Source organism: Spermophilus citellus (assembly GCF_964194105.1).
Source record: "Spermophilus citellus genome assembly, chromosome: 3".
Classification (NCBI taxonomy): Eukaryota; Metazoa; Chordata; class Mammalia; order Rodentia; family Sciuridae; genus Spermophilus; species Spermophilus citellus.
The window spans coordinates 107,870,513-108,014,691 of NC_138184.1; the positions used below are offsets into that span (position 1 = coordinate 107,870,513).

The following is a 144,179-nucleotide window of genomic DNA, read 5'->3' on the forward strand; positions in this document are numbered from 1 at the left end:
TATAGAAATAAGTCATAAATTAAGTAAATATTTTTAGCTTTCTTGTTCTTTTAAAATTGTCAATACTGGGGGCTGGGGATGTGGCTCAAGTGGTAGCGCGCTCGCCTGGCATGCGTGCGGCCCGGGTTCGATCCTCAGTACCACATACCAACAAAGATGTTGTGTCCGCTGAGAACTAAAATATAAAAATATTAAAAAAATAAATAAAATAAAATTGTCAATACTGCATTATAGTAAAACAAAAATAGGGGGGTTCATTTTCACATGATTATAAGTATGGGATATAATTTGCTCCAATTCAGTCCCCAGGAGTTCCCCTTTTCCTTAGTTTTCTGTCATCATTCTCTTTCATCTATCAGTCTTCCATTTATAGTTCTCTTTAAATTACTGCATTATAGATATAAATAAAAGTAAAATTCACTAATGTATATTCATATGTGTACATATGATAGTTTGGTCAACTTCATTCCACTACTCCTCCCTTTTTCAGTCACTTCTCTCACCCCCTTGAGACCCTTCCCACATTGCACTGATTTCTCTTCTATTTTCATAAGATTTCTCCCAGCCACACTAATGTTTATAGCAGCACAATTTACAGTAACCAATTTATGTAAACAGCTCAATTGTCTCTCAACAGAAAAATGGATAAAGCAAAAACAATGGTATATTCACACAATGGACTTAGTTTTACTTAGTCCTAAAGAATAATGAAACTATGGCATTTGTTGGTAAATGAAAGGAAAGAGAGTACATCATGCTAAGTGAAATAAGCAGACCTAGACATTCAAGTTTTGTCTCATATGCAGAAGCTAGAAGAAAATAAGGGCAAAAATCAGGAGGCAGGGATCTTTGTTTTTTAATGTCTTTTAAAATCAATATATGCAACTGTAATCCCAGCTGCTCAGGAGGCTGAGGCAGGAGAATCATGAGTTCAAAGCCAGCCTCAGCAAATTACCAAGGCCCTAAGTAAATTAAAGAGACCTTGACTAAAATAAAATGTAAAAATTGCTGGGAATGTGGCTGAATCATAAAGAACCTCTGTGTTTAATCCCCAGTACTCGCCAAAAAATCAGTATATATAATTCCTATAATACAAGCAAAACCCAGCAGTTTATAACTAAGCTTTAGAATTTTTGTGTGTGTATTAGATAAGTAATTCTAAACATCATTATTTATTGAGTTGTGTTAGTGATCCAAGCTTAAAAGACACCATTAACTAAGACCTCCTCAAATACCGAAGATTGACAACCATGTTTTCAGCCTATGTCTTCCAATAGTTCAATGCACCACTCTGCTTATTGCAGTAGAGAGGAGAGGAAGCTAATGGATATTAATGTCATTTCTAATTGAGAATGCTAGATGGTAATAAGTACATCATCTCCAGACTGGAACCAAGAGTAAGGGAGACCTACCTATTAACAAAACAAGAGAAGGAATCTTTTTAAGAACTCTGAATGCAAGTTTTCCTGAGTATCAAGAGTTTGGGAAAGAATATACCAGGTATTGCTGCTAACAAGCTGTGCCCTGATAGACAATATGTTGTATTTCAGTGCAGGTGATTGTGGCATTCTGTCAAAAGGTCTTTTTCATTGAAAACCCTGCCTGGGCCTGAAAACCCAGAGGGGAGACACAGAGAAAACAATGATAGCAATGTAACACAGGGAGGCCCCTGCATTGAGACTTCCTCCTTGGACAAGTCAGGCCCCATCTGTGCAAAGACTGAGGAGGAGGATAAAAAGAGAGGCAAGGCATGGGGCAGGAGCTCCAGAATTCAGCCCCCTGAGACTCTAGCATGGAGTCTGATTCTCTTTAATTCTCCACAAGATCCAGTCAAAGAAGATCCTCTACATGCTAATGTTTCTCTCTTTACTGATCATTTTCCCATTCCTGAGGAAGAAATTAATTTTTTTTCTTGAACCAGCCCCTTAGGAATCTATGTAACTGGCTCTTGATGGCCTTGAGTTCTGGGAGGTCTCGGCCACTGTGATCACCTCAACACAAAGGGAAGAAAACATACTATTTTCTTAGCCATACTCTACATTTCTTGGGGGCTTCCCAGCTAAATGGTCAGATCCATCCTCTGGGAAGGGTCCAAACTGAATTCTACAGGATTTATATTTATTTTTTGTCAATAGAACATAGGCTTTCTGACTCACCTGAGGGTCTCACATATGTGCATTTCGGGTGCTATTAAACTCATCAGAAGCTGATGCTCTAAGAAGTGATGTGAATCCAAGGGGCTTTTATTACAGCTTGCAGGTAACTTCATAAAATCAGCACCAAACACCTTGTTCTCTTCAGTTTGTGTCACAAAATAACTGCAGAGTGACTTTTACAAACTGCACCTAGTTGGCTCCATGACACCAAGGAATTGGGAAATCTTCAACTTTTTTCATGAAATCATTCCGAAATATTTCATGTTTTCAAATAGTTTTGTTTCCCATTCTCAATGCCATCCTTCTCACCCTCAGTTATGACAGACTTTGAGTATAATTTCTACTATTCCTTACACCATCAATTTACACATTTTAGAAATTTCTTCTCAAAGAAATTAAGCAATGTGTGGTCTTTTGTGTTTGTTTACAGCCAGCATGAGTTTTCATGCTCATCCATGTGGTAACATGTTTTCCACAGCTTTTATGGAAGAATATTATTCACTTGAATGAATGACTCCAGTCCATTTACATTTCTATTGTACAAGTATTTGATAACTTTCCTGATAATATTTGAATGAATACACCACCAGTGAAACCCCAAATCATGTACAATCCCAAGAATAAAATGTTAATCAGAATGTTATATTCTATATATTATAATCTGTTAAAATATACCCTACTGTCATGTATATATAACAATATGTTATATAAAAATAACAAATAAAAATGGATTAACATAAAATAAAAATCTAGTATAGGGTAATTTTTATAGCATGCACACTGCTTGGGACTTCTATAACATTAGTTAGCACAGTTTCCAATCTCATGTAACTGAAAATACTATTCAATTATCAAAATTTTTGTTTGAGTTCTCTGCTATTTTTTTGCTCCACATATGGGGACTCAAAGCTCAGAGATATAAAATCCAACTTATATGACCAGATTGAAGGGCATATAGAAGATTCAAAGAAGCCAGTTTCATGTAGCTGAGGACAGCTCTTAACTCTGTGGTTTGAATGAAAGCCACTTTAGACTCCTGGGAGGGAACATTTGGCAGTCTTTACATCTATTTTGTTGTCACAATTGAGGGAAGAATTTTAATAGAATTGAGTAGTTATAAAGCAGCAATTATGCTGAACCAGGGAGCTAATGGAACTAGATAGGACTGAAAATAGAAACTAGGGTTAGCTAAATGGTGCTGCCACCTCTGAATTAAATGTGTGTACTATACCAACAATATCTTGCATTTTCTTTCAACTTCCAGTATCCTGAACTCTTTTCTGCAGTTTTGAGCCTCAATCTCACCTTGACAATTGGAAGAGGTGGCAGGACATTCGAGAGATAAGAGATGTATCGGTTCCAGCAGACAGGAGATTCTCATCCTATGCCCAACAAGTATTACTTGGTGCCAAGGTTCTATTAGCATGAACTCTTGTTGACAGTTGTGATATGGTTGATGGGTTCCCTGTGAGCATAGAGAAGACTTCTGGTTACCCTTTCTTGAACAGGAACCTGGCAGAGCAAATATGAACTGAGCAGCTGAGCCTGAGGAGGAGAGGCCAGACACCAGCCTGTGGTCAAAAACAAAAATATCAGTGGAAGTGTAGATGAGATGGATTAAACAGCCTGAGAAGTTGCTCATGAAGTCCCTGCAGGTAAAAAATTCTTACAGCATTGAATGCAAAAACTGATGCAACGATATGAAAGGCTGATAAGATGAGAGATTTGAAAGACAAGTAAAAAGACTTGGAGGCCAGAGTACTGTCACTGGAGAAGAATCTATGTACCTTGAAAATGCTCCTCAGAATCTTCCATAGTACTGATGGATTCTAAGGAGGAGAAAGAAGAAGATTAACATCTGCAATTCCACCCAATTCCAGCCAAAGTCTCTGATTGGCAGCCATCAGCAGCTCCAACTCAGAGGAAAAAGTTCACCATGTTCCACTAGTTAAGCAGAGTTGGTGGACTTGGGAAAATAATTTGGCCAGAGACCAAGAGAGCCCCTGGTCAGTTTGTTGTTATGACTGTGATATTTAGGGGTGCCCAAAGCTGAAAGAGGCAAGATACTCCATGTAGTACATTTATTACTTCTGTACAAACTTTACCTCAGATGTCCTAAGAGTTGACAAGAACCCAAAGTGAGCCAAGATGTGCTAGAAGCTGGCAGGGGGCCAAGAAAGCCCAAGTAAATTAGAAGCCACCAGAGGCAAGAGACCTATTATTTGTGTAAGTAAACCAGAAAAAGCATATACTTTGCAGGTAAAAACCCTATACTTTCCAGTTTTTAGTACACTGATATCTCCAGCCATGAACAACTCTCTCTGTGTGTGGCAGTGGCTTTGGAGCCAGAGATAGCTTTTTTTTTTTTTGGTATATGTACGAGACAACACAGCCAGTGAACTGAACTGAAGCATCCCACATATTGATAAGTAGTGAATCTTGTGCTATGTACTGGATGCTAGTTCTGTGACCAGAATTCTGGGAGTAAACCACCAGGAAAGATGACTAAAGGGCATATTACTTGCCATGCCCCCCTGAGTGGCTCAGGGACTAATGAAGCAAATTCCTTGACTAGAGTGCACTGTTTAGTATGGGTACCTCCAACCTACTTGGTGGCTTGATTGCATCACTGCTTACATCATGGAGTAAGAAAACTATGCAGAATGTATCTAAATAATGAGGTTTGCCTTTCAAATAGGATTCACTAGTAGGGAACTGCCTGCTCATGTGGTTTGATGCTCAGGAATATCCACGACACCTAACCCTTTGAGCCACAGATGATCAATTACTTCATGGATGTGTCCCTTTGGCATAATGTCAGGTTGATTGCATTGGTCTTTTACTGAGATAAGACAAGGCCAATTTCCCTTATCAGCAGTGGATACAGCTACAGGTTTTTGTCAGTGGTCAAGTGAATCTGTTATAACACAAATTGTCATTTGACCACTGACAGGTTTTTGTCAGTGGTCAAATGACAATTTGTGTTATAACAGTTTTGATACCCTGTATAGCCAGACCATTACAATAGAATGTGATCAATATACTCACTTTGCAGCTCTAGATGTGTAGCAATGGGCACATATTGAATGGAGGATACACTTCCCATACCACCCACAGGCTGCAGGCATGAGAGAAAGATGTAAGATGTAATGGCTAGCTTAAATAAGGAATGAAGTATGTAGTCAATCCACATTCAAAGAATGGGTGTGTATAGAATCTCTTGGCAATTAAGAGTGCTGAGTAAGCATCCCAAATGAGGGAAACAGTTCTGTGCAGGCTTTTCCACATCACACAGTGTCATCAATACAGATCCTGGTGACTACAAGAGATGTTGTACTTCAGCCTGTTTTTGAGAGGCTGGAGATGTGGTTTTTGCTGTTCCCACTGGATTAGATGAGGGACAAACTCTGAATTTGACATGGCTCTGGACAATAAAGACCCCCAATTTTTATTGGATATCCCTGTTAGCCCAGTGGAGAAAAGGACTAGAGTGTGATCTCATTGTGATACCATGGGTAACTATCAAATGACTATTCTGTGTACATGTGACTTCACTGAATCCTGGAGACTAAACTCAGATTTTAAAGGGCACTTATGTTATTTGCCATTGGTCAAGTATAAATTCCGCAATGCTGGAGAACACTTATCCTGCTGAAGTTCAGGACCAAGCTATACAAACATTGTGTCTCTGTCCATGGAAGCCACCTCACACTGCCACTGTGTTTCCTGGGATTCAAACCTGGAACGCATTCTTCTGGATGGATATGAATTACCTGCACTAAAGCCTGTAATTACATTGTTCTCTGGTATGTAGGTCTGTTCTCACAAACACCATTGTGACTGGCACACACTAAACCCAGAGTAGCAAATACCTCTGCCTGCTGAGTATGCATGGAAGTGACTGCGATTTTTGCTGCCAGACTCCCCTGGTGAATCTAGATTATGTCCATGAGCAATTGGATATGGCTGGTAAAGACTTTTATTGCTACCTCAATATGGGATAAAACTTGTAATGGTTTTTATGAATACTAGGTAATAGGACTTGTTTTTGATTCCCTGTTTTTGCAGGTCACATTGTTGTAGCCTGTGGATATATGGCTCTGTCATCCTCACTACGAGATTAAGGAAGACTTCAAATATATGAATTTTATGGTGAGTATTCCCACAGGGGTGAATTCTAATGCATTTCAAATGCTTATAGTTAGGCTCTCTTCTGAGGCTTCCAGAAGGTTATGTTTTCACTTTGTCATCTAGGTCATGAACCCCATGATTCAGTGTATGCCCTCAAGGTCATAAATATTTGCTTGTGAGCATGTGCCCATTAATGTTAACTGTTGGCAGTGTATTCTACTTCGTCTATCCTGCATATAAAAACGCCCTATGGAAATGGCTCAGGGGGGTGAAAACAAATGGCTGGGTTCTGAATCTGGAGCTGGGATTAGTTAAGTTTGATGCTAATTCTGAATAACACATGTTTATGACTCCAATTGCATATTGCATCTATTTCCACCTGCCAAGATTCTGAATCTCTTTCTCCAGGTCTGAGACTCAACCTCAGCACAACACTTTATCTAAACTTTCAGTGGCTACTGCTTGGAATTTTCTATCATGTCCTCTAAATGGGAGGGATAAAAAGTTCATTATTCAAAGAGGATCTGGGCAGCATGTTCCTGCAGTAATCCTACTTCATTATTAAGGTGCAATCACTAGGTGAGGGCTCAATTGCTCATGATTTAAAAAAAATGCTAGCATGTCTGTTTTCTTTATAATTTTCACAGAGCCTCTAAGAATCACAGCTTGTACTTGTTGGGAATGTTGCAAGTGAGAACTGGGTAGTAAACCATGAGATCCCTCCTTGACAAGTGCAGAGGTTTCATAATCGTCATTTTGAGTCAATAATAAATGAGGACACAATCTTTTCACTTATTTAAAATGTTTTTTATCTAATTCCATTCTTTTCAAATACTTTACCTGAGTTAATTAAAAATTTTAGGCATTTACACTAAAATTTTCAAAGATATGTGTGGGGAACTTGGGACATATTACAGTGTCATGCAGAATCTTTGTACAGAAAATGAACTATGTAGAGATAGGCCAGGGTTTTCCTTCTGTGGCTTGGAATTTTTACAGTACATAGTTTGAGTAAACAGAAGAAGCAAAGAAAGTTATTGCATTACTGAGTAAAAAATGTCTTGTCATATTACTTCATATTTATTTTGATTTTTTAGCAGGAGTTAACACTATTCTTTTTAGATTTTATTTTTAGTGTCTTATTTTGCTGATAAAACTGGGATATTGGACTTTTTTATAGTCTCACTTGAGAGTATCTAGAAAGCACACTTAATAATATGCACACCTAGATTCATAGTGGGTTCATTATTACTGGATCAGTTGGTTGGTGTCTAGCAGGATCCAGTATCACTCTAGAATTTACATTTGAGTGGAGTCTAGCTCCCTATTTCTCCAGGGAGCTATATTGTGATTTTTTAATTAAAGTTTGCCAAATACTGCAAATGATGTTTATTTTTGCTTTTCCTGATCAGACACTCTTGCTAGACAAGTATTTGACAAATAATGATTGACAAGAATGCTTCTGCCATACAGAGCATGCAATGTGTTTTGCTCTAGAACCCTGAAAGCTGGTTTTCTATTGTCACCTTGAGAAAGGGTAAAATAGTTCTTCCAACTAAAGAACATGTACTTTCAGGACAAAAATGGACCTAAAGCAGTGTGGTGATTTATTTTTGCATATAAAACTTGTGAGATGAAATAAGTTTTCTTTTACATTGAAAGGGATGTCCATATGTGCTATGGACTAGGGGATTACTAGTGGATTTTTGAGCTCACTGACATTATGGGCCTCTAACACTTAATAGGAAACCCTAACTCCCATCATCTGGAGTTGTGTGTATTATGAAGAACTCTGAAATATGTTCCATTCTGACATTTTTTTCCCTTCAAGCAGTTAAATTTCAACAACATAATGTATTCATGTGATGTTCTGTGGAATGTGCAGAGTCTCCAGGCTTTTCCAGATTTGGCAAAATAAGAGATTTAACATATTCTTGTCACAACATTTTTTTTTAATGTACAGCATGTTGAATACATTAATATTTACAAAATAGATACTGTTTCTCACTAAAATTTTTGTGATTCCTCTAAACAAAGCTTGAAAGAGCAGAAAAGTATGATTAAGAAACCTTACTCATGGATTTAAAGATTCCGTTTATGAGTTCATGAGAGTTGGATAAATACTAGTTGAAAGATTATTGCATCTTTAAAAACTGTTGCTTATTAAAATCTGTAAACTTGAACTGTAAGACAAAATTTTTAAAAGCCCATCAAATTTATCAAAATAAATTAGAGTACAATAAATGTTTCATGAAACTACTGATATTCTAGCCAGTGCTATGGCTAATATTATAAACTGAACATTTTATTAATTGTACTCATACTAGTTCTACACAGTGAACAATACAACCACAATAATCAACCTCAAGCTAACAACAAAGTTGCAAGGTCCATAAGAAGCTTCTTCAGTGGAAAAAGTATGATGGAACATTTAAAACATTTAGAAAGGGGATAAAGCCTTTTAACAGTATAACAGTTTTTATGGTGCAGACATTTCATCTAACATTTATCTGACGAATTATAGTATAACAGATTATGACAATGTTTATTACACAGTTATGATTTAAAATAGTACTAAAATAGAAAGACATATACTACATGTTCATATACTCTTATCAGCAATATCTGGATTTTGATGAATCTGTAAGAAATAAGTAAATTGTCAAATATCTTCTCTTGAATCAACAGAAAACATAGATTTGGCAAATGTTGGATTTTCCTTTTTTTACTACCCACTACGGATTCAAATGTGAAATTCTCACACATAAGCCAATATATTATTAACATTTAATGGTGTGTATGAACACACAGACTACTAATTAAATATGGGAAATTAAAAATATACTTTCAAGTTAATGAATTTTGAAAAAAAATATTCAAAAATCTGAAAGATGTACAAAAATGAACTTGTAAAATAATTAATAAAGCTGTCAGCTGAACTTCCACAAAAATATGCCTATAAACAAGGATCAGTGATTTCACACCTGTGATAGTCTGGTGGGAAGACATTCCCCAGTGAGAGCCACTTAGTCTGACTCCTATACATGAAGAAGAGTTTCTGAATATAAAATCTAACAGTATATGATAGCCTTTGTTAAGTCACCATCTTTATTACATTTAGGGTTATGGAGGTGCATATTGACTGCCATCTTCACTGTCATGTGGTCAGTCCCCCCTCCATGTTGCTCTGACTAATCCCAGGAGCCCAGCCCCTGACAAAAATTCCCCCATGACTTCAGACAAAGCCAAAAAATGTAAGAGCTTTTAGTCTCACTATGCTTGTTCACTCTCTCACTCTCTCCACCCACCTTATTTATTTTTTACCTTGTGCTCTCTATCAATTTCCTAAAATTTTCATATATTTAGTTCATAAATTAAGGAAGTTATCATACAAGGGTGAGCATTAAAATAAACTTGGATAAGTAAGGTAAGAATGAGAGCCTAAGCCCTACTCTTCCAGTCTGGAAAGGAGGCTATTTTTACTTCCCCAAGTAACAACACTGTATTCATATACATTTGGTTTTTCATATATTCCTCATTTACATGGAATAATACATTATGTACAATCCTACTCTGGCCCCACACTTCTCAAGAAGTTCATGACTGAAATTTACCTATGAATTTTATGAAATTTACCTATGAAATTTACCATTTACCTATGGCTCTGCTCTTGAGAAACAACAACAACAACAACAAAAAAAAAACATTCAGCAGAGTTGATGGTTCAGGACACTAAGACACTTACAAACCCCATGAAAATCTAGGTAAGGAGGGAGAGAAAACAGCTTTTGATCCACTTCCTCATTCATCTGGGTCTCAGGGCTTTTCCCATATTGTTCAGTAATCTTACAATTTACACCACAAATATATTCATCTTTATCCTCAGAGTAGTTGTTGGAGATATCTAAGTAGTAGTCAGCCAGCAAGTTGGAGTCTTGAATGCAATCAGAGTTTCTGTCTTCTTTGTTCTGGCTTTTATCACTGTATAGATGCAATACATACAGAGGCACATTCCCTGGCTGCCAGTGATACCCTAAAATGTAAAATGTGCTCTGCTTACTGTTCAGGTTGCAGTTGAGTTTGGCTGAGTCTGACAGGAGTCAGATATGGAGGACAACTATGTCAGCACTGGCTGGGAGTGGGACCTGAGAACACAAACTCATTACATCCTAGAATAAGGAGAGAATAAAATAACATTAATGGCAAATAGTTTCAAGGTGTTCTGAGTGAGCTGAGGAGATGGATGCTGAGGACTTCCTAACCTCTACAGTAAAGGAGGAGGATGAGAAAAAAAAAAAAAAGTAGGATGAATGCCGTGGTGCAGAAATCCCAGAGGTCTGCTGAGACATTTCTACTGAAGGTCTCTCTTATTCACCCTCAAGCCCCAGAGGAATAATACAGGCCCTTCAGGCAAATTGGCTCCCCTTATCCTGGATAACACAATCAATTTTGGGGTCAGTGTGTGGCCCAAAATCTGGGCATTATTCCAATAAAGTGGGGAGAGCAGATGGCCTTGATTAAGGCTCTTTGTGGGCATAAATTCCCTGAATACTAGGCTCAATACGTCTTCATCACAGATAAGGAGGCAAGTTCATAGCTAACAGCCCCACAAGCCCCTCTATAGCATTTCCATAGAAATTCCTTCAGCCTAGATCAAGGTCATAATATCTGTGAGCATATGACAGGTGGTCCCAATAGAATCTTCTGTCTCCCCCAGGGCCTTTGCCTCTGTCCTCTCCTGACCCAATGGCTGAGTAAGGATCCTTTGCAGGAACAGCCTCTGACCCCACCTCAGTCTTTAGTTTTCTATTGAGTCCTGCTTAATAGGAAGAGGACATATGAATCATTTCATATTAGGAGACAACCTGAGGGAAAGTGGTGTCTAATATTCAAACATTACTGAGAAAATAAGTCCAATATCTGAGTCCTGGGAGAGTTCAGGAATGACTCACTTCTCAAGCTGCCATGAAGCCTGATTTCTCTCCTCCTAATTGATTTCTTACAATATTGAGCAAATAAGAGCAAATAAGTGAGTGATTGTGAAGATAAAATTGTACACTCTATAACTCAATAATACAGTGCAAATGAAGAAGATGTGAAAGTAGAAAAGCTACAAAGGAGTTGAAAATTAAAACTATGAGCTAAAGGATTCATATGAAGTTAGGGATTAGAAAGGATTAAGAAACAAGAGATGTGTGTGTCAACTTTCAAAGACAGACATCCAATGTTATCCCTGGATTTTCTGGTTTAAAACCTTGCTATTAACTGAGGAGGTCACAGCAAAGAAATGGTAAGAAAGAAAGAGAGAACCAAGAATGAAGTAGTGAAGTGACAAATTATGACTAGATGGACAGCAATTGGGAGATCACACAAATGCTAGTGGAAAGTCAAGTCAGTATGAAGTTTGTTCTGTGTTTGATTTCTGTTCTGCTTGTACTTTTCAAAAGAACCCTAGTCTCTCCCAGACATTTACCTGTATTTTTGGTGTCTCCCAAAATGACTTAGTAGATTTTTTTTATTAATCAAAATTCTGGTTTAGGGACTGGGTCTTTAGATCTGTGGTAGAGTGCTTCCTTACATGTGTAAGGTACTGGGTTTCATCCTCAGCACCACAAAAAAATAAAGACATTGTATCTATCTTACAACCAAAAAAATATATATTACAAAAAACCACAACATTTGGTTTATTGTGCAAGAGATTATTCTTGGGATTGTTATAGTTAAAGCTTCATCCCAGGGTTTCATAAACTGACTTCCAGACCACTCGCGTATAATCGAATCAAGCCTTTATTGAAGCACACCAGTGGCGGTTGACCAGAACATAAAGCTGTTCCCCTGATCAGCCCCCAAAAATTGCAACGGCACTCCTTATAAGCCTGAAAACCACAAAAGGGATGTTCAGGGGGTTTAGCCAATGCAAGTAAGCCAGGTTACAGAAGCGGGACAGTGCAGTCAAGCGGAGGGAAGCCTAACAAATCACAGTTAGCCCAGTCACTCCAGTTACAGAAACAGAGGCCCGTTACCCTAGTTATAGAAATAATACCCCATTAGGTAGTTTTGTGTTCTTAAAGGTTTCCATAGCAAAAGGAAAAGAACATCTTACCCCAGTCATGACACTTCTACTTGGCATGGTTATTTTAGAGGATGATGTTATAAAACTAAATGGAGTCACATTTGCTCCTACTATCACAGGATTATGTTTGCTAAAGTGTTCCCTTCTTTAATGTACTCAAGGATTCTCATTGAAAGTAGCAGTCATATTGCTTGGCATTTAAGGAAGATACAAAAATATGAAGCAGCATTTTATTAATAAAAAAATATTATCTCCTTGAGTTCCTACCTTTGCATATTGGTATCAGTGAAAATTTGAGATCATATTAAATTGTATTTTTATATAGTGCTTCTAATGTTAATATTAAAGAGGTAAAGCTATGTTTATATATATTTTAACACAGAAATTTCTGGTTTTAGCCTTAAGTCACAATCATGGTCATCACCATGAGAAGTCTAAGAAGAAATACGATCTTACTTAGTTAAATTATAAATCAAGATGAAAATTGCATGCAAGTTTAGTAATAATGTGATATTGAGTATAAGGTCTATTCATTTCATAAAATGACAATGACAATGTACCATAAACTTGGTGTACATGTAATGTATTGTCCTATTACTTCTTGAAACTAGTCATCCAAAAGCCATAAATTAAACTCTGTACCCTGTGACAATTCTAAGTTAATTCCTCCTTTCCCCTTCCTGGCATCTGGTTGGTTGTAGGCACTTTGGGGTGTTCCTTGACCCTATAGTGTGTGCCTCTACCTTTATATGACATTCTACCTGGGTTTCCCTTTCTTCTGATGACCATCCTCTTCTGGGGGATTAATTATATTGAATCAGTAGATCACCCTACTCCAGTATAGTCTCATTCTACCTAATGACATCAAAAATGACTCTGTTTTTAAATAAGGTCACAACCTGTGTTCCTTAGGATCATCACTTCAATATGTCCTCTTTGGGGAAAGTATTTTAGCAAATAACATTAGAGAAGACAGAATCTTGACCCAAATATTTTATATTTTTTAATATTTTTAAAGTGATATACAATGTTCATGTCAAAAATTAAATATAGCAAAATTGACTTTAGTAACACATGGAAGATAATTTGCTTGCTTTTCTCTTACATGTTAAAAACAGTATCACTTGAGATTCTTCTTTCTGTAGAAAATACATTGACATTCCCCAGGTAGAATCCGAGAGTTTCTTTTCAGAAAAAAAAGTAATAGCCTCTGTTTTTCATGGAACACCTATACCAAAATAAGTCATTAATATTCTCCTCTTTAGGATTCAATCAGGAAAAGGAAAATTCTCTCCATGGATAATTAACTTTAGGCTGCCTGAGAGCTCAGAATCTCATGGGCCACATCTTACATGATCAAGATTGTTTCCAGGCTTAGTCATGAGCATGTTTTTTGTCCTGTTTTCCCATCTGGGTATCATTGTGCTGAGACCCACAGCACACTGGCAGATATTAACCTTGTCCTCACACTGGGCTCCACAGAGAGTCTAAGGAGGGAGCCTAAGAGCCTCACAGGTAACCAGGAGTGACCATTGTTTGCATCATAAATGACTGTCTTATGGACTTAGAAAGGCCTCTTCAGGAAACAGAAAAGCAACCACTAGTGACTGCCTCTGGAGAGTTACTGTCCCTCCTGTGAACAGGGTGAAAACTCCATTAGTCAGCACAGCCTAGAACAGGAAAATGAAATGAAAACAACCTGTTGAGAATGAGGAGAACAGGAGGATCATTCAAAAGGCAGTTCTCTGAAATCTGTATGGATATGGGAAGAGTGGGAGCAAAGAAGGAAGGAGGAGGGCAGGCATCCAGTTCATGGTGAGGACATTTTAAAGATCCCAATGTTCCACAGCAGGATTCTACTGCTCTATATCTCCCCCATAGTCTTCTGAGTGAGGGCCTGAGGTTGAGTGGTGCATTAGGCACATATGAGCCCTTTTCCAATATGAAAACATCCTCCAGTTCAGAGAGAAGTTCCACTATCAGAGGGGCTGTGGTGTTGTGATATGAGTGTGCCCCATGGAAGGAAGCACCTGCTATAACCTCCATTTCAAGCCAGTGAACTTGGCACAAGGAAATTATTTGTTGGCCATCTGAGACTTTTTCATGCCTTGACAACTTCTGAGAAGATCCATAGTACCCACCAATAATTGGATAATTATACTTAAATGCTCTAGTTATGTTAAATATCTCTCTAATATTAGAAGTTTAGATGCACTGTTTATCCTTGAGTCTCCTTGGAGTTTTATTTTTCATTTTGTTCTATTTTTCAGTTATATAAAATTCATTGAGTTGGCTTAAATGACTTATTTTTATTTTATTGAAATTTACTTCCATTTTACTCATTCCAAGAATATCTGAAATTGGCCATGAAAAGGTTCTGCAAGGCACATTAAACCTGACATCTCCCTTACCCTCTATCTTTGTCATTGAAGTTGGACAAATGTGTCACAGTGTTACTTAAGACTAGAGGAGATGCTATAAACATTGAGCATGCTGTGTTAGTGCAATATAACAATTTTTCAAAATATGTATTCTTTTAGTTTTAATTGGACACAATACCTTTGTTTTATTTATTTATTTTTATGTAGTGCTAAATATCAAACCCAGGGCTTTGCATGTGGTAGAGAGCACTCTAGCACTGAGCCACAACCCCAGACACTGTAATATGATGTTTTTAAGACCTTTGGATATAAACTGAACAGTAGGATAGCTGGGTCAAATGTTTATTCCACTCCAAATTTTCTGAGAAATCTCCATATTACTTTCCATAGTGGTGGCACCAATTTGCATTCCCTCCAACAATGTATATGTGTACTTTTGTCTCTACATTCTCAACAATACTTGGTATTGCTTGGATTTTTGGTAATTTCCATTAGGACTACAATGAGAAAAAGTCTTAGAGAATTGTTGATTTGCATTTCTCTAATTGTTAGAGATGTTGAACATTTTTTTTTTATATTTGTTGATCAATTCATTCTTCTGTGAAGTTTCTCTTCAGTTTCTTAGCCCACATATTGATTTGGTTATTTGTTTTTTGGTGTTAAGTTTCTTGTTTTCTTGATATATATCCTCAATATTCATGCTGGTGTGAAGGTTTTAAAGATATTCTCCCAAATTTGTAGGCTCTCTCTTCACATTATTGATTGTTTCCTTTGCTGGAAAAAGCTTTTTAGTTTGTATTAATCCCATTTGTTGATTCTTTTTTAATGAGGGTTAGGGTTAGGGATAGGGTTAGGCTTGATATAAAAAAGTGTTTGTGATTATCTCTTCTGAGGTCTGTAAATTAAATATGCCGAGTCAATTCCTGAAAAAGCCAACCTCCAAACAAGAGCACATTTGGTTCAGATGCACAGTACAAAGGCTTGAGCCTGGTTCTTTCTGGGACTCTTCACCTGCTTGTCACTGTAATGATGGTTTATATACCACTGAATACATTGGTGTTCAGGATTATGCTTGGACAGATTCACTGTTATGGTTGGTTTATGTACAGGCTAGAAGCCAGAGAATTGTGCAGGGTTCTCAGAAACAAGTTTCTCTTTGTGTCTTTCATGAGGCCCAAGCAGTGCATCCACATGGAAAGTAAACATTTCTCCAAGAATTATGGAAACTGAACTTTTCTTAATCATCATAGCCTGGAGAGCTGACCTTAAAACCAAGTGACTGATTGGTAAATAAAGAAGATAGGGGCCTAAATGTCCCATGTTGCCATCTCCACTTCTATTTCCATGATTCTGCAGTGAGCCAGAAATGTGAGCAAGAGAGGAGCCCAGATCATAGTACAGACATACTAGGTGTGTGATTTTCACAGAAAGACAGCCCCAGAATTCTCATTCAAACTCTTTACAGAGTTCCAGCCACACTGGCCTCTGTGGGGACCTGGGCACACAGCATGCCTGGTCCACCCCTTTCCTGGTGGGGCAGACTCTTACCAGAGCCTAGCCTCTGGTTCATGACTGCCTCTTCTGAATAGGGGGCTACAGCTGGCACATCATGTAAAAAATGTATATATTCCAGAGTAGTGATTGCCCTTATTGTGTACCATATACAATGCAAATATCACCGTGTCTGTTCTGTCCACATTGGTAAGACTTTATAGTGACATTTACAAGAAGGAACTCAGCAAGGTTCACACTTTTTCTATACTCTCATCACCCAAATGAGAAGACTAAGGCTGCACCAGCACCAAGGAAGCAGGGTAAATTGAAGGCATATTCTCTAGGTGAAGTCCCCCTCACCTCATAAAAATAGTCTATTTTTTCTTAAACTAAGTGGGTAAAAGTCCATGCAAGCAACAGTATTGGGTAGGAAGATCCCCAGATGGTTAAGGGAGATACATGGTTCAAGAATGGAATCAGTGTTCATATCCCTGGAGTCATCATGGAAAGGTGAGGTTACTGTATGCCATAATAAAAATGTTTGGTTCCCCTTAAAATGTGCATATTGTAATCACAATACAATGATTGAATGCTTTAAGAAAAAGGGCCCTTTAGGGGACAGAATACTCATGAATGGGATTAGTGTCCTTAAAGAAGAGGATTGAGAAGGTGGCTGTGTACCATATGTAAATGCAATGAGAAGAAGCCATCTGTGAACTAGAGAGTGGGCCACCAGCAGACACCAAATATACCAACACTTGGATCTTGGACTTACCAGCCTCCATTAAGAGTAAAAATTAGTTATCTTTTGTTTATAAGCCAATCAGTTCAGGGTATCTTGATAGAGAACCCTGGAAGGGATATGATGCTTGTGTAAGAGCACAGGACAGTGCAGACTATCCTAGGCCAGGGAAAGTGACCCTCATGATGCACATCCATAATCGCATATAGTCAGTGACATTTGCAGTGAGAGGGGTAAGGAAGGGAGGCCAGGCTTTGGCACGGTGTCCTCAAAGTTACCTTCCTTAGCTTCCACCAGAGTTAGGGCACAGTATCCAGCATCTCTCTGATCTTCCTTCAGTGCTTTTGTAGGATGGATCTTCTTTATTTGAGTATGTTCCTTATCTCACTAAAGTCCTGATATGAGCAGAGGATTCTTTTTTTGTGCAGGACAGAGATGGTTACTTTAGAGCCTGATTAAGTGGGTTATCTGTTGCTAGGAGTCTCTGTACTCACTTTGTAAAGACATATTATCATCTCACTGTCAAAGAACCTGTTTAATCATCATTGCTGGAAATACAGAATTTAATTTTTCTAAGAAGAATAGATCTCAGAGACTGGCTGAAACTAGCAGGTGCAGAAGAAGGTAACCTTATACTTAGAGCTGGTCAGTAGGACTGCACTTGGAGTGTGCTACATCTAGTGCTTCCCAGATGCTTGGAGTGTGCTATATCTAGTGCTGCCCAGATGCTTTCAGACCCCATATGTTTCTGAGTCATGTCTAGATTCTGGTAGGAAAAGCATGGGCCAACGATCTTCTTCCTTATCTGTTTACTCCCTGAAGAGAAACTGAACTCTGAGGAATAATATTGTAGGATAGGTAGGTATCACCATTGGATTAAATCAATTTCTTACAATGGAGAAAAGAAGAAGACATTTCCCAACACTGATTCTAGGAAAATCAGAGGCTGATTGAAGTAATTTGAACAAGGAGCCACCACCTGAGCTACATGTAGTTCCAAGCAAGTGCAATAGTGACTGCACCAATCAGAGAGAATTCATCTGAGGGTTTAATCTCTCTTCTCCATGGGTCTGGAACACTGTGTAAGGCTTAGAGTTGTCATGCCAAATATTATAATAATAGTCTCATCTTCATTCTGCAGCCCGCAGATGTGCAGAACACCTTCATTAGCTGAAGTATCATTTAGCCCAGAAAAGTGGCTGGTGATACTGAAGCCCTGCTGTTTACTTGAGTCTGAATAGTAATGGAGGAGACACTGGGAAGGTGGGAAGGACTTCCTGGCTTCTACTGGTACTAGTGTATTCCAAAGTGACCAGCACTGAAGCCAAGTCTGAGGGTATATGTGAGTCTTGTGGAGAAGGAGAGTGGCTGAGTCAGCCTAGACTAGGACAAGGAAACTGAAAACACAGATACTCAAGGTTGAGCATATGGGATCAAAGTTTGAGTTGCTGGATAATCTAAGGTGGTAGGGACTGCCTCAAGTGAGGATCCTACCCCTTCCTGAGAAATGAGACAAGATCAGGAGAATAGAACACCAGGCCGTTGTGGACACATCCCCCCTGAGGTCCAAACTGTAGTGATCTACCCATGGCATCTCTTATCCTCTCCACTGGTCTCACATGGAGGAGTTATTGAGGCAAATGTGTCCTAGCCATTTCCTGTCCTACTCCTCTGCATGCATCTATTCAGGTGCTGTTTGATAGGAGTCTGGCAGGAAGTACTTCAGGAGGCAGTACTAGAACCACCATCAGATAGAACAAAACTGCTCCTTCTACACCACAGAGTGCAGCTCCACCATCTTTGTGCTTGGGAAATGCATAGCTCTTCAGATGGAAGGAGAACCTCATTGTTATACAGAATACATATGACGTTGTGATGAGAAAAAGAAAAAAAAGTGTGTCACATTAGATTGGATAGAGAGAAAGGATGGGAGAGGAGGGGAGGAGTAGGGAGGATAGGAAGGGCAGCAGAATAGAATGGACAATATGATTGATGTATGTATATTCCATGTATGTATTATACATCAAAATGTATTCTACTGTCATGTATGACTAAAAAAATAAAAATTTTAAAAAAAGATTTATTAGAACTCACTTCTGGATGTTGTTTAGTCAGCTATTTCACTGCTGTGACTTAAAGACACAACCCAAAGAAAAACTTGTAGAGGAGTAAAAGTTTATTTGAGGGATCACAATTTCAGAGGTCCTAGTCCATAGAAGGCCAGTTCTATTGGTCTGGGTCTGAGGTGAGGCTGAATATCATGGTAGAAGAGTGTGGTATAAGGAAGCACCTCACATTGTGATCTGAATGCAGAGAGAGTCCACTTGCCAGATACAAATATATATCAGGGGATTAATCACAGATTACATTAAGACTTTCATGACCCAATCACTTCTCCACTGAACTTTTTCATTGTTTCATATGTGAGCTTTTGGGCAACATCTTTGTCAATTGCTTTGCTGTCATTACACAGGAACATTTAATACAGTTAGACATTTCATTGAGAAGAATGAAAACAAGGATAACAAGTTTTTCATCAGGAGGGGACGTTGGGATGTTCAATAGAAGTGACTTTCTGGAAGCTAAGCTTAGTGTCATGACTCCTGATGTGAATTTCTGAAAAATTAGAATCATCTGGATTGCTGAAAATTTGGTGAGACTTTGTTTTATTAGTTATTTTTTTCTTTCAGTACCAAAACCCATAATTCAACATTTCTGATATTTATATTGCATAATACCTCTAAATTTTATTGACCCACAAAGGTATAAACTAGTACCTAAATTTCCCTGAGTATTTTAAGGATGAGCAACATTGTGTGTACTACTTTGACTTTAAATTTCATATTCTGAATAATACCTGTGGATAATTTTATCTATTTTGACAGGTTATTGTCTTCTCATAGTTGTTTTTTAGTTTTATCTGCACTATTTTTTTAAATATTGCTTTTAGTTGTAGGTGGACAAAACGCCATTTTATTTTATTTTATTTATGTGATGCTGAGAATTGAACCCAGAACTTCAAACACACAAACTGAGCGCTCTACCACTGAGCCATAGCCCCAAACCCTAGTTCTCTATATATTCTTGATACTTATGCTTTCTTATGTGTATAATCCAGACTTTGTCTCTAAGCTTGTAGCTTGCCTTTTAATTTCTTTAATTCATTATGTCCTGGTATCCCTTATGAAGGTTTCAACACCAAGGCATAATTTATGTTTTTCTGATAAACAAAATTCCTTAAGAGGCTTGGATTGTGGCTCAGTGGTAGAGTGCTCACCTAGCACATGTGAGGCACTGGGTTTGATCCTTGGCACCACATAAAAATAAAATAAAGGTTATTGTGTACTCCTACAAGTAAAACAAATATTTTAAAAATAAATTATTATTAATACATTTGAATTTACCAATTTTTCTATTATTAATACTTTGTGTCTTAAGAAATCTCCTATAAAGTAAGAAAAATATTTATGCACATTTATTATAAAAGCATGTTTTACTTTGGATACTGTTTTTTAATCCATTTTCTTTTGCAAATGATGTGAAACCTGCTAGGAGCCACAAGCAAAATATATGATGTATGGCACCTTTGGTTGTAAAGTGACACCAGCTAGCCACTGAGGTATTATTATGCTAAGATTTACATTCATATGCAAATTGGGCTCCTGCTGTTCACCTTGGCCTACTACTGGACTCATGTTACGGGGACTCATGGAGAGTTCCCATTGGTTGGGGAAGGATAGTAGGAGGGAATTCCGGGGGAGGTCCGAGTAGACCGGCGGTTCTAGGAGGCGCGTGGTTCCGCTCAGACGCCCGCGTGGGAGGACCGGTTTTGGCTTCCTGGCGCTGAGAGTGTTGGCGGCTTTTTCAAAATAAACTTTTGTTCCTGCTTGAGTGGCTTGTGATTCTGTGCCCAGCCAAGACTGCGGCAGAAACCAAGAACATTTATCAATATCTTTCATACATAAAGGCAAGTATTTGTTTTAATTTTAGTTATTAAGCTAATAGATCCATGTGTATGTATCAGGTAGTTTGTACCATCACACTTAAAATGTATATTGGACCATTTTTGAGCTCTGCATTCTATTTTGTTGGTCAGTACATCAATCCTAGACAAAATACTATAACACTTTAACTTCTATACATTTATAATCAGTCTCTTTATTTTGTAGAGAATTTTTTCTTATATTATAATTTTTTAAAAGTGTCTTGAAGGTTTTGGGATGCATTTCAGTGGGTGCTTGCCTAGAATGCACCAGGCCCTGGGTTACATCCACAGCAACACACACACACACACACACACACACACACACACACACACACTCAAAAATGCTCTGGCTATTTTTGTTTCTTTGCTTTTGTATATAAATTTCAGAACTAACTGAATGCACATGTATCTAAAAATTTGTTTATAATGAACATTTTTATAATAGGAAGTATCTCCCTGTGAAGGTAGCTCCCTCTGAATTTAAGTAGACAGTCATTTAATGTCCTTCAATAAGCATTCTGCATGCTCCATAATAATTTCAGGTATAGAATTTATTCTAGTCTTTATGGCTTATGTTCCCATTTATAAGGTTGCTATTTTTTTGACAAAGCAAATTGCCTATTTGATGTAGAGAAATTCAACTGAGTTTATATATTGATTCTAAATCTAGCCATGCTGCCAAATTTCCCATTCTAAATTTCTGATTTGTATACATTTTCTTTTGGTTTTTGTATTCAGGGATACGTTTTTTTTCAATGTACAATAATGTACTTTCTCCTATCCTTTTCTATATTCCACACCTCTGGCTCTGAGAACCATGATCTTGAACAGAAATGGTAAAGGAATCAGTCCATGCTTCAACCATGATTTCAAAGTGTGTACTTCTAATACTTTCTCACTTAGAATAATGGTTTGATAACTTTTAGTGTTTTTAGCAGATGGTCTTTACCAGGCTAAGAAAATGTTCTTTCATTACTTACTCTGCTATAAACTTTATTTCTTATAATCAAGAATATTTTTAGGTGAACTTTGTATTTTATTCCATTAATATAATAGTAGCAATTATTTGTTTGGGTAGCAAAATTAACAGTCATTTCTAAAGCACTTTCTGTGTGCCCAGTGCTATTCTAAGTACTTCAAAAAATCACTTAAACTTCATAAAAGTTCTTCAATGAAGATCACATTGTTTTATGGACCAGGAAAGGAAGGATAAAGAAGTCAGGTAATATTCTAAGGAGACACCACCCAGTGGCATGACTGAAACAGAATTCTATAGGTCAGCTCCCTGTCCTCAAATTCAGTGCTGTGTTCACACTACTACACAAGAGATTTCCTGTCAACAAAACACCCTTGCATTCCTAGGATGAAAACAAATTACCAATTTCTTTCTATCTTATCCTTTTGCTAGTATTCGATCTAGAATATTTAAACCTAGTTCATGAATAGGGTAAAATTGTAATTGATCTTTCTCATATTGCATTTAATTTCAAATCCAAGTCATAATCACAGAAGCAGCTAGGAATATGCCCTCTTTTATGATTTGCAAGAAGAGTTTTAAAGGACTGGAATTGTTTCACTATTGAAAGTTTTAAGGAGCTCACCCACAGGGCTGAGGATGTAACTCAGTTGTAGAAAGCTTGCCCAGCATCTTGAGATTCTGTAATCATTTCTCAGTGCTAAAAGTATCCCACACAGTTGTCTTAAGCACAATTTTAAAATTATTATCCTAATTTCATTAATACATAAAAGACTTCTAAGATTTCATGATTTTTGGTTTTATGATGTCTTTGTGTATGTATGTGTGTGTGTGTGTGTGTGTGTGTGATATTGGACATTGAACATGGATTTACACAAACACTGATCTATATTCCATACATCCCCAGTAATTTTTATTTTATTTCATTTGCTAAGTAAGTGGCTGAGGCTGGCCTTAAACTTGTGGTTCTCCTGCCTCAATTTCCCAAATTTCTGGATTTGCAGGCATGGGTCAAAAATGTGTATTTTAAGTCATGTTTTACTACAGGTTTATGCTTTCCTCATGGTATCTTTTTATTTTAAAGACAATTCAGAGAACTCATTGTATAATTTATAGGAAAAATTACTGAGTCCTGGTGGCAAATATTGATCTCTGCTGAAATGTTACTACATATAATATGTAGTACATATGTATAACTTCCAATTTAAATACATTTTTATACTATAGGCGAATAGTAATTATGGGTTATCATTTGGATGAATTCTCCTTTTCACCTGTGTGCCAAAGCTCCTTTACTAGTAGAAATTGTTAAGAAGTGCAAATATTTGTGTGTTGATTATATATATGTGTGTGTGTGTGTATATATATATATATATATATATATATATATATATGTGTGTGTATATATATATATATATATATATATATATATATATATATATATATATTTTCTTTCTCTTTTTTACTTTTTAGAGTTTCTATGGGAGTTAATGGAAGGCAATAATAGTATGTCACCACGGAAACCAACCAGATATCCATATCTTGAGATATTTTATTATAAGTGAGGTTCTTATTTACCATAATAAAAGTGACATAAGGTTAGAATCTCAGATATTGGAAGTTTTTGTCCCACTTCCTCACCCATAGTTATGTACATGGGACTCTCTCAGTTTTCCAGGTATATTTGTACCATGTCACACAGGAACCAAAGGGCCCAACCCTGAAACCTCAGGTCATTTGAGTGCTACTTACATGTGAGTTTTCTCCTGTGGACCCTCCTGCCCCCAGAGATGGTCTAACCATACTACCTACTGATCTCAGAACAAACTTCTTTCACAACGGACCAAATTCACCTCCACTTTATTTCTTGGAATCCTGTTTGTATCACTTGAATGAAATATCTAGCAGGGACTGTGGAGGCATGGTCCAGAGGTTGCCATAACTGATATCTTTCTCTGTGGGTACTGAACTAGTGGGGGTGGTAAACATGGAAACATGTCTTTGTAGAGCATTCAATCCACTCTGAATCTGAAGACAATGTGAAGGTCTCTGAGGAGGAGGCATTTGCTTTGGATTCTTAGAGGGGATGGAGTTCACTGAGGGTTAAATAGATGATTGCAGGGGAGACAATAATGTATCAGAAATGTGCACATTTTCTAGAGCAACAGACAGAGAAAATAATAGAACAGAGATGTGGCAACCATGGGTGCAGAGATGGGCAGTGCCTAGGGTACAGAAGAGATAATGTTTAGATCCTTCAGGTGTCTTTCTTATTGGCCTAGATATGTTTAACCAGGATTGTGCCCATTACTATGTCTTATGTTAGAGTATTGACTCTGGTAAGGTGGGACTTGTAGAAGAGAATAGGGATAAAAATACCCAATAGAGAATATTTCTGAGTAGCTGTTATGACTACATATGAAATGTTACATGCATTTTAGGTAGGACACCTGGGCCCACTGAACCTCAGGTGAGAGGATAAATATACCACAGGGTAAGGTAGATGGAGGTAACACCTCTGATGAGACTGACAATGGTAAGACTAGGTGGAGAACAGGTCTGAGGGACTGGTGGGGATGTGGATGTATATTTGCCATTTGGTGACCATGGTATGAAAAGGTGAAATCATATAGTAGTTTCAAAGACAATCAGGGCTACATTTTCTCCTATTATATGAATAAGGCAGAAGTTAAAATCACCACCAATAGTGGACTTAAAATTGTCAGTCATTTATTTTTTATTCATGTATTTTTTTATTCTTTTTCTAGTCACTAATGCATTTTTAAGATATGATTAGAGGGGTCTGGGGCTTTGACTCAGTGGGAGAGTGCTGAGTGCAAGGTACTGGGTTTGATTTTCAGCACCACATAAAAATAAATAGATTTTAAAAATAATATGGTTAGTGATATTGCACATGCATGAAACGATAGAAATATATATGGAATTCTAGGAGTTCCCCCAAGGTATGTGCTCAGAAAGAATTAGGCACAGGAGGGCATAGATTGGCTTAAGAGGATACTGCAGGCCTGATGACCTCCTGCCCATGCAGATCAGAGAAGAAAGAGTGTCTATGTGGCTGCAAGGCTCATAGTTAGCAAGAACTCTGAACATATCAGAATCTATGGGACACAATGAAAGCAGTTTTAAGAGGGAAATTCATTGCCTGGAGTTCATTTCTCAATAAAAGAAAAAAAAAACAACAAATAAATGAACTCACACTTCATCTCAAAACCCTAGAAAAGAAGAGCAAAACAACAGAAAAAGTAGTAGAAAGCAAGAAATAATTAAAATAAAGAAATAATTAAAACAATTAAAAGCAAGAAATAATTAAAATCTATATACTGTTAAAAGGAACCATCCACCAACAAGACATAACAATCATCAATTTGTATGCACCAAACAATGGAGCTGCAACATTCATAAAACAAACTCTCCTCAAGTTCAAGAGTCAAATAGACCACAACACAATAATTATGGGTGACTTCAACACACCGCTCTCGCCATTAGACAGATCCTCTAGACAAAAGCTGAATAAAGAAACTATAGAACTCAACAGCACAATCAATAACCTAGACTTAACCGACATATATAGAATATATCAACCATCATCAAGTGGGTATATGTTCTTCTCAGCAGCACATGGATCCTACTCAAAGATAGACCATATATTATGCCATAAGGCAACTCTTAGTAAATATAAAGGTGTGGAGATAATACCATGCACCATATCTGATCATAATGGAATGAAATTGGAAATCAATGATAAAAGAAGGAAGGAAAAATCCTATATCACATGGAAAATGAACAATATGTTATTGAATGATCAATGGGTTATAGAAGACATAAAGGAGGAGATGAAAAAATTCTTAGAATCAAATGATAACACAGACACAACATACCGGAATCTATGGGACACAATGAAAGCAGTTTTAAGAGGGAAATTCATTTCTTGGAGTTCTTACCTCAAAAAAAGAAAAAAACAACAAATAAATGAACTCACGCAACACCTCAAAAACCTAGAAAAGGAAGAGCAAAACAACAGCAAATGTAGTAGAAGACAAGAAATAATTAAAATTAGAGCAGAAATCAACAAAATTGAAACAAAAGAAACCATTGAAAAAATTGATAAAACTAAAAGTTGGTTCTTTGAAAAAATAAATAAGATAGACAAGCCCTTAGCCATGCTAACGAAAAGAAGAAGAGAGAGAACTCAAATTACTAACATACGGGATGAAAAAGGCAATATCACAACAGACACTACAGAAATACAGAAGATAATCAGAAAGTATTTTGAAACCCTATATTCCAATAAAATAGAAGATAATGAAGATATCGATAAATTTCTTAAGACATATGATTTGCCCAGATTGAGACAGGAAGACACACACAATTTAAACAGACCAATAACAAAAGAAGAAATAGAAGAAGCCATCAAAAGACTACCAACCAAGAAAAGCCCTGGACCGGATGGGTATACAGCGGAGTTCTACAAAACTTTCAAAGAAGAATTAATACCAATACTTTTCAAGCTATTTGAAGAAATAGAAAAAGAAGGAGCTCTTCCAAATTCATTCTATGAGGCCAACATCACTTTGATCCCAAAACCAGACAAAGATACTTCAAAGAAAGAAAACTACAGACCAATATCTCTAATGAACTTGGATGCAAAAATTCTCAATAAAATTCTGGCGAATCGAATACAAAAACATATCAGAAAACTTGTGCACCATGATCAAGTAGGATTCATTCCTGGGATGCAAGGATGGTTCAATATACGGAAATCAATAAATGCTATTCACCACATCAATAGACTTAAAGACAAGAACCACATGATCATCTCAATGGATGCAGAAAAAGCATTTGACAAAGTACAGCATCCCTTTATGTTCAAAACATTAGAAAAACTAGGGATAACAGGAACTTACCTCAACATTGTAAAAGCTATATATGCTAAACCTCAGGCTAGCATCATCCTAAATGGAGAAAAACTGAAGGCATTCCCTCTAAAATCTGGAACAAGACAGGGATGCCCTCTATCACCACTTCTATTCAATTTAGTTCTCGAAGTACTAGCCAGAGCAATTAGACAGACAAAAGAAATTAAAGGCATAAAAATAGGAAAAGAAGAAATTAAACTATCGCTATTTGCGGATGACATGATAATATACTTAACAGACCCAAAAGAGTCTACAAAGAAGCTGCTAGAGTTAATAAATGAATTCAGCAAAGTGGCAGGTTATAAAATCAACACGCATAAATCAAAGGCATTCCTGTATATCAGCAACAAAACCTCTGAAATGGAAATGAGGAAAAACACTCCATTCACAATATCCTCAAAGAAAATAAGATACTTGGGAATCAACCTAACAAAAGAGGTGAAAGATTTATACAATGAAAACTACAGAACCCTAAAGACAGAGATAGAAGAAGATCTCAGAAGATGGAAAAATGTACCCTGTTCATGGATAGGCAGAACTAACATCATCAAAATGGCGATATTACCCAAAGTTCTCTACAGGTTTAATGCGATGCCAATCAAAATTCCAGTGGCATATCTTGTAGAAATAGACAAAGCAATCATGAAATTCATATGGAAAAACAAAAGACCCAGAATAGCAAAAGCAATTCTAAGCAGGAAGTGTGAATCTGGAGGTATAGCGATACCGGAGGTCAAACTGTACTACAAAGCAATAGTAACAAAAACAGCATGGTACTGGTACCAAAACAGGCAGGTGGACCAATGGTACAGAATAGAAGACACAGAGACTAATCCACAAAGTTACAACTATCTTATATTTGATAAAGGGGCTAAAAGCATGCAATGGAGGAAGGATAGCATCTTCAACAAATGGTGCTGGGAAAATTGGAATACATATGCAACAAAATGAAATTGAATCCCTTTCTCTCGCCATCCACAAAAATTAACTCAAAATGGATCAGGGAGCTAGATATCAAATCAGAGACACTGCGTCTGATAGAAGAAAAAGTTGGATATGACATACATATTGTGGGGTCGGGCTCCAAATTCCTTAATAGGACACCCATAGCCCAAGAGTTAACAACTAGAATAAACAAATGGGACTTACTTAAACTAAAAAGTTTTTCTCAGCAAGAGAAACAATAAAAGAGGTAAATAGAGAGCCAACATCCTGGGAACAAATTTTTACCCCTCACACCTCCGATAGAGCCCTAATATCCAGAATGTACAAAGAACTCAAAAAATTAAACAATAAGATAACAAATAACCCAATTAACAAATGGGCCAAGGACCTGAACAGACACTTCTCAGAGGAGGACATACAATCAATCAACAAGTACATGAAAAAATGCTCACCATCTCTAGCAGTCAGAGAAATGCAAATCAAAACCACCCTAAGATACCATCTCACTCCAGTAAGATTGGCAGCCATTATGAAGTCAAACAACAATAAGTGTTGGCGGGGATGTGGGGAAAAGGGCACACTTGTACACTGCTGGTGGGGCTGCAAAATGGTGAGGCCAATTTGGAAAGCAGTATGGAGATTCCTGGGAAAGCTGGGAATGGAACCACCATTTGACCCAGCTATCACACTTCTCGGACTATTCCCAGAGGACCTTAAAAAAGCGCTCTATAGGGATACGGCTGCATCAATGATTATAGCGGCACAATTCACAATAGCTAGACTGTGGAACCAATCTAGATGCCCCTTAATAGATGAATGGATAAAAAAAAATGTGGCATATATACACAATGGAGTATTATGCAGCACTAAGAAATGAGAAAATCATAGAATTTGCAGGGAAATGGATGGCATTAGAACAGATTATGCTAAGTGAAGCTAGCCAAGCCCTAAAAAACAAATGCCAAATGTCTGCTTTGTTATAAAGAGAACAACTAAGAACAGAACAGGAAGAAAGAACATGAGGAAAAGACTACAGTAAACAAAGACGAATGGGGGGAGAGAAACGGGGAGAGAAGTGAAAGCACATGGAAATGGTAGGAGACCTTCAATGATACATAAAATTATAAGAGGTTATGAGGGGCAAGGGGGAGGGAAAAAGAGGGAGAGAATTGAACAACAGCAGGGGAGGTAGAGAGGGAAGATGGGAGGGGAGGGGAGGGGAGGGGGGATAGTAGGGGATAGGAAAGGTAGCAGAATACAACAGTCACTAATATGGCATTATGTAAAAATGTGAATATGTAACAGATGTGATTCTGCAATCTGTATTTGGGGTGAAAATGGGAGTTCAAAACACAATTTGAGTCAAATGTATGAAAGATGATATATCATGAGCTATGTAATGCTTTAAATAATCAATAAAAAAATAAAATATCAAAAAAAAAAGAAGAGCAAAACAACAGAAAATGTAGTAGAAAGCAAGAAATAATTAAAATCAGAGTGGAAATCAACAAAATTGAAACAAAAAAAATTGAAAAATTGATAAAACTAAAAGTTGGTTCTTCAAAAAAATAAATAAGATCAACAGACCCTTAGCCTTGCTAACAAAGAAAGAAGAGAGAGAACTCAAATTACTAAGATACGGGATGAAAAAGGCAATATCACAACGGACACTACAGAAATACAGAAGATAATTAGAAATTATTTTGAAACCCTATATTTCAATAAAATTTCTATTTTTATAGAAATTTATAGTGATGATATCGATAAATTTCTTAAGTCATATGATTTGCCCAGATTGAGTCAGGAGGAAATGGAAGAAGCCATCAAAAGACTACCAACCATGGCATTAGAGCAGATTATGCTAAGTGAATCTAGCCAATCCTTAAAAAACAAATGCCAAATGTCTTCTTTGATATAAGGGGAGTAACCAAGGACAGGGTAGAGAAGAAGAGCTGGAGAAGAAGATTAACATTAAACAGGGATGATAGGCAGGAGGGAAAGGGAGAGTTAAGGGAAATTGCATGGAATTGGAAGGTGAGCCTCAGGGTTATACACAATTACATATAAGAGGAAAGGAGGAGTAGGAGAGAAATTATATAAGTGTAAGAAACGATTTACAGTAGAGGGGGTGGAGAGAAGGGGAGGGGAGGGGAGGGGGGATAGTGGAGAATGGGATAGACAGCAGAATACATCAGTCACTAGAAAGGCAATTTGTAAATCAATGGAAATGTAACTGATGTGACACAGCAATCTGTATACGGGGTAAAGGTGGGAGTTCATAACCCACTTGAATCATTCTGTGAAATATGGTATATTAAGAACTATGTAATGTTTTGAACAACCAACAATAAAAAAAAAAGAACAGGAAGCAAGAAAGCCAGACAAGTTTCAATAGCTATTATGTAATACAGTCACAACCTTGTTTACAAGATGTATGTGGGAATTGTCATTGCTTGCAGGGGTTAGCCACAAATCTTTAGCCTGCGGCAATTATTAAAGTACTTGCAGATAAAATAGCTTTGTCTATGAGTTGAATAAAGAGGAGTGGAGAATTTAAAAAAAAAAAAAAAAAGACTACCAACCAAGAAAGCCCTGGACCGAATGGATATACAGCGGAGTTTTACAAAACCTTCAAAGAAGAATTAATACAATACTTTTCAAGTTATTTCAAGAAATAGAAAAAGAAGGAGATCTTCCAAATTCATTCTATGAGGCCAACATCATCCTGATTCCAAAACCAGACAAAGATACTTCAAAGAAAGAAAACGACAGACCAATATCTCTAATGAACACAGATGCAAAAATCCTCAATAAAATCATGGCAAATTGAATACAAAAGAATATCAAAAAAATAGTGCACCATGATCAAGTTGGATTCATCCCTGGGATGCAAGGCTGGTTCAATATACGGAAATCAATAAATGTATTCACCACATCAATAGACTTAAAGATAAGAACGACATGTTCATCTTGATAGATGCAGAAAAAGCATTCGACAAAGTACAACCTCCCTTTATGTTCAAAATACTAGAAAATCTAGGGATAACAGGATCTTACCTCAACAGCATAAAAGCTATATATGCTAAGCCTCAGACTAGCATTATTCTGAATGGAGAAAAAATGAAGGCATTCCCTCTAAAATCTGGAACAAGACAGGGATGCCCTCTATCACCACTTCTATTCAATATTGTTCTCGAAACACTGGCCAGAGCAAATAGACAGAGGAAAGATATTAAAGGCATAAAAATAGGAAAAGAAGAACTTAAATTATCACTATTTGTAGATGATATGATACTATATCTAACAGACCCAAAAGGGACTACAAAGAAACTACTAGAGTTAATAAATGAATTCAGCAAAGTGGCAGGATATAAAATCAACACACATAAATCAAAGGCATTCCTGTATATCAGCGACAAATCTTCTGAAATGGAAATGAGGTCAACCACCCCATTCACAATATCCTCAAAAAAATAAAATAAAACAATTGGGAATCAACCTAACAAAAGAGGTGAAAGTTTTATAAAATGAAAACTACAGAACCCTAAAGAGAGAAATAGAAGAAGACCTTAGAAGATGGAAAAATATACCCTGTTCATGGATACGAAGAACTAACATCATCAAAATGGCAATATTACCCATAGTTCTCTATAGGTTTAATGCAATGCCAATCAAAATACCAAGGGCATTTCTTGTAGAAATAGATAAAGCAATTATGAAATTCATATGGAAAAACAAAAGACCCAGAATAGCAAAAGCAATTCTAAGCAGGAAGTGTGAGTCAGGCGGTATAGCGATACCAGATTTCAAACTATACTACAGAGCAATAGTAACAAAAACAGCATGGTACTGGTACCAAAACAGACAGGTGGACCAATGGTACAGAATAGAGGACACAGAGACCAATCCACAAAATTACAACTATCTTATATTTGATAAAGGGGCTAAAAGCATGCAATGGAGAAAGGATAGCATCTTCAACAAATGGTGCTGGGAAAACTGGAAATCCACATGCAACAAAATGAAACTGAATCCCTTTCTCTCGCCATGCACAAAAGTTAACTCAAAATGGATCAAAGAGCTTGATATCAAATCAGAGACTCTGCACCTGATAGAGGAAAATTTGGCTCCGATCTACATATTGTGGGGTCGGGCTCCAAATTCCTTAATAGGACACCCATAGCACAAGAGTTGATAACAAGAATCAACAAATGGGACTTACTTAAACTGAAAAGTTTTTTTTCTCAGCAAGAGAAACAATAAGAGAGGTAAATAGGGAGCCTACATCATGGGAACAAATTTTTACTCCTCACACTTCAGATAGAGCCCTAATATCCAGAGTATACAAAGAACTCAAAAAATTAGACAATAAGATAACAAATAACCCAATCAACAAATGGGCCAAGGACCTGAACAGACACTTCTCAGAGGAGGACATACAATCAATCAACAAGTACATGAAAAAATGCTCACCATCTCTAGCAGTCAGAGAAATGCAAATCAAAACCACCTTAAGATACCACCTCACTCCAGTAAGATTGGCAGCCATTATGAAGTCAAACAACAACAAGTGCTGGCGAGGATGTGGGGAAAAGGGTACTCTTATACATTGCTGGTGGGACTGCAAACTGGTGCGGCCAATTTGGAAAGCAGTATGGAGATTCCTGGGAAAGCTGGGAATGGAACCACCATTTGACCCAGCTATTTCCCTTCTTGGACTATTCCTTTAAGACCTTAAAAGAGCGTACTACAGGGATACTGCCACATCTATGTTCATAGCAGCACAATTCACAATAGCTAGACTGTGGAACCAACCCGGATGCCCTTCAATAGATGAATGGATAAAAAAAATGTGGCATTTATACACAATGGAGTATTACGCAGCTATAAAAAATGACAAAATCATGGAATTTGCAGGGAAATGGATGGCATTAGAGTAGATTATGCTAAGTGAAGCTTGCCAACCCCTAAAAAACAAATGCCAAATGTCTTCTTTGATAAAAAGGGAGTAACTAAGAACAGAGCATGGAGGAAGAACAGGAGGAAAAGCCTAACATTGCACAGAGACATGAGGTGGGAGAGAAAGGGAGAGAAAAGGGAAATTGCATGGAAATGGAAGGAGATCCTCATTGTTACACAAAATTACATATAAGAGGTTGTGAGGGGAATGGGGAAAAAAAAACAAGGAGAGAAATGAATTGTAGTAGATGAGGTAGAGAGAGAAGATGGGAGGGGAGGGGCGGGGGGATAATAGAGGATATAGAGGATAGGAAAGGTAGCAGAATACAGCAGTCACTAATATGGCATCATGTAAAAATGTGTATGTGTAACCGATGTGATTCTGACATCTTTAATTGGGGTAAGAATGGGAGTTCATAACCCACTTGAATCTAATGTATGAAATATGATATGTCACGAGCTTTGTAATGTTTTGAACAACCAATAAAAAAAGTATATTCACACTAAAAAAAAAAAGAACTCTGAACAGCTGGAAAACCTCAGTTTTGAATTTTGGGGGATGGGTCCAGCTGGAGCAGAAGGCCAAGAGAGCAGGAAACATCCCCTGTCCTAAACGTGAATTGATCACTAAAATCCAGGGGTAGTGGAAACAGGAAGTACTCTTCATGTGTCTTCCAGGGAATACTATAGGTGAAAACTGCTGATTGGCAGTCCCTTCTTGATCTGGCACAGGCATTACTGACCTCTGGGGTGACTATTCCCACATCAATGTGTAGGCAGTAGCCTCCTTCTTGTGGTCACCCAGGATCCAGGATCCACTCAGCCTGCAGAGAAACTCTCATATCTGTCTGTGTTCAGAGGTTTCCCTATCTAATTCTTTCCCACCTGGATGCTGTCACAGATGTCAGAGCCATGTTCTGAACTCACCTGTTGTGCTCCAGGTCCTTTCTAGTTGTGTTCACCAACATTCCCCTCCTACAAACCACATTCGTATCTGAACACCTTGCCTCTGTTTCTGAAAGGCTCCCAACTAAAAAACAAAACAAAACAAACAAACAAACAAACAAACAAAAAAACAAAAACTTCCTAGTGTTGAGAAAAAAATATTTCAAGAGAAAATGTTTTTTCCCCCCCTTTGGTAGATTGATAAATGCTTTTTTTTAAATGAGAAGTTTGGGTAAAAATATAATTTAATAAATCCACTCAAATAAGTTCAAAATTATACAAGTGAAGTTACTTCCCAAACAGTACATACCATATATACAACACACACACACACACACACACACACACACAAACACACACAGAGAGAGAGAGAGAGAGAGAGAGAGAGAGAGAGAGAGAGAGAGAGAGACAGTAAGTCTTTTGGTTTGATTTATTGCAAAATTTACATCAATGGAGATGCTAACCACTGGAAAAAATGATTTGATCTAGGTCTTCAAATCAGATTCAGGTGATATTATCCTATTTGGAAGATAAAATTATTGAATCCCCATTTTTGGAACATTTCCTCGCAAACAATTCACATCTACCCTCCATTTTTGACTAATCAGAAACAGAAATTAACCAACACTTACCTTAGCCTATCTCTAGGGGCAGTCATCATTGGACAGTCAGAGAGGTCAGTGTCCAGTCTTATAATTCCCATATCCTGTGATGATGTTTCTATCCATACTAAATCATGTACAGGTTTAGATCTCTGTTTCCCACCTGGGACTTATTGTCCTGAGCATCATTGTGATGTATCACACAGTGAAAATATTTGATCCTCAGGTGGGCACCTGAGACGGTCAGGCAGTTTTTCTCCAAACAAGGGAGTCTGAGAACCAGGAAGGTGACCAAGAGTGTTGTTTGTGTTTTAAATTAAGGTCCTGGCACTTGGCTAGACTTCTGCTGCAATAAGTATGAGAGATGATTGTTGGTGACCAGTACAGTTCTGGAGCCAGAGAGGAGGGTGACTGTTCCTCCTGAGCAAGTTGTTAGTGAGGGCTACTGAGTCTCACAACCTGAGAAGTGGACTCTAAATTCTGAACAAAGCATGAGGAAGGACAACACAGGTCCATTACAAAGGCTGAATCCAAAGTCTTTATCATACTGAACATGAGTGAGAAGCAGACATGTCTAGGCTGTGGTATGCATTTGGGGAGGATTCCCTGGCCCTAAAATTTAGGCCGCACTTCATGATGGCCCATGATTTCCCAATGAACTGCCTGGTATAGGGGTAACATTTATGTGGCATATTATATAAATCTGGGCCCTTTATTATCAACTTCTAAAACATGATCCTACATTCTGAGAGCGCTTAGATTTTCAGAAGTAGATACAGGATGGCTGTTTGCTGTAGATTTTTCCCATGGGAGGAAGCAGCTGCACTAGTATTGTGCATGGTTCACTGAGCAACTGTTCAGAATCCAATGAAGATAAACCACTTGAGTTTTACCATTTTTTCTACAAATATCCAGAGTGCCCCCTGGAGGCCTTTTCATCTAAAGCTATAAGGTCCCATTTGATAAAGAACTGATGAAATACTTGTATGACATTGCCAATGTATTTCCAAGACTGTCTCACATTCATTACTTGAGTTATCTTTGAGCATTCCTGTTTACAACTATTTACCTGTTTTGTTTGTTGAAATCATTCCCAATTGTGTGCACTTTAATTTTAGTATTGCATGGTCTTCAACTATTCTGCAATTTTTTATAATTAACATACTTGTATTTATTTTGTAAAATGATTCATTGTTTATTATAATTGTATATTAATAGTGATGTTCACTGTACACATAAGCAAACATATAGCAACACTAATTTCATCAATTTTATTCCACAGTATTCTACCTTTTACTCCCTTATACCCTCCCCTAAACCTGCTTCTCTACTCTTCTGCTCTCATTTCAGTTGTTCTTTAATTGGTACATTGAAATTAATAAAATTGGGATTTACTGTGATATATTGGTACATGCGCATAGCATCATTTGTTTAGTGTCCTTTCACAGGACCTGCCTGTCACCTTGTTTTCTCCCTCTCCAAATCTTCTTTCTCTATTCAACATTTCTCTCTTCAAGGATCCAGTTCTTTCTTTCATGACTGAATGTTACCAAGAGAAAAATTAATAAAGATGGGACTCATTAATTTGTGTTATGAATGAGTACAGGATTGATTTCATGACAAAATTACTTATAAGATTGATGATTTTGATCTTCGCATTGAATATAGAGAAGGCTTAAGTGAAAAGTTATATTAGTTATTATTCTTTGGGGATAAAAAGAAAACAGAAAAAAGGAATGCTCCATAATGGTGAATTAAATTTTCTTTTAACGCCATTTTAACTATTTTACTAGTTCAGTGAAAATAAAGTTGGTTACACAGATGGTCAACCACGTCTATATAACCACAGTACTCAAAATACACAAAGCTCAGATAAGCTATCTTTTTTTTTGAACTCTTTTATTTATCATTACCAGGGATTGAACATATAGGAGTTCAGTGTCACCCCATTCACCACCATCCACATTTTTTTTTAGAAAGAGTGTTTTGCTAAGATGCTTAGAACCTTACTAAGTTACTGAAACATTTGAATTTATAATTCTCCTGCCTCAGCCTCCCAAGCCACTGAAATTATAGATGTGCATACTACACCCAGCTTTTATGGTTTTCCTGTTTGAAAAAAAAAATATGTGCATTATAGCATGCATTATTTTTAGGAGATTTATAAATGTTAGTGACTCTACCAAGAGAGAACACTTTTTTAAAAAATTAAAACTACAATAACTCCATACTCTACTATTTTTAAGACCTGTTTTGTGGCCTAACATATAATATACCCTGCCAATGAATTCATGTTTAATTGAAAAGAATTTTCCTAAGCTCGAGTGGTTAATGTGGGTGACAGTCTAAGAAGAATCTCATACAAGTTAGGGCACTGTTTCCCACAGTGAGCAGTTTTCCAGTTGTCTGCTTGCATCCTTAAAACTAATAGTTCTGATGTACATGCTGTAGAGTAAGTGTTTTTTTTTTTTTTTACACTGAATCAGACACCCAATGAGGACACATTATCTATTGACAGTAAGATGCATAGACTTAGCATTTTTGCTTAGTTATTAGACCAGAGAGTTTTGTCATTCTGGATGAACAAAATTTCAACTCTGTGATGTGATATAACATGGCAAAATTCTTGCTCACACACCTTATCCACTGCATGTGGTGAATGCTAATTTACCATGTGTTCATTTTCATTCTGCTACTAACTCAATACAGGGTCACTCAATGGGATAATTCTTGTCAACATTCAGAAGTAAACATGCAGGAAAGAAGAAGGGAAATAGCTCTTCAAATTATCTTGCTATTGTTCAGTTGTAGCCCAGGCCTTCTTCGATTCTACCTTATTGGGCAAAATAGACCCTGAACCAAGGCCTCATTCAAAGAAGCAGAGAATTCTGACTGGGATATTTGGAAATCATGATGCTATATGTGCACACATCTGATGCAGAGTCCTATGTCCACCCAATTACTGGACACCTTATAAGTTGCTCACAAAAGCAACATCCATAATCCTTGATAATCAGAAAGAACTTTGATGCTTCAAGTTGAGTATTAGGATGAATGGCTTCTCTGTGGTATTTTGTTGTTGTTGCTGTTGTTGTTGTTGTTGTTGTTGTTGTTGTTATTTTGTTTATTTTTGTTTTGGGACAAATTGTCCCTCAGTTGTTGAAGCTTGCCTCCAAATTGTTATCTCACTGTCTCAATTTCCTGAGAATCTTGGATCACAGGCATGCACCACTAGAGCTATTAAAAGAAGCCAAAAAAAAAAAAAAAAAAAAAGAAGCCAAATCTGCAAGAGGCAATTTGGGCCTCAATACATGTCCATTGAATTCCTTCTAGTAGTGTTAAAGTGAGAGAATACACAAAAACATGGCAAAAAGTGGCATTCAGTCCACCTGGATTTTAAAACTTTGTGCTCTTTGCTGCAACTAACTAAATCAAATTTTTATCTGTGAAGGGATTGAAGGGGGTAGTTTTTAAGTTCCAGACCTTGCCATCTTTGCCACCCACATTAGATGTCCTATCACATCTCCTTGGAAGATGAAGTATTTGTCAGATATTGGTAATAATCACTGGGAATCTCAGCTGACATGAGATTAAGAAGAAAACATGAAAGTAACTCATTTCTCATTTAACTCACCGAAATTCATAAACATGTGATTTGGAGCTACACAGACAGGACATATAACAAAATGGCTTTTTTTTATCTTTTCTCATGGACATTCCACCATCCTAGATACAACTGGAAATCCACACCTTCACTACCTGTACCAGTCTTGACTTCTCTGAAGTGTCAGTCCTTATTATCAGATTATGAAGATGACACAATTTTCTTAGAATAATCTCATTCTCAAATGGGGTCCAGGAAATGTGTTTCAGTTGCAGATGTCCTGGCAACGTAAGAGATACCCTCATAACTCTGACTTGAGCACATAGTGCAGGAGCCTTTACCTCACAATGATCTTCTGCTTCAAAGTAACTCCCTCAGAATATTGCATGTAAGCCCTCTAGCCTTTTTTCCCAGCCCCACCACAAGCCCTGGATTAGGAGAGATGTTCTCCAAATTGATGAGGGAAAAGGTACAGCTAGACCTGCCCACAGGCACAATTATAAAATCCTGAGCCCAGTGAACAGTGAGAAGATAACAAAAGAACAATATTTCTGATTGTTTTCCATGAATTTTTGAAGAAAATATCTTAGATCAGGAGGTCAATAATACAATGAATACAGTGAAGACTGCCTTATATTGTTATCTCTACTGATGAAGTTAAAAATAAAATTTTAATACTTATGTTGTCAGAGAAAAGTGTCCATCATCAACAACAACAAAAAACAGGGACCAAGTCATGATGTGTCCTCAGGAGAATCAAGATAAATTCAAAACAATGCGGAAGGGTCTCAAGGGTAATTTATAGAGTGGAAGATATCATTAAAGAAGGAATATCTGTTGTGTGTATCCAAATATAAAAGGAAACATGATCAATAGTCACAGAGAGGGTCAGTGGTCATCTGAGAGGTTCTTTGAGCCGAGATGGAGGGAGGATTCCCAAAGGTCAAAGAAAGATTTTAGGCAGGGGCATGAATTCCTTTGCATTATTGTGCTGATGTTCATAAAGGTGTACAAATAAGTCAAAATTTATCAAAGTTTTCACTTATGTATGTTTTATATTGTAACAAATATTTCATATTAGAAAATTAATATATAATTAGGCTAAAATATGTATAAGAAATGTACACAATTAGGGTTAAGGAGAAGAACACACCATTCTAGAATTTCTATAATTAGGGAAGATTAGAGGATGAAACCACAGGTTTCCCCATCAGAGGTCAAATCTGAAATGATCAGAGTTGCACTGGATGCCTCATCACCTAAATTTCATGGCAAAGAGGCCTCAGAATCCTGTTCAGCTCCTCTAGCTAAAGAGAAACAAAAATTTATGTTTATATGGAGGCATTTCCCTAGGAACATACTGCTGTGAATAATGCTAGGGACAGAGTACAAGAGGCTTCTCACTCAAAGTAGTGCCCATAGATTCAGCTGGGCCTATAGTATTGCTAGCAGAAGAGGCCATAGGCCAGGCCTGAGCAAAGCTGCTGAGTGTTTGCCCTCCTGACAAATGGAGAAGAGGTTCTCTTATTTCCAAATAAGCCTGAAGCACTGTGCAAGCATTGAAGCTATTGTCATAAGACTGACAGAAATAGCTTCATCCTCAGGCTGGAGTTCAGTGAGGGTCACTGAAGCATAGTTGCCAGACTTAGAGCCAGAGAAGTGATAAGGGACCACATAGGGTCAATTTCTAATTTCCATAGATGAGAAGTTTTGGGGTCATTTCAGGGAGCTGTTTATACCAGTGCACATTCCAGCCATCCCTAATATTGGTGGTGTTTCCAGCCTAGGAGATGGTGACTGTCTTTCCTTGAGTTCCAGACAGTGAAGGCAGTTGAATCAGCACAAGGCCCCAGGATCTGGAAGTGGAAGAGACACAGAGAGGGTGATGTTTATCTAAAGACAAGAGTAGAATCAGGGCCCATATCAGAGGACTCCTACATCCTATCCCTCCTCCATATCATGTCACCTATGCACTGAACAGAAGGAATTTGAGGAGGAGAGAACCAGGCCATGGTGAAGGTCATCCTGTGCTCTGCCTTTTGTTCATGATGCTGAGCAGAGGTTCCCTTAAGTTTCTCCCTTGCCCTCTTTGTATTCTGAGAATTGAAGTGTCTATTCATGCAAATTAGATGTCTCCAGGTTTCCTGATTGCACCCTGGGCCCTGATTCACACTCCAATATATAAAGATTCCATGTGGGTGTGCAGGGGTTGAGTTGAGTTTGCTCAAAGGTGTGGGAGGTTATGTGCGCTCTCTCTTGTCCAGCAAGAAGGTCCACAGAAAAGGGTAAAGGAGAGTGTGGTTGTAGACTGCTAATCAAGAACTCTGAAGACCAAGCAGCTATCAGATCTGATTTTATTTTGCAGTTACCAGGTATACATACTCAGGCAGTAGGTAGGCAGATTACAAGCAGCCACCAATGCAATTTCTGCTAACTCTCCTTGCAGTGACCCGTTGAGGAGTGGGCTGTGGAGTAAGTGCAGGGACTGCAACACATGGCCCCAGGGCTGTGCCTACAGGGTAAGTGGCCTGTTGTTCATATGCCTAGCAGGAGTGGAGTGGCCTGCCACTCAGAAGCCCTTAATGGATGCCATGTATACAGTACTCCATGCACTTCTCCCCACAGGAAGTTACAGATGTGAGCCCTAACAAGAGAGCATCAGGCAGGGACAGGTGGCTCATTACAGTTCTGGTTACTTTCTGACCCATCTTGACTAGTCTGCAATGCCCCCTATGAACCAAGCCAAGACACATCATTATGTGACGCCGTGGTCAGACTCCCTGAGACAGTCCTACATTCCACTGCCTCTGCCTAGGGGGCAGGCCAGTGAGCCCCTCTTGTGGCCTCTCCATTACCTCAGGATGGCCTTCTTGCTTTTCTAAGACTCCTCATGGTGAATTCATGCATAATTCATTTGAGTCCTTCCTAGATAGGTCTAGGATTCTGTCTTTGATATAAATTCTTCTCAATTCAGAATTAAGTAGGTGAACATAAAGTTTCTTTTTTTTATTAGTATGCAGGGTACCATCTAGGTTATCCCCAACACAAAAAACTGTTCTCCAAATGTCCTTTCACCATGGACTTGGCAAGGGACTCAGTTGCAAATTTTATGAGTAGCTATTTGATGTCATTTAGAAGACACCTTTATGCATGTTTTTAAGCTTTCTCAGTTCACATGTTTGCAACCCTTCTTGTCAGCAAGTGAGACTGAGGAGTATGACTACGTGTCACTCACAGCCATACAGCACTTTAGCCACCATTATCTATGTGAATGCCTGTCACAGGGGGTGAGGCACTGAGAAGACTCCAATTGTAGGAATCATGAATGTCTTCAGACATGGATAAAAGTTCACTTTCTCCTAGGCACTGGCAGGGAATCATGCAATGTCAGCCTGAATATTAGCCTTTATTCATATTTATCATAATAATTCAGTGCATTTCAAAAAGTCCTATGGTTCCTTCTGAGAACCTAAATTACATTCTGAATTTTTAAAAAAAACTTTTTATTTCCTTTCATTTTTTATTTGTTTTTATTAGTTATAGATGACAGTAGAATGTATTTTGACATATTATACATAAATCAAGTATAATTTTCCATGCTCTGGTTGTACATGACATTGGTCATGTATTATATGTGCATATAGGAAAGTAATGCCTAATTTTTTCTACTGTATTTCCCATTTCCATACCACCTCCCTTCCCTTAAACCCCTATTGTCTAATAAAAGTACTTCTATTCATTATTTCCTGCCTGCCCTTATTGTAATTTAACATACACATATCAGAGAGAACATCCACTCTGATTTTTGGGGATTGCGTTATTTCACTTAGCAGAATAGTCTCCAGTTTAATCCATTTACTAGGAAATGCCATTATTTACTTTCTATTTATCATTGAGAAATATTCCATTGTGTATATGTACCATATTTTCTTTCTCCATTTATCTGTTGAAGGGTGCTTAGGCTGGGTCCATATTTTAGCTCTTGTGAATTAAGTTACTATAAATATTGATGTGGCTGCATCATTGTAGTATGCTGACTTTAAGTCCTTGAGTATAAAACAAGGAGTGGGATAACTAGGTCAAACCGTTGTTCCATTCTACGTTTTCTGATGACTCTCCATACTGATTTCCAGAGTGCTTACACCAACTTGCAGTCCTACCAGCAATGAATGAGTATACTGTTTTCCCACCACCTCGCCAACATTTACTGTTGATTGTATTCTGGATAATTGGCATTCAAACTTCAGTGAGATTGAATCTCAGTGTGGTTTTAATTTGCATTTCTCTAATTATTAGAGATGTTGAGTTATTTTTTAATAATGTTGAAAATTCTGGATCCCAAGATAGGTAATGAGGGAAATTCTAGGGCTTAGAAACTTCCATACTTAGGAATGTAACTCACTTCATAGTAATTTGGTACTTTTCAACTCCTCCACAATTTGTAATTGAATATAGACAAGGTTAAAAATCAAGCATTATGTTTTATTTTCTGTTATAAGAGAAATAGTTTACCTTGTGGAATCTAATATTTTTCGTGTTTATGAATGTGATAGTATAGATATTGGGGTATATAACTACATTTCTAATTAATAGATTATTTTAAAATAAATTATACATGGGATATGTGTATTATCAAATGAATAAAATTTATAAGTTTAATACATTAAATTTTAATTATTATTTTCTCCTCTCTTTCTTCCTTCCTTCATTTATCTACCTGTGAAAAATAGGCAATATAGGTCCCCTTGTGATTTTCTTTAGTTTTAATGAAAATTTATTTCTCCACCTTCACATGGTTCTTTCAACTTTAATGACTGTTAATTTACTGCAGATTCTTTATTTCCACAAGCCAAACTCCACTTGCCTTTCAATTCAGAAAGAGGAAATCAAAAATGTTTTCTCTATTTCACTACTATTTCAATCAGGAAATTTAATTCTCCTCTTCTTCATGAGTGTGCCCAAATGCACCAGAACATACAGAGTTTTTTCTTTGATTATTCTTTTCTCTAATTTAATCTACAAATATAAACCCAGAATATTTAAACTCTTTATGCCAAACAACATGAAACAAATTATATAAAATGATGAATGTTTTGAAAAGAAAATTGCAGGTAGAAAATAAGCACATGATATAAGAACTAGAAACTGGAGCAATCACTCTGGAAAGCAGGATGGAGATTCCTTAGCAAACATGGATTGGAACCACCTACTTATCCTACTCCTTGACATATACCCAAATAATGTAAAATCAGCATTCTACAGTGATACAGCCAAATCAGTGTTTATAGCAGCTCACTACACAATAGCCAAGCTATGCAACCAACTCAGCTGCCTTTCAACAGATCAATGGGAAAAGAAAATGTTGTATCCATACAGCATGGACTATTACTCATCAATGAGGAGAAATGAAATTATGGCATTTTTGGGCAAATGGATAGAACTGGAGACTATCATTATAAGTGAAATCATCTTATACCCAAAAGCCAAAGGCTGAATTTTTCTCTATGATCAGTGGATGCTAACCCATAGAAAAGGAGAGTACAGAGATAAAGTATTGACGTAAAGTGGATTAGACAAAAGGAGAATGAAGGAAAGAAGGGGTGAGAATAAGAAAGACAATAGAATACTAGAATAAACCAGACATAACTTTCCTGTGTTTATATATTAATAAACAACAAGTGTAACTACATATCATGTTCAACCACAAGAATTGGATCAAAATTGTAATGGGTTGTACCCTTTCTATGTATAATATGTCAAAATATACTCTACAGTCATGTATATATTAAAAACAACAAATAAAAAAGCACATGAAATAACACCAAATCTCATCTATCATGAGTGTGCATATTGAAGTAGTAATGAAATGAGCTATATGTCTATGAAAAGGTTTACATATTTCACAAAGACAGTGACATGAAATTAAACCTATGCTGAAACTGTTTGTTCATTGTGAATCCAGGTGCCTGAAAGTGATATGGAAATCACAAGGAATGATTACTTCTGCTCTGCTAGCATGAACTCACCCATTCACAAAAACCAATCTGTGGACTACTGCATGAATGCATGCAAACACTGGTTATTAATAGGACTAACCACTTAAATGAGGATATTATTTAGTCATAACAATTTCTTTCTTCATTAATTTAAACACAAATGCAAGTTCTAAGATTACTAATCTGGAATTTCAATCAGACTATTTTTTCAATCAGACATGATATTATGACAAAAGTAAAAACCCATTTTATTGTTATGCTCTATGGCTTTCAAATATTGAAATTTGAAATTGTTTGAAAAATATGTTATACAGAGCAAGAAAATTTATTTTTAACACTATTCATGTTTACTACTTCCACTTGAAGCAGAATATCTGAATACTATTATTTGTGTAGTTTACATTAGTCTAAGATTAAGGAGTTTAAAAAGAAAGTAAATAAGCCAGGAGTAGTGGCACTTGCCTGTAATCCCAGTGACTCGGGAGTCTGAGGCAGCAGATTGCAAGTTCAAAGCTAGCTTCAGTGAAAGTGAAGCGCTAGCAACTCAGTGAAATCTTGTCTCAAAATAAAATACAAAATATGGCTAGAAATGTGGTTCAATGGTCAAGTGCCCATGAGTTCAGTCACTTGTACCATCTCTCTCAATAAATAAATAAATAAATAAGACAAAGAAAAAACAAAAAGAAAAGAAAAAGCAAATAAAAAGACAAAATCAAACAAGCGCTTACATGTCCATCTACAGAGATATCAGGGATGCTTACATGTTTAACACAATGATTCTATTTTAAAGACAATGCATTTACAAAATTCAATGTCTAATTTGTAAGTATAATTGCTAGGTCATGATGGGTAGTCAAAGGAGGCTTGTGGGCAGAGGCATGGTTTCCTTTTCCTGATTGTGCTGATGTTCCAAAAGGTGTGAAAATATCTCAAAATTTATCAAAATTTCCACATTTGGGGTGTTTTATTGTCTGCCAAATATTTCCTGTTAGAAACCTTATATCAAACTAGACAAAAACATGAATCACAGACATACACAATGAGGGATAAGGGGAAAAAGACACAGTTCAAGAATTCCTAGAAATTGGTAAGAATGGAGGATGGAACAACAGGATTACCTGCGAGATGTCAAGTCTGAGGTAACCAGAGCTGCACTGGCTGCCTCACCACTAATTTTCAGGACAAAGAGAATACACCATCCTATTCAGCTCCTCAAGCTAAAGAGGAGCACAAGTTTATGTTTATATGGAGAATTTCCCGAGGAACATGCTGTTCTGAATGACTAGGAGGACAGAGGACAAGAGGCTTCTCACTCAAAGAAGTGCCAGTAGATTCAGCTGGACCTATGGTAGAGCTAGCAGAAGAAGCCATAGGGCAGGCCTGAGCAAAGCTGCTGTGGGGTGTTTGACCCCTGGCAGATGGTAAAGGGGTTCTTGTCTTACTTCCCCATGAGCCTGCAGAAGTGTGTGAGAACTGAGGCTACTTTCATAAGACTCACAATAATAGTCAGCCTCATCCTCAGGCTGGAGGCCAGTGATGGTCAGTGAAGCAGATTTGCCAGACTTGGAGCCAGAGAAGCGATCAGGGACCCCTGAGTATCTATTACTATTATAATAGGAGTTTGGGGGCCATTTCTGGAATCTGTTGGTACCACTGCACATCATAGCTACCAATATTGTTGCTGCTTCCAGTGCAGGAGATGGTGACCTTCTGTCCTGGAGTCCCAGAAAGTGAGGGCTGCTGAGTCAGCACACACTGGGCCCAGGACTCTGAAAGAGAGAGAGACACAGAGAGCATGATTTTTGTCTAGAGACAAGAGTAGAATTAGGGCCATATCAGGAGACTCCCACACCCTATCCCTCCTCCATATCATGTCACCTGTGCACTGAACAAGGAAGGTGAAGAGGAGATAGGATCAGGCCATGGTGAAGGTCATCCTGAGGTCTGTTTTCCGTCCCTGATGCTGAGTGGAGGTTCCCCCAAGGGGAGGTTCTACTCATGAAAATTAGTTTCCTACAGGATTCTGATTGCACTCTGGGTCATGTTTCAGACTCCTGTACATAAAGATGCCAAGTAAGTGTGCATGGGTGGAGTTGGGTTGGCTCAGGGGTGTGGGAGATCACAGCTGTGAGAACTAACAAAAGAGCATCAGGCAGGACCAGGTGACTCATTAAAGTTCTGGTTACTTCCTGACCCCCCTTAACTGGTGTGAAGTGCCCCCTGTTGTCCAACCTCATACACATAATCATTTTTATCAAAACCCCTGAAATACCAACTGACCTGCATCTCTACTGAAACTGCCTGAAATGGAGGACAGGCTGGTGAGTCCTTTGTATGGATTCCCATAACCTCAGGGTGGCTGTCTTGCTTTCCTCAGACTCCTCATGGTGAATTTGTGCATAGCTCACTTGACTCCTTCCTTTATAGGACTAAGATTGTGTCTTTGATAGAAATTCTTCTCAGGTGAGAATTAAGCAGATGAACATAAACTTTGTGGTTTTATTAACTTGCAGGGTACCATCACATTTATCCTCAACACAAAAAAACTGTTACACAGGTTTTTTTTTTCACATTGAGCTTGGCAAGGAACTCAGTTGCAAAATCTTATGAGTAGCTACTTGATGCTGTTTAGAAGATCATTTTATGTATGTTTTTAAGCTTTCTCAGTTCTAATGTTTTTAACATTTACTGTCAGCAATTTAGACTGAGGGTTGTGACTATGTGTTAGTCACAACCAAATAGCAGTCCTGTCACCATTGGAGAATGCCACAGGCGCTGGAAACACTAAAATGACTCAAATTGCAGGACTCATGAATATATCTTCAGACATGGATAAAAATGCATTGTCTCCTAGGCACTGGCAAGTATGCAGGTACTCTGGGCATGAATATACGCCTTTTGTTTATTTTTGTTAATAATACTCATTGTATTTCACAAGGGTCCTATGATTCCAACTGATGAAGTAAATCATAACCTGAATTTTTAAAAACTATCTATTTTATTTTTTATTTGTTCTTATTAGTTATAGATGAAAGTAGATTGTACTGTGACATTATACATATGCAGAGTCTAACTTCTCAATTTCTGGTTGTACATGATGGAGAATTACATTTTTTGTATTCATATATGAACATAGGAAAGTAATGTCTGTGATTCATTCTACTATCTTTCATATTCCCATCCCTACTTTTTTCCCTTCATTGCCCTTTTTCTAATCTAAATAACTTCTATTATTTCTTACCTTTCCTCATGCTTAGCAACCATATATCAGGGAGAACATTTGACCTTTTTTTGTGGGAATTTGGCTTATTTTACTTAGATAGTCTCCAGTTCCATCCATTTTCTCACAAATGACATAATTTCATTTCTCCTTATGGTTGATTAGTATTCCATTGTGTATATATACCACATTTTCTTTATTAATTTATTAGTTGAAGGGCATTTAGACGTCTTTAATATTTTGGCTATTGTAAATGAAGCTGCTCTAAACATTGCTGTGGCTGTGTCAATGTAGTATGCCATGTTTAAGTCCCTTGGTATAAATTGAGGAGTGAGATAATTTGGTCAAATTGTGGTTCTATTCCAAGTTTTCTAAGGAATTTGCATAATGATTTTCAGAATGGTTGCACCAGTTTGCTGTCCAATCAGAAATGTATGAGTATACTTTTTCCCCAACATCCTCACCAACATTTACTATTGCTTGTATTCTTAATGATTGACAATCTGACTGGAGTGAGATAAAATCTCAGTGTAGTTTTAATTTCCACTTATCTGTCTGCTAGAGATGTCCAATATTTTTTTCATAATCTTGACAGTTCCAGATCCCAAGATAGGCAAAATTTGCCATTCTAGGACTAGAAATTTCCATACTTAGGCATGTAAGGAACTCATGATAGGTTGGTACTTTTCAACTCCATCACAAGTTGTAATTAAATATAAACAGGATTAAAAGTCAAGCAATTATGTTTTTTCTTTGAAAAGAGAAATTATATATATATTGTGGAATTTAATATGATTCATATTTATGAAAGTGATAATATAAAGATTGGAATATATAATTTACATTTTCTGATTAATAGATTATCTTAATATTAATTAAACATGAATGTGTGCATTATTGAGTAATTTAAATTTATAAAAGTTTGATATATTAAGTTTTAATCATTATTTCCTCCTTTTTTTCATTTTTTTGTTTCCTTTCTTCTTTCCTCTACCTATGAGGAATAGGTAATGTAGGTCCCTTTGTGATTTTCTGTAGTTTTAATGAAAATTTATTTCTCCACCTTCATATGGTGCTCCCAACTGCAATGACTGTTAATTTTCTAAAGATTATTTTTTCCACAGGCCAAGCTCCACTTTTCCTTCAATTCAGAAAGAGAAAAAAATTCTTATCTACTCCATTTTTGATCTGCATGTTTAAATCTCTTCTGATTCATAAGTGTAGCCAAATCCCCCACCACATACAGAGTTTTCTTTTAATTATCCTCTTCTCTGATTTTATATACAAATATGAACCCAAAATATTTAAATTCTTTACACCAAGCAACATAAAACAAATTATATGAAATTATCAATGTTACAGAATGAAAATTCCAGATATAAAATAAGTGCATAATGGTGGAACTGCAAACTGGTGGAACCAATCTGGAAATCACTATGAAGATTCCTCAGAAAACTTGGAAGGGAGCCACCATTTGACTAAGTTATTCCACTCCTCAGCACATATCTAAAAAATCAGCTTACTACAGTGATGCAGCCACAAAGTTTGTAGCAGCTCAATTCACAATAGCAAAACTATGGAACCAACTCGGGTGCCATTCAATAAACGAAATGTGGTACATATACACAATGGAATATTACTCAGCCATAAGGAGAAATGAACTTATGGCACTTGCAAGTAAACGGATGGAAATGAGACTATCATGCTAAGTTAACTAAGCCAGTCCCCAAAATTTAAAGGCCAAATGCTCTTTCTGATCCACAGATGCCAACCCACAACAAGTGAAAGAAGGGAGGATAGGGGAAGTCTACAAGTCTATTTGGGTGCCAATAGCATGTTGTTTTTGTTACTATTGTTCTGTAGCATAATTTAAGTTCTGGTATGGTGATGCCACCTGCCTTACTCTTCTTGTTAAGGATTGTGTTAGCTATTCTGGATAGCTAACACAATAGCTATCCAGATAGCTACAATAAGGGTATTTTTTCCAGATGAATTTCATGAAACTTTTTTCTATTTCTATAAGGAAAGTTATTGATATTTTGATTGGAATTGCATTAAATCTGTATAGTGCTTTTGATAGTATCATCATCTTGACAACATTAATTCTGCCCTCCAAGAGCAAGGTATATCTTTTCATCTTCTAAAGTCTTTAAATTTTTTTTTCTTTAGCATTCTGTAGTTTTCATTCTAGAGGTCTTTCACCTCTTTTGTTAGGTTGATTCCAAAGTATTCTATTTATTTATTATTTTAAGGCTATTGTAAATGTAGTAGTTTTCCTCATTTCTCTTTCAGAGTATCTGTCACTGATATACAGAAATACCTTTGATATATGGGTATTGATTTTATTTCCTACTACTTTACTGAATTTGTTTACGAGTTCTAGACATAGACATTTTCTGGTGGAATTTTTGGTCTTCTAGGTATAGAATTATAGCATTGGCAAATAGTGATAGTTCAAGTATTTCTTTTTCTATCCATATCCATTTAATTTATTTTGTTCATCTAATTGCTCTGGCTATGAACTATGTTACATAGAAGTGGTGAAGGAGGGCATCCCTTTCTGATTCCCATGTTTAAAGGGAATGGTTTAATTTTTTATTTCCATTTACAATTATGTTAGCCTGGGGCTTAGAGCATAAGTAGCTTTTATGATGTTGACATATGTTCCTGTTATCCCTATTTTTTCTAGTGTTTTGAACATGTATGGGTATTGTATTTTGTCATAAACTTTTTCTGCATCTATGGCGATGAACATATGATTCTTATCTTTAAGTCTATTGATGTGATTAATTACATCTATTGATTTTTATATGTTGAGACATCCTTTCATCCCTGGTATGGACCCCCTTTAATCATGGTGCACTACCTTTTTTATATGTTTTTGTATTTGAACTGCCAGAAATTTATTGAGGATTTTTGCATGCATGTTCATTAGAAATATTTGTGTGAAGTTTTGTTTTTTGAAGTGTCTTTGCCTGGTTTTGAAATTAGGGTGATAAAATTAGCTTGAAAGTGCTTCCTTTTTTCTATTTTATTAAATAATTTGAAAACTATAGGTACTAGTTCTTCTATATAGTTCTTGCAGAAATCAGCTATGTATCGATCTGGTCCTGGGCTTTTATGGATTGGTAGGATTTGGATGACATCTTCTATTTCATTGCTTGAAATTGGTCAGTTTAAATTGTGTATATCATCCTGATTCAATTTGGGCAAATGTTTGGCTCTAGAAATGTGTCAATGCCTTTGATATTGTCTATTTTATTGGAGTACAATTTTTCAAGTTAATTTCTAATTATCTTCTGTATTTCTGCATGTTCTTCTTTATCCCTGTTGTGATATTTATTTTTCTCTTCACACATGTTTGTAATTTGAATTGTCTCTCTCCTTGTCTTTGTTAACATGGCTGAGAGATTGCCAATTTTACTTATTAAATTATTATTTTTTTGAAGAACCAAATATTTTCTTTGTCAATTTTTTGATTGTTTCTATTTCACTTATTTCTGCTCTGATTTTAATTATTTTCTGTCTTTTACTCCTTTTGGTGTTAATTTGTTCTTGTTTTTCTATGGCTTTGAGATATAATGTTATATAATTTATTTAATTTTTTTCTTTTAACAACTGAACTCCATGCAATGAACTTTCCTCTCAGTACTGCCTTCATTGTGCCCCAGAAATTTCAATATGTTGTATGAGTGTTCTCATTTACCTCTAAGCATTTTTTTTATTTTCTCCTTAATGTTTTTTGAAACCCATTGTTCACTTGTTACCGTATTATTTAGTCCCTAGATGTTGGAGTAGTTTTTATTTTTCATTTTACCATCAATTTCTAATTTCAATCCATTATCGTCTGACAAAATGCAGGGTAGCATCTCTACATTTTTGTATTTTCTAAGAGTTGCTTTTGGCATAATATATGCTCTATTTTAGAGAAGAATCAATGTGCTGCTGAGAGAAAAGTGTATTAACTTATCGAAGGATGAAATAAATATTCTATGTATGTCATTTAAGTCTAAGTTATTGATTGTATTATTGAGTTCTATCGTTTTTTTTTTTTTTTTTTTTTTTTTAGTTTTGTTTGGAAAATCTAACCAGTGGTGAAGGAGGTGTGATAAGTCATTCAGAATTATTGTGTTGTGGTCAGTTTGACTCTTGAACTTGAGGAGTTTGATGAACATAGATGCTCCATTGTTTGGTGAATATGTATTTTATAATTTTTATAATTTCAGCCAAATTTTACCTCTTCCTTCTGATACTATGTGATCTAGAAAATGTAAGCCTTGTTCATTAATAAGATGAGGTTATATTCCAAGTTATAAGCACAGAAGTAGCTGGGAATATTTTTCTTTTTGATTTGCTAGAAGAGGTCATGAAGGATTTGCATACTTCAACTTTGGAAATTTCAAATTGCTCCCCGACAAGGGCTGGGGATATATTTCAGTAATAGAGAGTTTGCACACATTTGGAGGTGCTGTGTTTAATCCTCAGTGTTTTAAAAAAAATCCCAGACTGTTGTTGTCTTTTGTAGAAAATTTTTAAAATTAGTGCCCTACTTTTTTTTAATACTTAAGACTTCTCAGATTTCATGTATTCTTCAGTATTGTGATGACATTTTTGTGTGTGTTTGATACTGGAGATTTGCACTACCATAGAATTACTTCCCATAAATCCCCAGTCCTTTTTATTATATTTCATTTGATAAATAATTTGCTGAGGCTGGTAAGCCACTCATGATCCTCCTGCCCCAGTCTCCCAAATCTCTGCATTTATAGGCATATATCACCACATGAGGGGTTTGATGTCATTTTTTTTCAAATTTATTCTACTCAATTGTAAGTTCTATTTTGGAAAATGTTGTATGGGGTATATAAAATGATGGAATAGGAGGTTTCAACTGGAGGTATAGAGAAGGTCATTTCTCTTGCTGCTTCATGGCGTGAAACCAAGAAGGAAGATAGGCAGGTTCTCAGTAAGGAGGGGGAGCAAAAAAGGGGAGGGGGGCTTTAATGGAATTTAGTATTTGACATTTGAAGCAGATCAGGGACTCAGGAGAGTGAATATAATAAGAAAGAAATCCTCAGTACCCAGCTGGAGGCAGCAGCCAGAGCAGTCCCTCTATATGCAAAGTGGAGAAATAATGGAATTAAAGGAACCTGCATTTTTAGGAGGTCTTTGGAGTGTTTGGGTACAGAAAGTTTAGAGATTAAAGACACCACCTAACTAAACTGAAAGGTCACAGCACAATATCCTTGAGTTGGACAGAAGCTGGATCTCTCTCAGATGCAGGAATGAAATTGTGGAATTTACTGCTATGTAGATGGAACTGGAGATTATCATGCCAAGTGAAATAAGCCAATACCAAAAATCCTAATGCTGAATACTCTCTCTGATATGTGGATGCTAACACACACAAAAAAAAGGTAGAGGGAAGGGAGGAGTGGAGGTTCACTTTGGAAACAGTATGGTTATTACTTAAAAAGCTTGTAATGGAACCACCATTTGACCCAGCTATCCCACTTATTGGTTTATACCTAAAGGACTTAACATCAGCATACTATAATGACACAGCCACATCAATGTTTATAGAAGCTAAATTCACAGTAGCTAAACAATGGAACCAACCTAGATGGCCTTCGAAAGATGAATGGGTAAAGAATTATAAAAATATATATAAATAGAGTTAGAAAGAAAGCCCAGTGTAGGAGGAGCAACACAGAATAACAGATATACTTTTACTCAGCTTTAAAAGAGAATAAAATAATGACATTTGAAGGTAAATGGATGGAGTTGGAAAATATCATGCTAAGTGAATCCTCAAAAGGCAAAGGCTGAATGTCATCCCTGATAAGTATATGATAATCCATAATAGGAGGGAGGCATGGGAAGTATGGACACACTTTGATTGGGCAAAGCAGTGAGGGAAGGAGAAGGAACATGGAGGTAGAAAAGATGGTGCAATGAGAAGAATATTATTACCCTAGGTATATGTATGGTGCAACTGTACATCATATACTACCAGAGAAAGGAAAAGCTGTTCTCCATTTGTTTACAATGAACATAAATGCATTCTGCTGTCATTTATAACTAATTTAGAACATATAAAAAACAAATTTAAAAAATTTAAATAGTGGAGGATCTTGAACCGAAATTGATTTCCATGCATGTGTGTTTTAGGGGATAAATCCAACTACATAACTACTGAGATCTAATCATAATCATAATCATAACAATAAACCACACTGTACACCATAAACATATAATAATCATTTGGGAAATTATAATATATCAAACTCAGTGTGTCACAGTAATATATGTACTGAATTTCACAATTGAAATGTAGAAAGACAATGTCATGCCATGCCATGTAGGAAATGTACCAGTATGGGAAGTGACATCTGTCACAGTATTCACACATTGCTACAGATTTCTTTACTCTATAGGAGTCTTGCCCAGTGAAATGTTTTCCAAGGAATTTTTAGCAAGAAAAAAAAATGCATCTGGGGTGGCTGGGGTTGTTGTTCAGTGGTGGAGTGCTCACCTAGCACACATGAGACACTAAGTTCTATCCAAAGCACCACCTAAAAGTGAATAAATAAAATAAATGTATTGTGTCCACCTACAAATATATATATATACATATATATAAATATACATACTATATAAATATATATATACATATCCATACATATATATGTATATTTATGTATGTGTGTGTGTGTATATATATATTATATGAAGTGACCCAGATGATATATATATATATATATACATATATATATATATATATATCATCTGGATCACGTCCTATAAAATTTTATTCAACAACTCAGATTCTTTGGACACCAGAGACTTTCTGAGAGCCATGTGGCATTCTCACTAGTTGAATAGAGAGGAGTTTTTGTCTCTCTTCTTTACTCAAATGGCACACCAATACTATGTGATACACCACAGATATAGTCCGTTTCATTCTCGTGGATGTTGGAGATGCTTAAATAGCAGTCAGGTCCTGAGCTGGAGCCTGAGACGCGATTAGGGATGCTGTTCCCCTTGCCAGGGCTTCCATCACTGTTAACATATATGACATACAGTGGGGCCTTTCCTGGCTGTGATTGATATCAGGAAATGTAGTAGGTGCTGTGCTGACTACTCAGGGTGCAGGTGAGCTTGACTGAGGCTCCCAGGGAGGCAGATGCAGAGGGTGACTGAGTCATCACAGGTTGGGAGATGAAACCTAAAACACACACACACACACACACACACACACACACACACACACACACACACACATAATTATATTCTGGAAAAAGCAAACAGAGAAAGAACATTTATGGGAGGAGGCAGGATGCTGAGGCCATGCTGACCTGTGCAGTACAGGTGGTGGCTGAATAAGAAGGCTAGGGTCCAGGCCATTGTATACACATCCCAGAGTTATGCTGAAGCAGACATGTCCTAGGACTCTCTTATTAACCCTCAAAACCCAGAAGACACAAGAGGATCTATTCATGCAAATTTGTGTCACTTACATAGGCTAACAAACTGTTCCCTGTGGGGACAAGTGCATGGAGTACTGAATATGGCATACATTAAGGGTGTCTGAGTTGTAAACCATTCCCTTGTGCTAGGCATGTAAGAGGCAAACTGCTTACTCTGTAGGCAAAGCCCTGGGAATGAGGCCACATGTTGCAGTTTATGCACATGCTCCATAGCCCATTCCTTAACTGGTCACTGCAAGGAAAGTTGGCCAGAAATTGTATCAGTAGCTGCCTATATTCTGCCTAGATACTGTACATAATAACTGTGCAATAAAATCAGACCTGCTTCCAGCTTGGTCTCTGGAGGTCTTGATTAGTGACTCTGCAGCCACACTCTACTCTATCCTGTTCTATAGACCTCCTCACTGGAAAAAAAGATATTCCACACACCTCCCTGTCAGTGTGTCTTTTCTGGGGAAGGTTTGCATGGACTGTGCCTAACCTGAGACTTTATAGGTACCTAGAGAGTTCCTAGTTTGTGGAAAGAATGAGTTGTGCTGAGACCAGAGGGCAGGCGTCAAGGTTCTCACCTTTGAGCCCAAAACCTCCCAATGGAAGATCTACATTTTTCACATTGCCCAGACTTATGTCAGTAACCTCTGTGTCTGGGTGACAGGTAGTCCTGACAGAGGCTCCTGCCTCCTACAAATACCTCAGCACTGCCTGCTCCCAGCCCAAGATAGAGAAGAAACATGTTATCTCATCACAGTCTTTAATTTTCTATTCCCTGACACACACATTCCATAGAAGTAGGAAACACAATTCAAACAATTTTCTATGGCATTTGCAGGTGAAGGAGGCTTTTATATACAAACTCCACATACAATGAAAAATACATAAGCCTGAAAGTGAAAAACTGGGGACAGGTCAGCTCTAAACCCACTTTGGAGGCTCTTTGTGAATCAAGGGTTCTCTCTCCCTACCTGATTCTTCCTGAAATTGGTGCATAAGGGCTTTATGGATTAGTGTTTGGGAATTTAAAATTCATTGGAAATGAGGAAAGCACAGGAGCTAGAAAGGAAAATTACTAATGGGCTTGAAAGGGAAATCAGCTGATCTGAGGATTTTGTAGAAGAGTTCACAAAAAAAATAAAGAATGAATTTCAAGGAAAGATATTGAAAACATTTCATAACTTTTCTGATAAAAAGTTATTCTACATATTGTTATAGTATGGTTTTGCTCTATGCTCACAACCATTTTATGGTTACCCCCACTTTTAATGCTAACCAATAATAAATGCCAGCGAATACATTAGTTGAGAGATAATATACCTCTTTTTAAGGAAACTAGCTGTAGGTATGCACCACTGCTGGGAGTCATGGCTAAATGATCTCAGGATTTGGCCCTAACAGTAGTACACAGATTTATCATAAAGTAATCCTCTGGGTACATAGGCTGTTTGCCAGTCTCTGCTTATGATGGAACTGCCTTGGAGGTGTTCCGTAGACTTAGGCATCATTCAGAGGACAGGGCATGCACTGTGATTGTTGGGTAGGCACACTATAGCATAACACTCAACTGAAGGTCCCTCACAATGGCAACATAAAAGAAACTGATGGACAACTAAGGAAGTGTGTGTCCTTCAGTATATTTTAAAATGTCATGACATGTCTTTGCATTGTACAAAAGTTAAGTATAACTTAATGAATTTTATTACTATGTGAAAGTTGGTCTCTTCCCTTTGATTAATTGCAAAATGAACGTCACTGGAGATGCTAACCACTGGAAGAAATGCTTTGACCTCAGTCTTCAGATCAGATTCAGAAGTTTTATCCCGTTTGTAATATGTATTAATTTAATACTTATTTTGTGTATCATTTCCTTACAAACAATTGACAGATATCCTTCCTTATGGAATTAAACAGAAATAGAAACTAACCAGACCATTTCCTTAGCCTTTATCTAGAATAAGTCACCATTGGGCTACCAGATTAATCAGTGTCTGGTCTTATGATTTCCATATCCTGGGATCATGTTTCTATCCAGCTTAAGTCATGGGCAGGTTTATATCTCTGTTGCCCATCTTGGTATTACTGTGCTGAGAATCATTGTAATCTATCACACATTGTACCTGTTTTACCCTCAGGTGGGCACCTGAGAGAAGCAGGCAGCTTTTCTGTCATCAAGAGAGCCTGAGAACCAGGAAGGTGACCAAGAATGTCTGCTGTTTTCAGTTCAAATCAGGGTCTTGGCACTTAGCTAGATTTCTGCTGCAACCAGTATGAGAAGTGATCATTGGTGACCAAAACTGTGCTGGAGCCACGGATGAGAGTGACTTTCCTTCCTGAGCAAGTGGTCAGTGAGGTCTCCTGAGTCCTGCAACCTAAGAAGTGGACCCTAAAACTCAAACAAATGTGTCCAGAATGAGGAAGCAAATCAGAATTCCCCTACAATGCCTGGAATTCATATTCTCTTTCATCCTTAACACTGAGTGTGGAGGGGAAGGAGACATATCCAGATTTTGATATGCATTTTGGAAGGATCCCCAGGCCCTAAAATTTAGGCCAAACTTCCTGATGGTCCATGATTTATTATGAACTGCCTGCTGAAGGGGGTGTGTTTGTGTGGTATATTATATAAATATGAGCCCTTTACCATCAACTTCCAAAACATGGTCCATTGTCTTCAGACCTCTTAGTTTTTCAGAGGTAGACCCAGGGTGGCTGTGTGCTGTGGGTATTCCCCAAAGGAGGAAGCAGCTGCTCTAACACAGTGCATAGTCCACTGAGCAACTCTTCATGATCCAGTAGAGCTAAACCACTTGAATTTCCACCAGTTTTCTACAAATGTCTGCAGTGCCACCTAGAGGCCTATTGGTCTAAAGAAATTGTATGACATTGCCACTGTTTCTAAGACTGTCTCTCGTTAATTACTAGGGTTTTCCTGAGCATTCCCGTTTATATCTTTTTGTTTTATTTTTGTTTGTTTGTTTGTTTAATAAAATCATTCCCAATTGTGTGCAATTCAATTTTAGTGCTGCATGTTCTTAACCTTTTTGGAATTTGCTTATCATAACATACTTGCATTTATTTTGTATAATGCTTCAATGATTTATTATAACTGTATGTTAATAGTGGGATTAACTGTACACATGATTATATATACAGGAAACATTATTTTATCAATTTCATTCCCCAATATTCTCTCTTTCACTCTCTTACACCCTTTTCCTAAACCTGTTTCTCTACTGGCCTTATTTCCATTTTTCTTTACTTGCTACATTGAAATTATTAATAAAATTGAGATTCACTGTGATATATTGGTATTTGCACATAGCATCATTTGTTTGATGTTCTGCCACAGTACCTGCCAATCTCCTGGTTTTGCCCTTCTCCTGGATCTTCTTTGTCTATTCAATATTTCTCCCTTCAAGGATTCAGTTCTTTTTGTCATAAGTGGAAATTATCAAGAACAAAAAAATTAATAAAAATGGGACCTCACTCATGAATGTTTTTATTTTTAGTTTTCAAAATTTATTCTAATTTGTTATATATGACCGCAGAACACATTTAATTCACATTTTATTTATATATATATATATGTGTGTGTGTATATATATATATATATATATATATATATATATAAAACAATTTTTCATATCTCTGGTTGTACACAATAAAGAGGGACACCATTTGTGTCTAGATACATGTACTTAGATTAATGATATCCATCTCATTTCATGAATGTTTTGAATGAATAAAGGAATTGTGTTCATGACCAACTTGATGGTAAGGTTACTGACTTTAAACTTCTCATTGGATACAGAGAAAGCTTAAGATGAAAATTATTTTTGTAACTTAATATACAGGGTAAAAAAGAAAAATGAGAGGACATGCTCCAAGTTAGAATGTTAAATTTAATGGTCTTTACATTTTTACTTTCTTAAGTCATTCTGTGGATATAAAGTCCAGTATGTAGATGATCAACCAGGTCTACATGACCACACTAATCAAAATAGAAGGGCTTTTGTTTTTTTTATTTGTTGGTTTTTTGTTATCTATTTATCTATCTATCTATCTATTTATCTATTTATTTATTGGTATCTGGGATTGAACCCAGAAGGTCTTAATCACTGAGCCCCACCCCTAGTTCCCTATTTTTTTTAGAGAGAGGGTCTTGTTAAATTGTTTAGTACCTTGCTGAGTTACTGAGGCTCGTTTTGAAATTGTGATTCTCTTGCCTCGGCCTCCAAAGTTGCTGAGATTATAGGTGTATGCCACCACTCCCATATTGTAAGATTTTGATGATTGACAATAATGTATGCGTGATAGCACTCATTGTTTATAAAAGAGTTATCTATGTCAGTGAAACTTCCAGTATAGAACAACTAGTGTCTTAGAATAAGATTAAAAGAACTCTCTGCTCTTCAATTTCTCAAGACTTGTTTTGTGGCCTCACATAAAATACCCTGCCAGTAAGTCTATGTTCAACTGAGAAGAATGTTCCTTAGCTCCAATGGCTAATGTGGGTGACAGAAGGAGGAGAGCCTTATATTAGTTAGGACACTGTTTCCCACACTGATGATCTGGGTGAGCAGTTTTTCAGTTGTCTGGTTGCATCTGCCTCTCCTAAAATCAATCTTCCTGATCTACATGCTGTGGAGCAGGTAGAGCTTTATACCGAATCAGAAACCCACTGAAAATACATTATCTATTAGCATTGAGATACATAGGCTTAGAAATATTTCTTTGTTATCAGACCAGATAGTTTTTGGCATTCTGGATGAACAAAATTGCAATTCATTGCAAAATTCTTACTCTAACACCTTTTCCACTGCATGTGATGAATGGTGATTTTCCATGTGCTCATTTCTATTCTGTTACTAACTCAATACGGAATCACTCACTGGGATAATTTTTATCAGCCTCCAAGAGGAAACATGCAGGAGAAAAGTAGGGAAGTAGTTCTTCAACTTATCATGTTAATATTCAGATGTAGCACAGGCCTCCTCTGATTCAAATTTTCTTGGGCGGCAAAAGACACTTGAGGCAAGGCAGCATTCAAGGAGGCATAAAATTATTTCTGACATTTAAAAGGACCTGAGAATTTGGAAACCATGACACTATATGTGAACACATCTGATGCAGAATCCACCCAATTCCTGAACACCTTACCAAAGCAATGTTCATAGACATTGATAATCAGACAACTTTGATGTCCCTAGTTAAGTGTTAGGATGAATCGCTTCTATATGGTATTTTTGTTGTTGTTGTTGTTGTTTTGTTTTTGAGAAAAGGTGTCCCTCAGTTGTTGAAGATTGCCTCCAACTTGTTATCCATTGCCTCACCCTCCTAAGTCTTTGGCATTAGAGGCACGTACCACCACAGATGGCAAAAGAAAGTCTTCCCTATCCAGAAATCAAACTTGGGCCATGGAAGTGAGAGAGCTGAATCCTAACCACTAGATCACGCAGAGCAGCTCTCTACAAATAGACCTGCTGTTGAGCTAACACAAGGGCCCTCTTGTGGTTCTCAGGGGCAGTAGTCAAGTTTTCCTGGATAGCTATCTTGCCCAATGTTTACCTTATGTACTTGGGCAGGGAGTGAAGGGGGGGGGGGCTGGGGGAGCAGCACTCACTTGACTTTTTTCTCCAGCTAGTGGTTGTACAGAGCAAGCTCCAGTTCTGTCACACTCTTCCCATCTCATGGTAAGGGCCCTCATTTTTTTGTGATTGTTCAAACATTTGACTATTGTGTCTCAATTCTTCAATGGACAATCTGGGCTCTGGTGTATATCCCTTGAATTCCCTTCAGTAGGTTTTAAAGCAAGAGAAAGCACACAGTGGCACTCAGATGGCCTGGATTCTTTAAATGTTTTGTCTCTTAGCTACCACTCCCCAAATCCATATTTTGTCCCTGAGGAATCTAAGGGTAAGGGTCTCAGGTCAAGATCTTGCCATCTTTTCCATTCTCCTCAGATGTCCTCACACATGTCCTTGGAAGATGAGGTGTTTGTAAGAGATTGCTCATAACAACTTAGAATCTCAGCTTGCATGAAATTAAGAAGGAAATATGAAAGACACTCATTTCTAATTTAACTCACTGAACTTCAGAAACCTGACTCGGAGGCTGAAGAGGCCTCCAAATTTTCATGTATAAATATGGCTTTTGAAGGTTTCCTCATAAATGTGCCACAAGCCTAGATACACCTAGAAATCCATGCCTTCCTTACTTCTTCCTGTCCTGAGCTTCTCTGATGTGTCAGCTGTTGTAATCAGCACAATGAGATAATTGTCTTATGAGCATTCTTGTCATCAGATCGGCTCCAGAAATTGTAGTGCAGTTCCAGGGGTCCTTGCAGAGTTCCTAGCAATGTAAGAGACACCCTTAAAACTCTTAGCACCCAGGGAAGGACACTTGCCCTCCAAAGGACTTCTGATTCCAAGTAACTCCCTGGGAGTCATCCAAGTCAGCCTTCTTGCCTTTAATCTCAGTCCCACCAAAAGCCCTTAATTAAGACAATCATTCTCCAAAGTGAGAAGGGGAAGAATGCAGCTAGACATGCCCACGGCACCTATGAGAAGATATTTAGCTCAGTGAACAGTGAACAGATAACAAAGGAAAAAGATTTCTCCTTGTATTCCATCTATTTTTTTTAAGTCTTAGACCAGAAGGTCAATAATATAACCAATACAAACAAAGATGGATTATATTGCTCTCTATACTGATGGAGTTATAAAATAAAATTTTAATACACATGGAAGTAGACAAGAGTGTGCATCAACACAGCAATATCCAGGGACCACAAAGGTCATGATGTGTTCTTATTTGAATCAGTGGAAATTCAACAAATTGTGAAAGGGTCTAAAAATAAATGTATAGAGTGGAAGACATCATTCAAGAAGAAATATATTCTCTGTGTTAATAAATATATAAGGAATCCTGGCCAATATTCTCAGAGGGAATGATAGTGGTTGCCTAGGAAGTTTTGGGAGCAGAATTTGAGAAAGAATTTTCCAAGGTCAAAGGAGGCTTGTGGGCGGGTGGGAGATTCCTTGGCCTGATTGTGCTGGTATTCCCAAATGTGTGAAAGTATCTCAAAATCTGTCAAAGTTTTCACTTATGCCAAATACTTCATGTTAGAAAATTTATAAAATTATGCTAAAACATAAGTCACAGTAAATGAGGTCTAAGGGGAAGAAAACACAGTTCTAGAATTCCTGGAAATGGGAAAACAATAGATGATGGAACTGAAGTATTTCCCATCAGATGTCAAGTTTGAGATAACCAGGGTTGCACTGGCTGCCTCATCACCTGAACTTCAAGAAAACAAGACTGAGCATCCTAATGTTCAGGTCTTGAAGCTATGAAGGAGCAGACATTTCTGTTTATATGGAGACATTTTCCTAGAAACATCCTGCTATGAATGACTCTGAGGACAGAGGACAAGAGAATCCTCACTCAAAGAAGTGCCAGTAGGTTCTGCTGGATCTAGAGTAGTGGTAGCAGAAAAAGCAAAAGACTGGACTTTAACAAAGCTGCTGGGTGTTGGCCCTCCTGAGAGATGGTAAAGGGAGTTTTGTCTTCCTTCCCCATGAGCCTGAAGCACTGTGCAAGTATCAAGGCTGTCATCATAAGACTGACAGTAATAGTCAGCCTCATCCTCAAGCTGGAGCCCAGTGATGGTCAGTGAAGCAGAGTTGCCAGACTTAGAGCCAGAGAAGCGATCAGGGACTCCTGAGGGTCGATTACTATCGCCATAGATGAGGAGTTTAGGGGCATTTTCTGGGTGCTGCTGATACCAGTTCACATCATAGCCACCAATATTGTTGCTGCTTCCAGTGCAGGAGATGGTGACCCTCTGTCCTGGAGTCCCAGACAGTGAGGGCTGCTGAGTCAGCACAGACTGGGCCCAGGATCCTGGAAGTGGGAGAGACATGGAGAAGTTGATATTCATCTAGAAATAAGAGTAGAATCAGACCCCATATCAGAGGACTTCGACCCTATCCCTCCTCCATATCATGTCACCTGTGCACTGAACAAGAAACGTGAGAGAGAGACAGGTCCATGCCGTGCTGTAGGTCATCTTGGGCTCTGCCTTCTGTTCCTGAAGATGAGCAGATGTTCCCCCAAGTCTCTCCCATACCCTCTTCATACTCTGAGAAGGGGAGGATCTATCCATGCAAATTAGGTTCCCCCGGGTTACCTGATTGCACCCTGGGTCCTGGTTCAACTCCTGTATATAAATATGCCAAGTGGTTGTGTGAGGGTGGAGTTGGCTCAGGGGTGTGGGTGGTCACAGCTGTGAGCCCTAAGTAGAGAGCATCAGGCAGAGCCAGGTGGCTCATTTCAGTTCTGGTGCCTTCCAGATCCCTGTTGACTTGTCTGCAGTGCTGCCTGTTGTGCAAGCCCATATATATTATTATGTGACATTCTGATCAGACGCCCTGAGACAGTCCTACATCCCCGCTGCCTCTTCCTAGAGGAAGCCAGTGAGCCCCTTCTGTGGCCTCCCCATTATCTCAAGATAGCCATCTTGCTTTCCTCAGACTTCTCATGATAAATTTGTGCATAGTTCACTTGACTGCTCCCTGTACAGGACTAAGATGGTATCTTTGATATAAATTTTTCACAGATTAGGATTAAACAGGTGAGCATAAAGCTTTTGGTTTTATTACCTTGCAAGGCTTCCATTCTGTATTTTATTCACAACACAAAAACTTTGCTCCAAAGTTCCTTTTGCCCTGTACTTGGTAAAGAACTCAGTTGTAAAATCTTAAAGAGTAGCCATTTGATGCTATTTAGAAGATATTCTTATGCATGTTTTCAAGCTTTCTCAGGTCACATATTTGGAACCCTTATTGTCAGCAATTAAGACTGAGGGTAGTGACTATGAGTCAGTCGCAGCCATGTAGCACTTCAGCCACCATTGGCTACCTGAAATGCCACAGGAACTGTAGACCCAGAAAGGACTCAGACTGTAGGAGTCATGAATATTTTCAGATATGGATGAAAATGCACTCTCCTAGGCACTGGCAAGGATGGGGGTGATCTGGGCATGAATATCAGCCTTTTGTTCATTTTTGTTCAATATGATTAGGTGTATTTCACAAGTGTCCCATGGTTCCACCTGAAGAATTAAATCATATTCTGAAATTTTAAATTCAGATATTTTAATTTTTGTTTCCTTTTATTTTATTTTTATTTGTTCTCATCAGTTATAGATGACAGATGTACTTTTAACCTATTATACATATATGGACTAATAACGTCCCATTCTTCTGATTGTATATGATATAAAATTACATTGATCATATATTCATATGTGAACATAGGAAAGTAATGTCTAATTCATTCTACTATTTTTCCTATTCCTTTTCTAGCATGATAGTCTCCAGTTCCATTCATTTACTGACAAATGCCATAATTTCATTTGTCTTCATGGCTGAGTAATATTCCATTGTGTATGCATACCACATTTTTTAGACACTTATCTGTTGAAGGGCATCTAAGCTGGTTCCATAATTTAGCTCTTAAGAGGTTAACTGCCATAAATATTAATGTGGCTGCATCACTATGGTATGCTAATTTTAAGATCTTTGGGTATAAACCAAGAAATGGAATAACTGGGACAAATGGTGTTTCCATTCCAAGTTTCCTAAGAAATCTCCATACTGCTTTCCAGAGAGGTTGCAACAATTTGCAGTCCTACCAGAAATGTTTGAGTGTATGTTTATTCCAATATCCACACAAACATTTATTGCTTGTATTCTTGATAATTGCTATTCTGACTGGACTGGGATGGAATCTTAGTGTAGTTTTAATTTGCATTCTCTAAGTGCTAGAGATATTGAATATTTTTTTCATAATTTTGACATTTCCACATCCCAAGATAGGCAACAATTGCCATTCTAGGGTCTAGAAACTTCTACATTTAGGATCTTAACTCCCCTCATAGTAGGTTGGTACCTTTTAACTCTAGTACAATATGTATTTAAGTATAGACAAGATTAAAAACCAAGGAATTATATTTATTTCTGTGATAAGATAAATTGTTTACATTGTAGAATCTAATATTTTTATATTTATTAAATGACAGTATAGATTGGAAAATATAACTTACATTTTCTGATTAACAGATTATTTTAAAATAAATTCCATATGGAATTTGTGCATTATCAATTCATTCAAATTTATGTAAGCTTACTGTGTTAAATTTTAATCATTCTTTATTTATTTATTCCTGTCTTTCTCTACCTGTGAGAAATAGGCAACGTAGCTCCCCTGGTGCTTTTCTGTCATTTTAATGAAATATTATACCTCTACCTTCCCCTCTACATCTAAACTACTATAAATTTTCTGCACATTTTAATTTTGCAAAGGCCAAGTTCCACTTGACCTTCTATTCAGAAGAGTAAGACAAAACGTGTTATCTACTCTATTGCAGATCAGTAAGTTTATTTGTCCTCCTCTTCATGAGTGTACCCAAGACACCAGCACATACAGAGTTTTCTTTTGGTTATCCTTTCTCTAATTTTAACTCCAAGTATGAACTGAGAATATTCAAAGTCTTTACACAAGTAACATGGAACAAATTATATTAAAAAAAGTTTTAGAAACAAAATTGCAGATAGAAAATAAACACATGATGTTGGGACTGCAAATTGTTGCAACCACTCTGGAAAGTAGTGTGGAGATTTCTCAGAAAACTTGAACTGCAACTATCATTTGACCAGGCTATGTCACTTCTCGATTTAAAGCCCAAGTACTTAGAATTAGCACACTAGAGTGATGCAGCCACATCAATGTTTATAGCAGCTCAATTCACAATAGCTAAACCATGGAACCAAACTAGATATCCTTTAACAGATGAATGTATAAATAAAATGTGGTGTACATACAAAATGGGATAATAGTCAGCCATAAAGATAAATGAAATTATGGCATTTGTGGGTAAATGGATGGAAGCTGAGAATATTATGCAAAATGAAATAAGCCTGTCCCCAAAAGCCAAATGCCAAATGCTTTTTCTGATATGTGAGTGCTAACCCATAGCAAGGAAGAGTAAGGAGGGTAAGTATAGAAGTACTTTGTATTAGACAAAAGAGAATGAATGGAAGGGAGAGGGATGACAATAGGAAGACAGTAGAAGTATGAGGAGAGCATGTCCTGGCTTCTGCTGGTACCTATAGAGAGAGACTCAGAGCTAAGCCCACAACTGACTGTCACCATCTCACCTGGAGACACAGAAAGTGAGGGCTCCTGGATCACAAAGGTCTGAGAAACTGCCACTAAAAACAATAAGAGAGACAGTTATGGTTATTAAGACAAAGGTTCCCCTGAGACACTGCTTTTATGAATCCCCAGGAAGCAATTGCCCTCCCCTGACCTGAACCATAAGAGAGGATCACTAGTAGAACAATCATCTGGGCCATGATGGGGGTCCTCACAAGCAATTGGTGTCCTCATACTCCTCACTGTGAGTTTGGTGTCTTCAAGGCATTTTTATGCCTCTTGAGGAGAATTTTTTATGCAAATTGAATTTCCTTTCCCTTCCTGTCCCAGCGTTCACCCTGAATTTCCCTGGAGGACATCATGAAAGAGGCAGATCTGGGAACTCACATAGATCAGTGACTATAGGGGAACTGAGACACATGAATTTTAGTTGATGCCTTTCCCTGGATCAGGTGCCCCACATTTATTCAACACATGCATAAATTTAATGTCTTGAAATTTAGAGATGGAAAGAAAAATAAGGATGAATTCTCCATATCTACGTGGTTCATCTATTTTATTTCAAACTCAGCCTTTATTGATGAATATTTCTTTCCTGTCTGTGAAATGAGTGGTTTTTTTTTCCTCTTGAGTTAACTGTCAGGCCCTTCTTCCTCCTCACAGAGACAATTTTGATACTCCTGGACAGTTCCAGAGACAGGCGTCTTCTTCCATCCACTGAGTCCTGGGGACTGTCTCAAGCAGCCTCAGTGGAGCCCAGGGTGGAGATTGCAGACACAGACAACAGCACAAGAGGGCTGGGAATGCCACCTGCCTCCACTCTAAGAAGCCATCAGTTACATGGCTTTAGCACTAGTGAAAGTATAAAATTTGAGAGAAAGTAGGATATTCTTCCCAATTTCTAAAAGAAGAAAAAATAAAACCATATTCATCATACTTGAAAATAAAATAAAGAATATTTCTGATCATATTAGTGTAAACATCTCTACCAGTTTAAGACACTTTCACATTTGAAGATGATTAGAAATGCTAGATAAGGATATTTGGGGAGTTTTGAAATGAAACTTCTTCAATTTCTTTGTGAGATAAGGTTTTATTTTTAAAACAATAATATTCATAACACCAAACTAAATACAATTTCTAAATTGATCAAAATTATTTTATTAAATTTTCATTAATGTTATCATTTCCTCCAAAATCATTTACTTTTGTTGTTTTCAGAGATTTACTCATGTGAGGAATAAAGGCTCATAACAAAATATGTTATAATTGGTAGTCAAAACTATCCAATAGAGTGTCTATACATAGATTTGTTTATGCATGTTTGTTTGTAATACAAAAATAAAGAGGAAGATCTTAAATTTGAGGAGGAAATAGAATTGCTAATTTTAATACATTAAAACCATAATAGCATCAGTTCTATCATTTATGTTAAAACTCACTGAAAAAATTACCACAAATTATTCACATGCAATATAAAATCAGGAAAAACAATGGATTAAAGTGTTTGTCACATATTTAAATAAATGCAAATTAGGAACTCATAGTGATCCCTAACTAATCCTAATCTCCATAGTGAGCCTTGTGCTACATGTAAAATTGTCTCAGACACTCTCAAGTTTACATGAATGAACAGTTTTGTGGTTTTTTTTTTTTGGTTTTTGTTTTGTTTTTATCTGGGATTTTGCCTTGGCAATTAAGAGCCAAAGGGAAAAGAAGAAATAGGAAACCTAAGAACAGAGAAGATCCTGGGGTTCCAGTAGTTCATGCCATTGAAGCAAAAGCAGCTCACTGTGGATGGAGGTGATACTGCTTAATCCAGGTAAGGGTTTAATTTGAACTGTGCATTTTGACCCTGAAGGACCCATTGAAGTGGGTCCTGTGATTCCATCTTTCTCCCCTACAGTGACTCAAGTCCCACTGCTGAGAGCTTTAGAGGAGATCTATCTGATTGTGACATCTGACGTTGTGTCATAACTCTTGTACCTGCCTACACTTCAAAGTCCATGTTTGGCATTCATTGAAGACCTCAAGATAAAAGGAGTCCTATTTTCAGTCCAAATCCTTCCTGTTGGTCAAAATAAATCATACTCAGTCTACCATGAATTCTACTTTCTAACATACTGCTAAAATGTGCAGGCAATTTGAGTCTCTGCCAAAGTTCCATACACAGAGCTTTCTACCAGGATGGTAAGGTGGTAGTACCAGAAGGTACTATCTGATGATAGTCCCTTGTAAGAGGTGGTAACAATTTGTGAGAGAACCTCAGGTCATTAAGACATGTCTACAAATATGGTGGTTATGCCAACCCTGTCCTCCCTCTCGCTCCCCACCCCCCATCTCTCTAAACATCCTGGGGTAATATGTGACCATTCACCTTGGCTCACCTTTTCCCATCTTATCATACCCTCACCAGTGTCCCTAACACAGGAAGCTAGTCACCCCAGGCTTAAACTTTCATATCCATGAACAAATAGATACCTATCTTTACTTTATATGGGTCTTTTGTTTACTATGTTGTTTTATTAAACAAAGCAACTAAACTCATACTGAGAAATTTTTGCATTTTTGTTCATGAATTAAAAGAGATTGATGATTTCTTTCAGTGTAGAGATCTACTCTTTTCTGATTTCTACTCATTTTCTCTTTGGTCTCCTTGCTTGCTCTATATTTAAATTTTTCCTGTTCTGTAACCTTACTTCCATTCTGCCTAGACAACAGGCTAAAAAAATCAATCCATGAGGGATGGAAGTTAAAATAGGAAGCCAGGGTGAGGGTCAGATCCCTATGCTCATGTGGCCCCAGGGAGCCAAGGTGCAAGAAAGTCACAGTTTGTTGAGGACTCTTTATCACAGAAGTGTGAAGCCAGTTTTTCCCACTGTGGTCTGCTGCAGAGCACAGTCCTGTCAGGAGTAGTCCAACATCACCCCCTGCTGGCCTCTGATCCTGGTTCTTTTTTTTTTCTTTTTCTCTTTTATTGTTGGTTGTTCAAAACATTACATAGTTCTTGACATATCATATTTCACAGTTTGATTCAAGTGGGTTATGAACTCCCATTTTTACCCCGTAGACAGATTGCAGAATCACATCAGTTACACTTCCATTGATTTACATATTGCCATACTAGTGTCTGTTGTATTCTGCTGCCTTTCCTATCCTCTACTATCCCCCCTCCCCTCCCCTCTTCTCTCTCTACTTTAATTCATTTCTCCCCCTTGTATTATTTTTCCCTTTCCCCTCACTTCCTCTTGTATGTAATTTTGTATACCCATGAGGGTCTCCTTCCATTTCCATGCAATTTCCCTTCTCTCTCCCTTTCCCTCCCACCTCTCATCCCTGTTTAATGATAATCTTCTTCTCATGCTCTTCGTCCCTACTCTGTTCTTAGTTACTCCCTTTATATCAAAGAAGACATTTGGCATTTGTTTTTTAGGGATTGGCTAGCTTCACTTAGCATAATCTGCTCTAATGCCATCCATTTCCCTCCAAATTCTATGATTTTTGTCATTTTTTAATGCAGAGTAATACTCCATTGTGTATAAATGCCACATTTTTTTATCCATTCGTCTATTGAAGGGCATCTAGGTTGGTTCCACAGTCTCGCTATTGTGAATTGTGCTGCTATGAACATTGATGTAGCAGTGTCCCTTTAGAATGCTCTTTTTAGGTCTTTAGGGAATAGACCGAGAAGGGGAATAGCTGGGTCAAATGGTGGTTCCATTCCTAGCTTTCCAAGAAATCTCCATACTGCTTTCCAAATTGGCTGCACCAATTTGCAGTCCCACCAACTGTCGCGACCCCCTTGCCCGCAAGGAAGACGCAACACCAGGAATCTTCTTTCAGCCGTTTATTCGGATCCTCGAACTTTCTTCTACTCCCTCCCGGAAGCCCCTCCCAGCCTTAATAAAGTATCCCAAGGCCCAATGCAAAGCTGCCACGTGGAGCTTTCTCATAGGGTGTTAAAGAACCATGCGCCAACTCTCCCAAATAAGGAGTTGTTTGTCACAGACCACAACGAGGCCAGCGCCATCTTGTAATGGCGACCACAGTCCGCCGAAGTGGCTCACCACAGTTCCCCCTTTTGTTTTCTAAAAACAATACAGGCGAGAGTAGAGGTCCTATCCCACTGTGCAGAAAGGGCTGCATAGTATGGCTCAGCCCCAAGGAGGCGCCTTCCCCAGATCCGAGGCCATATCAGCCGACGCTTTTCCCGTGGGACGGGGCGTGGACGCGTCTAACCCGCATGCAATAGGACATGCTCTCCTTGAGGTCCACTCCAAGGATCACTCAAGTGCAGTGCCTTGCCTCGCATCCTGTATCGTGACGATGGTGGACGAAGGGGGATAACCGAGGCTGAACTGTGGCTGTTTAGAAATACAACGACAAACAAGTTGGTAACACCCTAAAAGAAAGGCACGGGTCCTAAAGCGATAAAAAAGCACTAGTGTGGAAACCCATCTGTGTGCAATGGCAGTAAAGCCGGCAGAGTGCAAGGGCTTTCCAACACTAAGAGAATAGCAAGAAGAGACATGTCGTTTCCAGTGCAATGTCCGTAAAACTTGGGGTGCAACGACCATGTCAAAGATTTATTGTTTAATTTGCGCAAGCCAAACTTGAGGTGAGTTGCCATTTTCTAAAGCTGCAAGAGCTTGTATGATCATAGCCTTATCATGAGCATTGCGGGCCTTGAGGCGACAGAGAAACCACAAGCAGAGAACCATACCGAAGCAAAACATTGCACCAAAAATGCCTACCCCCACCCACTCTTTAAAAAAGGAAAAGGCAGAAGATATCCAATCGGTGAATTGACCCAAAGTTATGGGATCGACATGGGTACTATTCAAGACAGCTATCTGGGTTAGTTGAGACTGGATCAGGTCTTCCGCTGCCATGGACCAATTTCCGGCCAAGTATTCGCCAATGATACGGGAAGCATTCCTGGAATCATTAAATCTGACAGAGGTTATACATAAATGTGCACGTTGGTCAACACAGCCCAAAAGCACTAGGTCAGCCAATTCTTCTACCTGAGCTTGGAGTAAATCTATTCTTTGGTTGGCAGCTAAAATCCCTGACAAAATATGTTGATTAATTGCATTTTGGGATTCAAGTATGGTGGAAGTTTGTTGAACAACTTGATTAACAGTGGCAGCAGTCTGCACTTGATTGGCCATGGCCACTCCGGCCGCGACCGCTGCAGCAGCAGATACCGCCACGGCTGTCACTATAGCAGCCGTGATTCCAAAATCCCTGCGGACTCTAAGTAGCTCAACAATGGGGAATTTGTCAGGGTCCGCAGTGACTGGGATTGGGACAAAAGTTGGAATTTTCATAACCACTGCCACAGTCGAGGAACCATCCCAACATTCAGCTAAGAGACAGGTAACATTAGAACAATCCAGCATCTCTGACGAGGTGTCATTAGCCAAAAGGAGTAGGAACGGGGATTGAACACAAACCGCTGCAGGGGGCAATGTGGCATTATCTAACAGAGAGTTGAACGAAACAGATGTGAGTCTATTACCTCGCTCACTCTCATAAACAGTGCCAGAAACATTAGCCAGCCAACTTTTGGCCCCCAGCAATCGAGCCAATGCAGAAATATCAGCTGAAGCCCCCTTGTTGTTGGAAATCAGCCATTGAAACCAGGACCAACCCGCTCCTGTAGAGGAGTTGGCACTGTTGTTAAAGTTGTAAACATGCCTCTTAAGAGAGGGGGAAAAGGAGAAACTTTTAGCAACTTGACGTTTCTCCCAAGAATGATCCTGACAAGGCGTGAATGTTGGGGGGAAACCGAGATTAGGGGTACAGTAAGGAGAGGCCTTAAAATGAGTGGCATTATAAAGATTATTAGAAGAAGAAGGCACTGGGATTAGTACCTCAGAGATAATAGCCAAGGTAGTTATGTTTAAAGCAGAGCTACTTGCAGGGGTTCCTGAGCCAGATTGTTCCCCCGAGACTACTTGGCTCAATACAGCACTGAGAATGCTCCCTGAGACCTGACTGGACCGCAATGGATCCTCCCAGTTAGTCAAATTCTTGGTCTTAAGACTGATACAATGAGCGTTCCCAAGGCTAAAACAAAAAACTCCTGTGAGATTAACTTGAGACTGATTGAAAATGCTTTCCACGTCCCCTCTAGGAGAGGCACAGGGAGCAGACATCTCACATAAGGTAGAAAAAAGAGTGGGAAGGACACTAGAATTACCATGAACCGGCATCGGCATTGGCCAAGCCCGTGCCACTGCCCACCACTGCATTGGTGTCGTCTGCGTCATCGGCATCAGCACCAGAGCCAGAGCACTCAGCAGAATGAAGATCCTCATCGCGGGATTGCCGTGGTAATTCTTGTTGCTGAGTAGCTGGCGCCAAGACTCTTCTTGTCAGGCGTTCAGGGACCCACAATGGTTCCGTGCGATCCTGAGGAAAAACACATACAGATCCTCGTGCCCATGTCAGCACGGGGTCAGGGCCATTCCATTGGCCCGTAAGAACATCTTTCCACTTAACATAGCCAATCACAGAGGGCTGAGGGGACACATGTCTATCAGCCGCAGAGCGACCATGAATATCCAAATTCAAAAAATTAATGGTAAAGAGAGCTAAAGACAGGCGTTCTTTAGGAGTATGTTCAGCTCCTATTCCCCCTTTTTGTTTTTGTAAAGTTTCCTTTAAGGTGCGATGAGCACGTTCAACAATGCCTTGCCCTTGAGGATTGTAAGGCAAACCATGAGTAAGTTGTACTCTCATAGTAGAACAAAAGGACGTAAATTGTCTGCCAGTATAAGCAGGTCCATTATCAGTCTTAAGGGACGTGGGCGCACCCCACGCCGCCCAGGCCTCCAGGCAATGAGTAATGACATTACGTGCCTTTTCTCCTGATAAAGCAGAAGCATGAATAATTCCGGAGAACGTGTCAACAGAAACATGGACATACTTGAGGTTACCAAAGTCAGGTATGTGTGTCACATCAATTTGCCAGACAACCAATGGTTTCAATCCCCGTGGGTTCACTCCATAAGTAGGGGGATGAAGAAACGTGACACAATGGGGACAGTGTAATACTATCTGCCGAGCATCTGCTCTCGAAATGGAAAAACGCCTGCGCAGTGTTAAAGCGTTAACATGGAAATTTTGGTGAAATAATTTAGCCTCCTCTAAGGAGGAAGCCAAACAGATCAACTGACCTCTAGTGGCTAAGTCTGCACAGGCATTACCCTGCGATAACAGACCAGGGAGAGAGGTATGAGCCCGGATGTGCAGTGGATAAAAAGGAGCAGTGCGGCTACAGATAAGCTGTTGAAGCTGATTAAAGTAAGCAGATACATTACGGGCATCACTAATACCTCCCACAACCTCCAAGATTTTTAGTGCTTGTACTACATAGATGGAATCCGAAATGAGATTAAAGGGAAAAGAACACTGTTTAAAAACCTCAATAACAATTTGCAGTTCTACCCACTGTGGATTTCCAGGAGCAAATTGATGCTGAACAGGGGGAGAATCATTAATTACATAAGCTCCCATTCCAGACTTGGAACCATCAGTAAAAATGTTAACAGCCCCCGGAATCGGACTGGATGAAGTGACTTTGGGGAAAATGATAGGATGTTCTTTAACAAAGTGGAGTAACGGATGAGAAGGGTAATGATTATCAATATCCCCTTGAAACGAGCAACATAAAATAGCCCAGTTATCTAGAGTAGCACACAAAACACTAAGTTGAGCTTTAGTATAGGGTATAATAAGAGAAGAAGGTGATTGTCCGAAAAATTGAATGCTTTGTTGAATCCCTTTAAGTGCTAATGCTGCAACAGCATCAGGATAATATTCTAAGGATTTTCCTGGGGATACATGTGGGTGTATCCATAGCAAAGGTCCCTCTTGCCATAGTACTCCAGTAGGTTGCCGCATAGTGGCAAGCACACATAGCTGGAAAGGTTTATCACTCTGGAGCCTGCATAAAGTTGCATGTTGTATAGCTTCTTCTACTGACATAAGGGCCGCTCTAGCTTCTTTGGTGAGGCTACGAGGGGAGGTAAGATCTGGATCACCCCTAAGGGTAGCGTACAAAGGCTGTAGCATAACATTAGAAATATGTAAATATCCTCGTATCCAATTAATATCTCCCAGCAGTTTCTGAAAATCATTTAGAGTTTGGAGATCCTGAGTTCGTATGGTGATTTTTTGTGGTCGTAATTTGTCACACCCAATTGTTGCTCCCAAATATTTAATAGAGTCCCCTGTTTGAACCTTTTCAGGTGCGATGTGCAGTCCAAATTGAGCTAACAACTTCACTAGGTCTTCATAGGCCTCATGAACTGTCTGCTCTGATTTAGCAGCCAATAATACATCATCCATATAATGAATGATCTTGATGGAGGAATACTTGTGCCTGAGAGGTGCGAGTGTCTTCCCCACATACATCTGACACATCGTGGGACTATTAGCCATTCCCTGCGGCAACACTACCCACTCGTACCTTTGATCTGGCTCCTCGTGGTTACACGAGGGAAGGGTGAAGGCAAAACGCTGCGAGTCTTTAGGATGCAAAGGAATAGAAAAGAAACAGTCTTTAATGTCAATAACAATAATGTGCCAGCCTTGAGGAACAGAGGAGAGCAGAGGCAGCCCTCTTTGAATGGGCCCCATAAGTTGCATTTGAGCATTAACTGCTCGTAGATCATGCAGTAGGCGCCACTTCCCTGATTTTTTCTTAATGACAAATATGGGAGTATTCCATGGAGAAATAGAGGGTTGGATATGACCCAAGTCAAATTGCTCTTTAACTAGAGCATGGGCTGCTGCCAATTTAACCGAGGGAAGAGGCCACTGAGGCACCCAAACAGGCTCCTCGGTGAGCCATGTTATGGGTATTTGAGCCCCAGCGGCCCCTAGGAAAAACCCAGACCAAATCTGTCAAGCTTTTGATGACCTTGTACAGGATGCTTACGTCCCTGTAAATGTTTTCCTAGTCCTAGACCTGGCCTATACCCCATATTTTGCATAATCTGTTGGGACACTGGGGAATAGTCATTACTAAGAGTGAACCCCATGTCTTTCATCAGGTCACGGCCCCATAAAGAGATAGGTAAATCAAGCACATAAGGCTGAAAAGTACCATTATGTCCTTCCGGGTCTTTCCAGAATAGATGCCTGCAGCTGATCTGAGGAGCTTGGGCATATCCAAGTCCTCTCAGAGACTGATCAGAAGTCTGCACTGGCCATCCCTTAGACCAGTCCTTAAGTGCAATAATGCTACGGTCTGCCCCTGTATCAAGCAAGCCCACAATAGATTTACCCTCTATACTTAATTCCAAAGTAGGGCGATTGCTCATATCTAGTGACAAATAAGCACAATTCCCTCCGGTGGTACCAATCTCATTCCCTGTCCGTGACCTTAAGTCTGCAGGGAAATGATCATGTAAACTAGGCAAAATTAGTAATTGAGCAATCCGATCCCCTGGGGAGATGGACACAATGCCCCTTGGAGCTTCCACCATAACCTTTACTATCCCAACAGTATCAGGACTTATGACTCCGGGGAAAACATGAAGACCTTGTAAAATAGAGGATGCACGTCCAATTAGCAAACCTACAGTGCCAGGTGGTAGAGGCCCTGTAAACTCAGTTTCCACCAGTTGGACTCCCATCTTAGGTGTTAATACGAGTCTGGAGGTGGAACAGAGGTCCAATCCCGCGGCACCTGTAGTGGCTCTCCGCGTTTCATGGGATGGCGTAGAGATGGCCATGTCTCGGGTTCGGGTGTGACATTCTCCACCGCCCCATATATTTGCGGGCCCTGGGGTCGGGGGCCCCGTCGGCCGTTTTTTGGCCCAGCTGAAATAGGCTGTCCATGGATGTCCCTCACTGATCTACACTCTCTTGCCCAATGCCTTCCCCTTTTGCATTTTGGACACAATCCCGGTGGACGAAGGCCATTGGCAGGGCCACAGTGAGGAGGTCCAGTAAAATTGTCTTTGTTGGAAGTGTCTTTTTTGGGACATTCACGTCTAAAATGACCGGGTTGACCACAATGGAAGCATGTTCCGGCGGCAGGACCGCCCTCTTTTGTAATCCGAAGGACAGCAGCTGCAAGACCTGCATTAGTTAAAGGTCCTCCAATCTCTCTACACACCTTCATCCATGCTTCTATGCCTTTGTTCTTATAAGGAGCGATTGCTGCTTTACATTCCTTGGTGCATTGCTCAAAGACCAATTGCTTGACAAGGGGCATGGCTCTATCAGGATCCCCAAAAATCTTTCCAGCGGCATCCACCATCCTAGCTACAAAGTCTGAAAAGGGTTCTGTAGGGCCTTGTATAATCTTGGTCAAATTACCAGATACCTCTCCTCTGTTTGGAAGTGACTTCCATGCCCGAATACAAATGTTATTAATTTGATCATATACCTCAAGAGGGAATCCTGTCTGTTGATTAGCAAATCTACCTTGCCCCAAAAGCATGTCCTTATCCCAATGAGGATGTCCTGCCGCATGGTTTTGGGCGGCTTGCTCTATAGCGCCCTCTAGCACAAATGCTCTCCAGTCCAAATATTTACCTGGAGAAACACAAGCCCGAACAAGACTAGCCCAATCAGAGGGAGTCATACAGTATCTAGACAGACTCTCCACCTGAGTTAGTGTGAAGGCGGCATCCACCCCATAAGTACGCACAGACTCCGCCAGGGTCTTTACAATTTTGAAATCTAAAGGCTCCTGAAATCTTCCCCTAGTTTCATCTTGAAAAACTGGATAAGCAAGACCCATTTCAGCGTTAACAGCCTTCCATGTTTGAGCATGGAAAGCTCTCCCCGAAACACCCCCACCATACGGTGGTGGATCCGGAGGATCACATTTCTTGAGCCCCTGTCTATCTTTGTTTCCTTCTCCTACAGCTAAACTCCCTAGCTGGCGAGACAGCCTCCCAAGCTCCTCCTCCTCATCCTCCTCTTCCTCTGACCCACTTTCACATGGGGGTGTGCGCAGCGCACTGAGATCTGGATACAAGCGTTTCTTCCCCTGCTTCTCGCTCCGCACACTTCCATCCTCCCGAGATACCTCACCTTTTGCCGGAGACAATCGTCTCCTCCCCTGTTCCACGCTCCGCACGCTCCCGTCCCCCTGAGATACCTCACTTCCTGCCGTCTCTGATCTCTCCTCATGTAATTGTTCTAGAACTTCCTGTCCTTTAGTAAGTGCGTCATGACATCTGTCATCTGTGAGACAACTACGGACTATTTTCCAAAGGGGTATCACCCCACCCTCTAATATGCCCTGCTCAGAAGCAAAATCTATATCTTTGCCTAATTTATCCCAACTAGGTATAGTAAGACTGCCCGAATATGCAAACCACGGTGCAGCAATATCCACCTTCTGTAAAAATCTCTGTAAAGTGCTATGTCTCACTTTCAGGCCCTTGGAGCGTAACAGGCCGTCTAGGGCCAGAAGAAGTGGACTTGAAGATGTGACACCCATGACACAACAACAAAACAGACACAGAAAACAAAAATGAAAGCACACAGAAAACAACAATGAAAGTACACAGTGCAGCTGCAATAAAATATGAGGCTCTCTCTTTCTTTGTAGAGGAGCTGATTCCGCTTTGGTTGCGGGTCCCGCTCACCGGGACGATGGGGTCCCGCTCTCCGGGACGATGGGGTCCCGCTCTCCGGGACGATGGGGTCCCGCTCTCCGGGACGATGGGGTCCCGCTCTCCGGGACGATGGGGTCCCACTCACCGGGACGATCTGGTGCACCACTCCTGACGACTGAGAGTCCTGGTTATCCCGGGTTTCGGCACCACTTGTCGCGACTCCCTTGCCCGCAAGGAAGACGCAACACCAGGAATCTTCTTTCAGCCGTTTATTCGGATCCTCGAACTTTCTTCTACTCCCTCCCGGAAGCCCCTCCCAGCCTTAATAAAGTATCCCAAGGCCCAATGCAAAGCTGCCACGTGGAGCTTTCTCATAGGGTGTTAAAGAACCATGCGCCAACTCTCCCAAATAAGGAGTTGTTTGTCACAGACCACAACGAGGCCAGCGCCATCTTGTAATGGCGACCACAGTCCGCCGAAGCGGCTCACCACAACCAACAATGAACAAGTGTACCCTTTTCCCCGCATCCTCTCCAGCACTTGTTGTTGCTGGACTTCATAATGGCTGCCAATCTTACTGGAGTGAGATGGTATCTTAGGGTGGTTTTGATTTGCATTTCTCTGACTGCTAACGATGGTGAACATTTTTTCATGTACTTGTTGATTAATTGTATGTCCTCCTCTGAGAAGTGTCTGTTCAGGTCCTTGGCCCATTTGTTGATTGGGTTATTTGTTATCTTATTGTCTAATTTTTTTAGTTCTTTGTATACTCTGGATATTAGGGCTCTATCTGAAGTGTAAGGAGTAAAGATTTGTTCCTAGGTTCTTGATTCCCTCTTATAACCTGGCAGAGATTCTGGAAGGATAACTGAGTACAGTAAATGGATCTTTCTCATTTTATTCCCCTGACAGTCAAACCACCCTGTATTTTTTTTTTTGTCCTGAGACTTTTTTTGTTTTGTTTTGTTTCAGTTTTTAATGATCTACAGAACTCTAAATGCATTGTATATGGTACCACATATTTAAAAATTACCTGGTATTTGACTTTGCTTCAACCAAGTACTTGTTGTCATTCACAGTATAGAGATTTTTGAACAAAGTTTAAAGCCTAAATTTCAGGAGAACACAGGTAGTAGTAACTCTGCCTGTGTTCCTCTTACAGGTTTACTTATTTTCAGGTTGCTGCTTTTCTGAGAGTATCATATTTTATTCTTTCATGTGTTCTTCCACACCCAAATCTACAGGCCTTGGCTTCAGATGTATCTTTTCCCTATGAGAATATAATATTATTAGGGAATGAGTATCTTCTGCTTTGACTTGCTTCTCTATGGTCTAGTTTGCCCTTGACAAAACCAATATTCTTTTGAAAATTGTTGGGGATTCTGAAAAAGATTTTCAAGTAATTAATTTGTCCATAGAGAAGCAATGAGAAGCGAAAACAGGATGGGGAGATTCATAGGAGCTCTGTTCAAAGATGGAGTCTTCATTATGTGTTTACCATGATGACCTATGGGGTTACAAAGGAGGATATATTAAGAAGCAAACATTTCTTGTTTGAATAACCAGGTAGGTGCTATCATTGTTGAGTACTGTGGAAAATAAGGTGATTATATGTTTTCTTTCTGCATAAATTCATTAAATACTTGCTGAGACTCACAAATTTTGGCTTATCAATTCAGATACAGTTGACTCTGTTATTTTCTAGTGGCATGCTCTCTTCTTGTTGTTGAAGATGGGGGTCCAAGCAGTGTAGGGGCAGTCACTAAAGGGGAATGTGTATTTCACGAAGTCAGAAGAGCTGGGGACAAAACCATGATATCTGCATTCAATTAAGGAGTTAAAGGTACAATAATCCTGAAATCATTTTATCATTTAAATCTGGCTGTCCATTATGTGTGCATTTTTACTCATTATATGTGCATTTTTGAAGCATTCACACAGTATGGTTATTAACTAAGTAGTATCTTCAGGTATGGGCCCCAATTGATAAGGTGATTGTAAGTTTAGGAGAGACTAGCACCTCTTTGGCCCAAACAGAGGTTACAGGAAGGACATAAGAGGAGTTCAGATGTGAATCTGTAGACATTTCATTCCTGGAGAGCAGCACTAGGATGTGTCATTAGGGTGCATAAGTGCACAGCATCCCAGTTTAGACTATCATGGTTCAGACAGCAAGAGTCTGAAAGAGAAGGAGAATGAAGAAAATCTTGGTTCTCAGCACAAATGGTAATAAATTTTCACCCTTCCTGTACCTGCTCATTCTCAAGTTCACTATTTTTCCTCATTAGTAGAATCTTTCCTAAAGTTTCTCTTGCTCTATGATTTTTTGTGGCTTCATTGACTGTGTTTGGTGAAAATCCCACATTATTTCAAATGAACACTCATCAATGTTTTATCAACCCAAAGAACTCAATGTACCTGAGAGAAAAAGGCACATGTCCACATGTCACAAAAATTTAAAACAATTTCTCTCACAACAGACTCAGGGACAATCTTGCATTTTCCTCATTTATTCAAATATTGTAAATGTCTTCTCTATTAAATGTTGTTTCCTACCTTCTCTTCCCTGTTATAATTTTAATTCTCTCCCTAGTACTAAACCTACAGTAATAAATCAAGATAATAGTGGAACTAATAACCCTTAGCCCCCACAAATTTCTGCCTCTTAAAAGTCCTACTGTGATGAATTGCGTGTCAAGCCTGTACCACATGGGACTTAGAGGGAAACTTCTCCAAACCAAGGAACTACAGCTTCTAGTTTTCCTATTATCAAACCTTGTATAGATATTTGCATATGAATTTAAAGTTTCTATGAAGACATGTTAGGGCCCCACATGGATTTGATAAATGATCATATACATTTAATGGTGCCTCATGCTTTCTGACTGCTGATTTCTATTTCACCAATTGAGGGAGATACTGTAATTCTCATATATATCATTATAACTATATATAATAAAAACTTGCTGTTAGCCCAGCCTTTGTCTATGAATGACTGCACATGAATGATCCCATGAACTGAAAACAAATGATCCCTAGGCTCAACTCTCCAGATTATCTAAATGATTTGTTACTGTCATTAGTCCTTAGAATGCAAGAAGTGAAGAAAAGACACTCTGTGATTCTTACTCTATCTTGAGCCCAATGTGGAGGAAATCACACTCCTGACTCAAAAGGTACTTTTCTAGAAACCCAAGCTGAATTCTTTTATGATTCATAGAAAAGTGTAAAATCTGGAACAGCTAAACTTACTGGTGTCAAACATTTATTTCTCCCTTACAAAATGACTTATGTTGTACTTTGCCAGTTAGAAAATAAAAAAAAAATATTAAAAATTATAATCTTATTCTATGTGCAAATGAAGTTTTTTTTATTACATTATTTCAATAAATGACATTTTATTTCATCAAATCAAGGATATGTGGATAAAATATGATATTACTATTTATTTTGCTGTAATTTTATTCCTCAGAAATAAACACACATTTCAGAATTTGAATAGATCCAATAATTTTTGTCTCAATCATTCCAAAATTCTGACCATAATTCCTGCTTCTATCCAGATCAGTAGTCCCCTACATATGTCACTGGATATTACTAAAAGTTATTTCATATGTCGTTACATGTATGCCTACATGCACTAATATTGCAACATAACATTCTTTTTGATGTAACACCTAATTCCAAAAAATATATATAAAGATAGCTGACTGTAAATTTGAGCAGAAAGAAAATGGACGTGGGCTGACTGGACTGAGAGGACAGAGAGAGCTTCCAGGAATTTGGGGGCCAGATTGATCTCTGGGGTAGGTGCTGATGCAGCTCCCTTTCTTCTTTCCTCCCACTGCAGGATGGATAATCACTCCTTTGTGCCACCTATGAGCAGAAGAATGATGTATCACACTAAGGCCAAGTGGATCCTAACATTCTGAGAAGGACCCACAGCTCAGCCATGAAGAGGTGGTGAGAATAAGAGCTGCATCCTGGTGTCATGGGGCCATGACCCAGAACTGGACAGAGGAGCCAAGTGTCCAGGACAATCTAAACCTAGAGACAAGTGTGTGTGTGTGTGTGTGTGTGTGTGTGTGTATATGTGTGTGTGTGTGTGTGTGTGTGTGTGTGTGTGTGTGGAGAGAGAGAGAGAGAAGAGAGAGACACAGAGAGAGAAATATGCTTTTGCTCCTTCATGAACTCACTTCCACCCTCTGAGGAAGAGTATGAGTTTCTGTTTCCTTTGTCTTTCTCATAACTCTGCATATTCTGAGATCTGCCTCTCCTTGCAATGCAGTCCCTGATGATGATGCTCTGTAAGACCCTCCAGGATTCTGGAGCCTGAAACAAAAAATAACGTAGGGTTTTAAAGCTTTTTTTCAATTGGAGAAGGGATTATTATAAGTGTAGAGAAGAGCTTTGGACCCCGATAGCCACATGCTACAAATTCCACTTGGAAAACATACCCTGTGGAGTGAGGGATGCCTACCCTCATCCTAAGTGCAGGTGTGGAAAAAAGGCACAAAACCAACAGGTGAAGGGACCTCAGGGCTTAGAAGCTCAGGGCAGGCATTAAAAATACATCCCTTATATTCCTCTTTCCTTTTCTCAATTCAACAATTATGAACTAATGTGGCCCTTGAGTCCCCAGATATCTTCTGAGGACTAGGAGATATCCTTTACTTATATTTTGCAAGATCACTAAAGAATGGAACCTCAGAGACCTCAGAAAAATAACTGCAGTGGGAGCAGTTCTGTCTTAAGACATCTTTGTAAACAGAGATTCTGGGGATGAAGGAAAATAATGGCCTATATAAGAGATGCTTCCCACCTTACTCTGTTGATAAGTTCAAAATTCATCTTATGTAGGGCCTTAGTGCACACAGAGAAAGAAAAAAAATGGGAAAAGTAAGAAAAAAATTAGGCAAAACTTAAAGGAAGAAAAAAGTCAACAGCCTCTACATGTAGGTACTTAGTAGCTAAAAAAATACCTTTTTTTTGGAAATAAATTAATTATATGGTCATACTAAAGAGAAGAGAAATTCAAGAATGAGACAAGCATAGGAATAAAATTGGAGGTTTTTATGGTGGTTCAAATTCTGCTGACCCTCTTCCCTACAGATGAAAATTGGAGAATGAAACTACACTGAAACATTTCATGTGTCTCTAAAACCAAATGGGGAGACTGGTGATGATCTGACACTGCCAGACAGAGGTCTGATGGAGGAAAGATCAAAAGAGATACAGGAAGGGAATATCTGAGAGATGGCATCAGTAAGAGTCCTCAAGGTTGTGTCCACTGGACCTGTGGGTTGGTTAAGACAGTGGGAAATTTATGAACAGCATAAGGGTCACTACATCAGGCTTTGACTTGGCTCTAGTGAGACATAATTCATACTTTATGGAATATGCTGATGAAATTGCTTTGTGGATGAATATGTCTATATTCATCTGTATTTCTAATTGCTGACTATATTATCTATTCTTATTTATTTACTGCAGAGACAATGGGGATATGCCCTAAGGTTCTATTTTCTCATTCATCTGTGCCTTCCTGAGATGTCATATTTTATCTCAGGTTACTGATATGACATGGATTTCTGTCTCCTATTCAAGAACAAATCCTGTTGCAGAAAAGTCTATACCACAGACACCTCCACAGAAGCTTCTCATTGATAGCTGCATCCACTGCCATGAGCTCCAGCACAGTAATAATCAGCCTCATCCTCTGGCCAAGCCCAGACATGAGCAAAACCCTTGAATCTGATTTTGCCAATTTGTACCCAGAGAAGGAGCTGGGAGATCAGATCCCTTATGGTTAATTGAGTCTGAGTGGTACCTAAGAATATACTGAAGAGAATTCCCAGTTTCTGCTGGTACCAGATTTTCCCATGGTCACCAATACTGAAGCCACTGTTCAGGGAGCTGGTGAGTCTAGCAGAGGCTCCAGGGCTTGGAGTTGCTGCTGAGTCAGCACAGGCTGGAGAGCAAAGCTGAAAAAAAAAAAAAAAGGTAAACATTGGTGCTGAAGCAGAGTCCACATTTAAGCTGTTGAGTGTCTGAACTAAAGGGATTAAAATAACAGAGAAGCTGATTGAAGACTATAAATCATGTCCTCATCTGAACAGTGAAATAGTAACAACAAAAGGAGTCCAAGCTATGGGGACCACAGTCCTCTGAGTCCTAGAGTGGAGCTGCTGAGCCCCAGTTCTCCTTTTCTTTCCCAGCCTCTGGAGAAGAGGGGCTGTTCATGCAAATGTGTTTCCATCATGACTTCCCCAGCCTCTCCTTGAGCCATCATGCTGGAGCTCAGCTCACATTGCAGACTCAGGAGGATGTTCCTTGAGAGGACCCTGGAAAAAAAAAAAAAAAAAAAAATCCCACACCCTTATTCAGTGGATCTGCCAGAATTTCCATCTGTGACGGCAGCACTCAGACCAGGGATGGACTGAGTGAAAGGTCCTTACTGAGCAGCTGTATAGAGACAACAGGGCAGTTCCACAGTGGACCCTACAGGTCACAGAACATGTAGCTCCTCATGGCCTAAAGATGAGAGGCCAGCTGATTTCTGCAATTCACTAGGCCCATCTCTATACACACAAGTATGGTTTGAATTCTATATAATTTTCTACCAATTATTTTAAGTGTGAATACTATATTTTTCCAATTCAAGAAACTTTGTTTGTCTTTAGGAGGTGTAAACATACAATTAAGTACAATATAAAGTGTTAGAAACTCATTGAAGATGTAGTAACAATAATATCATTCTATGATAATTTAGAATGAGTATACACACTTGGTGCTTCACACACTGTGAATCAGTAGGTGAATTCCAACTACTATAATTTAAACTGATGTGTGCTTTGATCTATATTTTAGATAATACAATAGTTTCAGTACTGAATAAACTGATAGAAACACAAGAAAATAAAAGGTTTTCAGGAGGTGGGTTCTTCCCATGCCATATTGTATAGAATGCATTCGAGTCCTGCACATACCTTTTCTGCCAATCAGTTATTTCCTTCCTTTATACACTTTATTCAGTGCAGAAACAACTCTTCTGTTGACAATAAGCCCCAAAGTCCTTAATTCTTTATGTACAAATTGTTCCATCAGAATCATTTGTGGGATTGTGGGTTGAGGTCCTGAATGTTGCAATTTGGGGGAGTCACATGATGGATTTTGACCTATGGACTTGACATTTTGTTAATGAATATCTCACCAGCTCTTAGTTAATATAAAGGTTGCTAGATATTCATACAACTCACCCTGCTCTGCAACTCATTTGCTCATGGATACATCTTCTCTAGTCAGAATTTTTACCACCATCCATCTACTTCTGTGGTTTCTTTGCTCAGGTCCTGGAGAACCATCATATGCTTTGGTACTGCCTTCCCATAAACACATGGAATCTAGTTGATCCCACTGGTCACCTTCTCCTCACTTAAAGCCATGTTCCTTACCTCTTGCTTAGACCTAAGGTCAAATTTCTCATTTGACACTTCATCTTGAATCAATTTAGTATCTCAACTTTAAATGTTTAGAAATCAGCATCAATCATGTTCTAAGCCTTAGTTGTATTTTTCTCTCTGGTTTTCCTCTTCTGGTGAATTCACAAGGTCAATCTGGATACTCATGCAAGTTATTTCTTTTTGTCAGATTGAGTTCTGGGTTCTGCATATACAGAAGTGCCAAAACAAAACACAATTTCTCTTCTGAATGAACTTATTTTCTAATGGAGAAACACACAGTGAACCGTGTCACAGTGAATTTTATTCATGTGGCTGACACCACCCCAAATATGCCCACCCATAGCATTTAGAGACCACTTATGAATACTGAGAGCCCTTTGACTCCCAAAGAACATCAGCAGTGAATATCTCCACATAGTGTCCCCAAACTTCCCTCACTATGTACCTCCCTGTCTTGCTCCAGATTCACTACTCAACCAAGTCATGCACAGTCCCTTGGTAGCTTTTCTCTACCTCCTGTCTTCTTTATTTTAGCTTGTTTGAATTACATGCATGGTATTCATTAAGATATTTCACATATATGTGTATGATTAAAAAAAAAAACACGTTTTTCTACCTAAAGAAACTCTTGTAGATTCTTTTCCAAATCAAGATTGAAAACAAACAAACAAACACATATTCTTTTTGGCAAAATCTTATTGTGCTTCTTCCCAGGCATCCTAACTCAACTCCTCCTCTATAACCTTCATAGAACCACAAGCAGATTCTATTTGCAAAGCGAATTCTTATTTCTGGATGACAGACTAACTTGTCTCTGAGTCCTTCTGCTCTTTCTGCTCCTAACCAACTATCTTTACTTCTGAATAGGCTCCAAATAATCTACTACAGAAGTCCTTATTACCATGAATTGGATGAACATTTACTTTCATGGTAATACCATATGAGGAAATTTCTAAACCTAAAATTTAACCACTTTTGCCATTGCCAATATTTCTGTAACTAAAATTTAAACACAAATTCAGAGCAAAAAATAAGGGCACAATTCCACCCATTTTTTTTTTCATACTTGGTTGACTGTAAAAATGTACACTTTATGTGACTATTGCATATTATATCATAATTTTCTTTAATTATTTAATATTCTAATGTTAAATGATAAGAGTATCACTTTGAAATCAGTTACAATTAATATAGATTCAATAATTAATATAGATTCTAATGCATTTGAATACAACATTGATTTCAATCATGAATAAATTTGAGAAATATCTCACCAGAGATACTGAGTGATAGTATAATTTGAAAATTTTTTTAAGGAAAGTTAGTTCTTCCTCAGGTAATTGGTTTAAACTTTACACTAAACCTATACCCAGATAGTAAAGTCCATTATCTGAACTTGATTTTCATCTCAAAAATGTTGTTATTAGATAAATTTTTATTGTCTTATTTATTTCTATAGGACCTTAGTTTTTGTGTAAGAATACGAGATAATGAGAAAATTAAATTTAACATGTGATTTGATGGCTGAGCACAAATTAACATATTTGCACTCTAACACCTGATCGGCTATGAGTAGTCACAGAAGAGACCAGGTGTGAGAGAAATCAACTCTAAAACTAACCCTGAGGGACCTCCCCTTGCAATCCATTCCACCTTGATTCCACCCCGGTTAAACTTCCCAGGTATTGGACCATGAGAGCCATTTAGAGCAAGGGTCATGTAGCCAAATGTACTCTAATCAATGTGTGTGTGTGTGTGTGTGTGTGTGTATGTGTGTGTGTGTGTGTGCGCGCACACACACACAAGCGTGCACATGCACATAAGATTTAAAATTAAAGAAGGAAATGTCTGGCCTTTTTTTTATTTGGCCCCTGATGGATAATTCTAGTATGTTCCTCAGGGACCACACCTGCATTTATTTACACTCAGGTGATGATTCAAGGTATGTCCCCAGATAGTTTAAGAAAGGAGAAAGACCATCCTAATAATAACCAAGTAGATGACTTGAAATTTCGAGATTTGAGTGCATACTATATGAACAATCGCCTGATTTTCATGAATTTGAGGGGGCTGGATATTGAGTTTAATTCAATAGAATTATGTTGAAGTGTTTAAGGGATAAAGACCAAATAATTACTCTGGATTCTCATTTACTGAGTGATTTGCTCTTCTGAGTAATCTTATAAACAACTATTAGCAGAACAAGGCATCCTGAGTATAAAGATGCTTCAAGTCTTGAACTCTCTGATATGGCCCTCTCTATCTCTTTAACTGACTTGATATGATTTGTATTCTTTATCATAATACTGCAGTCTTGTAAAAATAGGGCTTTTATTTTTTTCTGTGACTAATTGTTATGAATTCCCAAGCCTGAGTTGTTCACGGGAATTCCACAACTTGTTGTGAATGGACACTAACTGTAGTTTGTATCTTTCCCTGAACATGACTGGAGTCTCAAGCAAAGTCAGTATTAATCTATGAGAGCTGCTCTTCATTCAGGTAATTTAAACATATCAGAATGATTTTACCTGCACACAAATAAACTCATTGTATTAATAGCAATGGAGCAAATCCCAAAGCCATCTCAGATATAAAGCAGGCTCAGAATCCCCATCCTGGGGGTTCCATCAGTTTTCTCTGTTTCTGTCTTTCTCTAACACAAACAAATATCCTGAGAGCTCTGTGCCCAAGAAACTAGTAGAGGGTGATAAGGTGTTTGAAGCTAAGGTGGACCATGTATGCACATGTTACCACATTAGTTAGGGTCAAGATCTAGAATTTCAAGGGAAATATTCATAGCCCATATTTTATGGAATATTCATAATTGTTGAATATGGACAAATGTAAGAAAAGATGGTGACAAAAGGAGTCATCTGCAAACAGCTTTTCAATCTCTAAAATAAAATCCCATCAGAAGACTCATGACTGGGAACAACCATACATGCCCAAATAGAGACTCAATATTTCAAACACTGCTAAGAAGATATTTGAATATGGGGATATTTAATGTGAATTAAATTTATAAAATATCTGGGAAGGTAGAAATTATTGATCAGGGACAAGGCGGCTCCTTCTGACTGTGAGTTGGGACACTGGGGTTTTGTTTAACTTTCCCTCTGCCTGTGTCATGTGTATTACACATAGCTGCTCCCACTGCCATGGTGTGCCCCTTAGCGGTAGACATTCTCATCCTTTTCCTGGATGTTCTGGATGGTCAGGTACTGATCCCAGCCAGATCCTGAATCTGAGAACTGATCAGGAATCCCATCCCCCTTGGTTCCCACAGTACCACTACTGCCCACTTACATCACAAACTGGGGGCTCTTCCCTGGGCCTTGATGGTACCAGTCCACCTTGCAATTACTGTAGCAACTAGTCAAGGTACAGGTGAGTTTGACTATTTGTCACAGGAAGACAGAAGCAGAGAGTAGTTGTATTAGCACAGGTTGGAGAGGGATTCTGTAAACACAGACACATCACAGTGGAAGGGAGAGCTTGAGTGCATGTGTTTGGGGATCTGGCCCCTGAGGATAGACTCAGGATAGGGGTCTGACATTGGGCACAGAGGTCTGTCCCTACATGGGCAGTGAGTTAGTATCATCAGGAGGAGAAGAGTACTGACCATTTTCCTGAGTTCCAGAGCAGGTGGGGGCTGCCTACAGCCTTTCTTATCTCTGTCCACTGGCCTTAAGGAGGAGCAGCTCATGCAGATCTGTCTACACTCACTGTCTCTTGTGGTCTGCACTTCTTCTGAGCCTGGAATGATGCAAGATACAGTCTAGAGGGTGGTGAGGCTTTCATTTTCCTGATGGGCAGAGCATGGAAGGAAGGAGGTCCTGGGACTAAACAGAAGATCACGGTTGCTGAGCTCACATTAATGACAAAGGGTTTACTTTCTCTGTCCAACCCTATTGAGATGTGGATTCATGTGCAGACATCTCCATCTGTGAACATATTTTTTGGGCCTACAGAAAGTGTTACATGATGTTCCCTGAAGATTACATATAAAAGTATACTGTCCTCTTGGGTTCTAACTATTCCTTTTCAATTTAATCCTAGAAATACTGATGGAGATATTTCTGTGTCAAGCAATGTGCCCTGATCAATATTACCTCTGTATGTAGACTCTATATGCTTTGGGGGTCTATTGTTTCCAGAGAAATTAACCATGAATCAATAACCAAATATGAAAGTGCCATGACATAGAAGAATGGAATTGGACATCCTCACTGCTTGCAGTCATTAGAAAAACTAACTCACAGGGCCATATTAAAACTTTTTTTTAGTTCTATAATCATGTTCAATTTTCTCAGAGTGGAAGTTGGCTGAGCTGGGTAAGACACTTACCCAAAGACATATCTGAGCCAAAGTTCTAGATTTTAGATGACCCTGATCAAATGAATGATACTTACCCATAAGCATTGGGCCATTGGACTAAGGGCAAAATTGTGATATATATCTATAATTACAAATTACTATAAATTAGAAAGTATTAACCAACACAAATTACTTAACTTACATTTGCTGTGGTCAGAAGAGTAACATGGATTTCACTGTGATAACCTCAGAGTGAAATCAGGGTGTTGACAGGGCTGTACTATCTTCTGGAGGCTCCAGGGGAGAAACCATCTTCTTGTTTTTTCCCAATTCTAGGGGTCACACACATTCCTTGGTTGGTGGTCAGATCCTCCATCTTCAAAGCAAGTAACAATAAATGGAGACTTCCTCATATCATGCCACTCTGGTCACTTCTAACATTCTATTTCACTTTTAAGGACCCTCATGATTCCTCTGTCTCCAGGTATATTCCAAGATTATCTCCTGATTTTCATGTAATCTAGTAAATAACAATTAATTCCACATGTAATTTATTATCACTTTATCATACTTCTTGCAATTAATTTTTTACTTACATAGTGCCAACAGGGATTAGTGCATGCATGTCTTTGGTGTTCATATTTCTTCTCAAGGGAACTTTTAACTATTTATGCATACTTATTGAAAACATAGTAAGACATCACCAATGTGATCCTACAATCTATACATGTGGAAAAATGAGAATTCATACCCCATTTGAATCAAATGTATGATATGTCAAGATCATTGTATTGTCATGAGCAAATAATAAAAAAAGAGGAAAAAAAGACATCACAAAAAGACAGAAGCAAATGAAATTTGGGTTTCTTTGTTTTCATTACACATATATGATTCTTTATAGTACATTGGTTAATTTATAATCATATATAATTTATATTATTATCATATATATATATATATATATATATATATTTGTGTGTGTGTATATATATATATATATATATATATATATATATATATATATATATATCAGAATGCCCTGAGAATGTACATAGTAAAATTTGATATTATGGTTTTGTGGCTTTTTAACACCATATGTAACAGAGTAGGATTTTCTCTCCTTTCCTTGTGGGTTAATAGCACCATGTAAAATTTAGAGCCATCATGACACTTACTACAGTAATAATCAGCTTACCTCAGGCTGCAGCTCAGAGATGTGCAGAACACCTGTATTTGTCAAGGCATCTTTGGTCTTCAGAAGTTGCTGGTTGCCCAGAATTATGATACTTGAGTCTTAGCAGCATAGAAGACACAAGGGAAGGCTCCCTGTAGTCTATTGGTACCATTATATGTAGCATCTGCTGACACTAAAGAATTGTTCAGAGTACATGTGAGCCTGGCAGGTGATCCAGAAGTTGCAGATATGGAGGACAGTTGAATCAATACAACCTAGGAGAGGTGACCTGCAAACACAGATAAAAGTAGGAGGTGGGGTAAGAGCAAGAGAAAATTTTCTCATGGGTTCTGAGACTGAGTGGTGGATGTGAAGAAAGGATATAAACCTGCTAAAGACCACTGTTAACCTGAGCATTAAGAATGGAGCAGCAGGAGGAGTCCAAGTCATAGTGGACACAGACCCTGATTCTCACAGTGGGGATGAGCTGCTCCAGGCCTTCTTTAATTTTGCACCTTCTGCTAATGGAAGGCTAGTCATACAACTGTGTTTCCCAACATGGCTGCCAAGCCCCTTGCTAAGCCCTGGTACCAGAGCTCAACACACATTTCAGATTGAAGAGAATAAAGTCACTAAGTCTATTCATACATGGAAGGTCTGGGTTTCAGACTGCAACACACTATCTGCAATTACTGTCATTTCTTACTTACATAGTGCCTATTGGTGGCACTATGTAAAGTCATATGTACATACATAGATGTCAATTAAAATGTTAGTGCTCTTCATATAGATTCTATAAAACTTGTATGACTTCATTGCATTTTATAATATTACATGAGCTCTCTTTCATCCAGCGAGAAGGTCCACAGAACAGGGTGGAGGAGTGTATGGCTGCAGTTACTATTCAAGACCTCTGGAGATCAAGCTGGAAGCAATTCCGATTTTATTGAGCAGTTACTGTGTGTGTATACACACACACACACACACACACATACTCAGGCAGTAGATGGGCATATTATAGGCAGCCACCAATACAATTTCATGCCAACTGTCCTTGCAGTGACCAAATGAGGAGTGGGCCATGGAGCAAGTGCTGGGACCACAACACGAGGCCTCAGGCCCAGGGCTCTGCCTACAGGGTGAGCGGTTTGCATTCACATGCCTATCAGGAGGGGAGTGATTTGCCACTCAGGGACACTTAAACATATGCCATGTATCCAGTATTCCATGCACTTGTCCTCACAGAAAATATTTAAGTGTTCACCTATATTCCAACTATGCTCATATAAATATATATGTGTTGGATCTTAGGCATTTTAGCCAATTTAATTGTTTCAGTATTTGATGAAGTAAAGGAAGAATTATGTATACACTGAATGGAATGTATTGTTTGCATCTGCCATGGCATGTTGTATATGAATTTCATCTAGGTTGGAACATATCTTCCATAAATGTGAACGTGTAGTGCGTTCGGGTCCCTGGGTAAGGGTCGTGAAATAACTGGGACACAGGGGATGCAGAGCCAAGGCAGCAATTGCAACTGCATGTTGAGGTTTATTTGTAAGTTCCTTTTATATTCTTCTTCTAACAAAGCAAGTAATTCTTCAGTAACACTTTACCCGCATTGCCCAAAAATCATGCCTCAGTGGGTACACAGAGCTAAATTCAGATTGTTCCTGTTCATTTGATAAGTACCCTCCCAAAGTTCTTTGTAGACATTATCTAATCCCCGAATGTACTGTTCCCAGGTCCAGTATGCAGGAAGCTTCTTCCTCCTGGCCAAACCTTGCAGAACTTGTGACTTGCGATAAGGGGAAGAGAAATTTTCCTCCTCCTAACTAAGGTTTGCCTCAGCTGACCTAAATCACAGCCACAGCTCTTGCAACCTGTCAGGCCCGAGGGAGCTAAACTCTACACACTTGAACCCCAACACATAATAATTTATTTCCTTTCTTCATCCACTTGACCTAATGTAGAATTATCTGTTATGTGGACTCTGAGCTCGCAAACCTCTCCTACACTTTTTTGAGTTCTCCCACTTTTATGGTTTGTGGGATTGTGGGATTGTGGGTTGAAGGATTAAATATTTGTGTGTGTGTGTGTGTGTGTGTGTGTGTACACACACACACTCACATATATCATATATACATATATTTGGTATAAATGATAGCTTTTTCAGCTCTAAATTTAACATTTTATTGATACAAAACTCATTTTCTCTAATTTAGTTTAAATGTTACTAGATGTTTTTACAAGTTACCCTGCTCTGTCGTGCATGTACTCGTGGAGGCTGTACAACCATCCACCTGCTCCTGTGGCTTTTTTACTCTACCTGGTACCATGACACATCCTTTTCCCTGACTCCACATTCACCCATATGATCCAGTCCACCCTCAGGGATGAAGCCCATGTTCATTTCCTGATCTCTACAATCCATAGTAAAGCTTCTTATTCAACATCTACTTCCTTCCCTCCCTCCCTCCCTGCCTCCCTCCCTCCCTCCCTTCCTTCCTTCCTTCCTCCCTCCCTCCCTCCCTCCCTTCCTTCCTTTTTTCCTTCCTTCCTTCCTCCTTCCATTCCTCCCTTCCACCCTTCCACTTTTCCACCCTCCCTCTCTTTCTTTCTGTCTTGCCTGTTTTCCTCCTTTATACTTTTTCTTTTTACTTAAGGTACCAGGGATCTATCCCAGGGTCTCACATATGCTAAACAACTGTTCTTCCACTGACCTGAATAGCCAGGCACATCATATTTCCCCTTGAACAGCACAAAAAAAAATTCAAAAAAATACAAGACCCAGCAATCATGATCATCGCCTCTTCCTGAGAGTTCTACTCAGGTGAACACACATATTCATTCCTAAAATGGCAAATTTGTCCTTTCTGCTGAAAAATGATTGAGGATCTCACAACACCATGACTGCCCACCTCTTGGTGCCAGTCTGGTCTGTAACCACTGCTGAGAATTCAGGTAAGTTTGAATGTTTTTTCTTAGGGAAGTCAATGCAAAGGGCAGCTGAGTCAGCACTGGCTAGATTGGGAACCTGGAAACAGAAAGCCTCATTAAGGCTCTAGATATGAGACAAGTAAGGTTTGTTATTGGAGGGGAAAGAACAGGATTTGGTATCTGGGAGGCTATTCTCTGTGGAAGTTAGGACAGTGTGGAGGTCAAAGAGCAAGCAGGTCATGGTGGAGCTTTCCTGAGCTCTGTCATTCATATCTCTAATTCTTTCACATCCTCCAAACAAGGCAGGTTGGAACTTTTCATGCAGCTGAGATTCTCAGAGCAAATGGTGAGAAGGTTGATTCCAATGTTAAATCTTGTTTTATGTCTAAATGTTTTCTTCTGGTTTCTGGCCCTGTGATGACCTAGGATTCAAAGATTGTAAGTATGCAACATTATATATCTACCCCAATGATTGTTCTCATATTGCCATGTATCCCTTTGATGACTGGTTCCAACTCAGGTGCCTATAGGGCCTTTGGATTGGCAATTGTAATTGGTGATCACCCAGAAAGTAATTAGTGACAACTGTAGGGCTCATTTGTGTGTGTGTATGTGCATGCATGTTGTGTAAGTATATGGGTATGTATGCCTGTGTGTGTGTATGTGTGTGTGTAAATATGATTTAAATGTATTTATTCATTGTATGAGTGTGTGTTTGCATGTGCATGCATACAAATTGGTGGCTTACTTTCATGTGCTTCCTTTCTCTGAGGACACAGGGTCTGGACCTACCAATGTTGAGTGTGTGAAAAGAAGCATTGCATGAATTTGATCTGTCTTAACTGTTGTGCATCCTGGAGGGCTGGGCATATTGTGAATCCTTGCTTCAGAAGTGGAGATTGAAATCCACATAGTCCTATTTGAGTTTTTAGGATTTGGTAAGTTTTGCCCCTTCATAGTGCTTTCCATAGACTAGATATGAGCTGTGATAAAGGTCTTTTAGTATTAAGTTTGTAGATGTATATATTTTGTTTTTATCAAATTTGGAAAGATTTTCTTGACAATTTTTCAAAAAAAAATGTTGTACTATTGCCCACACCTTTCTTTCTGGAACTTTCATAATGTGTATTTTTCTTTGTTTGAAGCTGTAACACAGGTCCCTTAGGCTTGGCACATTTTTTGTTATTTATTACTTTCCCTTTCTTGGAAAACATAATTTTTTATAAACTTTAGTCCAGGTATTCTTCCTTGCTTACCTATTTATATTTAATGAGGTATTTGTCCTACAATTTTTTAAAAAAATTATTGTCATGGCTTTCTTTATTTCTATTAGCATATTTATTACAGTTTAATAAAATGATTTTTGTATAGTACTCCCAAAGACCTAGTTCCTCATGGATAGCTTCTATCTATAGTTTTTGTTTTTGTGATTTGTGTGTATGTTTGTATTTACTTTGTTGGTTTCTCTATGTATGGGCTAAATTTTTCTGTTACTGCCTCATAATTTCATTTTGAAAAAAAAATGGATTGGAGTATTATAATGTAATGACTCTGAAAATCAGAGCCCTTACCAGGAGAGTTTTAATTTTATTGTTATTGTTATAACTGCTATTTCTGTTGTAGGTGTTATTGTCATTGATGATACATGGCTTTGGGATTTTCTGGGCTATTTTTTTTATTTTTTATTTTTTTGTAGTTGGACAAAATAACTTTATTTTATTTATTTATTTTTATGTGGTGCTGACAATTGAACCCAGGGCCTCACACGTGCTAGGCAAGTGCTCTGCCCCTGAGCCACAACCCCAGCCCCTCTGGGATATTTTTTTTAATTGAATTATTTGCATGTGTAATGGCTAACATCTGTTGACATTACTGCTTAGCTAATTATTAAAGAAATATTTCTGTAGATGCATAGAAGCAATATATCTCTCAGCCTTTGCTGAGTGTTGGGGTGCAATTTTAACATTTGACTTTAATTAATGTAGCATCAGTTTGTACCTCTGTCTTGTCCTTCACTTCATCCTAGCAAAAATGCAATTTCAGCCAGAGGAGAGATTTTAAGATCTTTCCCCTTCTTTCTTGTATATGCACATAGCCCAGGAACAAGCAAGTGGTCTTCTAGGGGCCTGGGGATATGTTGGAGATCTTTCACACCATCTAAGGGGTTCCTATGCCATAGTGTTTACTTCACATGTTCGGTCAGTCTCCTATTTTTTTAAAATTTCTTATACTAGCTCATTTATTACCAAAGTTAATTTATCACTATGATGGTTTTGATGTACAAATTGAGGATGAAGCTGCTTAAGTTAAATAAGCTCTGAGTCAATTAAAACTACCATAAGTGCTCCTCTCCTCCCAGACTTCCTAGAAAGCTGACTCAGCAGACTCTCTTAATCTTTATTATCCCTCTTTCCTTTTCTTTTTCCTGTTACTTCCTCATAATTACTCCCTTTCACTATTTTCCCCTAAGAGATAGTTTTACATAGAAATGGCTGAGCAGCTCTCTCCCATGCTTCTCTTTGGCTCTTGCAGCTATATGTGGGAGAGGAAGCACCCACCTAAACTGGCATCACCTGTGGCAGTTGGAGGAGAAGGATTGGTAGTGGAGGCCTCAGGCCCAGGTCATCATGCAACTAATTTTCTAACCAGCCACTGAAGCCATCCATTCATCTCCACCTACATCGCAACGCCCACACTGGGCCTCCTGCATTTCCTCCACCACTTCTCCCTCCTCAGTCAGGTCCTCCTATTCTCCTCAGCCCCATGCTGAGGAAAATGAGGTAGTAAATTGGCTCCTGTATGACTCCATGTCAACACTGTGAGATATCAGTATAGTAAAGGGAAGAGGGAAGGTAGAGGGGCAGTACTTCCATTTACTCTACTGGCCTTTCTACTATATACTTTTGGTTTAATTTAGTTTAGTTTTGTTTTTCAGTTACTATATTGTGGAGACAGTAATAATGAGATTCATATATGTACGTTGGAAAGTTAGGTTATATTCATTTCACTGTTTTTTCTTATCCCATTCCTTCTCCCTACCCCTCAATCCCTTCAACTATTCCACAGATCAGATCATTCCATCTTTCTTGTATTTTAATAAAGTGTCCCCACTTTTTCCCTTTATCTGTATTAGGACTTTCTTGATAAATGTTATGCTCCTTGTCTCCTAAACCACATTTCTCTTCACAACTTCTTTATCCTGAACTTCCTTTGCAGCCTAAAAAATGTATTTCAGACAGAACTATGTGCTTTGATAAAAGCCTCTGGTCACAATATGAAGTTGTCCATGAATAATAAATTAATAAAATAAAATTAAGGTAAGTGGTAGGAATGAGAATTTCCCAAGAGCTGTCAATCTTTTTTAAACAAAAACCTTTTTAAAAAACAAAACTAAAAAATATCTAATTTTGTCTATTGTTTAGTTTTGTTTTAACCTGGTTTATTCTTTCTCCAGGTTTCTTAGTATGATCCTCATCCATAAGCCAACCCAATAGGATACTCCCATTCCTTTTGTAACTTAGAAAACCATGCCTACTGTATGATGTTGTACCTTAGGGCATTCTTCTTGCTCTATCCAGATTCCTCTGTGCAACATGTTCATAGCTCCTTTGACTGCTCATTGGTTAGGACTAATGTGATTTCTCCTACATAAATTTTCATACATTAGGAACAAGGGGATGAACATAAAGTTTGTGGTTTTAACAAGATGAGGGATATCATCCATTTTATTACTAGCACAAAAATCTGTTTCAAAGGTCATTCACTCTTGGTCTGTATTTACTGTATTTTTAAAAGAGTCCTTTATAAAACATTACCATCTTATTTTTCTCTTCATGATATATCAGTTGAATAAAATATTTGATACTTGTTACTTATAAATCATGTGCTTATTTTTGAACAAAATACTCACTCCTTTTACTACCTTTTTCACTGAGATGACCTGACATTCCACTGCATTTATAAAAAATAATTCCCTTTAATATCAGAGATTCTTATTTGAGTCATCCTGTGTTTCCAAACAGGTAAGATACATTCTCATTCAATGCTCCAAAGATTTTCTAGAGACCCTTGCACATTATAAAATAATTAAGTAGAGATGAATATTGGGGTCTTTGTTGTACAGAAGCTAGGAAAGTGGATGAGAACCTAATGGGGTTATATAATTTGAAAAGCAAAGTTTCCAGAACTGAGTATATTACATTTTATTGGTAAAGACAGAGCAAACCAGGTAGGAACTGGAAAGTCCTTGGTACAGAAGCCAGGAGTTTTTTCAGAACTCTCAATGGCTGGTCTGTGTCCTGATCTGTGGCCAAGTCACAGAAGACCCAGAGTCAGGCTTACCAGGAGGAGGTGACTGAGACAGAACCTCTGTGAACAGGACCCATGAGGTAGAAAATCTAAGCAGTGACCTGGAGGATTTCTGGTAAGCAGTTGTGCTGGGGTGGGAGAAGAAGGAGGTGTCACATGAAAGGTGTCAGCAGAGGAGAAACTCTTGTGGTGAGCCCTGGGTTTGGACTTCCCCTGAGGAACATGGAGATGAGGCACCAGGATTGATGCTGAGCTGATGCAAAATTTCTTGAACTTTCTCTACATTTCTTACTTCTGGAAAGTGATGATGCCTTCAGAAGCATTTTCTTTCTTTCTTTCTTTCTTTTCTTTTTTTTTTTCCTTTTTTTCTGTTTTGATGTTTTACCTCTACTCAGTCTACCAAATTAGTGTCCCTGGATAACAGCTAGTGTGGCTTGTTATGGGGAAATCAGGGAAGAGTTTGTGAAGAGGGTAAATCTCAAATATATATTAGAATAAGATTCTTCACTTCTGATGAGGAAATTACTGTCATCACTGAGCAAAGTTGGGGGCTGCTGACAGCATTTGCAGCATGATGATGAGCTTGAGTGGAGACCAAACCAATAACACTGTCCTTGAACTTTCCAGCACCAGTGTACTTTTCATTTAAGGCCAGCAGTGAACCTTATTTCTTAATGGTTCATATTTCATATTGCCTCAGTCCAACCTTCCAATAAAAACATTTACAATCAGATATTTTCCAATAACCCAGCTGGTCCCACTGAGTTCAGTCCTGTCTTTACCATCATCATCTCTCTATAGAATCTGGACTTTTCTTCACAAACTTAAATCATAGTCTCTATCTTCCTTTTTAATCTTCATTCACTTTCTACCTCTCTGTGTGTCCTCTCTCTAATTGTCACAATAGAGAGTCTCCACCTTATGTGAAGACTTTGTCAACTCTGGCCCAAGTTCTGTCCTCTAACCTCTTCCTCAGACCATCCAATATGCAGGACAATTTGTATTTTCACATAATCCAGCAAATTCATCTTCCCCAAAGGTGTTTTCAGGAATCCCACATTGCAGAGATTGAGCCCCTGAACAAAATCAATCTTCTTGGGCCACACAAAGCCAAACTTCTCTCTTGCCTCTTTCTATATCAGCTCTGGGCCAAACCAGAGAAATTGTTTTCATATTGCTGAGCCTAAGTTTCCATGAGCACCATAATTTTGTTGTCCCAGTCATATCCTTAGATGTAGATGCTAAGAGAGAATCTACAAAATTTATGGTGAGTGCTTTCCCCAAATAATCTTTAAACCTACTTACCAACAATCTTCTATCTCCCTTTTTCCCATCTCCTTGTAATCAGTGGACAATGGATTCATAAACTGGATATGACAGAAGAACACAAGGTTATAGGAGTGTATCAACATGGGGAAAGAAACAGAGAGTTAGCTTTGGTGGATGCTGCTTGACCAGATGAAATCTTTCTCTGTTGGACAATTTTTTATCTACTAGTTCCTAAAGAAATGTGATGCATTTCAAAATCATCCCAACAAACAAGTGGGGCAGGATGATTCATGGAATTAACCTGGTAAAATTATCAGGTTGAAAGAACACTAATCATGTTATAATCAGTAGGTGGGTTTCTCCTGTACCTGGGAATTAAGGAACTGCTCAAAGGTATATTCTGAAAAATTTTTAAGTTTCTGCTGTAACAAAGGACTGGGTCAAAAGAGATAGTATACCCTCCTGTAGACATTGAAAGTGGATCAATCACACCAAAACAGAGGTTCAACCAAAAGATTTTTTTGGAATCAAGGGATGGCTGCTTACTTGCCCAACTGGGGACAGTGGCTGCTCCGCCACCAGCACCAGGTTAAGTGGGTTCATTAAAAGGATGGGGCACAAGATGGTTCAGCCTGAAAATTCAAAAGGAGCAACACTCTACCACTCTATCATTGGGTCCCACTATTGGCAGGTGGAAGGCGGGCTCCCTTGTGGGACCCTGCTATTGGCATTTGGGGGGCAAGCAGAGTGAAGCACCACATTGTGTTCCTGGGTGGGAATGGATGGTGGAGCAGGAGGGAGTACGGCTTTTGCCGGGAAATGAAAACTTTACTTTAGTCAGAGGAAATGAAAACTCTCTCGTACCTAACATTCCTCCCCCACCTTTTTTTTTTTTTTGCTATAAATGGGGGACGGGTTGTTTAATTTATCTGGCTACTTCCTGCTGTAGTAGCCAGATAAATTAAATGGGACATGGGAAAAGGAGGGGAGGGATATCTGGAAACAGGGGAGAGAAGAAACATTGTCATGAAGACCCAGGCACCAAAGCTGTAATTTCCTCTGGACTGAAATCCATGAAAGTTTCCTGAAGCCACAGAGTGTAGATAGTCTCAACCAAACCCATGACACTGCAAATAGGGGGATCAGCAGCTGTTCTTTTGGAGAACCTCCATTAATTCTGTGAATTGGGTGAGCCACATGATGAGCCTGAAGACATCAAAGACACCCAAAGGCAATGAGAAGGAGAAGAAAGAGGAGTCACAACACTAGCTTCTGGCTGGTGGTCCAGCAAGTGGGACTGGATGAGCAAAGGCCAGCAGCCAGGAGGAGGCACACGAAGGCAAATGGGCCTAGGAACCCTGGGTTACAGGTTACTGAAGTTCCTCCAGTTGTGTTTTCATTTTGTAGTTCCATATCCAAAATGATGATGTTCCATCAGCAGTTGGTGGGGCTTTCACATGAGGAATAGGTGTCTTCTGAAGTAGTAAGTAGCTGATAATCCCTGAGGAGAAGCTGGTTAAAGGTTTGATTGGATATGTTGCCTATTTAATTTTGTATGAATTTCAAGATACAGGTTAGAAAGGTACAGAAAAAAAATCCAATTAGTTGGCCAAGTACTGGGAGGACCCAACCATAAATAGAGTTGGAAACATATTCCATAGAGATGAATGAGCCAACTGTTACTTTCTTATCTATAATTGCTCTTGTAGTTGTTTGATCTTGATTTTGCCAATCCTGATTGATTAAGATAGAAACAGCATTCTTCCTGAAGACATAGGCAAAGTCCTCCCTTCTCCACTGTAAGCAAGATACAGGTTAGAAAGGCACAGAAAAGTAAGTAAGCAAGTCTAAGCTGTGGAGGTTTCGTAAGACCACAGTGGCTAAAGAATCTAGCTGGCTTTGGAGAGTGAAGATAGATTTTGGCTACCTGTTGAATATCCCATATCAATTGGCTAGATAGCTGGTGGTAGCAGGTAAGGGAGATTGTTATTCCTGATGTTTCTGTAGTCAATCCTGAAGTTAATCCCAGAGTAGCCAGTAAGGGAAGAAGATGGATGGCTTGTTCATGACAGGGGTTTATGTGAGCTGTGAGAGGGATGGGAATACCGTTTTCCCCCGAGACAACATCTATGGATGGGATTAAAATGGGTTAGGGTGTATGTGCCTCTTCATCTTAGAGCAACCAGTGGCACACAGATGTCCCCCATAAAAAGGATTCCTTAGGGAACGGTGGACAAGAATTCTTGGAAGATATTTAATGGGCAATTATTTGAGCACACTGTTCATCCTGTAAGTCACCAACTGACGTGTTCCCAGCGGAGCTGAGACATATCAGCAACATGATAAAGGGGAACCCCAGAAAGTTTTTGGGAGAAGTCAACTGTTGCTGAAGTGATTTCATTGAGGATTAGTGAGCTGTTGACCAATGAGGAGTTTAGTTGTAATGGGCTGGCAACTAGATGAGAAAATCCTGCCTTGAAGCATAGGCAGAATCTGTGAGCCAATGTTGTTTTAGCCAGGTTTAGCACTTGATGAGTGGTATTAATTATCTGGTTTAGGAGGGAGTCCTTGGGCAAAGGCTCCTACCTGACTGATAGATTTAAGGGCTTTTTGGTGGGATGGAACATATTATATAATACCTGGGGTAGCTTCATATAAAGGAACTGGTGGCAAGCCTTATCTTGAACCCCTCTCCCATCTGCCATTCCAAGGTGAGTCTGTTAAGTTCAACAATAGACAACATCTCTGTTCCGTTTGAAAGGGCATTGGTTCAGCCAGGTTTAGGTTCTGCTTTACATGTCCAATATCTAATCTGGCTTTGTTTACAAATAGTTGCCTGAGAGTAACAACTTGCTTGAACATAGGTGTATGTTATAAAGTGGTCTCCCCGCCTCCAACTCCCACAGTTACAGTGGCAATCTGAGATACTAGATGAGGCAGACAAGATAAGTGTGAGAGAAGTGGATGCCAGGAGGGTGACAAAGGGAAGGGTGGGACTAGAGTGAGGCATGCCATTGTGAGGGTTTCTTGAGCTGAGGGAGGTCCTTCTAGTGAAGGGGGGGAGGAACCCTCAGGCATGAGATGTGGAGCTTTAAAGGATTCTCAGGAATGGTGGGGTAGATGTATTTGCGGGAGGAGGAAGATGGACAGTCTGGGCTTTCTTGGTTGGAGGTGGGGTCAGTTTCAGCCTGGAAATATGAATTCATGAGGTGAGTTTGCCTGCGGATTCCTGAAGGTGGGAAGCAGTGAGAGTACACTAGGTAACCCTTAGAGGGCCCTTCCATTTGGGTGCCAGGGCAGGCATGTCACCAGAAGGAAGAGAAAAATATACCCAGTCATCTGGGCTTAAGGGGGAAGAGACATATGACCTGGAGGGTTCCGGTGATAAGGCTTCTTGGTGTTCTCATACATGTGTCCAGATGAAGGTGAGGAGAGGAGAAATGAGACGTTCTGGAAGAGAGCTGGAGGAGGGTTGGTGCCATGGGGTAAAGCGGGTCTCCCGTACATCACCTCAAAGGGAGAGAGCAAAGTAGGTTTTGGGGGGAATACCCGGAGGTGGAACAAAGCCATAGGGAGATGTTTAACTCAATATGTATATAATTCAGAGAAAGCTTGACCTCCTTTATTGCCTGGTTTGTGCATTCAACCTTGCCTGATGAGGTGGGATGGCATGGTATGTGCAAGCACCATGGGATTTGGAGGGCTTCTGTCATATGTTGTGTTATCTGAGAGGTGAACTCGGGGCTATTGTCCAACTGTAGTGAGGTGAGAATTCTGAATCTGAGGATGAGCTCAGAGAGTAGGATGAAAGCTGCATGGAGACCCTCTTGTTGGTAGTAGGAAAGGCCTCCACCCTCCCTGAGAAGGTGTCCACAAATTATAAAAGTTAAAGGTATCTTGGCCTTGGGCATATGATTGAAGTCTACCTGGAGTGGGCAGCCAGTAATTGCCCTCTGGCCTTAGGGTGGGGAAGTAACCTGGTCTGAGTGAGTATATGGATTGGTCTTCTGACATGGTGCAGCTGGAAGTGAGCTGATGGAGGACCTTAATGTCATCAGGGGTGAGTGAGAAGAAAGACTTCAGGAAAAGTTTGAGGATTTGAGGGCTCTTGTGGAATAAAGAATGCAGGTAAGAGAATAGGTCATGTCTGGAGGGAGAAGAAGTGAGGTCCAGGTGAAGGGAAATCATAGTGATAGTAGGAGGATGTGACATGAAAGCCTGCCTGGCAGCTTGGTCAGCCTTGGAATTGCCCATGGTTATAGGTGAGGAGTCCAACTGCTGAGCCCTACAGTGAATGATCCCAATCTTTGAGAGGAGCAGAGAACCTGAATTAAGTCTGAGATGAACTTTGCATTGGTGATAGAGGATCCCTTTTTCATTAGTAAACCCCTTTCTTTCCATATGGCTGCGTGGGAGATAAGAATATGAAAGACATATTTGGAATTGGTGTAAAGAGTGAGGGAGTGATCAGCAGCCAGTTGGAAGGCTTGGAAAGATATAGTGGTGTCATGGAGGAAGCAAACCAGGAGAGAAAATAAGTGACAAGGGATAGGGTCTATGATCCCTTCCAGGTCAGTAGCTCCTTCAGATGATGAGGTGAGGCAATAGTAATGTTGACTCCCAAGGTGAGTTTTTTTTTTTTTTGCCTCCTGTACTAGGACATAGGGGGCTGCCAGAGCTCTGAGATACTAGGGATATTTATTCCCAGATAGTAGGATCCAGTTGTATGAACAGGTAGGCTACTGGGGAAAATTTCAATCCCTACTGCTGGCCTAACACCCGCAGGGCCAGGCCCTTATTTTCATGGACATATAGGACAAAGGGTCTATGCATGTTGGGTAAATGTAGTGTTGGGACTTTGAGAAGGGCCTGCTAATGTTTGTGAAATGGAGCTCACATAGCATTAGGAGTGATTGCCAATGATTTTTCCTTTGTAATATCATATAATGGCACAGCCAAAATTGGAAAAATTTGGGATGCAGGCTCAGAAATATCATGCCAGCCCCAGGAAGGAAAGAATATCTTCTTTGGTGATTTGGTTGGACAAATTTCAAATCAAAGTTTCTGGTCCAGGGTGATGGTCATTTTTCCCTGAGACACCTGGACTCCTAAGTAGGAAACTTCTGGTAGTGAGAGCTGGACCTTTTGAGGAGAGACCTGGTAACATTTCTCAGAGAGAAAATTAAGGAGGGAGACAATGTCGCTCTTGGAAATAAGTAGGGAATAACTGTAGAGAAGTAAATCATCCACATATTGCAAAAGGGTAGAGCAGGGAAGAGTGAGACCCTGAAGCTATTGTGCCAGGGCTTGACCAAAGATATGTGGACTATTTCTGAAACCTTGAGGGAGGACCAACCAGGTAAGCTTTAGGGAATGTTGTGTCTTAGGGTTGGTCCAGGTGAAGGTGAAGATATCCTGAGAATCCTGAGCAAGGGGAATGGTGAAGAAAGCATTTTTTAGGTCAATGAAGAAGTAGGAAGAACAGCAAGGAATGGAAGAGAAGATAGTGTAGAGATTTGGCACCAGGTGGTAAATGGGTCTGACCACCTAGTTAAAGATTCACAAGTCTTGTTTAAGGTGGTATTGTCCATTAAGTTTCTTTATTGCTAAAATTGGAGTGTTGTAAGTGGAGCTGGTAGGTCTTATTAAGCCCTTGCGTCATAGGTCCTTAATAATGGGATGTAGGCCCTGAAGACTGCTTGTTGGAAGAGGTTATTGAGGCTGGCAAGGGAAATGGTGAGGGTCCTTAAGATCAATTTTAAGAGGAGGGACACATTGAGCCAGAGAAGGGGTGGAGGTGTCTCAAACTTGGGGGTTTACCTCCAGAGGAAGAGAAGGAGGAGGCCTGTCAAAGGAGGGGTGCCTCTGGACATGTGGGTTGCTTCTGCAAGGGTGAGGATAAAAGAAAGTCGAGGATGGAATGTGATGGAAGCATGGAATTTGGCTAATAGGTTCCTTCCCAACAGGAGGTGGGGCATTGGGGCATTACAAAAAACTGGTGAGACAAAGGATAGTGGTGAAATCTACAAGACAGCATGGGGGGTTTTAGGAGAAGGATTGTTTGTCCCCCTACCCCAACAATGGGGGAACATGATGAAACAGTGGGTCCTCAAAACTCCCTCAAGATTGAATAAGTAGTCCCTGAGACTAAAAAGAAGTTAATCGGGCATCCATCCACCATAATAGTGACCTTGGGATCCTAAAAGGTCACCTGAGAGGGAGTCCCAAGGCACCTTCTGTCATCCATGGCCAGTCACAAAAGTTCCAACTTTGGACTGGGGCAGGTCCAGCTCCATTTCGGGGTCTGGAGCAGTTCATGGCCCAATGACTCCTTAATTGGCATTTAGGACATGGATGTGTAGGTATCCTGGGATGAGGGCACTCTCATGCCTAGTGTCCCTCCATCCCTCACTTAAAGCAGGGCCCAGGAGGGGTCTTGGGTGGTGAGCATTTGGCCAGAAACCCAGGGGTCCATGGGGTAAGTCCCCAAGAGCCTGTGCCAGCATCTGAGTTTTATGTTTCCTGGCCTTCTTATCCTGGTTATGGTACACCTTAAAGGCTGTGGACAGGACTTCAGTCTGAGGGGTCAAGGGCTCCCATTACAGTTTTTTAAGTTATACCTGAATGTTGGGGTAACTCTGGGAGAAAAAGTAGGTCATTAGGAGCTGTCTCCCATCGGTGTCTCATGGTCTTAATTAATATATTGCTGGAGAGCCTTAGTCAATCTATCTAGGAAGTTGGAAGGTTGTTTTGATCCTGAATGATTTCTTGTAGTTTTTTGAAGTTTACAACATTTTATGCTGCCCATCTGAATCCCGCAACTAGGCAGATGGAATATAGGTCCCTCAGGGCCAATCCTGTGGTAGTATTGAATTCCTAATTGTGATACTGGTCAGGAACTGCCTGGGCACCTAGCTGGTAGGCTGTGGTGGTTTAATGAACCTCATTAGCTTAGTCACAGGCTTGTTCCAGACCCATCTGCATTTCTCTGGGGAAAGGATATTGGCCAGGATCATGTATATATCATTAAATGTAAGGCTATAGGCTTGGAGTAAGCACTGAAACTCCTTTATTATGAGACAGAGTTTGTTGTTTAGGAACCCAAGCATTTTTCAATCTTTGAAAGGTAGACATTAACTATCCCTTAGGTCACAGCAACCTCTCTCAAAAGAGCCATGATTGGTGTAGGGTGTGGCTGGATAGATGGTGTTCAGGAGTAAGTGGTAGGAGAATTGAAGGAGGAAGTGATGGCAGGGCTTGGAGATGGAAAAACTGAAGGGGCATGGACCTGAGAAGACAAGGGAAGAGGAGCGGGGGATGGGTCTGGGTGACAACCTGTCAGCAGCTCATTGGCTGGATTGAAATCCATGGATGAAGAGTTAGAAAGAGAGGAGGGTTTATATGCCAAAAGGACATGCTTTAGGTTGCAAGAGATACAGAGAGAGAAAACTTGAATGTATGAAATCTCTGCTTATTTTTTTGATTGCTCACAATAGTTTTAGAGATCCCACAAAAATGGCAGGGTCTAAGGACCCATAAGTGTTTGGGTTATCTAAGTGATAATTGGGCCAGTCCTGGGTAGAAAATTTTATCAATTTTTATTTTGATCTCCAGGGTTAGGCTGAGGGTGTCCAAATTTTAAGGAGGCATTTGAGAGGGGAGTAGGCCAGAAAGGAAGAAGCACCCCCTATAATGCAATGAGGAAGGATATGATATGTTGATTGGAGAGGTGTCCCACTCAAGCCAAATATCAAAACAAGACCTTAGACTGAGGATTTTGTTGTCACCAATATCCATGTTGAGGGACCCTAGAGGGGCTATGGATCACCTAGTGCCAGGATTTTCAGTAAGAGAAGGGGAGGAGGAGACCCAAGCTCAAGGAGTGGAGGGATTTACCAGTTCTCAAGACAGCCGAGGCCTGTAAAAATGGGGAAAGACTCCAAGAGGACCACTGAGAATGTGAAGGTCTGGGTGGGATTTATTCCTCCCTGAGAAACACCACAGGGAGTGCTGGATAATCCATGACCAGTTATGGTGCCTCAGCAAATTTAGGAGTAAGAAGAGGGAGACTCACCAATTTATAGGTTGATGATGGATTCAAAGAAGGTGATCGAGAAGATGGGCACAAGTTGGAATCCACTCAGGTGGAGATCTCCTGTGGGATGGGGGTCCTGCTTAAATGGCAGGGGAACCCCACCTAATTCATGGCACAAATAAAAGTGGATCAATCACATGGAAACAGAAGTTCAACCAAGAGATATATTGGAAGCAAGGGAAGGCTGCCCACCCATCTGAGCGGAGAGAGCAGCTGTGTGCCCACCAGCACCAGGTTAAGTAGGTTCATTAGAAGGGGGGGTGAGCTGGTTGGGCCTGAAAATTCAAAAGGGGCAATGCTCTCTCCTTGGGTTCTGCTATTTGGTGGAAGGCAGGCTCCCTCATGGGACTCTCCTATTGGTGGGTGAGGGGTGGGCAGGAGGACTCACTGCACAGGACTCACTGCACAGTAATACATGGCCTCATCCTCAGTCTCATCCCTGGTGATGGTGAGGGCAGACTTGTCTCCAAGCAGGGAGCCTGAGAATCGGGCAGGGACTCCTGGGACCCGATAACTGGTGCTACCTATTATATCATGGGGTACCTGGTAGGGTTTCTGTTAGACCCAGTTAGCATAGTTGCTGGTGGTGACAGCTCCAGTACTGGAGCCACAGGTGAGTGTGACTGTCCCTCCTGGAGTTGTGGTTAGTGAAGTTTCCTGAGTCACCACAGCCTGAGAAGTGGAGCCTGAATACAGAGAGACACAATGATCAGCAGAGAATTGATGGCATGAAAGTTGCCTTCCACACTCCCAACTCTAGCCCAGAAAGTTCCCCCTGACCTGTGCAGTGAGCCAGAAGTGTGAGCAGGAGAGGAGCCCAGGTCATGGTGCACACAGTCCAGGGCTGAACTTTTAAGGCTGTTCACCACAAGGGCAGCTCCACAGCCTTTATTATAGCTCATAATACCCTGTGGGGGTGGGGTGGGACTTTCATTCAAAGGAGCTCCTCTCCAAGGGGGATTTCAGCCAGAGCAGAGCTACTGAGTTTTCACACAACAGTCACCATGTGTTATTGGGTCCATGGCCTGGAGGCCAATTTCCCAGCTGCACTTTTGTTCCCAGAAACTGACAGGCAGTTCCCTTTTGTTTCTTAGAGGGCTTAAACAATAGACCCTGTATTCCAGCAGATCTTTTCCTAATTGTAGAGAGAAGCATGGTCTATTTGTACATCAATGCAAAGGATTCAATGAGGGAAGCATTAGAAAGTGGCAGTGGATTATTTAATCAAACATGAGGAAGTGATTTGTACTTCATTTATCTCTTCACCAACCTTGTTACTTCATCAAAGTAACAACCTTGTTACTTCTCACTCAGTGGCCATTGGAGAGCGTGTTGGGAGAAAACTTCTTAGGCTTCAAGATTGAGGTCTTTTCCCAGGGTACTTTTCCAGGCCAAAGATAACACAGCTGGTGAGTTCTAATCAGTGATCAAGGGGCTCAGCCCTCAGGTCAGGGATCCCTTGACTGAATGGTCTGTATTGAACAACTCTCTGTGTATGGACCAGAGAGTAGTCCCAGAGCTCTTTCTGCATACACTCACCCTGCCCACAAGTCTTCAGAGCCTAGCTAACTGGTTTGTGCTGCTCATCAGGTCACTGCCTCCATCCACATATCCTTAGTCTGGTTCCAAAATACTGTTGTTCTGATATTTTGGATTCTGATAATTTGTATATGATTACTGTAGATTATCACTACCAGGATTCTTCCTACCTCGGAGGTGTTTGTGTGGTGCATTTTTCCAGTATGAACACTTAATCAACTCCTTCCATTCACTGGTACTTGGTTCTGATAGCAGTTACACTGTCAGAGGTGGACCAGGAAGTTATTATGCTGATTTTCCCCCTGGAAGAAGTGGCTGCTCTAATATCATACATGGACTAATAAACAACTGTATATGGTCCAGTACATTGAACTAATTCCTCTGAGTATGGTCACAGCGCCCACTTCTGTCTTAATTGTCTGAAGGAGTGTGCCCTGAATTTTTCAACCAATAACTTTCCATTTGTTTTGAAAAAGACAATGCCAGTGTATTACCCAGTCTGACTCACATTCATTTCTTGTCTCTTCTGTGCCCATGGTTCAAATACATTTCCTTGTGTTAGTTGAAATCCCTAAGTGTAATTCAGTGTCATTTTTGCATGGTCTTAAATTTACTTTCTTTGAATGAATAAAGGCAATTGTTTTTATCAGCAAATGACTAATGATGTTATCCATTTTGAGCTTCATGTTGTATATACATCTGGTTTAGGTGAGAATTATTTTAGTAGTTTAGACAATTAAAAAAGAAAACTTTCAAAGAAGTAGGATTAAAATGTGTTTTTGCCATTTCATTGGAACTGAAATTCAGACTTGCAGATGGTCAACAAGTCTATGTGAGAAAGCCCCTCAAAACATTCTGAATGCCAAACTTGGGAGAGCTTTCCTGGTTAAACACATTTCATTATTAAATCCCATATTATTGCCAAGAGGGTTTGGAATTTTCTTGAATTGTCTATCACTGCACTGGGAAAAGAAAAAAACACAGTTGGAATATGGAAGCATTTTCTGATTTAGAGAAAATTTAAATGGATAGAGTTGGAGAATATAATGCTAGGTAAAATTGACCAATTCCACACAACCAAATGTAGAATGTTTTCTCTGGTTTAAGGATGCTGATTCATAATGGGTTTACAGGAGGATTAGATGAACTCTAGATAGGACAAAAGGGAGAAAGAAGAAGGGAAGGGTAATGGGGGTAGGAAAGATGATGCAATGAGATGGACATCATTATCCTAACTACAAGTATGAAGACACGAGTGGAGTGACTCTATGTTGTGTACCACCAGAGATATGAAAAATTGTGCTCTATGTACACAATATGAATTGTAATGCATTCTAATGTGATATATAACAAATTAAATGTTTAAAAATGAATATTTTACAGATGTATTTTGCTACTGTAGAATTTGCTACATAAAATATGCAAGATTATATGATAAGAATGAGGTTTATTTATTTTTTTATATTTGTTCTTTTTACATATACGTGACAGCAGAGTGTTTTGGCATATTATACATACATGAAATATAAATATTCTAATTAAGTTCCTATTCTTGTGGTTGTACATGATGTGGATTTACCCTGTTAATATTAACTTTCACATATCAGAAAGAATGTTCAGCCTTTGGTTTTATGGATTGGCTTGTTTCACTTAGCATTATTGTTTCAAGTTCCATCCATTTACTGGAAAAATGCCATTATTTTATTTTTTTAAGGCTGAGTAATATTCCATTGTGCATATATGCCCCATTTTCTTTATCAATTCATTTGTCAAGGGCTGGGGATGTGGCTCAAGCGGTAGCGCGCTCGCCTGGCATGCGTGCGGCCCGGGTTCGATCCTCAGCACCACATACCAACAAAGATGTTGTGTCCGCCGAGAACTAAAAAAAATAAATAAATATTAAAAATTCTCTCTCTCTCTCCCCTCTCTCACTCTCTCTAAAAAAAAAAAAATTCATTTGTCAAAGGGTACTTAGGTTGGTTCCATAGCTTGCTTATTGTGAATTGAGGTATAATAAATATCGATGTGACTGTGTCACTGTAGTATGTTGATTTTAAGTCCTTTGGGTATATGCCAAGGAGTGGAATAACTGGATCAAATGATGGATTCATTCCAATTTTTCCAAGAAATCTCCATACTGCTCTCTAGTGTAGTTGTACCAATTTGCAGTCCCACCAACAATGTGTGCCTTTCTCTCCATATCCTTGCCAACATTTATTGTTACATGCATTGATAATTGCCATTCTAAATGGAATGAGATGGAATCTCAGTGTAGTTTTAATTTGCATTCCTCTAATTGCTAGAGATATTGAATAATGTATCAATATTTTTTGATAATTTGTATTTTTTCTTCTATAAAGTGCCTGTCAGTTCCTTTGCCCATTTGTTGATTGGTTTGGATGTGTGTGTTTGTGTGTGTGTGTGTGTGTGTGTGTGTGTGTAAGTTTTTTGGATTCTTTATATATCCTTGAGGTTAATGCTCTATCTAAGGTTCAGGTGGCAAATATTTTCTCCCATTCTGTAGGTTATGTGTTCATGTTATTGATTTTTTTCTATGAAAGTTTATTTTTGATACCATCCTATTTATTGATTCCAAATTTTACTTCTTGTTCTTTTGGAATCTTATTGAGGAAGTCAAATCCTGAGCCAACATGATGTAGAGTTGGGCTTATGTTTTCTTCCAGTCAGTGCAGCGTCTCTGATCTAATACCTGTGTCCTTGATCCACTTTGAATTGAGTTTTGTGCAGGGTGACAGAAAGGGTTACAAATTCATTCTACTAATATGGATTTCCAGATTTAACAGCATAATTTTTTGAGAGTCTATCTTTAATATACATCATGGTGCCATGGTCTAATATGAGATAACTGTATTTGTATGGATATGTCTCTGTGTCTTCTATTCTGTTCCATTATTCTGTTTTGATGCCAATAGTACACTCTTTTTGTTACTATAGCTCTATAGAATAATTTAAGGTCTGGTATTGTGATGCCTCCTGCATTACTTTTCTTGCTAAATGTCACCTTGTTTATTTTGGATGACTTATATTTCCAAATGAATTTCATGACTGATTTTTCTATTTTTATGAAGAACTTTATGGGGTTTTAATAGGAGTTTCATTATAGAAGTGCTGATTCATCATTGGTATACAGGAATACTATTTATGGGTTTATAAACTTTATAAACTGCTACATTGCTGAAATGGTTTATTAGTTCTAGAAGCTTTATGGCAGAGTTTTGGGGTCTTCTAAATATAGAATCACAGTGCTGCAAATAGGAATAGTTTGAGCTCTTCTTCTACTGTAGTAGTATTTTAATTTGTAGTAGTTTAATTTCTGTCTTTTGTCTAATTGCTATGACTAGGATTTCAAGGCTATATTGAATAAAAGTGGTGAAAGAGAACATCCCTATATTGTTCCCTGTTTGGACCAGCCTTCCATCCCTAGAGGAAACTCCATTTGATATGGTGCACTATCTTTTAATATATTTTGTATGTTTTGACAATATTTTATTGAGAATTTTTGCATCTATGTTTTTCAGGAATATTGGTCTGATATTTTTCTTCTCTGATGTGTCTTTGTCTGGTGTTGGTATCAGGGTAATACTAGCTTCATAGAATGGGTTTTAAAGGGTCATGGGCTTGTTGTTGTTGTTGTCATTGTTGTTTATTTTATGAAATAATTTGAGGAGTATTGGTTTAAGTTCTTCTTTGAAGGTCTTCTAGAACTTGGCAGAGAATTTTTCAGGTTCTAGCCTTTTCTTTGTTTGGAGGCTTTTTCAGGCATCTTTGATTTCACTGCTTTAAATTGATCTATCTAAATTTTCTGTGTCCTTTTGATTTAATTTGGGTTGGTCATATGTATCTGGAAATTTGTCAATATCTTCAGGATTTTCAATTTTATTGGAGTATAGATTTTCAAAGTAGCATCTGATTATCATCTGTATTTCAGTGGTGTCTGTAGTGATACTATCTTTTCATCACAGATTATAGTCATTTGAGTGTTCTCTTTCTTTTTCATTAGTACATTGGTGAAGGGTTTATGAATTTTATTTATTTTTTCTAAAATCAACTTCAGTTTTGTGAATTTTTGAATTTTTTTATCTCAGTAATTTTTGTGATGATTTTAATTATTTTCTAATTTTGGTGTTATTTTGTTTTCCTTTTTCTAGGGCTTAGAGATGTAAAGTTAGGTTATTTATTTAGTGACTTTCTATTATTTTAATTAATGAGCTTAATTGTGTGGACTCTCTCTTGTCCATCAAGGAGGTCCATGAAACAGGGTAAAGGAGAGTGTGCTGCTGAATCATGAACCAAGACCTCCAGAGACCAAACTGGAAGCAGATCTGACTTTATTGCATAGTTACCATGTGTTTGTACTCAGGAAGTAGCTAAGCAGATTATGGGCAGCCACCAATTCTTTGCCGTCTGTCCTTGTGGCAACCAATCATGGAGCAGGTCATGGAGCAACTGTGACTGCAACACATAGTCCTACATCCAGGGCTCTGCCTACTGATTGAATGGTCTGCAGCTCATATGCCTAGCATGAGGGGAGTGGCCTGTTCCTCAGGTGCTCTTAATGTATGCCTCATATACAGTACTCCATGCACTTGTTCCCACACTCAATGCAATGAACTTTCCTCTTAGAACCACATTCATGTGTCCTAGCAATTTTGATATGTTGTACTGCTATTCTCATTTACCTCTAAGTACTTTTCTTTTCAATTTTATTACTGATTTTTTCAACTATCCTTTGGTTGTTCAATCCAGGTGTTAAGAGTAGCTTATATTTTATATTTTATCATTGATTTCTAATTTCATTCCATTATGATATGATATAGTGTGATGTATAATCTATATCTTCTTTGTATTTGCTAAGGTTTGCTTTGTGGCCTGAGGTATGTTCTATTTTACAGAAGGATTTGTGTGCTGCTAAGAATACAGTGAATTCAGTCATTCATGGATGAAATATTGTATATATGTTGGTAAGTCTTAATCATTGATTGTATTATTTTTAGTTCTATATATTCTTTATTAAGCTCTTATTTTGAAGAACTATTATTGATTGGTGACATAGTATTTTTGAAGTCACCCACTATTATTGTGTATTGAACTATTTGATTCTTGAGATTGTGAGGGGATTGTTTGATGTATGTAGATGCTCCATTGTTTGGGGTACAAATATTTAGGATTGTTACATCATGTTGATGTATAGTTCTCTTAAGCAGTATGAAATGACGGTCTTTGTTCCTTCAAAACAATTTTCAGTTGAAATTCACTTTATTGGGTATGAGGATAAAAAATCCTGCTAAGTGTTTATAAATTTTATTTACTTTTCATTATTTATATTTATAAATAAATTATGATATTCACATGGATGATAAGTTTTTCCCATCTTTTTCCCTTCAGTCTGTGGATGGATTTGCCTATGAGAAAAGTCTCTTGGAGACAGCATATCTTTGGGTCTTGTTTTTAAATCCAATCTCCCAGTCTATTATGTATTCTGATTGAGACCTACTATTCTAAATGCCCTTGAATTTACTTTTGTAAGAGTGAGGGAAAGTTCTTGCCTAGTAGGGCATGATATGGCACTCAGAGCATGTGACATTTTCCCAAAATATAGTTTCTGTCATAGGTGCTTTACTCTTAGTCTATATCATGCCACTAGCTAGATAACAGGAGAAGTGTCTCAGCTGAAAATATTGGCATCTTTGCCATCCAGTTTAGGTGGCCAGAAGGTCCTCTTAGAAGATGGAATGTTTGTGACATATGGTTTGTAAACCACTGGGAACCTCAGCTGATGTGACATGGAAAGGGGCACATTAATTAAAGCCATTGTTTATTTATCCAACTCACTGAACATCAGAACCAATTTGGAGAGTCTACAGATAAGACAATCTACAAATGATTCTCATGGAGAAAGCATAGCTGCAGTCCTGGGCACAACTCGAAACTCTACACTATGCCCAACTATCCCTGCACTGAGACTCCTTCTCTTTTCACCTGTTGATGGTCACACCCATGGCTGTATTAATTCTCTACAGAATGATGCTCTTGTCATATGGTCTCTAGGAAAGTGTTAGAGATAGGGAAGTTCTATTCATAACTTCTCATTCTTCTAGTTGTACATGATGTAGATTCACACCAGTCAAAAGTACATAGGGTAATAAATTCCAATTCATTCTACTATCTTTCCTACCCTCATACCCACTCATCTCCCTTTGCTCACATCTGCCTAATCCAAAGTACCACTATTTTTCCCTAACCACCCTCTAAGTGTGAAATGCTATCCACATATCAGAGAAAACATTTGGCATTTGTAAATAAACATTTTGCTTATTTAGCTTAGCATAATATTCTCTAGCTCTATCCATCTATCTGCAAATGCCATACTCTTATTCTTCTTTAAGAATGAATAATATTCCATTCTGTATAAGTACCACATTCTCTTTATCCATTCTGTTGAAGGGAATCTAGGTTGGTTCCATAGTTTACATATTGTGAATTGAACTGAAATAAACATTAATGCAACTGCATCATTGTAGTCTGTTGAATCTAAGTCCTGTGGGTATGAATTGAGGAGTGCATTAACTGGGTCAAATGGCAGTTCCATTCCATGTTTTCAGAGGAATCTTCATACTGTTTTCCATAATTTGCACCACTTTGCATTTCCACCAGCAATGTGTGAGTGTAGGTTTTCACCCTCAACCTCACCAATACTTACTGTTCCTTGTATTCTTGAAAATTGCCATTTTTGACTGTAGTGAGATGAGATCTTCGAGTAGTTTTGATTTGCATTTCTCTAATTTCCAGAGATGATGAACCTTTTTAAAATATATTTGTTGACAAATTGCATTTCATCTTCTGTGATATTTATTCGGTTCCTTAGCCCATTTATTGATTGGGTTATTATTATTATCTTTTACTGGTAACATTTTTAATTGATTTTTTAAAAAACTAAATGACAGCAGAATGCATTACAATTCTTATTACATGTATACAGCATGATTTGTAATATCTCTGGTTGTATATATATATATATAGTATGTTGATACCAATTTGTGTCTTCATACATGTACTTAGGATGATGATGTCTATCATATTCCACCATTCTTGCTAATGAACTTCCCTCTCCCATTCCCTCCAACCCCTCTCCCCTATCTAGAATTCATCTAATCTATTCCTCCCATGCTCCCCCTCTCTATTCCCCATGAGTTAATCTCCTTACATCAGAGAAAACATTCGGCATTTGTTTGTTGTTTTTTTTTTTGGGGGGGTGGGGATTGGCTAACTTCACTTAGCATTATCTTCTTCAACAACATCCATTTACCTGCAAATGCCATGATTTTATTCTATTTTATTGCTGAGTAAAATTTCATTGTGTATATAAGCCACATTTTTTAAATCTATTCATCCACTGAAGGACACATAGGTTGTTTAGCTATTGTGAATTGTGCTGCTATAAACATTGATATGGTTGTACCTCTGTAGTATGATGTTTTTAAGTCTTTGGGGTATAAACTGAAAAGAGGAATAACTGGGTCAAATGGTGGTTTCATTCCAAAATTTCCAAAGAATCTCCTGCTGCTTTCCAAATTGTTGCACCAATTTGCAGGCTCACATACAATGTATAAGTGTACCTTTTTCTCCACATTCTCGTCAACACTTATTGTTGCGTATCTTCATAATAGCTGCCATTGTGACTGGAGTGAGATGATAGATATCTTAGAGAAGTTCTGATTTGCATTTCTCTAATTGCTGGAGATAATGAACATTTTTTATATATTTGTTGATTGACTGTATATCCCCTTCTGAGAAGTGTCTGTTCAGGTCTTTAGCTCATTTATTGATTGGATTATTTTCTGTGTGCTTTTTTTTGAGTTCTTTATATAACATAGAGATTAGTTCTTTATCTGATTGTGAGGAGTAAAAATTTGCTCCCAGGAGGTAGGCTCTCTGTTCACCTCACAGATTGTTTATTTTGCTGAGAAGAAACACTTTAGTTTGATTCCATCTCATTTATTGATTCTTGGTTGTAATTCTTGTGCTATGGGAGTCTTATTTAAAAAGTTGTGGCCTAATCCCACATTATAGAGATTAGGGCCTACTTTTTCTTCTATTAGATACAGAGTCTCTGGTTTAATTCCTAGGTCCTTGATCCACTTTGAGTTGACTTTTGTGCATGGTAAAAGATAGGGCTTTAATTTTATTTTGTTGCATATTAATTTCAGTTTTCCATCCAGTTTTCCCAGCACCATTTGCATGTTTTTGGCATCTTTGTCTGATATACGATAATTGTAATTCTCTGGGTTAGTCTCTTTATCCTTTATTCTGTACCATTATTCTGTTTTGGCACCAATATCATGCTGTTTTTGTTACTATTTCTGTGTACTATATTTTAAGTTCTGGTATAGTGATGCCACCTGCTTTGCTCTTTCTGCTAAAGATTGCTTTAGCTATTCTGGGCCTCTTATTTTTCCAGATGAATTTCATGATTGCTTTCTCTATTTCTATGAGAAATGCCATTGGGATTTTATTGGAATTGTATTAAATCTGTATAGTGCTTTTGGTAGTATGGTCATTTTGATACTATTAATTCTGCCTATCCAAGAGCAAGGAAGGTCTTTTCATTTTCTAATGTTTTCTTTGATTTCTTTCTTTAGGGTTCTGTAGTTTTCATTGTATAGACCTTTACCCCCTCTTATTGTTTCTCTTTCACATCTTTCATTGATTCCCAAGTATCTTTTTTTAGGTTATTGTAAATGTGGTAGTTTTTCTCAATACTTTCTCAGAGGATTTGTCACTGATATACAGAAATGCCTTTGATTTATGGGTGTTGATTTTGTATCCTGCCACTTTGCTGAATTCATTTACTAGTTCTAGAATTGTTCTTGTGAAGCATTTAGGATCTTCTATTTATAGAATCATATCGTCAGCAAATATGATATTTTAAGTTCTTCTTTTCCTATACATATCCCTTTAATTTCTTTTGTCTCTCTAATTGATCTGGCCAGTGTTTCAAAACTATGTTGATAGAAGTGGTGGAAGTGGGCATCCCTGTCTTGTTCCATTTTTTAGAGGAAATGCCTTCAATTTTTCTCCATTTAGAATGATGTTGGCCTGAGGCTTTGTGTAGATATCTTCACTCTTTTTCTTTCCAATTCGATAAATTTCTAGTCTTCTCTCCTGCTTTATCTAGTCTGTTGTTAATTTTTGTTATTGTGTTTTTCAATTCAGTTATTATATCATTCAGCTCTGTGACTTCCGTTTGATATATTTTTTATAATCTATTTCTTTGTTGAAATTCTTTTTTTTAATGCATTGTTCTCCTGGCTTTGGTAAGTATCTTTACAATCACTCTCTTGAATTACTTACAGGGAAAATCTTATGGTTTACATCTGGCAAATATCCCAAAGGCTTGTGTCTTCAAGACTTTGTCCCCAATTCCATAATGTTCAAGTTGGAGTTTTGGAGAAGTGATTTGGATCAAGAATGATCTGAAGTCATGAGTGGATTAGTCCATTGAGGGATCCATATTTTGTGACACCTGGTAAGGTAGTGGAAACTGTAGAGGTAGGTCTTCCTTGGAGGAAGTAGGTCATTGCATGTGTCCTGGAATGGTATGTCTATTCATTGGCCACTTCCTTCTCATTCTTTCAATCTTTGTTTCCCAGCTGCAATGACGTAAGAAGGTTTTCCTCCACTACACCCTTATTTTATGATTTTTTGCCTTGCCTCAGGCCCAAAACCATGGAGTGACAGAGATGATCTCTAAAATTGTAAAGCAAAATAAATATTTTCTTTTTTACTTTGTTTTTATTATGCATTTTGTCCAATGATGACAATTCCACTAATTTAGCAATTCACATATATCCATTTCATCAGCATCATTTTCTGTGGATGTATTTTATTCTTTTACTTGGCACTTGTCCCTGTCTCATAATTTTCTGTAGTTTCTGCACTCTAGCCAAGGCAATATATAGGAGGAAATGGACACAAGACAGAACATTTGGTGTCACTAGCCTCTGTCTATATTGCTGTGAGTTGCATGGAAGTTCCCCTACATCCATGAACTGCTCCATTGTGGTGAGCCGTTTCTGCGGACTGTGGTCACCATTACAAGATGGCGCTGGCTCCGCTGTGGTCTGTAACAAACAACTCCTTATTTGGGAGAGTTGGCGCATGGTTTTTTAACACCCTATGAGAAAGCTCCACGTGGCAGCTTCGCATTGGGGCTTGAGATGCTTTATTAAGGCTGGGAGAGGCATCCGAGAGGAAGAAATATCAGGGACCTGAATAAACGGCTGAAAGAAGATTCCTGTTGTTGCGTCTTCCTTGCGGGCAAGGGGGTCGCGACAAGTGGTGCCGAAACCCGGGAACCAGAACTTTCAGTCGTCAGGGGTGGTGCACCGGATAGTCCCAGGTAAGTGGGACCCGCGACCAAAGCGGGGTCAGCTCCTCTACAAAGAAAGAGAGAGCCTCATATTTTATTGCAGCTGCAATGTGTACTTTCACTTTTGTTTTCTGTGTTTCTTTTGTCGTCTGTGTCTTTTGTTTTCTGTGTTTCTTTTGTTGTTGTGTCATGGGTGCCGCATCTTCAAGTCCGCTTCTCCTGGCCCTAGATGGCCTGTTACGTTCCAAGGGCCTGGAAGTGAAGCATCGTACTTTACAGAGATTTTTACAGAAGATAGATATTGCTGCACCGTGGTTTGCATTTTCGGGCAGCCTTACCATACTTAGTTGGGATAAATTAGGCAAAGATCTTGACTTTGCTTCTGAGCAGGGCATATTAGAGGGCGGGGTGATACCCCTTTGGAGAATAGTCCGTAGTTGCCTCACAGAGGACAGATGTCATGACGCACTTACTAAAGGACAGGAAGTTCTAGAACAATTACATGAGGAGAAATCAGAGACGGCAGGAAGTGAGGTATCTCGGGAGGATGGAAGTGTGCGGAGCGTGAAACAGGGGAAGAGGCGATTGTATCCAGATCTCAGTGCGCTGCGCACACCTCCATGTGAAAGTGGGTCAGAGGAAGAGGAGAATGAGGAGGAGGAGCTTGGGAGGCTGTCTCGCCAGCTAGGGAGTTTAGCTGTAGGAGAAGGGAGCAAAGATAAGCAGGGGCTCAAGAAATGTGATCCTCCGGATCCACCACCGTATGGTGGGGGTGTTTCGGGGAGAGCTTTCCATGCTCAAACATGGAAGGCTGTTCACGCTGAGATGGGTCTTGCTTATCCAGTTTTTCAGGACGATAATAGAGGAAGATTCCATGAGCCTTTAGATTTTAAAATTGTGAAGACCCTGGCGGAGTCTGTGCGCACTTATGGGGTGGATGCCGCCTTCACACTAACTCAGGTGGAGAGTCTGTCTAGATACTGTATGACTCCCTCTGATTGGGCTAGCCTTGTTCGGGCTTGTGTTTCCCCAGGTAAATATTTGGACTGGAGAACATTTGTGTTAGAGGGCGCAATAGAACAGGCCGCCCAAAACCATGCGGCGGGACATCCTCATTGGGATAAGGACATGCTTTTGGGGCAAGGTAGATTTGCTAATCAACAGACAGGATTCCCTCTTGAGGTATATGATCAAATTAATAACATTTGCATTCGGGCATGGAAGTCACTTCCAAACAGAGGAGAGGTATCTGGTAATTTGACCAAGATTATACAAGGCCCTACAGAACCCTTTTCAGACTTTGTAGCAAGGATGGTGGATGCCGCTGGAAAGATTTTTGGGGATCCTGATAGAGCCATGCCCCTTGTCAAGCAATTGGTCTTTGAGCAATGCACCAAGGAATGTAAAGCAGCAATCGCTCCTTATAAGAACAAAGGCATAGAAGCATGGATGAAGGTGTGTAGAGAGATTGAGATCAAAGGTTTGAGTGGGTAGTGTTGCCGCAGGGAATGGCTAATAGTCCCACGTTGTGTCAGATGTATGTGGGGAAGACACTCGCACCTCTCAGACAAAAGTATTCCTCCATCAAGATCATTCATTATATGGATGATGTATTATTGGCTGCTAAATTAGAGCAGACAATTCATGAGGCCTATAAAGACCTAGTGAAGTTGTTAGCTCAATATGGACTGCATATTGCACCTGAAAAGGTTCAAACAGGGGATTCTATTAAGTATTTGGGAGCAACAATTGGGTATGGCAAATTACGACCACAAAAAATCACCATACGAACTCAGGATCTCCAAACTCTAAATGATTATCAAAAACTGCTGGGAGATATTAATTGGATACGAGGATATTTACATATTTCTAATGTTATGCTACAGCCTTTGTATGCTACTCTTAGGGGTGATCCAGATCTTACTTCCCCTCGTAGCCTCACTAAAGAGGCTAGAGCGGCCCTTATGACAGTAGAAGAAGCTATACAACATGCTACTTTATGCAGGCTCCAAAGTGATAAACCTTTCCAATTATGTGTGCTTGCCACTATGCGGCAGCCTACTGTTGAGCGTGCTCATCGCACCTTAAAGGAAACTTTACAAAAACATAAGGGGGGAATAGGAGCTGAACATACTCCTAAAGAACGCCTGTCCTTAGCTCTCTTTACCATTAATTTTTTGAATTTGGATATTCACGGTCGTTCTGCGGCCGATAGACATGTGTCCCCTCAGCCCTCTGTGATTGGCTATGTTAAGTGGAAAGATGTTCTTACGGGCCAATGGAACGGCCCCGACCCCGTGCTGACATGGGCACGAGGATCTGTATGTGTTTTTCCCCAGGATCGCACGGAACCATTGTGGGTCCCTGAACGCCTGACAAGAAGAGTCTTGACGCCAGCTACTCAGCAACAAGAAATACCACAGCAACCCCGTGATGAGGATCTTCATTCTGCTGAGTGCTCTGGCTCTGGTGCTGGTGCCGATGACATGGACGACACCAATGCAGTGGTGGGCAGCGGCACGGGCTTGGCCAATGCCGATGCCGGTTCATGATTTAATGATTCCAGGAATGCCTCCCGTATCATTGGCGAATATTTGGCCGGAAATTGGTCCAGATAAAGCTATGATCATACAAGCTCTTGCAGCTTTAGAAAATGGCATCTCATCTCAAGTCTGGCTTGCGCAGATTAAACAGTAAATCTTTGACATGGTCGTTGCACCCCAAGTTTTATGAACATTGCACTGGGATCGACATGTCTTTCTTTGTTATTCTCTTAGTGTTGGAAAGCCCTTGCACTCTGCCGGCTTTACTGCCATTGCACGCAGATGGGTTTCCACACTAGTGCTTTTCTATCGCCTTAAGACCCGTGCCTTTCTTTTAGGGTGTTGCCAACTTGTTTGTCGTCGTATTTCTATACAGCCACAGTTCAGCCTCAGCCATCCCCCTTCGTCCACCATCATCACGATACAGGATGCGAGGCAAGGCACTGCACTTGAGTGATCCTTGAAGTGGACCTCAAGGAGAGCATGTCCTATTGCATGCGGGTTAGACGTGTCCACGCCCCGTCCCACGAAAAAAGGCGTCGGCTGATATGGCCTCAGATCTGGGGAAGGGCCCTCCTTGGGGCTGAGCCATACTATGCAGCCACTTCTGCACAGTGGGATAGGACCTCTACTCTTGCCTGTATTGTTTTTGGAAAACAAAAGGGGGAACTGTGGTGAGCCGTTTCTGCGGACTGTGGTCACCATTACAAGATGGCGCTGGCTCCGCTGTGGTCTGTAACAAACAACTCCTTATTTGGGAGAGTTGGCGCATGGTTTTTTAACACCCTATGAGAAAGCTCCACGTGGCAGCTTCGCATTGGGGCTTGAGATGCTTTATTAAGGCTGGGAGAGGCATCCGAGAGGAAGAAATATCAGGGACCTGAATAAACGGCTGAAAGAAGATTCCTGTTGTTGCGTCTTCCTTGCGGACAAGGGTGTCGCGACACTCCATATTCACAGTGAGCACTATCTTCTTCCTAAAAGTAATGGACAGGGCCAGAGCCTAAGCCTAAAATGGGATCAGGCATCTCATTCGACTTGAATATCAGAAAGCCACTACTACCCTGGTCCTGCAGGTTCTAGTCCACAACATATACAGTGTGGTGCTGCTTTATAGTGAAGAAAAGTTTGATAAGAGGCAGATGCAGAGAATGACTGAGTCAGCATAGGCTTGAAGAGAGACTCTGGACACATAGGTCTTCATTAGTGCACCAGCTGTGATGCAGGGTAAGAATTTTTAACGAGGAAAGGACAGATGGTCTTGGCAGTAGTGGAGTCAATGGAGGCACTGACTATTGCTCAATCTTGACATGTGATAGACTGAGAGAGATGAGGGGAGGATCCCAGGCCATGATGGTGAATCTTTTAGACCTCAGCTGAGCCAGTTCTCCCAAGCATCTTATTTCTTAAGCATCCTCAGGGTAGATCCTAGCCCCCTTCCCCATGCAAACCTGGTTATTCACTGCTTCATTGGAGATTCTTTCCCAAAATTTAGGAACTGATCTTAAATATTTCCCTGAGGCATTGACTGCTTCCCATGGAGACACCTGTCAGCTCCTTCATGAGGAAAGTGACATAAAGTTTTTCAAAACAAATTTAACCCACATAATTACTGATATAAATTAAAACTGTGAAGAAAGTGAGTGAAGAAGTCAAGAAGTCTAAAAAAACAATACATGTCCCTGTGGTTAACCCATTTTCATTACATGGAAAAATATGTTAAATTTTAGAATTCTTGTATTTTAATTTTCATTTAATTCTTACATTTCTTTCTTTATGTTTCTGTGAAGTCATTAGTTATATTTGTACAAAATAATAGAAATAAAAATGAGAAAGGAAAAAAAGAGTAATGTTGTATCGAGATAATAAGTGCATAGTAAGTTAGATTCATATTTAAAAAAAAAATAATCTATAGGATTTATCTGTTGGACCAGTTGATACATGATTTGCTCAACTTGGACCTAGTTCTTTAAACTGTACCCAAATGTCACTCACCAACTTTTCCCTATATGAGTGTATCCCAGACCCCTGCAGGGCTGGCTAGTCAATGCTGTATAGATGACTATATCCCTTCACTAGAGTGAGCCAGGCTAAGGAGGGGTTGATTTACCCTCTGAAGATTAGATATGAAGTTATACATATATAATGGTGATTGTCAGGGACATTGTACTAACTTCTACAATTTAGAGGGGAGCTGTGTCAGTCAACTTTCCATTGTTGTAACAAAATACATGGCATAATTAAATATGAAATGAGAAAATTTAACTTTGGTTCACAATTTTGGAAGTTTCAGCTCATAGGTTTTGGCCCCTTTCTTTTAGACCTACCATCATGGGAGCATAAGAAAGAGGAAGTTCCTTATGTCATAGTGGCTTGGAATTAAAGTTGAGGGAAAGAAGAAGAGACCAGAGATCCACAATCGCCTTTAAATTATACTCCCAATGACCTGACATCCTATCTGTCTCCAATTGTTAAGATGTTTCACAACCTTCTCTTTTTTTTAAATGTAACCATTGACAATTTCTTTTTTTAAGGCTATTTATTTATTTTAATTAGGTACATATGACAGCAGAATGCATTTTGATTCATTGTATACAATTGTACCACAAATTATATTTCTATGGTTGTACATGATGTAGTGTCACACCATATGTGCAGTCATACATGTACCTAGAGTAATGAAGCCCATCTCGTTCCACCATCTTTTATGCCCCCATGCACCCTTCTTACCCTCCCACCCCCTTGCCAAATCAAAGTTTCTCAATTTTTTCCATGATTTTTGCCTCCCCATTATGGATCCACATCCACTTATAAAAAAGAACATTTGGCCTTTTTTTTGGGGGGGGGGATTGGCTTACTTCGCTTAGCATAATATTCTCTGTCTATTTATCTGAAAATGCCATACTTTTATTCTCTTTTAATGCTGAGTAATATTTAATTGTGTATATGTACCACAATTTTTTAAATCCATTTATCTAATGAAGGGTATCTACGTTACTTCAACAGTTTAGCAATTGTGAATTGTGCTGCTATAAACATTGAAGTGGAAAATCAAAATTACTGAAAGATTTCATCTCATAACATTCAGAATGGTACCTATCAAGAATACACACAAGAATATATGTTGAGGATGTGGGGGAAAATGCACACTAGTGCATTTTGTGGTGCATTGCAAATTGGTGCAATCAATATGGATGGAGATTCCCTAGAAAACTTGGAATGTAACCACCTTTTTACCTAGCTATGCCAATCCTTGGTCTATACCATAAAGCATTAAAAACAGTATACTATAGTAGTGCAGCCACTTCAAGTTTATAGCAGCACAATTCACCACATTCTTATTATGTCAAACTGAGAATCAAGCCATTAACACATAACAGACATATCAAATCCGAAGTATGCAATGGCCTTCCATAGCTATAGTGAAAAGGGTGGAATGTTCTGGCTTGACTCAGAACAAGAGTCTTCAGGATGCAGGTGAATGTGTGACCATCTTGTGCAGGATATAGCTGTTTATTTTAAGAGGACATTAATGAATGTGTTCTCACCAGAAATATTCCTCAAGTGCAGGTTCCTCAAAGAAGGTTCACTGTGCATTGGTTACCAACTTATCTAAATATAATCAGAGTACCCATAAATAAGTTACATACTGTGAATTCATTACTTAGAGATTGGCAGAAATTGCATAAGAAAAACCATTTCTCAGGGAAGGCTGGTCCCAGAAGACTGAGGAAATCTGCCTCATAGCAGATAGAATTTTGGCTGGGCCTGTTCACTTACACCACAGGTGAAGGATCACCTAAACCAGACCAATCATAGATCTGATGAGGGAGAGACTCAGCTTAGTTCTGGCTAGAAACCCTATCTCAAGATGTTGTCTTCCCAACATATTTCATAAATAATTTTGAGAACCACCAGGGAGAAATGATGGAGAAATGAGTAGGTACAAGGCCACCTGGAGAACTGTGTGGCATCAACCATGTGTGAGATTATGTAATTGGGGTTACAGGCAAGAACTAAGAAAAGATTGCTGTCTTAGTGTTTTGCATTCCTGCCCATAAGGTAGCCTTTACTTGTGTTTGAAAAGCAAGGAAGATTTCAGATAGCATCACTGGCTCATTGAAGTTGCAATCCTGTGGGATCACCCCTTCTAGGCTTGGGCAGGAATGACAATGTACTTATAATTAATTGTGTTAAATAATTGTAAACTGAATCTAGAAGAATATTTGCATTTAGCCCTTTATTGAAATGTCTGGAGAAGCAGGAAATTCAAGGCAACAGGTTTATTTCTCTTTTCCTAAAGCCTAGTGTCTAAATTATAAACTCCCTGTGCATGGCCAGATTTTTATCAGAGACAGAAAATATTTGCAGAGATACAGAGATCTTGATCTTTGCTGCTACCTGCTCTCTAGTAAACTAGTCTGAGAATCCCAGCAATTTCTGTACCTTTGACTACTCATCTCTGTTTTCTTAGCTCAGGAAGAGACCCTTGTGATCAACAGAACCAAAAAACATGCCACACAGAAAAAAATCTGAGTCTTTTGTACTCACTGGTGTACAAGTTAGGACATGCATATTTGACCATGGGGGGAAAAAAAAAAAATATATATATATAGTGTGTGTGTGTGTGCGTGTGTGTGTGTATATATAAATGCTTTTCTCTGAGGGTCCATAACCTTTATCTTTCAGTTTTTTTAATGCTGTATATTTGAAAAGCAGTTGTTTAATTGTGTGTTTCTGTCCCAGATGTCATACCGGAAGGCTGGGACTTATTACTATTTATTGCACCAAGCCTGGCAACATAAAATGACATATTCTTTGCATAATTGTCTTGATTCAAATATCTCATCAGAGTTTATTCTTTTTTCCCTTCATGATTAATTTCATAGGCCTCAAGTATATAAGCTCTGATTAATGTCTACTATGTGTCATTGGTCTTCTTAGATTTATAGATATTTTTTATTTTCATCAGATCTTGATGTTTTTCTTATTATTTTTCTAATACTTTTTTTCCCAATTTTTATTCTTCTAAAAATCTCATTTTATGTTGGAAGGTACAATGATGGTGTCACAGGGGTCTCACAGGTTCTGCACATTTAAAAAAATTCTTAGATTTTTTTCTGATTTTTAACCTTTCGTAGGTTCAATGATATCTATTGCTAGGAGCCACAAGCAAAATATATGATGTATGGCACCTTTGGTTGTAAAGCCAGCTAGCCACTGAGGTATTATTATGCCTAGATTTACATTCATATGCAAATTGGGCTCCTGCTGTTCACCTTGGCCTATTACTGGACTCATGTTACGGGGACTCATGGAGAGTTCCCATTGGTTGGGGAAGGATAGTAGGAGGGAATTCCGGGGGAGGTCCGAGGAGACCGGCGGTTCCGGGGGACGCCGGTTCCAGTTAGACACCCGCGTGGGAGGACCGGTTTTTTGCTTGCTGGCGCTGAGAGTGTTGGCGGCTTTTTCAAAATAAAGTTTTGTTCCTGCTTGAGTGGCTCGTGATTCTGTGCCCAGCTAAGACTGCGGCAATCTATTTTAATATTATGCATGTAATGAGGTATTTTCCCCATGTATTCCTCTGTGATTATAGCCATGGTTTCTTTGATTTAATTATTTTTAAAGATATTTATGATAGCCGATTTGACATTTCCACCAAGTAACCTCAGATTTTGTGTTCCTTTAGGGATAGTTTCTATCCACTACTTTTTGTATATTCTTTCTTAGCTCAGGAACAGACCCTTGTGATCAACAGAACCAAAAAAAAAATGACACCCAGAAAAAATCTGACTCTTATGTACTCACTGGTGTACAAATTACGGCATGTATATTTGACCATGAATATATATATATATATATATATATATATATATATATATATATATATATATATATTTTTTTTTTTTTTTTTTTTCCTTAATGCATGGGGGCAATGTTTCTCTCAGGCTTCATCAAAGATGATGTGTCTTCTCATGGCACAAATTCAACTCAGCATCAGTTTTCAACTCTACATTTGCCTTCTTTTTATTCTTGCAAAGACATTAAATTTCAGCCAGAAGAGAGTGCTTAAGATTTTCTTACTTCTGAACAATGTGATTAGAATTCTAGTGCCTCAGAAATATGTCAGAGCTTACCAGAAAACTCCTAAGGATTTACTCAGGTTTGTTGAAGACAATACTTCCTCCCTAGTAAGAACCAGAACTAATGCATTGAATCTCAAAAATAGAAAAGCATTTGAAATCTTTTCTTGCCATTATGTACAAGCTTTCATCATCTTCAAATTCAATTATCTAAGGTTTAGATAATTTTCTTGCACCCTCTTACCATCTTGATAACATTTCATAACTTCTTAGTTAAGAAGTCAAGCTGTTTTCTGTGGTAGTCATGGAAATGATCCTCAATATGGCACCAGTGATGACTGTACTGAGCCTAGGTTTTCAATCTGGAAAGGAGAATATCCTTATGCCTCATGTGGTGACAATGAGCAGATCAGCAGAGGCAAGAGAACCTGTCCAAACAACTTGGCTCCCAGGGAACTTAGACAGGGATAAAATATATCTGGCTCTCTCATCATAAATTTTTTCAGAAATCCACCATTTTTGAATGTTGAAAGCATATACTTCCTGAGAGCTGTGTTAAAACTTGGTAACAACTTTTGGCCCACTCCCCATTTCTTTTTTTTTAATTGATTATTTAAAGCATTACATAGCTCATGATATATCATCTTTCATACATTTGACTCAAATTGTGTTTTGAACTCCCATTTTCACCCCAAATACAGATTGCAGAATCACATCTGTTACATATTCACATTTTTACATAATGCCATATTAGTGACTGTTGTATTCTGCTACCTTTCCTATCCCCTACTATCCCCCCTCCCCTCCCCTCCCCTCCCAACTTCCCTCTCTACCTCCCCTGCTGTTGTTCAATTCTCTCCCTTTTTTTCCTTCCCCCTTGCCCCTCATAACCTCTTATAATTTTATGTATCATTGAAGGTCTCCTACCTTTTCCATATGCTTTCCCTTCTCTCTCCGTTTCTCTCCCCCCATTCATCTTTGTTTACTGTAGTCTTTTCCTCATGCTCTTCCTTCCTGTTCTGTTCTTAGTTGCTCTCTTTATATCAAAGCAGACATTTGGCATTTGTTTTTTAGGGCTTTGCTAGCTTTGCTTAGCATAATCTGCTCTAATGCCATCCATTTCCCTGCAAATTCTATGATTTTGTCATTTCTTAGTGCTGCATAATACTCCATTGTGTACAGATGCCACATTTTTTTATCCATTCATCTATTGAGGGGCATCTAGGTTGGTTCCACAGTCTAGCTGTTGTGAATTGTGCCGCTATAATCATTGATGCAGCCGTATCCCTATAGTGCGCTCTTTTAAGGTCCTCAGGGAATAGTATGAGAAGTGCGATAGCTGGGTCAAATGGTGGATCCATTCCAAGCTTTCCCAGGAATCTCCATACTGCTTTCCAAATTGGCCTCACCATTTTGCAGCCCCACCAGCAGTGTACAAGTGTACCCTTTTCCCCACATCCCCACCAACACTTATTGTTGTTTGACTTCATAATGGCTGCCAATCTTACTGGAGTGAGATGGTATCTTAGGGTGGTTTTGATTTGCATTTCTCTGATTGCTAGAGATGGTGAGCATTTTTTCATGTACTTGTTGATTGATTGTGTGTCCTCCTCTGAGAAGTGTCTGTTCAGGTCCTTGGCCCATTTGTTGATTGGGTTATTTGTTATCTTATTGTTTAATTTTTTGAGTTCTTTGTACATTCTGGATATTAGGGCTCTATCTGAGGTGTGGGGGGTAATAATTTGTTCCCAGGATGTAGGCTCTCTATTTACCTCTTTTATTGTTTCTCTTGCTGAGAAAAAACTTTTTAGTTTAAGTAAGTCCCATTTGTTTATTCTTGTTATTAACTCTTGGGCTGCGTCTGATAGAAGAAAAAGTTGGCTACGATCTACATATTGTGGAGTCGGGCTCCAAATTCCTTAATAGGACACTCCCCATTTCTTTAGGTCACTGTTTTACCCATATGGGACACCAATGCTTAGATGTGAACCACAAATTTAGTCAGCTTCATCCTCATAATGGATGTTGGAGATGGTTCATTTGTGGTCAGTCTCTGAACTGGAGTCTGAGAAGTGGTCAGGGATTCCATTCCTATTGCTATAGTTCCCATCACTGCTAACATACATCACATACTGAGGGGTCTTTTATGACTGCTGTTGATACCATGCAATGCTGTGCTCACTACTTGGGTACAGGTGAGTTAAACGGGGCTCCCAGGAACACAGATGTGGTGGCTGACTGAATCAATACAGCCTGGGAGATGAACCCTGAAAAGAGAAAAACGTCATTAAGTCCTGGAAAAAGTACCAGAGCAAATTATTTTTCTAACATATGTTTGAGAAGCAGTATCAGTAAGCTAAAGATTTCTATGAAAGGAAAATACTGGCCTGAGCAGTGAAGGAGAAGTGTGAGGAGGAGGAATGGGGTCCAGGCATGGTGCAGACACCCCCGAGCTCTGCTGAGACCAACACAAGGTACCAAAGTCTTTTATTCACCTTCAGTTTCCAGGGGTGTTACAGAGGCCTTTTATGCATATGTGTTCGCCTTTGCCTGGCTAAGGACATTAAATCTTCAGCTTGTGTGTATACCAATATGTGGTTTTCATTTCTGGTAGGGGCGGGCTTGCAGATCCCCAAGCATCCAAAGAAGTTTTAGGTGCTGGTCCCATTGAGACCTGAGTAAAGATCAGGATGTAGATTTCTGAGTCTCCAGCTGAGAGCTTCACAGACCTTCAGTGGTTATCCCAGAGTGTCCTCTGCTGCCCAGGCCAAGGTTCACCTTACCAGTGTCCAGGTGACACATTGGTCCTTATAAAGGGACTTGCCTGCTCCCTGCTCAGGGGAGGAGGGGGACTATCCTCAGGGACACCCTCCTATCCCTTTCAGTGATCAGGTTTCAATTTGGACTTTCTAAGTGGGAACAAGATACAATTCACCCCAATTAATAGAATTCCCAGGGGAAAAGTATCTCATATACAAACTGTATAAAATAAAAGGTTCTTTAACTAATAACAGGGACATGCAGACCATGAACTCACTTTCCAGCTTGTCACAAATCAGGTTTATTTCTTCCTGATTCCTCACAAGTTTTGCTCATTGGGCTCATAACACTAATAATCAATTATTATACTATGTAACTCACTGGGTGCACTGGAAATGAGAAAATCCTAGAAAAGTGAAAGAAAATGTAATAATTAGATTGAAAAAGAAGGTGATGGACCTGTGGGGCTTATTTCGAGAGCAGGATTAAAATGACTAAGAGAGAAGAGGTTTGAATCAATTTCTAAGGAAAAAAAAAATCTCAAAATCTATCCTGGGTTTTCTCTTGTGTTTTGTTTTAATGGAAGGAGTTCTTTTATTCATCACAGAGCCAAAATACATACTATATTTATTAAATTATTTTCCACTTAGGAGGATATATTGAGCTTATTTAGACTTCTTCTTTTTTTTTTTTTTTATTAATGTAGTGTGCTGGGGATCAGACTTCGAACTCAGTGACTCATGCATGTTAGGCAAGCATTCTACCACTGAACCATACCCTCAGCCCTATAGTTTGTATTTAATGAAATAAATAAGTTGTTGGAAGCTGTTTTGAAGAATGATCAATAAGCACCTTGTCAATAGTTGGATATTGTTACCAGGGCTCATTGCTTCTCTCACAAATTACCCTTTCAACTTCCAGCTCCTTTAACTGTAATTCATCCTTTTCAGATTAAATGTGAAGAGTAGCTATTTTTTCTTTCTTAATTCTTTTCAGGGTAGTCAAAGAAAGTATGAATAATCCATCTTGATATAGGATGTTTGTAATATTCTGGAATATAATCTTCTAAAACTTTTTCTAATTTAGTTTAACCAATAAATACATTTACCATAGTTATGCCAATGGCTACTGAAAGTCCAGTAAACAAAATACAGAATTTCAATAAATTTTTAAAAAATTCAAAATGCCTGTCGTAGTATGAAGAAGATTTGATAATGAAGAGTTTTTCCCAGTGGTCTGCGCTATGTCACACAGGAACTGGGAATATTAAGTTAAATAGAGTCTTCAGAAAAACATGGGTGAGGAACCCTGCAAATCCAAGTTAAGTGCCAATGGGGTGGCCAGAGAGAGTTGTCAGTGCAATAACAGGAGCCCACTGCAACAAATTCATAGCTGTCATGACTGTGACCTATCCCTGGGTTTTCTGCTATAAAGACCTTGATATTATTACAAATATGCCCACACAATTAACATCCTGATTCTCACATTTTCATTATTCACAGGGCTCAATATGCTTAAAGGATCCCTTGAAAATGACAGGCACAAAATCTTCATAAATGACCAGAAGTGTTTGACTAATAGCAAGAAGATTGTCTTATTTCCCACTTCACATCTTGATGCCAGTGAAAAATAAATAGAATTGTGTAAAAGCTATAATTTTGCAATAGTTCCAATACTCTTAGTAATGTAAAGGGAGTAATTATGTATTTATGTGATTTTTGTCTGACCCATTCCTTATTTAAGGAAATTCAATGAAGCCCAGAGCATTACAGAACCACAAGTGGCCAGACTTGGAGAAAGCAACAACTTCTATGGGGAATTCCTGGTGTCAGTAAGTTTCATCAATCTTGTCTTGGGCTTATAATCTTTAACTACTGCAAGCACTATACCTCATTATGAGGTATAGGAACCTGTATACTCTGCAAGTTTTACATTTATGTTACATTTGCTTAATGCTCTTGTGAATGATGTATTCTGTCATTCCCTCTACATACCATGCCATTTTATATGTATGATTATTTCTTAAAAGAATATGTCTCTCTTTAGAACAGTGAGAGTCTTCATTGAGGAACCCACTCTCCACTCAGATCACAATTGTGTTCTTCCTGGTCCCTGTGGAAGGAACTATTCAGTTCTTGGTTCCCAACCTGCTGAATCCTCTCCTCTATGTTGTATTTTGATATGATACAAGAACCTTATTCTCAGATTATTCTTCTAGATTCTAAGAATTTCACAGTGGCAGCAGCTTTCTATTATTATTAGCTCAGTTGGGACAGAGGGGAATTTTTCTGTTGGCTTATCAGTGACCATACTTCCAGGCAGATTCCAGTAACATTATTTCCAGTGGGAAACTGAAATCTGTCCAGTGAGCAGCAGAACATACTGTGAGGCTCTCTCAGTTTCTGTACAGTGTGTACCTACAATTCTTTCTGTCTAAAGAATCAAGCTCTGACTTCAGATGTGCTCAGTGTGGAGCAGAGCTCACCACTAGGGAAACAATTTTGTGTGAACAGCCCTCCACTTCCAGGCAATCAGAGAACACAAAAGCAGCCTGCACTAACCATCTCTGCTCTGAGGCCTCACAGGGCTGTGTCTACTATGACCTGGACACTTCTCTTCCTCATGTTCCTCTTCCACAGCACAGGTAGTGCCAAACTTTGAAAACCTAGGGATGTTCCTGGATGGGTCATTCACATCAGCAGAGACCCTTTAGCAGTTAGTTTAATCCTCATTTCTGTCCAAAGAATCATCAGTGTCTGTGTCTACAGGTTCCTTTGCCCAGCCTGACCTGATTATACCACCTTCTCTCTTACTCCTGGAGCATCTTCCAGGTTCATCTGAAACCTGATCAGTAGCTTCAGTATGGGGTGTTTCTCACACTTGGTCTGTTCCCCTTCCTTGACAAAGAACAAAACATGTGTCACTGGATTTAAAATTCAACTTCCTTACTTTGCTCAGATAGCCAGAACACATCAAACTTAAACAGTCTTTTCTCAGGGCTTTTGTTTCATTGATACTTTTAATTATAGTTTTAATTTCTTTGCTGAGCAAATTTCCTATTACTATAGATATATTTTTCTCAAAGACATTTCAAGGAATTGTTTTTGGATCAATTGTGAAAAACTATAATAACCATATTGAGGTTTTCAATGCACAAATAAGGAATATCTGCTACTTTAAGTCGTCTTTAATTTCTCTGGCAGTGCCTTAGAATTTGGTTTAAATACGTTCAGATATTTTCTGATATGCTCTGAATTACTTCGTAGTGATATTACTATAAACTATATTGCTCTTATTTTAAACTTCATCATGCTGTATTGTTAGGATAAAGAACATCATTCCTTTCTGCATGTTGGTATTATTTATTGAAGCTCAGTTTTAAAATTTTAGGTCAGATTCATCACTGAGTCACTCCTAGACCCTGAGCTGGGAATAGCCAAAATGAACCTCTTTAAACTTTCTCCAATTCTAAACTTTCTAAATCAGCCAATTGATTTATGCCAATATAAAAATTAGTAAGTTGAGATTACATGATCAATGAATTGATCTAAAAGTTAAACTGAAATATCTATATGCTGTGTTCATATCTACTTGTCTGGGGGAACTTCAAGTGCTGATTGGAGATCTGGAGAAAGAAGTTATCCCTTGAATTATACCTAATTAGAGGTCCTACTAGCACAAGAAAGCTTTATCACATGGGTCTAGGGCATAGTGTCAGCTTTTCCATATGATAAAATAATAACATTATTCTCAGGCTAGAGCCAGGAGATGAGCTACATTCATGCATTGGCCAATGCATCTTTAGATTCAGAGAAGTGTCAAGGGAAGTTGCAGCCCTATTGTTCAACTGAGTCTGACTTGAAACTCAGGTGGTGCCACAAAGGGCTCAATGGCTTCTGCTGTTATCAATATATCCAGTATTTTCCAACAATGACATGACTGGTCAAATGCAGGTGAATATAGCTGATGTTTCCTATGATACAGACATCTTCTTCACTGAATTAGCACATGCTGTGAAGGGGAACTTACAAACATAGACAGGTAAATGAGGCTAGAATTGGAGTTAAGCTCCTTGCAAGATAAATGCTAAAGGGGACTAACACACGCCCAGGAGGTGAATCTGGACAGTTGAGGCCTGTCCCTACCTATGCAGTAAGAGAAGAACAGCAAGAGAAGAGGAGCTCAGGTAATGATGGAAACATTCCCCCAATCCCTTCAGTGAGGCTGAATTATCCCAGTATTCCTTTCTTTTCCCACTCTCTATCAGAGACTCTTTCTGCAAATATAAAAATCATAATTGCCCCAGTCCCTTGATAAGATAAATGGTACTGCTCAGGGAACTGTGCCAGACCAGAGAGTGTACATCCTCTGAGAGTCCCCATCAGTTGTCACAGGGCACAATTCCAAGTCCAGGTATCATGAGTAAATGGGCCTACTAAGCAGATGGATATGGATTACAGGGCAGCCCTACAGGATCCCCTGCTGGTCACAGGACACATCAAACACTATGACCCAGAAACTTGAAAACCCAACTCTTTTCTCACTATGGAACTTGAGAACTGGGAACTCAACTGGTTTTACAGCTCATCAGGTTACTGTTTCTATTTACAAACCTCTGGTATGATTCTAAGACAATATGATTCTGATTCATACATTTTTACTGTGCTTTCTTACTCTCAAAAGAGTCCTGTCTATGGGATGTGCAAACATATATAAATGATATCATAAAGCTTTAGCTTGCCTGAAAAATATGCTGTACAATTCAAATCTCTTCATGGATATATGTTCCAGAAAATATACATATCTATCATCATATCTAGTTTGAATTAGTTCACTTTGTTTTTGAAAATGGTTTTACATTCACAGGAAAATTGTGTAGAAAAAAATAGAATTCCCATATATACTCTGACTTCCATGTCATTTCTTTTAGATTTTTTCTAAAAAGAGGACTTAATAAATAAATAGTGATCCTATTCTGTTACTCTATATGTGAAGCTTTGTTTTTAGAGGGCAAAATAAATGTAGCTTTTTAGAATAAATTTAAAAATATGCATGCATTTTCCATGTTCCATTCATTCTGAATTCATCAATGGATTTCAACTACTCATATGTCAATTGCTTTGTATTTATATCTTCCATGTTTCAGTGAATTTATCTGTTTTACTTTTTGGTAAAGTGAACAAAACCACAATAGAATGTACCATTTGTAGATGCAGGGTTAATCACACCATGTTCTATAATAACCAAGTCTACACTGGCACATCCATTCTCTATTGATCACTCATTGCTTCAACCAGCCCCTCCATCCAGTACAGAAGTATATTTTATGCAAATGGCAAGCTCACAAACTTCTTTTTCTTTTTCTAAAATTACCCTATGAGAAATTTTTGTGGGATTGTGAATTCAGTGGTTGAATATTAGATTTACTTCTATCCTAGTGAATAATTTAATATCTTTTTTAACATTTTGTTGACGCATAACTCAGTTGATCTTAGATAATTTGAAAGTTACTAGATTTTCATATATTATTCCTTGCTCTGTGGTGCATTGGCTCATGGAATCTGTCCTCTGTGCTCAGACTTATCTCCATTATCCACCTGCTCCTGTGGTTTCTTTACTCAGAACCTAAAGGCACAACAAGTCCTCCTCCATTGTCTCCACATGAACTTAATCTAGTCTTTCCCACTGGTCACCTTCAACAGAACACATTCCTCCATATCTCTCTCCTGTTCTCCAGATCCTGAAGTCAAGTTTCTTATTTAGCACCTCCTCTTCAAACAACTGAAACCAAGAATATCCAGAAATTAACACAAATCAAGACTTTTGCCTCAAATCTATTCTCACCCTTGGGATACCTTTCTAGGTGAATATTCATTTTACAAACACATGTTGACTTTGTCCTTCTTGGCCACCATCTGGCTGTTTAGAAGGCAGTGACAAATGAGAAAAAAAGCCCAAATTCTCAAGGAACCTAGTTTCTAGAAGTGAATCACAATGAATTGTCAAAGAGCAACATAGACATGAGGTTCACACCACCTTGAATTTTATTCATCCTGGGTATTTCCAGTTTATTTCTGACAGCTGAGGACCCCTTGTCTCTCACAGGATGCCAACACTGAGTGTCTGCACACTCTACCTACAGCCTCTCCTCAGTCTACACCACTCCCTCTCCTCTATTAAGTCCCTGAGAGCAGGTTCTCCTGACTGGATTCTATTTGACTTTGCAAACAATTAGATGACAAAATCTTTAAACTTCAGCACCCTCAGTCAGTTATCCCTTGATCTTTTTACTTCCACACCAATCCTATTGAAATCTTGTCTTTATTTAGTTTTATTTTTCCAGAGTATTATGGGCAAGGACTGATGCTGTCCCTGCTGTGAGTTTCTGGAGCTTTTAAGGAAGGTCCTTGGAGTCAGTGTGATATCTAAATGTTGGGAAGGAGGTTCTGGAGTGTAGGATGCACCTTGGCACACTCAAAAACTAAAAAAGACTTCACTGAGAACCACCTTCTGGATATGACAAAATTTCATATCATATACAGGATGCAGGCAAAACACTGTTCAGATTCTAGCTCTAGTTTTTTTTTTTTTTGCATTGGTTTGAGGATTTTTCAGTCTTTATACTTATTTTTGAAACAATGCAAAAGAAGTGCAGTGTGAGAGAGATTAATAATTGTATAGTTTAATGTATTTTAATATCAAAACATGAGTGCATAGGTCAGAGCCTGGGGAAAATTGGTTTTTGTCCCACTTCCCTATTTGCCTGTTTCACTGTGAAAAGCATTATTATGCCACATCCCACAGTAATAGTCAGCCTCATCTTCAAGTTGGAGCCCAGATATCTGCAGAACACCTGCATTGGCTGAGGTATCTTTGGATCCAGAGAAACGACTGGGGACCCCAGAGCCCTGGTGCTTGTTTGACTCTGAGTAATAGCTCAGAAGATACTTGGGAGGACTCCCTGATATCTGCTGGTACCAATTGATCCGATAACTACCAACACTTAAGCCACTTCTCAGAGTGCAGGTGAGTTTGGAAGAAGCTCCCGGAGATGCAGAGAGAGATGGCAGTTGAGTCAGCACAGGCTGGGAGAGGGAACCTATAGAGAAAAATAGAGAAGATAGTGTCCATGGTCAAACTTCTCATAGGTTCATACCTAAAGAGTTGATGCAAACACTGAACCAAAAACTGATTCCTGAAGCGTTTTCCTACCTGTGCAGTGAGAGAGCAACAGGATGAGAAAAGGAGTCCAAGCCATGGTAGGCAAAACTTCTTATGTCCCACAGTGGAGGTGAGCTGCCACAGGTCTCCTTTTCTTTCCCCACTTCTTCAAAGGAGGGGCTGTTCATGCAAATGCTTCCACCCTGACTGCCTCAGGAACCTACCCCAAAACAGCCCTGGGACTAGAACTCAGCTCAAACCACAGACTGAGGAGAATGAAGGTTTGTTTGCCACTTGGGAGAACCTTCGGAGGATGGACTACTAAGACAAGACAAAGTTCCCAGCCCAGGGGACTCTGCTATGCCAGAGTTAACACACTGGTAAGTCCTCTTCAGTTAACACAGGGCCCCTCCTCCAGGCCAGGACTCCTTTGAGTCAATGGTCCTTACTGAGAAGCTGAGTAGGGACCACAGGATAGTCCCACAGTGTCCCCTGCTGGTCACAGGGCATACCTTCCCATGGTCCAACATCTTGAGAGCCCAATAGGTTTCTGTAGCTCATCAGTAACTGTCTATATATGGAAGGTTGGATTCCTAAATGCTGCAATATTGATATGCTCCCATTCCCTCTCCCTCTAAGAAGTTTTTCTGTATTATGGGAAGCACAAAATCATGAACAAATGATAACTTATGGAGTTAAGGTCTCCCATAGAAGAGGGTGCAAACACTATATGACTTCATGGGTATAAAATCTACATTATACATATATTTTTAAAGTTTTTAATTCTTTGTTTATGAAATAAACATATTCCCATGATTGTCACTTAATTGAATTGCATTTTAATCTCCCTCTTTAAGCTCTTTTAACTGTTAAAGTAACTATAATGTTATAAAGCACAGTGACTCTTAAGGCTTGCAGGTGTGGGTCTCCTGTTGTGCCAGATTGTACTAGAATAAAGTCCAACCTGGGACATGCATTCTCGGACATTCTTTAATCAACCTCCTTCAACCACTCCCAATGCAGATACATTTTCTCTATGGACACAAAAGAAACCCATCAATATTTCCTCTCAATTTTTCTAACAAGGGTCTTTGATGGATCGAATAGTTGATTTTTTGGCTCCATTGCCATAAAATGGACAGGGGGGCCCAATGCTCCGGGACCCCAAACCACAAATATATGGAGCACTGGAGGAACCCAGCAACCCCATCAGGGTAGTGCCCAGGACACATTGTTCATCAGATCCTTCATCAGACAAACCAGAGGGAGCGCAGGGTTGGACATTTGTGCCTCCGCCAGATCAGTACTAACTCCAGAGATGGGAGTTCAAATCATTCCTACAGGGGTAAAAAGACCTCTTCCCAAAGGAACAGTAGGCTTATTATTGGGACGCAGCTCTTCTACTCTAAAAGGACATATGATAAGTCCTGGGGTAATTGATCCCGATTATGAAGGTGAAATAAAAATTATAGCCAGTTCTCCAAAGGGTATATCAGTAATTTCACCAGGAGATAGAATAGCACAGTTACTAATAATACCCAGCCTACATGATAAATTTTCCAGTTGTGCTGTAGAAAGAGGTTCCAAGGGATCAGGCTCCACAGGTGTAGATTGGGCTATGATTTCTTTAAATTAGATTCTCGCCCCATGCTAAAACTAAATATTCAAGGACATGAATTTAATGGGCTACTGGATACAGGTGCAGAACTTAGCATCATCTCTCATCAAGAATGGCCAAAACATTGGCCATTACAACAAGCCACTCAAACGCTTCGAGGCCTAGGAGTGGTGACTAATCCCCATAAAAGTGCAATGGTATTAGATTGGAAGGATCCTGAAGGATGTGAAGGAACTATACAGCCATATGTATTGGATCATCTTCCCGTAACTTTATGGGGACGAGATGTCCTAGATCAATTAGGTTTGACATTAACAAATAAAATCAACTAAATACACCCACTATTATGACTAGACAAGGTTTTAGGAAAGGAAAAAGATTAGAAAAACAAGAATAAGGTATAGCAGCACCAATACAAATAGATCAAGGAACAGACAGACATGGGTTGGATTTTCAGAAAGGGCCACTGAGACAATAAAAATTACTTGGAAATCAGAAAGACCAATATGGGTTCCTCAGTGGCCCCTGACTAAAGAAAAGATACAAGCAGCCCATGTCCTGGTCAAACAACAATTAGCGGAAGGACATATACAATCTTATGTATCTCCCCATAATACTCCCATTTTTGTCATCAAAAAGAAATCTGGTAAATGGAGATTATTGCAAGATTTAAGAGCCATTAATAATGAGATGGTTATTATGGGACCTGCTCAATCAGGGATTCCTCTGTCTTCTCTGCCAAAAACCTGGTATGTTTTAGTTATAGATATTAAAGATTGTTTTTTTTTTTCAATTCCAATTCATCCTGAGGATAGTCCAGGTTTTGAATTTACTATCCCTGCAGTGAATCATGAAGGTCCTGATCAGAGATATGAATGGAAAGTACTCCCTCAAGGGATGGCTAACAGCCCAACTATGTGTCAAATTTATGTTAACAAAGTAATCCAGCCACTTAGAAATCAAAATCCTGAACTACAAATATTTCACTATATGGATGATGTATTATTAGCGCACAAAGCTAAAAACACATTGCTAGAATGTTATGCCACACTTACAAACTTATTAAAAATTATAATCTAGAGATAGCAATAGATAAAGTACAATTAAATTTTCCAATTAATTATTTAGGAGTTCTATTATCCTCAAACATGGTCCGTCCACCAAAAATTTAAATACGAGTAAATCAACTCAAATCACTTAACGACTTTCAAAAGTTATTAGGAGACATAAATTGGATAAGGCATTATCTAGGTATACCAACAGGAAAGTTGGGACCTTTATTTGATATCCTAAAAGGTCCATCAGAACCAAATTCACCTCGAATGTTAACGCCTGAAGCAAGAAAGGCATTAAAAATTATTGAAACATATATGGAAAATATGCATTTGGATAGAATTGATATAAGGTTGCCTTTACTATTTATTGTACTACCAACAAAAAATATTCCTACAGGAGTATTTTGGCAAGAAGGTCCATTATTATGGATACATTTATATTATTCTCCTAACACTATTCTTATTAGGTATCCTGAGGCTGTAGGACAATTAATACTCAAAGGAATAAAAGCAGCAAAGGGAGTGTTTGGAATTTCTCCCAATAAAATTATTACTCCATATACTATGAATCAAATTGATGAATTAGCTAATGAGTTAAATACTTGGGCAATAATCATGTGCAAATCTAATGTTTCATTTGATAACCACTTACCATCTAATCCTTTATTGTCTTTTTGGTCATTGCATCCTGTAATTTTTCCAAAAATGACAAGAAAAACACCTATCATGAATGCTCCAAATATATTCACTGATGGGTCAAATAATGGTACAACAGTAAGAGTTACACCTAATCAAACTTTTACATTTTTAGTACCCAAGCAATCAGCTCAAAAGGTAGAGCTTAATGCAGTATTACAAGCTTTTGTGATGTTTAAAGATTCTGTATTTAATTTATTTTCTGATAGTCAGTATATAGTTAATGCTATAGTATCCCTTGAAGATGCTGGTAGGATTTCCCCTTCCTCTACTGTTTTCTCTTTGCTTTCCACTATACAATGTCTAATCTGGGACAGAAAAGATCCATTCTTTATAGGACATATCAGGGCACATACAGGATTGCCTGGAGCCCTTAATTTGAGCAATGATTTAGCAGATAAAACTACACATGACATACATATTTTCTCTACACTAGAAGAAGCTATAAATTTTCATAAAAAGGTCCATGTCAATGCTAATACTTTACAAAAGCATTTTTAAATAACTAAGAAACAAGCTAGATAAATAATAAAACAATGTCAAAATTGTGTGACCTTTTTACCACAAGTTAATCTTGGAGTCAATCCTAGAGGATTGATACCTAACCATATTTGGCAGATGGACGTCACACAATTGCCAGAAATTGGAAAATTAAAATATTTGCATATTACAGTTGATACTTCTTCTGGATTTACTCATATTAGGAAAAATATTCATAAATAACATAAAGTATGTTATGACCAGTGGTCAAATGTATCTCATAATTATTATCCATACTTTTGATTGTGTGTGTGTGATAATACTAAGATAAAGAAGATGATCTGAAATTTAAGTGAAAAAGAAATATAAATGCTAATTTTAATACTTAAAATTCTGATTATGTCAGTTTTTAACTTGTACATTAAAATCCACTGAAAGAAAAAATGACAACTAATTATTCAGATGCAAAAAAACAGTAAAACATGTGGGTTCAAGTATTTATCACAGATGAAAATATAGATGAATTAGGAAATCATAATGTCCAGAAAGTAATCCTAACCTCTGCGATGAGTCCTGTGCTACCTCTGAAGTTCTCTCAGACATTCCCAAGTTACCATAAATCAACAGTTTTTTTTTCCCTAGAATGTCCACTAGACATTGAGGAGCCAAAGGCAAAAGGAGGAATATGAAGCTTAGGAAGAGAGAAAATCTCAGGGTATCAGGAGCTCATGTCAGCAAAGCAAAAGCAGCACCATTGTGGATGTAGTTGATACTGCTTGATCAAGTTAAGAGTTTAAATTGAGTTGTGTATTTTATCACTAAAGTATATATGCTGCACACTGTGTAAAACCATATTTATTAGTCCCATTGAAGTCCCACTGAAGTGTGTCCTGTGATTTCATCATTCTCCCCTACAGTGACTCAAGTCCCAATGCTGAGAGCTTAAATGCAATCTCTCTGATTGTGACATCTGACATTGTCTCATAAGTCTCATACCTACCCACCCTCAATGTCCTATTTTCAGGCCAAATCCTTCCTGTTCATCAAGGTAAGTCTTTCTCAGTCTACATGAATTCAACTGCCTAACATACAGGTAAACTGTGGGTTTAATTTGAGTATCTGCCAAAGGTCCATATATAGAGACTTTTTCCCAGGGTGGTAGTACCAGGAGGTACTACCTGGTAATAGTATTTTGTGAGAGGTGGTAGGGCCTTATGAGAGAGCCATAGTTCATTGGTGTCATGTCTATAAAATGGTGGTTTAACACCACTTTGTAGGCCCCCTCTCAATTTCCTGGATTATGATGTGTCCATTCACCATGGCTCATGCATCCCATTTTTTCAAACCCTCACAGTGTCACAAACATATGGAACTAAAAATCTCAGGCTTAAATCTCCATATCCATGAGCCAAAATAAACCTCTCTTTACTTTACTTTATATGTACCTTGTGTTTTCTTTGTTTGTTTGTTTGTTTGTTTTTGGTATATAAATTCAATATACTTGGTGATTTCTTATTTTTATGTAATTTTTAAAATTTATATATGACAGGAGAATGCATTACAATTCTTATTACATATATAGAGCACAATTTTTTATATCTCTGATTGTATACATAGTATATTTATACCAATTTGGTCTTCATACATGAACTTTTGATAATAATGATTATGACATTCCACCATAATTAATTACCCCATACCCACTTCCTTCCCTTCCAATAACTCTGCCCTATCTAGAGTTCATCTATTCCTCCCATGCTCCTGCTCCCTATCCCACTATGAATCAGCTTCCTTATATCAAAGAAAACATTTGACATTTGTTTGTGGAAATTGGCTAACTTCACTTAGCATTGTCTTCTCCAATGCCATCCATTTACCTAAAAATGCCATGATTTTATTCTCTTTTATTGCTGAGTAAAATTTCATTATGAATATATCTCATATTTTTTATGCATTCATCTACTAAAAGTCATCTAGGTTGGTTCCACAGTTTAGCTATTGTGAATTGTGGTGCTATAAACACTGATGTGGCTGTGTCCATGTGGTATGCTGTTTTTAAGTACTTTGGGCGTAGACTGAGGAGAAGGATAGCTGGGTCAAATGGTGGTTCCATTCTCAATTTTCCATGAAACCTCCATACTGCTTTTCATAATGTCTATACTAGTCTGCAGTACCATCAGCAGTGTACGAATGTGCCTTTTCCCCCACATATGTGCCAACACTTATTGTTGTTTGTATGCATAATAACTGCCATTTTGACTGTAGTGAGATGAAATCTTAGAGTGGTTTTGATTTTCATTTCTCTAATTGCTAGTGATGATGAATATTTTTTCATGTATTTCTTGATTGATTTTACAGCATCTTCTGAGAGGTGTCTCTTCAAGTCCTTGGCCCATTTATTGATTGGGTTATTTATTGTTTGGTGATTCAAGGGGCTTCCTGATTACTTATTTAATTACTGAGATATAATTTTGTATGATTTCTTCTCAGTTTCTCTCCAGACAATCTCCTTGTTTGTATCTCCCCTGAAATTTCTTCCTGTTCTGTGAACATTCTTCCATTCTGCCAGGAAAACACAATTTTCCTATTTCCTATCCATGAGGATGGGAGGATGAAATAGGAAGCAAGGGTGTGGGTCAGACCCTGCAAGAGCAAGAAAGTCACAGTTTGGTAAGGACACCTTCTGCACAGAGGTGGGAAACCAGTATGTCCCTTTGTGACATGGTCTGGTGCAGAGCCCGGTCCTGTCGTAAGTAGTCCAACATCACCCCCTACTGGCCTCTGATGCTCTGTCTTCAAACCCCTCATAATTTGGCAGAGACTCTAAAATGACAACTGGAC

The 144,179-nt window shown here is 38.8% G+C and overlaps 2 gene segments (V, D, J or C); both read right to left on the reverse strand.

Moving 5' to 3' along the window:
* Positions 1 to 62,035: 62,035 nt before the first annotated feature.
* On the reverse strand, positions 62,036 to 107,839 carry LOC308643397 (immunoglobulin lambda variable 1-40-like). The segment is given in 2 exons: positions 107,794 to 107,839; positions 62,036 to 62,535 (listed from the first exon to the last, which is right to left on the reverse strand).
* A 29,244-nt stretch (positions 107,840 to 137,083) lies between these two features.
* LOC308643398 (putative non-functional immunoglobulin lambda variable 5-48) lies at positions 137,084 to 137,586 on the reverse strand. The segment is given in 2 exons: positions 137,541 to 137,586; positions 137,084 to 137,427 (listed from the first exon to the last, which is right to left on the reverse strand).
* Between the last annotated feature and the right edge of the window lie 6,593 nt (positions 137,587 to 144,179).